The sequence below is a fragment of the Coregonus lavaretus genome (assembly GCF_964263955.1).
Source record: "Coregonus lavaretus genome assembly, chromosome: 2".
NCBI classification, from domain to species: domain Eukaryota; kingdom Metazoa; phylum Chordata; class Actinopteri; order Salmoniformes; family Salmonidae; genus Coregonus; species Coregonus lavaretus.
Window position 1 is genome coordinate 18,872,156 of NC_139989.1, and position 144,179 is coordinate 19,016,334.

The 144,179-nt window shown below is 44.3% G+C and overlaps 2 protein-coding genes and 1 pseudogene across 4 annotated transcripts; 2 read left to right on the plus strand and 1 right to left on the minus strand.

Moving 5' to 3' along the window:
- Positions 1 to 1,234: 1,234 nt before the first annotated feature.
- Positions 1,235 to 62,532, plus strand: LOC311148441 (collectin-12-like; the record flags this gene model as incomplete). 2 transcript variants are annotated; one of them, XM_084185410.1, is made up of 10 exons in its annotated part: positions 1,235 to 1,604; positions 5,337 to 5,387; positions 49,558 to 49,680; positions 58,535 to 58,621; positions 58,851 to 59,894; positions 60,246 to 60,737; positions 60,855 to 60,991; positions 61,099 to 61,208; positions 61,556 to 61,702; positions 61,857 to 62,532. In XM_084185410.1, 10 exons carry the CDS (start codon positions 1,598 to 1,600, stop codon positions 61,942 to 61,944), a joined length of 2,286 nt encoding a protein of 761 aa, XP_084041536.1. In that variant the 3' UTR covers positions 61,945 to 62,532. The 2 variants fall into 2 exon arrangements, with proteins under 2 accessions (XP_084041536.1, XP_084041535.1); XM_084185409.1 differs by lacking the exon at positions 1,235 to 1,604 and having other exon boundaries at positions 5,327 to 5,387.
- A 3,254-nt stretch (positions 62,533 to 65,786) lies between these two features.
- On the minus strand, positions 65,787 to 96,641 carry LOC311142807 (very-long-chain (3R)-3-hydroxyacyl-CoA dehydratase 1-like; the record flags this gene model as incomplete). Its single annotated transcript, XM_084178492.1, has 7 exons — positions 65,787 to 66,771; positions 67,170 to 67,348; positions 82,682 to 82,803; positions 83,082 to 83,170; positions 83,264 to 83,282; positions 83,706 to 83,823; positions 96,523 to 96,641. 7 exons carry the CDS (start codon positions 96,639 to 96,641, stop codon positions 66,689 to 66,691), a joined length of 729 nt encoding a protein of 242 aa, XP_084034618.1. The 3' UTR covers positions 65,787 to 66,688.
- A 7,032-nt stretch (positions 96,642 to 103,673) lies between these two features.
- On the plus strand, positions 103,674 to 122,122 carry LOC311149782 (transmembrane protein 236-like; annotated as a pseudogene). The gene is made up of 4 exons: positions 103,674 to 104,094; positions 104,732 to 104,804; positions 106,857 to 106,980; positions 121,410 to 122,122. The product of its transcript is annotated as a transmembrane protein 236-like (transcript).
- The last annotated feature ends 22,057 nt before the right edge of the window (positions 122,123 to 144,179 follow it).

Genomic DNA, 144,179 nt, shown 5'->3' on the forward strand with positions numbered 1-144,179 from the left:
ACCCAAGCCCTTAACACTGAGCCTGGGTTATGCTTGGTTATGGGCTCTAATCCACAAAGAAGAAGATTGAGTCTCAAATGGCACCATATTCCCTATATAGTACCCTTGTCAAACGGGATTTGGTGCCATTTGGGATGCACCGGAAGCTTTAGGAGGTGATCTGTTGGCTGCTCTTTAAAGCTTGGGGGATTTTTCAGTTTTTCCCTGAAATCGATCTGTTTGTAGAATCAGATTGTGACTGAACGCATGCCAGAGGATCAGCTTGAGTGTGAACACCAAGGGAGTGTGCTGCAAACACACACACACACACACACACAAATGTAAGCACACACACACACACACATACACACTTAATGCTTTGTTCAATGTGGACTTAAGCGCCAAACGTAGGTAACTATCTATATTATTTGGGGACATTTTAGACAAAACAGAAATGCTGTGTGTACTAGTATCCCATTGACACTCAGTAAAACATGCAGCTTTAGATAAGATAAAAGAGGGTCATACTAATTGCCTTGATGTCCTAATTAGCCTGAGAATACCCTGTGTATTTGATCAGTGGACTGCATCTGCAGGGCAATGAGATTTCAGGGGCAACAAACCAAACCAAAGAGGGTAAGGTCTGTGTTTGGGTTCCCATTAGGCTGAATGAAATGGTCTGGCATTCCCAGCAACATTCCCAGCTGTGATGGTAGTAACTTCTCTCAAGGGTGATAATAGTTATTGGTGGTAGTGGAAACATCATACAACTTTATAAAAGAGCTGATGGATGGATATTGAACATTCCAACTGTTTTGTCTAATATCCTATAAATCCTACTTGGAAGTGAGAAAGAATGCACCAAAAAATTATGTAGTGCACTGTCTAAAGTCCCAGGCTGGTCCAGTGATGTTGGTTGAGCCCCCCTACCCAACCCCTTTGAAATGGTCTTTAATGTGTACCAGATTTTTTTACCCAGAGGACGCGATCGCCATCAAACCAGTAATCTAATCTCATCTCCTGCTAGCAGCTCCACAAGGGTCCCAGAGTTCGCGCTGAAAGGCATCCTCACCTTTTCCCCTTTAAGGAGTGCGAGGAGTGTGGAGGGGGGGAATCCGACAGGGGGGGAATCCGACAGATGTAGAACACACGTGGTTTGCTGTTAGAACGGGGCTGCAGATGCGGGACTTCCTTTGGCTTTGACATTTTTGTGAGTTTGTGATTGTGACCGGCGCAGCGCACTGGAAAGAAGACATCAACAACCTAACACTATAGCCACTGGTGCATTTTACAGAGCTACACAAAATATTACGAATACATGAACTTTTAACTTTCTCTCCCACGCACGCTGCACATTTTATTAAACTATGTATGCAAATAACGGAACAATTATGTTCTAACGGGATGTTCGAGATGAACATATAGCCTAACGGAGCGGTTCGTGCGCAATCCTTACATTTTGCAGTTGGAGGAGCTGAACTTTTTTATTTACACGTTTAGTTTTCTGTTCTCCTACAACTGATTCAAACCTGCCCGGTTGGACTGAACTTTGAGATGCGCAAAAAGTGACATAGAGACTCTCATCTCTTCTACACTCCTAACAGATTTATATAACGCCATGAAAGGTACAGTACGTGTTATGCACAGTTCTGTTAATCTTAAAATAGAGTTTTGAGAAGTTTTAAGTGATAGCTAAGCTATGATTTCGATGAATTCACAGTTTTTTGTATATGTGTGCGTGCGTGCTTGTTTGTTTGTGCGTTGGGTTGTGTGTTGCACATCTGGATGAGATTAAGTGCCTGTTGTGTGGAGTTCAACTGCGTTGTGAAATGACTTGGCCTTTCTCCGCCAGTCGCATCATTCTCTATAGTTGGACAATGAGAGAGTGGCTGTCTTTGTTTGGTAATTTGGTCCTTAGTGATAGGCCCTACATGTATGATAGCAGTGATATTTTTGGTCTAGGCTGCAGTAATATTACTGAAGTGAAATGTGAACCATATTTTACGCATGGAAGTGTATTGCGTATTTGATTATTTTTGGTATTTTACATGGATCTGTCATTTTCTCCTTATAAATCCATGTATTCCATTATATAGTTATGTTGCAGTTATGTTAACTCCCCTGTGGAACACCGTTTTGTTACCTTACCTGTGTGAAATAGAACTTAACACCATAGATGGGGGACTCTGATAAATGTGTCTCTCAAATGCAAAAGTGATCAGGGAACAATATCACTATGATTATATATTACAGGACAGTAATGTAAGTATGCACGCATGACTGTAAGTCGCTTTGGATAAAAGCGTCTGCTAAATGGCATATTATTATTATTATATTATAATGTAAAGAGCAATGCATTATGGGGGCTCAATTGTGCAATATGCAGAAATCGCTCCGCCATTTCCCGGTTGCTAAAATTCGACTAGTTCGCCTAATTTCAGTTTATGTGACAAAACAAGTATAGTGTAGAGAATCATTGTACCATCTAAACCGCTGTGAAATATATTTTCAATAACCAAAAATATTGTATTTTCAGCTGTTTGAAGCTGGTGTACAAAACCGAAAGTAACTTAAGAACGGGAAGCATAGAAATAGCGCACATAGAACAGATCTACCACTTCTTAGACTTGCTTTTAATGAGAATTACATATCTATAACTCACATTTCTATTTGAATTTGGTCAGATCACCCAAAAAGTTACATATTGCAGCTTTAACCATAAAGTACTGTATTGCAGTGTTGTATATTTATTGCAGCATTCTTTAAATTATGGTGAATTTTATGAAAAATGAAGTGGGAGGGGAAAGAATCGCTGGCTCAACATATTTAGAGGCCAGACTTGTAAGGGGCTATATTTGGTGCATCCGTTAGTGAGAATGCTGTAGCAATTGAACTGATATGTGGTAGTAGTTCCCTAAAAATGTAATGTGTATTGGGGACAGATCAGAGTGGCAGCAAGTCTTAAACCTTTACTGGTTTAATTATTGCCAAGTCCCTTTGGTCTGCTTTGCGCTGTAATCACAGTCAGTTTGGACGTCTTTGCAAGCGAAATAACACCAAATATTGATAAATATTCTGTACTATACAAATGCCTAGCAGCCAACCTGTTTGCACCAATCCCATGTAATTACAGTAAAATACCAATATTACGATTACAGTAGCATTTACTTTCTTACAGTATAGTAGGCTAATTTTACAGTATTGTACTGTACAGTTGCTCGGATATTACAGAAACTTACAGGACGCTAGTGGCAAGTTGCTGTGAATATTACAGTAACGTACTTTGCAAAGATACATCAAAAGGTACCTTGTTACGAATACAAAATACCTTGAAGACCAATGTATCCTTAACTAAAACAACATTCTCAGTAACTTTTTACTTGCTATTACTGTGATATGTTTTTATTTGATGAACTTTAGTTTAATGCACTGACTGTAAATCGCTCTGGACAAGAGTGTCTGCTAAATGACCAAAATGTAAATGTTAAAAATGAACGCAATACCCTTTGCAAGTGTTCTTTTTTACATTTACTTTTAAATGTTGGTCATTTAGCAGAAGCTCTTATCCAGAGCGACTTACAGTCAGTGTGTTAAACTAAGGTAGATAAACAAGAACATATCACAGTCATAGCAAGTAAAAAGATGATGTTACCATTACCGAGAACGTTGTTGTAGTTAAGCGAGCTACTTGCAAGTATATTTTTGTATTAGAAAATACAAAATACATGTATTGTAGTTCAGGCCAGTGAAATACAAATTACAAAATAGGTATTTAAGGTATTGAAATACCTATATCAAATACATGTAACAGAAATACTGCCTATCGTTGGCACTAGCTGCCTGGGATGTAAATCTGCAACAGTTTACTAACCACTGTGCTGCCAGTAATTTACTGTAAATTTACAGTAATCTACTAGCTACTGTGCTGGCAGTAATGTATTGTAAAAATTACAGGAAATGTCTTATAGTGTAGAACGTCTCATATGTCCATATTGGACCTCTCTGTCACACAGGCTGTATCCCAAATGGCACCCTCTTTCCTATGTAGTGTACTACCCACCTCCTCAACCTCCCCCTCCCCTCCCCCTCACACTGCCCCCAGTCAACACTGCATCTCTCTCTCTCCTACATCTGCTAGCCATTATCAGTGATGCTCTTATCTTTCTGCAGCCTCCCTGCGCTGGGTTCTAGTGTAGTGGAGTGCAGTTTAGTGTAGCAAAGTGTAATTAACCCAGAGAAACCGCAGCTTGTGGCTTTTACAGGCCTGAGTCCTCCTGTCTCCTTTCCACACAGAAAGAGGCACTTGATGGGGAGTTATATCCTCTATAACATACCATGATGATAAAGCTATGTGCTTAGTAAGGCCTATATATCCTCCCCAGAGAGAAAGGCATTTGTGTAGTATCCTGGGCTGCAACAAATGCCTGTTGGTGTCCTGCATCCATTTGGTTACCTGGGCTACGTCTCAAATGGCACCATATTCACTCTAGTTCACTACATTTGATTAGAGCCCTATAGGCCCTGGTTAAAAGTAGTGCACTACAGGGAATAGGGTGCCATTTTGGACACATCCCTGGGGCTTCTATAGCATCATTCTTCAGACATGCAGGATGTATCATATTATACATATTCTGTGTCAGTTTAACTTTTATCACATACACTGGATTCACTGACAAACATGGAGGCTAAAATGAGAAGTGCTAAAGTGTCTACATATAACAGTCCCTCCAGGATCTTGCAATTTTTGGTGTGATAGTTGAGGCTGGAAATGCTTGATTATATTATAAGGTCTCTCAACCAGAGAGAACCATGGTAACAGAACAGTTATGGGGAGAACATTCTGTCCTGACCTTTGCTGAGGTGGGGCGGGGTACTCATTCCTCTGGGGAGTTGACATATTCAGAGTCTCAAATGGCACCATTTAGTGCACTACTTTTGACCAGGGCCCATAGGGTCCTATAGTAGTATAGGACCCTATATAGGGAGTAGGGTGTCATTTAGGACACAGTAATACAGTGTATATGAAGGTTTATAGAGAGATAGATTTATTTGATCATTTAAAACACAATACAACCACACCATAATGCATTTAAAATCATCGAGGATGACACAAAAAAGTTTGAAAACGTAGTTCCATTGTGGTCCTCTTAAATAAATATAGTTTAGTGACACTGTTATTACCCCACGCAGTTGATTTCAGTGTGTGATGTGACTGTACCATATTCTTGATCCATATGGAGTTTTTGTTCGGGAACCAATGGAGTATAGGCTACACGGTTCATTTGTTGATGTGCTTGGGTGTGATTTTTCTCTCAGACCTCATGGTAACACATATGTATCTGTTGTCATGCCCACAGACGATTTTGCAGACGAGGAGGAAGTACAGTCTTTTGGATACAAGAGGTTCGGTGAGTAGAGCACAACTCTCCTTACTGTCTTTACTCCCATTTCCTAATGAGAGAAATATAAATCTCCCTTATCACCATCGAGTGATACTTTGCATGCGTCCCACGTGGCAACTTATTCCCTATGAAGTGCACTAACCATAGGGCTCTGGTGAAAAGTAATGCATTCTATAGGGAATAGGGACAGACACAAGGCAGTCTGAGTCATGTCTCCCCACTGCCTTTGGGTCAGGAAGTCAGTGATGCGTTCCACTCTGGACCGTGCAGGGTTAAACACAACAGCTCATTCTGGCTGACAGCCTGTGCGATCCAACCCCTCCACTGGTCCAAAAGCAGCACTCACAGCTTGCTGGGGTCAGGAGGTCACCGCTTCATAAACACACATACACTCAGTCACTGATAGACATACACACATCGTGCACACTCACACTCTCAAACTCACACATACACACAGAGAGAGTAAAAGAGAGAAGAGGGAGCGAGAGAGAGAGAGAGAAAGAAACAGAGAGAGAGAGACAGAGACAGAGACAGAGAGAGACAGAGAGAGAGCGAGAGCGAGAGAGAGAGAGAGAGAGACCAATACTCAATCATGAGGCATCAAAGCCAAAGGAACTGCACAACATTAAGACATGCTATAGATGGAAGGAAAGTAGTGTAGAAACCTACCAAAAACAAATTCAATCCCTTTTAGACAACTTCCTGGACAAAACATTTAACTGTAATAGTGAAGGTGTAAACATGTCAGTAGAAAGCCTAAACAGTATATTTGACCTTTCAGCTTCCCTATCAAATCTAAAAATGTCAAGCAGACAACCTAAGAAAATTTAAACCAATGACAAATGGTTTGACGAAGAATGAAAAATCTAAGAAAGAAATTGAGAAATCTATCTAACCAAAAACATAGATACCCAGAAAACCTGAGCCTACGCCTTCACAATGGTGAATCACTAAAACAAGACAGAAATTCACTACGGAAAAATAAGAAACAGCACATCAGAAATCAGCTCAATGTAATTGAGGAATCCATAGAATCTAACCACATCTGGCAAAATTGGAACACACTAAACAAACAACAACACGGAGCGTTATCTATTCAAAATGGAGATGTGTGGATAAACCACTTCTCCAATCTTTTTGGCTCTATAACAAAGAGCAAAGAACAAACAGCAACGACATATACATGACCAATTACAAATCTTAGAATCAGCTATTAAAGACTACCAGAACCCACTGGATTCTCCATTTACATTGAATGAACTACAGGACAAAATACAAACCCTCCAACCCCAAAAGGCCTGTGGTGTTGATGGTATCCTACATGAAATTATAAAATATAAAGACCACAAATTCCAATTGGCTATACTTAAACTCTTTAACATCATTATCAGCTCTGGCATCTTCCCCAATACTTGGAACCAAGGACTGATAACCCCAATCCACAAAAGTGGAGACAAATTTGACCCCAATAACTACCGTGGGATATGCGTCAACAGCAACCTTGAGAAAATCCTCTGCATTATCAATAACAGCAGACTTGTACATTTCCTCAGTGAAAACAATGTACTGAGCAAATGTCAAATTATCTTTTTACCAAATTACCGTACAACAGACCACATATTCACCCTGCACACCCTAATTGACAAACAAACAACCCAAAACAAAGGCAAAGTCTTCTCATGCTTTGTTGATTTCAAAAAAGCTTTTGACTCAATTTGGCATGAGGGTCTGCTATACAAATTGATGGAAAGTAATGTTGGGGGAAAAACATACAACATTATAAAATCCATGTACACAAACAACAAGTGTGCGGTTAAAATTGGCAAAAACACACACATTTCTTTCCACAGGGCCGTGGGTGAGACAGGGATGCAGCTTAAGCCCCACCCTCTTCAACATATATATCAACGAATTGGTGAGGAAACTAGAATAGTCTGCAGCACCCGGCCGCACCCTACTAGAATCTGAAGTCAAATGTCTACTGTTTGCTGATGATCTGGTGCTTCTGTCCCCAACCAAGGAGGGCCTACAGCAGCACCTAGATCTTCTGCACAGATTCTGTCAGACCTGGGCACTGACAGTAAATCTCAGTAAGACAAAAATAATGGTGTTTCAAAAAAGGTCCAGTTGCCAGGACCACAAATACAAATTCCATCTAGACACTGTTGCCATAGAGCACACAAAAAACTATACATACCTCGGCCTAAACATCAGCGCCACAGGTAACTTCCACAAAGCTGTGAACGATCTGAGAGACAAGGCAAGAAGGGCCTTCAATGCCATCAAAAGGAACATAAAATTAGATATACCAATTAGGATCCGGCAAAGAATACTAGTTATAGAACCCATTGGCCTTCATGGTTGTGAGGTCTGGGGTCCGCTCACCAGCCAAGAATTCACAAAATGGGACAAACTGTAGCGGGTGATTCGGACGGAGTCAGGCGCAGGACGTGTGAATCACAGAATATGGTTTATTCGTCCAATACAGCAGTTAGCAACAATGCGTAAACCAAATACAGTGCGCCTTCAATGGGTACTGGGAAAACAAAAACACACAGGTGAATATCCCGGCGATAAAAGTACATAATGCACAACCGAGCTAGCGACACCTCCACATGGAAACAATAACACACAAAGACATGGGGAGCAGAGGGAATACTTATACAGAGACTGATGAGGGGATATGAACCAGGTGTGTGTGAAAAACAAGACAAAACAAATGGAATGATGAAAAGAGGAGCGGCAGTGGCTAGAAGGCCGGTGACGACGAACGCCAAAACCTGCCCGAACAATGAGAGGAGGCAGCTTTGGAGGAAGTCGTGACAGTATCCCCCCCCTTGACGCTGCTCCAGCAGCGCGCCGACACCGGCCTCGGGGACGGCCAGGAGGACGCAGAGCAGGGCGATCCGAATGACGACGGTGGAAATCCTGCAACAGGGAGGGATCGAGGACATTCTTCACCGGGACCCAGCACCGCTCCTCCGGACCGTACCCCTCCCACTCCACGAGGTACTGAATGCCCCCCCACCCGACACCTCGAATCCAGGATGGAACGGACTGAGTACGCCGGGGCCCCCTCGATGTCCAGAGGGGGCGGAGGGACCTCCCGCACCTCAGACTCTTGGAGTGGACCAGCCACCACCGGCCTGAGGAGAGACACGTAAAACGAGGGGTTAATACGGTAATCAGGAGGGAGCAGCAACCTATACGTAACCTTGTTCACTCTCCTCAGGACTTTGAACAGCCCCACAAACCGCGGCCTCAGCTTCCGGAAGGGCAGGCGGAGGGGCAGGTTCTGGGTCGAGAGCCAGACCCGATCACTCGGTACAAAGACCGGGGCCTCACTGCGGTGGCAGTCAGCGTTGGCCTTCTGGTGACGCGCGGCGCACTGGAGGTGGACATGGGTGGCGTTCCACGTCACCTCCGCGCGCCGAAACCAGTCGTCCACTGCAGGAGCTTCAGTCTGGCTCTGATGCCACGGTGCCAGGACCGGCTGATACCCTAAAACACATTGAAATGGTGACAGGTTAGTGGAGGAGTGGCGGAGTGTGTTCTGGGCATATTCGGCCCATGGCAAGAACACCGACCACTCCCCCGGCCGGTCCTGGCAGTAGGAACCTACCCACATCCTGATTCACCCGTTCCACCTGCCCATTAGATTCGGGGTGAAAACCAGAGGTAAGGCTGACAAAGACGTTTCATGAATGCCTACCAGACCCTAGACGTAAACTGGGGACCCCGGTCAGACACTATGTCCTCTGGCACCCCTTAGTGCCAGACGGCCCACCATTCAACAGAGAGGTGATGGGGGCTGCGACCTTGCCAAAGCCCCGGATAAACCTCAGATAGTAATTGGCAAAGCCAATGAAGTACTGCACCTCCTTTACCGTGGTTGGAGTCGGCCAATTACGCACGGCTGAAATGCGGTCTCCCTCCATTTCCACACCTGAGGTGGTGATGTGGTATCCGAGGAAGGAGACGGATTGTTGGAAGAACAGACATTTTTCTGCTTTGGCATACAGGTCATGCTCCAACAGTCGGCCAAGCACTCTGCGAACCAGGGACACATGCTCGGCGCACGTAGTGGAATACACCAGGATGTCATCGATGTAGACCACCACACCACGACCAAGAATGTCCCGAAACACCTCATTCACAAAGGACTGGAAGACTGATGGAGCATTCATCAACCCGTACGGCATCACCAGGTATTCATAATGCCCTGTGGTTGTGCTAAATGCTGTCTTCCATTTGTCCCCTTCCCGGACACGCACCAGGTTGTACGCACTCCTGAGATCTAATTTAGTGAAAAAACGCGCCCAATGCATTGATTCGATCACAGAGGAAATGAGTGGTAGAGGGTAACTATAGCGAATGGTAGTTTGATTAAGTGCACGGTAATCAATGCAAGGGCGCAGACCCTCGTCTTTCTTATTGACAAAAAAGAAACTCGAGGAGTTGGGTGAAGTGGAGGGACGTATGAACCCCTGACGCAGGGACTCGGAGACGTATGTCTCCATAGCCTCCGTTTCAGCCTGCGACAGGGGATAGACAGGGGATATACATGACTCCTGGGAGGCACAGCGTCTAACCGGAGGTTTATCGTGCAATCCCCCGTAATTTGGTCGCCTGCGTTTTGGAAAAAGTGTACGCCAAATCGAGGTATTCGGGGGGAATGCGCACGACATTGTCTGGACTTTCCACCGTGGTCGCACCAATGGAAACAGCTAGACACCTACCCTGACACTCTCGCGACCACCCCGGGAGAACCCTCTGCGGCCATGAAAAGGTGGGGTCATGTAGTGCTAGCCAGGGAAGGCCCAACACTACAGGGAAATCAGGGGACTCAAGAATATGAAAGGTGATTTGCTCCTTATGGGTCTCCTGCGTAATCATAGTGACTGGTGCTGTAACCTCCCTAACAAAACCTGACCCTAATGGTCGACTGTCAAGTGCTTTGATGGGCAATGGAATGGACAGGGGAACCAATGTAATACGTAGACTAAGCGCTAAAGACCTGTCCATAAAGTTCCCAGCTGCGCCTGAATCTACTAGCGCCTTACACTAGGGACCTACCGTGTAATCAGGGAAGTGGACGTCGATGGTTAACTGTGCAGCAAAAAACTGAGCAAACTAGAATGCTATTTGGCCCTAAACAGAGAGTACACAGTGGCAGAATACCTGACCACTGTGACTGACCCAACATTAAGGAAAGCTTTGAATATGTACAGACTCAGTGAGCATAGCCTTGTGTCGTGTCTGTTGTTGGTGGCTGTTGCCGTCAATCAAGGAGTCCGCTTAGGCTGCACCGTGTTTAAAGGCTTTTATTAAAATCACGAGGTTACAGCATAAGTTACAGACCGCGTGGATAACTTGGTGTCTGGAGAAGCCCCGTCCCAAATTAATCTGAATGCTTCTGACCCTTCTTCGTTTTTCCCCCAGTATATATAAACTCCCCAAGATGTGGGTGGCTCCCTCTACTGTCCAATCCCCTGTCTACAACACACTTCCTGTCTGTTGTATGTGGCGTTACACTAAAACATTCCCTCTTGATACTAAAATCAACATTCTTTCAGTTCCACTTAAAAACATTTAACAAAGGCATAATCCTAATACACAACACTTGCTTTTGAGAAAGGCCGCCGTAGGCAGACCTGGCTCTCAAGAGAAGACAGGCTATGTGCACATTGCCCACAAAATGAGGTGGAAACTGAGCTGCACTTCCTTACCTCCTGCCAAATGTATGACCATATTAGAGACACATATTTCCCTCAGATTACACAGACCCACAAAGAATTTGAAAACAAATCCAGTTTTGATAAACTCCCATATCTATTGGGTGAAATACCACAGTGTGCAATCACAGGAGCAAGATTTGTGACCTGTTGCCACAAGAAAAGGTAAACCAGTGAAGAACAAACACCATTGTAAATTCAACCCATATTTATGTTTATTTATTTTGCCTTTTTTACTTTAACGATTTGCACATCGTTACAACACTGTATATAGACATAATATGACATTTGAAATGTCTTTATTCTTTTGGAGTGTAATGTTTACTGTTAATTTTCTATTGTTTATTTCACTTTTGTTTATTATCTATTTCACTTGCTTTGGCAATGTAAACAAATGTTTCCCATGTCAATAAAGCCCCTTGAATTGAATTGAACTGAATTGAGAGACAGAGAGAGAGAGAGAGAAAGTACTCCACCATTGTTCTGTTGATCCAAAGAGTCTGGAGGATGTTGCTTCAGTCCAGAATGAGTCATCCACACATAGTGTGGCTCAGGTCCATCAGGGAGGATGGGGGGATGAAGTGATAGAGGGAGGAATGGTCCCTCATGTTTAACCCGGCACCAGTGGAGACGAACTCAAACTGTGCTAAAACACAATCTCTCATCAAAGTGTCACCCGAGAGGAAGCATCCTGTTTGTGTTTGTGTGAGCGCAATGCGTCGCGGGCCGCCAGCCCTCCACTTATTGGATGTGTCCAAAATGGCACGATATTCCCTATGTAGTGCACTACTTTTGACCAGAGCCCTATGGAAGGTAAAAGGGTGCCAATTTCGACGCATCCAGACTAGATTACAGCTCTCAGGGAATGAGGCCAAATAGCCAAGACCAACTTCGCTTTTACGTTTATTTAAATGAACTCTGGACATGTGGAAGGCCTCGTAGGAGCAGAGAAGAGCCAGGCGGAGGAGAGGAGCTGCTGAACTATGTGCAGGCCAACCAGGGAGGGGGCTCTGCTCTTGGCCCTGGGAGGACTATGCTAAAAGTGGTGCACTATATAGGGAATAGTGTTTCCATTTGGGACACAGGCAATGGCAGCTGTTGGCCTGGCCTACTCTGCTCTTATAGGCCCTGCCTCCTCACTCTGGAGCTGTTATTGTACAATATAACTATTTGCATGAGGATCATTAAGTGCAGTGCTTGTAACCTTTAAACTATAGCGTAAATTAACCATTTATTATTCTCTATATCTAGCTTGAGTATCAATCCCCTGTAGTGTAATGTGTTTTAATGAAAATGGTTGTTCACTGCTACATGGAACCAGTGTGTAGATATGCCATCAGGTTCAATGGAGAGGGGTCTTCTAAACTGCATAGGGGAGACTCTCAACCAACATTGTACGACTTTACCCCAGAGTTTGGCCTAAAGACACAGACTTTGGTGATTCCACCTATGAGGCCCAAAAATACAGTACATGACCAAAAGTATGTGGACATCTGCTCGTCGAACATCTCATTCCAAAATCATGGGCATTAATATGGAGTTGGTCCCCCCTTTGCTGCTATACCAGCCTCCACTCTTCTGGGAAGGCTTTCCGCTAGATGTTGGAACATTGCTGTGGGGACTTGCTTCCTTTCAGCCACAAGAGCATTAGTGAGGTCGGGCACTGATGTTGGGCGATTAGGCCTGGCTCGCAGTCTGCATTCCAATTCATCCCAAAGATGTTCGATGGGGTTGAGGTCAGGGCTCTGTGCAGGCCAGTCAAGTTCTTCCACACCGATCTCGACAAACGATTTCTGTATGGACCTCGCTTTGTGCACCGGGGCACTGTCATGCTGAAACAGGAAAGGGCCTTCCCCAAACTGTTGCCACAAAGTTGGAAGCACAGAATTGTCTAGAATGTAATTGTATGCTGTAGCGTTAAGATTCCCCTTCACTGGAACTAAGGGGCCTAGCCCGATCCATGAAAAACAGCCCCAGACCATTATTCCTCCTCCACCAAAATGTGCAGTTGGCACTATGCATTCGGGCAGGTAGTGTTCTCCTGGCATCCGCCAAACCCAGATTCGTCCGTCGGACTGCCAGATGGGGAAGTGTGATTCATCACTCCAGAGAACGCGTTTCCATTGCTCTAGAGTCCAATGGCGGCAAGCTTTACACCACTCCAACCGAAGCTTGGCATTGCTTATGGTGATCTTAGGCTTGTGTGCGGCTGCTCAGCCATAGAAACCCATTTAATGAAGCTTCCGAAAAAACAGTTATTGTGCTGATGTTGCTTCAAGAGGCAGTTTGGAACTCGGTAGTGAGTGTTGTAACCGAGGACAGAAGATTTGTACGCGCTACGTGGTTCAGCACTCGGCGGTCCCGTTCTGTGAGCTTGTGTGGCCTACCACTTCGCGGCTGAGCAGTTGTTGCTCCTAGACGTTTCCACTTCACAATAACAGCACTTACAGTTGACCGGGGCAGCTCTAGCAGGGCAGAAAATTGACGAACTGACTTGTTGGAAAGGTGGCATCCTATGACGGTGCCACATTGAAAGTCACTGAGCTCTTCAGTAAGGCCATTCTACTGCCAATGTTTGTCTATGGAGATTGCATGGCGGTGTGCTCGATTGTATACACCTGTCAGCAACGGGTGTGGCTGAAATAGCCTAATCCACAAATTTGAATGGGTGTCCACATACTTTTGTATACATATTTACATTTTGGTCATTTAGCAGACGCTCTTAACCAGAGCGACTTACAGTTAGTGAGTGCAAAACGCCATGCTCTACCAACATCCCTGCCAGCCATTCCCTCCCCTACCCTGGATGACGCTTGGCCAATTGTGCGCCGCCCCATGGGTCTCCCGGTCACGGCCAGCTACGACAGAGCCTGGATTCGAACCAGGATCTCTAGTGGCACAGCTAGCACTGCGATGCAGTGCCTTAGACCACTGCGCCACTTGGGAGATATATAGTGTAGTACAGTGAGGGAAAAAAGTATTTGATCCCCTGCTGATTTTGTACGTTTGCCCACTGACAAAGAAATTATCAGTCTATAATTTTAATGGTAGGTTGTTAAAAAAAAAAACATTTTTAGCAGACGCTCTTATCCAAAACGACTTACAGGAGCAATTAGGGTTAAGTGCCTTGCTCAAGGGCACATCGACAGATTTTTCAGCTAGTCGGAAATAAGTATTTGACCCCTCTGCAAAACATGACTTAGTACTTGGTGGCAAAACCCTTGTTGGCAATGACACAGGTCAAACGTTTTCTGTAAGTTTTCACAAGGTTTTCACACACTGTTGCTGGTATTTTGGCCCATTCCTCCATGCAGATCTCCTCTAGAGCAGTGATGTTTTGGGGCTGTCGCTGGGCAACACAGACTTTCAACTCCCTCCAAAGATTTTCTATGGGGTTGAGATCTGGAGACTGGCTAGGCCACTCCAGGACCTTGAAAGCAGGGGGACACGTCTGGCACTACAGGATTTGAGTCCCTGGCGGCGTAGTGTGTTACTGATGGTAGGCTTTGTTACTTTGGTCCCAGCTCTCTGCAGGTCATTCACTAGGTCCGCCCGTGTGGTTCTGGGATTTTTGCTCACCGTTCTTGTGATCATTTTGACCCCACGGGGTGAGATCTTGCGTGGAGCCCCAGATCGAGGCAGATTATCAGTGGTCTTGTATGTCTTACATTTCCTAATAATTGCTCCCACAGTTGATTTCTTCAAACCAAGCTGCTTACCTATTGCAGATTCAGTCTTCCCAGCCTGGTGCAGGTCTACAATTTTGTTTCTGGTGTCCTTTGACAGCTCTTTGGTCTTGGCCATAGTGGAGTTTGGAGTGTGACTGTTTGAGGTTGTGGACAGGTGTCTTTTATACTGATAACAAGTTCAAACAGGTGCCATTAATACAGGTAACGAGTGGAGGACAGAGGAGCCTCTTAAAGAAGAAGTTACAGGTCTGTGAGAGCCAGAAATCTTGCTTGTTTGTAGGTGACCAAATACTTTTTAAGTGGGAGAACTTGCACAATTGGTGGCTGACTAAATATTTTTTTTCCCCACTGTATATGTGCTTTCTTGAGCAGGGGGACCTTGCGGGCGCTGCAGGATTTCAGTCCTTCACGGCGTAGTGTGTTACCAATTGTTTTCTTGGTGACTATGGTCCCAGCTGCCTTGAGATCATTGACAAGATCCTCCCGTGTAGTTCTGGGATGATTCCTCATCGTTCTCATGATCATTGCAACTCCACGAGGTGAGATCTTGCATGAAGCCCCAGGCCGAGGGAGATTAACAGTTATTTTGTTTTTCTTCCATTTGCGAATAATCGCACCAACTGTTGTCACCTTCTCACCAAGCTGCTTGGCGATGGTCTTGTAGCCCATTCCAGCCTTGTGTAGGTCTACAATCTTGTCCCTGACATCCTTGGAGAGCTCTTTGGTCTTGGCCATGGTGGAGAGTTTGGAATCTGATTGATTGATTGATTCTGTGGACAGGTGTCTTTTATACAGGTAACAAGCTGAGATTAGGAGCACTCCCTTTAAGAGTGTGCTCCTAATCTCAGCTCGTTGCCTGTATAAAAGATACCTGGGAGCCAGAAATCTTTCTGTTTGAGAGGGGGTCAAATACTTATTCCCCTCATTATAATGCAAATCAATTTATAACATTTTTTGACATGCGTTTTTCTGGATTTTTTTGTTGTTATTCTGTATCTCACTGTTCAAATAAACCTAACATAAAAATTATAGACTGATCATTTCTTTGTCAGTGGGCAAATGTACAAAATCAGCAGGGGATCAACTACCTTTTTCCCTCACTGTATACCCTGGCCCAAAAAAAGACCTAACTGGGCTTTTCCACTGCGGCACTGGTGTTGTCCTGGTGTTAACTAGGGACATTGTCCTCAAAATGGTATAGTCTGGGATGGGGATGGGGGGAGTTTTGGTGGTGATTTTACAATGCGATGTCTCACTGAAAGTGAAAGGGATGGTTGTGAAAGTGTTTCTGTCCCTTTTGTTTACCTTGTCTGTCTCAAGTTGTTTATCAGACTTCCTCCTCTAGTATGTCCTTCCGTTTAACCTCTTTTGGGGAATTCCAGACATTTTGGAACTGCGGCTAGCGCTAGTAGTCCCAGTGTTCTCATGAAATGCAGGCTGATCCGTAAGGCAGGTATTCGCAGAGCATTGAGCCAACAACCTTTTCTACTTTTTCTCAGCGTATCCGAACTCTCTCAGGACAAGATGGCTCTATTTCAGAGTGAGAGCGAGCAGAGTGAACTCAAGCTTACCTCAGGCATTCTTTCCAGCACAAAGACCTTGGGATCGTCATATTAAAAGCTAGAAGGTGTAATATCAACACACATGTCCCATGAACATTTTGAGACCACATGTTGAAATGTGTTTATGTGCTTTTGGTGGAGTCTTGACCCAATTGCTGACATATGTGCGGAGTCACCCAGATAACCATTTAACTCTCTTTCTCTTTGTCTCTGAGTGTTAGAAGAAGCTGAGCGGATATGACCTCGGGTTTATGCAAAGATACATATTCAACAGATATTGTTTTTTACTGTTTCTCCTTTTGCCCTCTCTCTCTCTCTCTCTCTCTCTCTCTCTCTCTCTCTCTCTCTCTCTCTCTCTCTCTCTCTCTCTCTCTCTCACACACACGCATGGGCTGAGTGAATTCATATGGTATTTCCATCAGTCGCTCCTCTGCCAAAATTGAAGCCAGCTCAAAATTACCTCCCTAGTCCTCAAGGTTTCGGACATATTTATTTTTCTGTGGGTGGTTGACATAGGAAGGCCATTAGAAGGAGAAACCCCACAGCCCCTTTTAAATCTGTGGATAAAGGAAGATTTGTCATGGGCCCGAGGAGCTGTCAGCCATCTTGGCCTTCAACCACCAACCTGGACATCAATACCTTCAGATCTTCTGCTGCCAGCTAGTGATGTGGATGAGTGAGCTCATTATTACTTTTCATTGGTGGGCTTTCATGTGTGTGTTTCCAGGTACAGGAGAGTAGAGGCTGGGAACAGCCAGAGAAGAACATGTAGAGAAGTAATTGTTGTAAGCAGCTGTCAAGGTGGGTGGACTCCTGGGATCTGGGCTTGAGGTCTGAGGTTTGAGGGTTTCTCTTGAGATGAGTCCCAAATGACACCCTATTCCCTAGTGCACTATAAAGGAAATTGGGTGCCATTTAGTATGCAGACTTCTTTTCCTTCTTCTCCCACACATCTGGGTTTGTGGAGTTGCGCCAGGCGTCCTGCGGACAGCGTTAAACCCAGAGTGTGCTGATCAGTTTCCTGCACTTGTTATGGTTTCACTCCCAGTCGGCACAACCCGGTACATTCCAGGAGAGTGGTGCGGTGATGATTCTGGAGTCAGTGCCCGGGCCCACCTGTGTCAGCAGCAGCAGTACACCAGCCGCACTGGTGGTTTCACTCCAATGGGACACACCACACGCAACCCTCCCCTACCCAGCCTCACCCCTTCTCTGACTCACCCTCTTCCTATCTTCACCCACCATCCCTGCCCCATGCTTGGTGAAGTGGGAAAATGAGTTAGTTAGTATTGAATGACATTGACATTGAATGAGGCATAGCGTGCCACTCAATCTTTCCCACTGATCCCAATGAATTAAGCTGCGTCATCAATCTGCCGGTGCTATGTAGTGTTAGGCAGCACTATGAAGGAGTGGAATGCACCTTTATGTGGTTTTCTTCTCTTACTGAAGTTCAATCAATCAAATGTATTTATTTATTTATTTTACATTAGCAGTTGTGGTGTTGCAGTATAACTCCCCTGTCCCCATATTGCTATCTCTGTTAAAAGCCTATTGTTGGTTTTGATGACCCTTTATTGTTGAAGGAATGCCATAAATGTGCTTACCCCTGTCTCTGCCTTCAAGGGGTTCGTTTGGGCCATAGGGGGCAGAGGGAGTCCCCTAGACGCTTGGGTTATTACTCTTTCAACATGTTTATTTTCTCTCCATCTCTGTTTTTCCCTCTCTCTTTTAATGTGCATGCTTTTGGCCTGTAATACAGTTCGATTGTACTTTGGTTATATTCAAACAGTTTGGAGAAGGCTTTATTCTATTTATGCTCATTGCATAAGTAAAATATTCCATGGCCATGCCCCGATTGACACGTTCCCTATGAGAAATATTTTAAATTCTCAGTGAATGTTCTTCTACAATGAAGTAAAACAATGAATGAGGATAACCCTTTGACATAGCGAGAACCAACAGAGCGAAAGAGATGAAAGAGAGCCTGGCCAATGTTTCAATTGGCTAGCTCATGGTCAAACCCATCTAGTAATTACACACATCTTAAAATACATTTTAAACCAACCGTTTTCACAATACTTACATTTTGCATAGTCAGACTTTGAGTCTCTGAAACTAGGAAACTAGGACACAGGATTGACCTGAGAGGCTAAAACCACATACTTAACCTGACCTGACTGGGTGACCACGTGACCGCGTACGGTCATCCACCTGTGAACCTCCTGCTAAGTCATGGTGAAAGCAGGGAGAGATGGGAAGGGAAAGTACTTATGGAAGTCACCCAGGGACATGGCTACAAACCTGAGGCTCAACCTTGTAAAACATTCCTGCAGGACTGAGAGAAAAGAGAGGGAGGAGAGAATGAGAGAACAGAAGAAAGAAGGAGAGAGAAAAAGAGAAAGAGGAGAGAGTGCCAGTGGATGAAGAATGAGTAAGAAAGAGAGAAGGAAGGAGAGAGAACGTGAAGAGGGAATGTTTAGTCAGCGGAGGGGGGTTGAAAACCATAAATCTCTAGCTGAAACACTGAAGCATAAAATGTAATACCAGTCGTTAAAGAGAACAGGACAAGTTCTTAATTTCACATCTCCGGCTCAGTGCGAAACATTCTAGCGTGTCTTACATATTCATTTCTCTGTCCAGGGAGCAGACTGGTCACACTGAGAGCATAAACCAATACGAGTAAAAAACTGAGGCTGAGGCCCTCATGGAGCCACAGTCAGGATGTATACAAGGAATTAACTGCTCTGGTTAAGGAGAATCCTACACCCGTAGAGAAACAGAGGGATAGGAGATAGAAAGAAGCATGGGGAGAGACAGAGGGATGGGGAGAGAGAGAACATTGATGGGGAGACTGAGCAAGAAGAACAAGAGGTGTTGAGAGAGAGTGGGGGGCTCAACCCAAGAGAGAGGAAGGGAGTGAAAAGGAAGAGTGAAGACAAGGTGGAGGAAAACAGGGCTGATGAAAGACAGGAGCAGGAAGAGGATGGATGGATCTGGAAGAGGAAAAGGGGGAGCTCTTTGTGGGGAGATAAGAATGTCCAAGATCTAGTTACACTCTGTGTGTGTGTGTGTGTGTGTGTGTGTGTGTGTGTGTGTGTGTGTGTGTGTGTGTGTGTGTGTGTGTGTGTGTGTTTGTGTGTGTTTGTGTGTGTGAAGGAGTGAGTGAGTGTTCTTCCCTACTGGGGAGACTCAGCCAAACATGGTGTTTATGTTGATACGAAGCAGGAGCTGCAGATCGTTTGTCCATTCACATGTTGCACCTCTTATATACTCACATACAGTTCTGACATTCCTAATTCTAAGCTATGATGTGTAGCTACATTGATATGGACAGTGACTATTTTCCTTCAATGGCTAAATAGCATTAAAGCGACCTATGTTTATAATGCTTTTATTATCTTTTTATTATCTTTCATTACATACTTTGGCTTTCTTTCTCATGCATTCACGTTCTCACTCAGACAGACACGCTCTCCAGACAGTCATAACTTAGTCCTATCGATTTGGAATCTCCCAGAACTATCTGAACCAGGCAAGAGTGCCAAGTGAAAAATGGCCTAAGATCATAGAGGACATTTATATTTTCTTTACAGAGAGACCTCCACCCATGGGCTCATCACCAAATCAGAGGCTGCATCTGAAAGGGTTCCCTATTCCCTATATAGTGCACTACTTTTGACCACAACCCTATGTGCCCTGGTCAAAAGTAGTGCACTAAATACGGAGTAGTGTGCCATTTGGGACGGAGCCTTTATATCAAAACAGCGATAAAAATATTGTAGGTAGAAGACAACAGTGAGTAGAAAAACAGATTTCTTGGGTCCAGAGACTATCAATTTTGGAAAAAAAAAGGTTGAAAGATTTTCATAGATTTGGCACCCTTTGTCTCCTGTACAACCAAAATGGCCGCCAAAAGCATTAGAAGAAGCTTCTCTTCTACTCCTTCAGCAGAATTAAACAGTAGGTGGTGTGAATTGAGGCGTCAAAGTGAAGATTTGGAATTTAGGGTGAACTGTGATGTTTTTGCCAGAGTAACACATTAAGATTAAACCTGATTTTAATTTAATTTGGTAATCCAGAATGTCAGTGACTCTGGCTCACCTGTGTGTGAGGAAAAGTACCTTCCCCCTACACACACACACATGCACGTACGTACGCACACACACACACACACACACACACACACACACACACACATACACACACACACATGCAAGGTACACAGACACACCATAATATCCCCACCATGTCCTTGGGCTGAGACATTTACATAGATTTTCTTCTTTTTGAATTAGGTTCAATATTGCCTCCTTTTGAGAGCCCTTTTAGAAGTTTTCCAAGCAGGGGATCTGTATCTCAAAAAATAACAAGTACACTGAACAAAAATATAAACGCAACATGTAAAGTGTTGGTCCCATGTTTCATGAGCTGAAATAAAATATCCCAGAAATGTTCCATACACACAAAAAGCTTATTTCTCTCAAATTTGTTTACATCCCTGTTAGTGAGCATTTCTCCTTTGCCAAGATAATCCATCCACCTGACAGGTGTGGCATATCAAGAAGCTGATTAAACAGCATGATCATTACACAGGTGCACCTTGTGCTGGGGACAATAAAAGGCCACTCTAAAATGTGCAGTTTTGACACACAACACAATGCCACAGATGTCTCAAGTTTTGAGGGAGTGTGCAATTGGCATGCTGACTGCAGGAATGTCCACCAGAGCCGTTGCCAGATAATTTAATGTTCATGTCAATACCATAAGCCGCCTCCAACGTCATTTTAGAGAATTTGGCAGTACGTCCAACCGGCCTCACAACCGCAGACCACATGTATTGCATTGTGTGGGCGAGCGGTTTGCTGATGTCAACGTTGTGAACGGAGTGCCTCATGGTGGCGGTGGGGTTATGGTATGGGCAGGCATAAGCTACGGACAACGAACACGATTGCATTTTATTGATGGCAATTTGAATGCACAGAAATACTGTGACGAGATCCTGAGGCCAATTGTGGTGCCATTTATCCGCTGCCATCACCTCATGTTTCAGCATGATAATGCACGGCCCCATGTCGCAAGATCTGTACACAATTCCTGGATGCTGAAAATGTCCCAATTCTTCCATGGCCTGCATATTCACCAGACATGTCACCCATTGAGCATGTTTGGGATGCTCTGGATCGATATGTATGATAGCGTGTTCCAGTTCCCGCCAATATCCAGCAACTTCACACAGCCATTGAAGAGGAGTGGGACAACATTCCACAGGCCACAATCAACAACCTGATCAACTATATGCGAAGGAGATGTGTCGCGTTGCATCCACACCCCTACATTTTTAAGGTATCTGTGACCAACAGATGCATATCTGTATTCCCAGTCATGTGAAATCCATAGATTAGGTCCTAATGAATTTATTTCAATTGACTGATTTCCTTATATGAACTGTAACTCAGTTCAATCTTTGAAATTGTTGCATGTTGCATTCATATTTTTGTTCAGTATAGAAGCCATGCCGAGACACCTGTGTACCTTTTGAGATCTCCTATGAACACAAGTATATTATACTTGGCAAGCAGGCAGTCCTTTGTTCTAGAGACCATGCTTGCTGTACTGGAAGCCTACATACTCTGTCTTTAAAATTATGTAATGCTAAAGGTGATTTTGTGTGTGTGTGTGTGTGTGTGTGATGATGAATTTGGGGATTCTAATTTCTACTGGTTTAGTATAGACTACCAATAAAAATCATAAATCTGTTTTGGGAAGTTTGAAATGTTAATGAAAGAAAGAAATTGACTCAGCCAGATGCCAAGATCAACCTACTGCTTCCTGGTTTAGAAAAACAGCTGAAGTGGAGAAGATGATATGTATTCTGGTCCAAATCCCAGTCAAACCCATAATGACTATCACATCTTCAGACGTGGCCAAGACTGAGACGGAGAGAATTTGCTGTTATATTTTATTTTCTAGGGCATTTTTCTAAACCCAGTATAGCTGTTTTTGCTTACTCTGCACATCCCACCACAGCAAATGCAAAGGGGTGGGTTTACGACAATGACACTAGGAAATGCAATTTTCACAATGACAGTTGGCAAGAGTCAACTATTTTTGACATGAGTTGGCATTGTTTTTCTAAAATCACTTCTTCTACAGAATTGTCCTCATCTTAGTCAGAGCTCTCGACATCTGGACCTTACACTAATGTGATCCACCACAACCAAGACTGACCATAACTCAAACATGCCAGCCTCAACAACAAGAGAGTCCAGTCCGGTCAGGCCTCATCAACTCTGTCATTGGCTAGAAAAATACCACTTATGCACGTAGAACAGAGGTGCATTCAACAAGGGAAATAGTTCGCTAACGTTAGCTAACATATTCCATTTGTTTTGTGTTAGCCGCGATTGTTCGCTAACATTAGCTAACAGTCTGAGAAGATAGTGTGCAGCGAATGTAAGTGTCTGTTTCGGGTCTAAACTGCATCTAAAAATAATCAAGTGGCCATGTAGACTTTCTATATTTAGTAGGAATAGCTAAGTCGTTTTCTGTTTGAATATTGTTGCTAAAAAGCCACAGTAATCCTTACAAAAAGTAGCTGTTTGATGTTTCACCGTAACATTTTGGAATGTTCATTCAAATCGTTCATTCAAACATGTTCGCTGCAAACAGAAGCCCTCAGCTCTCAACTTTACAGACTTGTAAGGTCATTTCTGTTACTTATTTTTCCAAAAATGTTATCCTAAAAGGTCAGTGCCCTGACCTGTATACATAAGGCTTGGACATTGTTTTTATCACAGAAAATATTTGTTCAGAGAGTTTAGAGTGAGGAGTGTTCTCTTCAGCTCATCCTTCAACTTGTCCTCACGAATACTAAACTACCAGACTACTCCATAGTAAGTGATCTAATTTGAAGACCATTTTCCCTGTGGTTGATTAGCGTGTGTCCCAGTAAGTGGTATTTACTTGGCATGAATCGCAAGCCCAGATGTCTGACAGTCAGATGTCTGCTCTGGATCCCTCGTCTCTAATAGGCTAAACCAAGGTTTGACGGCGGAGAGCGTGCCACTCTAGTCTGGCGTGTGTCCCTTCCTGTCCAACTAGCTGTAGCCGATGGCTCGCTGTCATGGCGACTGACAGGCCACTCCCCCGCATCCAGCCACAGATGTGGTAGGCCACCCAGGGGGAACTCCATCACCCACGATGCACCAACGCAGACAGGAGACGGCTTCTATTGTTACAGCCCTCAGAATGCAGCCCATGGCTTTTATGGCCGTGCCTGTTTTCTTTTGCATGTTGATCTGTTGATGTTGGACATTTCTGAGATTTTGGAAGGAAAACATATATTTTGGTCATATATCTTTGTCAATGTGGTTTCCTCTCACTCAAATGTGTCCGTGTGGAATTGTGCTCCCGCTTTCAACTCACAGAAGTTATTCTAATCTCACTTTTTTATCTTTCACTTGTAATTTTTGTCCAACTGAAAGCTGGCTTTCAAATGGACAGTTTTTTTTGCCCCTTTAGTAACAGTTTAATGCCACTAACATTCCATTGAGTGAATCTCCCTTCCTTCCTTTAACTCTGAGAGAGACTGACACACAACTTCTTTCTGTTTTATGTACTGGCTGTAACAAAGAGACATTTTACTAAGAACGACATTAACCACTTGAGAAGCTATAGATCCAACAAAAAATATACAGTCCACATTGGTTTTTAGTTTCACTATGCAAACTTTTGCAAACCATCTTAACATAATGTTCTGTAAAAGTCATTATTCCACTGAATGGCAGAATTACTTATTACAACCTAACCTTAAAACACCCAAATCAGAGAGTGGCTTCTTCCAGATTGACCAGAAACAATGAAAACCAAACCACGACCAACACCATAGTGGGGGAGTACAGTAACAGAACATGGGACTCCATTGGAATGCATGCCTCTGCCTGTGTCTCAAATAGCACCGTATTCCCTATATAGTGCACTGTGAGGACATGACTACAGTGATGCCATAATAAACCCACATGAAAAAATGCTATAGTATTCTATGGTTTACTGTAGTGTTGCAGACATGACTAGTATACTGTAGTATTTACTGTATTGTTTTTACGGACTGTAGTATACTGTAGTATTTTCTATAGCGTTTTTGTTTCATTATCTTATTTAATTTCCATAACCCATAGGTAGGACAGAGGACTGAACAGGCAGTTCAGCTCTTCTGCTCTTTTCTATAACATGTAAGAAATACAATGTATGGTCTATACTTGGCATGTAGGTTTCTCACTTATGGGTGGCACAAATTGGAATATGGGGGATGGGAATGGGCAGGGTATATGTAAATTATTACTGTAGTATATACTGTACTATAGTAATTACTGTAGTATTTTTGCTGTCTGTAGTGTTTTTGCAGATATTACTCTAGTATTTACTGTAGTGTTTTTGCGATCTATAGTATACTGTAGTATTTACTATAATATTCTACAGTATACTACACAATTCTATACTACACATAATCAAGGGATATTACAGTGTGTAGTATAGTATACTACAGTTTACTACAGAATTGTGTAGTAAGTACTGTAGTATTCTGTAATAGTATTGTTTCATGTGGGAAATAGGTATATTAGGTCAGCTCTCCATATGGTCCTGTTTCTGAGCGTTACTGAGCGATGTGACCAAGGTAGTGATGAGTTTGGTTGATGTATGTTAGCCTAGGCAGTAAAAGAGTTGGCCCATTGTGACTCTCTCAACCTGCTTCCTGTGAACTAGCCCAAGAATCTGTTCAACACTTTTATGGCCTCATGGTTCCTCGTGGTTTTATCTGGACCCCACATCTGCGACACTGAAGCAGACCTGCTGTGTTTTTGGTCTTACAGAACAAATACATCAACTGTACAGTACACAATGCCTGTAAATTATGACATTACATTGTCGGAGCTGTTTTGGTCGGAGTGTAACAAGCTTTTAGCCCCAACAGTGTCCTCACTCACTGTGTGCGTGCGTGCACGTGTGTCTGTGTGACTGGGGTGATTTAAGTAGAACCTCATGGCTCCTTCTGAAGTTAAATCACTTCTGGCAGAGGAGCTGTGTTAGGAGTTTATTCTCCATCCATCTCTCTGTACCACTGCATTTAACACTCACGCACACAAACTCAGTCATACACACCATGCAATCAATGGGTCACGCACATACCCTTCTTAAAATCAAACACTCACACACTTTATTTACATTTTAGTCATTTTAGCAGATGCTCTTATCCAGAGCGACTTACAGTTAGTGAGTGCATACATTTTTCATACTTTATCACCTTATAACATAACCAAACACGTAATGGGTCTTGGGTTTGACTGGGGCACTGTAAGACACTGTTAGCAGTTGTCATGGGTATGCGTCCTAAATGGACCTGGTCAAAGTACAGTAGTACACTAAGGAATAGGGTGCAGCCATGGTGGAATACAGTAGAGCTTGCTTCATGATAGATACCCAGCTAACACATTTGGTTCCTTGGAAGTTGTGGGAATGTATTTTTTTGGTTTCACATTGGTTGCCATATGTTTCCTGACCGGTAAACTGAAAAAAATAAAAAGTTGAAATTTAAAAATATTTTTAGGTTGAAGGGAGGTTCTGAGAACGTTTTATTCTGGTTCCTTGAAAGTTTTCTTGGCAGGTTTTATTAATGCTCTGAGAACATAAATTATAGGTCATTTTTAGGTTTTTGAATAACTTCCTTAAAACTGCCTCTGAATGTTTCAATAAGACTTTCAATAACACTGGGTTAACTTTTTGGAGCACAGATAGGCACAATTCAAATCAAATCAAATCAAATTTTATTGGTCACATGCGCCGAATACAACAGGTGCAGACATTACAGTGAAATGCTTACTTACAGCCCTTAACCAACAGTGCATTTATTTTAAACAAAAAAAGTAAGAATAAAACAACAACAAAAAAGTGTTGAGAAAAAAAGAGCAGAAGTAAAATAAAGTGACAGTAGGGAGGCTATATATACAGTAAAATAAAGTGACAGTAGGGAGGCTATATATACAGGGGGGTACCGTTGCATAGTCAATGTGCGGGGGCACGTTCGTTTAAGGACGGGTCAGACCAAGGCGCAGCGTGAAATGCGTACATGTTTATTTAAATGATAAACACATGACAAAACCACAAACCAACGAAACGTGACGTCCTAAGGCTACACACAAAACAAGCCTCCACACGGAACAAGATCCCACCACTAATGCATGCCAACAGGCTGCCTAAGTATGATCCCCAATCAGAGACAACGAGCGACAGCTGCCTCTGATTGGGAACCACACCGTCCAACATAGATCTACACATACTAGATCATACACATAGATATACACAACATAGAATATTCACACCCTGACTCAACATATAAGAGTCCCCTGAGTCAGGGCGTGACACTTAGCCATTTATCATGCAAACACATTTATTTTTTTATTGTAGCACAGCATAAGTGAGACTCAAACCTATAATGTTCTGTTCTCTATCCATGGAATTAGTCCACTGTGCCACCAGGATGGCATGCTGTTAATTTTAGTCTATTCAAACAGACCCCATTTCAAAGGAAACAAACACTCATTAAGATCAGTTGTGGCCAATTAGTGGACAAGGCCAACACACCTGAACATACTTAACAAGATAGAGGAGAGAGAGAGTTCTGTTGATGCTGAGAACGGAATGTATATATTTTTTAATAACATTTCTACAACATTCTCTGAACGTTACTAATGTTTTCTTGTAATTTTTCTGGAACGTTTTCTTCACGTTCTGAGAATGGAATGTATGTTTTTAAATTACATTCTTAGAACGTTCTCTGAACAATACTAAAGTTTTCTTGTGGTTTTTATGGAAAGTTTTCTTAACTTTCTTGCAACAATTTGAGAACATGACTTTAAATAGAACCATGAGGAAACCTGTAGGAAACGTTATGCTGAAGTACTGAAATTCCCACAGAAGAACGTTGTTTCTAAACGATCTCTGAACTATTTGAGAACATTCCCAATGTCAAACCAGCTGGAGAACGTTCCTAGAACATTACCAAAATTGAAATTAAATGTAACCATGTTTGAACTTTTAGGAAATGTTCTGTTAAAGTAAAGAAATACCAAGAAAAATGTGCTGAGAATGTTCCAAAGCTAAGAAACCGTCCTGGACCATTCCCAGAAAGTTGTGGGAAGGCTGAATGCAAAATAACCATAGCACAACCACGCTCTCACCAAGCTCTAAGAAACACAAGGTTCTCAGAGCGTTAAATGCTAGCTGGGTAGTATACAGTGTAACAGTAGGCCTTGGGTTGGAAGATTGAGTGGGGTTAGGTCAGGGGGGCGGCTCAGGGAGAGAGTTGCATGCGTCTCCTCTTTATGAGGAATGAACTCAGTCTGGACATGCAAGTGTTGTCATGTTGCACAGGGGGGAGTTCATTTGCACTGCTCAATAAAGCAGGCTTTATGATCACCAGCATTTTGTTTATGGTGTATTAGAAAGTAAACTCCTGAGTGGCGCAGTGGTCTAAGGCAGTGCTAGCTGTGCCACTAGAGATCCTGGTTCGAATCCAGGCTCTGTTGTAGCCGGCCGTGACCGGGAGACGCATGGGGCGGCGCACAATTGGTCCAGGGTAGGGGAGGGAATGGCCGGCAGGGATGTAGCTCAGTTGGTAGAGCATGGCGTTTGCAACGCCAGTGTTGTGGGTTTGATTCCCACGGGGGGCTAGTATGAAAAAATAATGTATGCACTCACTAACTGTAAGTCGCTCTGGATAAGAGCGTCTGCTAAATGACGTAAATGTAAACGCAAACTTTTGGACACGGAGCGCATAGCTTAGGCTAACAAGGCCTCTGGATACTACCACAGTTACTGTCAGGAGAGTGGCAGGAAGATAGGAGAGGAGGGGGTGGGGGGGAGAAAGAAAGAAAGAGATCACACTGGAAGATGCTATTCCCAGTGTAGCCATTACAGATGGTCCAGCAACGGCAACAAAAGGAATCAGTCAGAAAATGTCATACCTCAAATACCAGGTCATGGTTTATTTTTCCAGCTGTTTGCATCAGAGGATAAATGACCTCTTGTTTGTTTTCTTTCCTTTCCCCCAAATAGTTAAATTTAACTTGTTTGTTTCTGTTTGACATTCTGCCTTGGCTCTATCGTCACTGGGGGTCTTTGTGGCATCTGGGTTCATTTTGATTGGCACCTGAATGATCCAGTAGGAGATGAGACCCAGGGGGACGGAGACCAATGAGATGAGTCGATTCTTAAAGAGGCGGAGACATAGACCCAGTTCCAAACATTTAAAAAACACTCAGCAGAGCGTAGAGAAATTGCATGGAAGGTTCTGGAACTCAGCGGGATGGTTATGAAAGAAAGGGAAAGAGACACTTTGCCAAAATACTGTATTACTGTTGAAAATGCTGACTTTTAGTAAATCACTGATTCTCACTTTTTCAGATGGAACTTTTTCTCTAGACCTTTTGAGTTGAGTGTGCACGTTATGTTTAAAAATATATGTTTTAGACTTCCAGATTTTTTTTGTAGGCTAAGCCAAGGACTTCCTGAACTTTTCTGTTGAAATGTATGTAAAGTTTCTGCGCTTCAGTCCATGTTATATCTGGCTATGTATTGTTATAGTCATCAACACTCCTTCCAGTTCTTTCTGCTAATGTTATTTATTTTCCTTTCTTGGAGAGTATTATATTAAACTCCTGTCACTGATGGTGGTCAGTAACCTTAGGACCACACACAAATAGGCTACACACCCGCACACACGCACTCACATGCATGCATGCACACACACACACACACACACACACACACACACACACACACACACACACACACACACACACACACACACACACACACACACACACACACACACACACACACACACACACACACACACACACACACACACACACACACACTGAGAGACAACATTGATGGGGTGAGGGGGTTGGTTGGGGCTTAAAACCCTTGTTTTGCTTTGTAACCAAAACCCAAGTCATTCCTTGGGCCTCAAATCCCCAAGCTTAAAGGGGCCTTTCCATCCCCTCACTCCACACCATTGTTGATGTAGTTTTCTGGAAAGATGGCCTGTTTGTGTAACTGCAGCAAAAAGCTGAGTCTATACAGACCCAGGGAGGGCCTTTGATCGAGGTTGGGGTGGGGAGTTGGTTGGCTAAGCAGGAACACAGCAGCAGTGGAGGCTTCTCAGAGGAGGAAGGGGAGGACCATCCTCCTCAGTGAATTTCATAAAAATAAAATTGTAAAACATTTAAAAAGGTATCATTTTTAGATAAAAATATACTAAATATAATCACGTCACCAAAACATTTATTAAAACACACTATTTTGCAAAGAAGGTCTACAGTAGCCTCAACAGCACTCTGTAGGGTAGCACCATGGTGTAGCCGGAGGACAGCTGGCTTCCGTCCTCCTCTGGGTACACTGACTTCAATACAAAACCTAGGAGGCTCATGGTTCTCACCCCCTTCCATTGACTTACATAGAAATTATGACAACTTCCGGAGGATGTCCTCCAACCTATCAGAGCTCTTACAGCATGAACTGACATGTTGTCCACCCAATCAAAGGATCAGAGAATTAATCTAGTACTGAAAGTATAAGCTACAGCTAAAATGTGGTGAGTAGTTGACTCAAAGAGAGAGAAAGACAGTAGTTGAACAGTTTTGAACAAATTAAAGGAGAAGCAAGAGAGAAATAGAGAGAGAGAGATTTCGTAATTTTTTTTCACTTACTTAGCTAGCAAATGCAGCTAGCTAGTTTAGCCTACTGAAACACCCTGTTCAAACAGAGGGATGCTATGTTAGCTAGCTGGCTATGACTTTCCAACAAAACACTGGAACTCTTCCAAGTCAAGGTAAGCTTTTGGTTTTACTAATTTATTGCCTACGGGGCCCGCCGATGTAACTGCTTACTGACTGTACACTGTAACGCTACTGCATGATTGTAGCGGGTTTACTAACGCGTTAGTTCTATTAGCTATGCTGACTATGACATTACTTTAGCTAATATGGTGACAACAATGTAGGCTGTATTAACGGTTTGGCTTGGAAAGGTTTTTTCACCTGGTCACATACAGCTGATGTGTTGTGCATTGAAGTCCACAAGTGAAGGGACAAGATGAGAGGAGGAGAGCACATAGATGTGAGAAGGAATACAACATGGCTGCTATGAAAGTGAATGTGTTTACGCGTGATCAGGGGTGTGTTCATTCTGCCTATTCTGTTGAAAAACTGAAGCAAACGGAAACAAAACAGGGATAACCATGCATGATTTTGTCCGAACTCTTGTTTGCAACTGTTGGACTAATGATTACACCCTATATTAGCTAGATAGGCCATGTGTCACTGTCTGTCACCTCAAATTTGTCTCTCGACCTGTGTGCACCTACGTTGTAAACTGACATTCATAGGCTAGGTTGTAACAACCTCATGATGGGTATAGGCAAGATTTGTGTATCATGTAGGAGCCTAAACCTATCGCTGTTATATTGAACTGGGTGAATGAAATATGAATGCTCATGAAAAAAAAATGGTCCTCCCTCATCTTAAACGGCACTGACCGACACAGCACAGCAGATACTGCTGCCTCCCTCCCTCCCTCCCTCCCTCCCTGCCTGCCTGCCTGCCTGCCTGCCTGTCTCCCTACCTACCTACCTACCTACCTACCTACCTACCTACCTACCTACCTACCTACCTACCTACCTACCTACCTACCTACCTACCTCCCTCCCTCCCTCCCTCCCTCCCTCCCTCCCTCCCTCCCTCCCTGCCTGCCTGCCTGCCTCCCTCCCTCCCTCCCTCCCTCCCTCCCTCCCTCCCTCCCTCCCTCCCTCCCTCCCCCCTCCCCGCCTGCCTGCCTGCCTTTCTGCCTTCCTGCCTGCCTGCCTCCCTCCCTCCCTCCCTCCCCGTCTACCCGCCTGCCTGCCTCCCTCCCTCCCTCCCTCCCTCCCTCCCTCCCTCCCTCCCTCCCTGCGTCCCTACCTCCCTCCCTACCTGCCTGCCTGCCTGCCTGCCTGCCTGCCTGCCTGCCTGCCTGCCTGCCTCCCTCCCTCCCTCCCTCCCTCCCTCCCTGCCTGCCTGCCTGCCTGCCTGCCTCCCTCCCTCCCTCCCTCCCTACCTCCCTCCCTGCCTGCCTCCCTGCCTGTCCGCCTCTTTGCCTGTATGCCTTAAAGTTGAACCGCAACTCATCTGAGAACCATTTTGGAGGTGTTTATTTATTTACCTTTACTGGATCATTATCCACGGTGAAGAGTGAGGAATTTGGCCACCTTTATATCCACTGTAGAGGCACCATTTAACTTTATCTCCAGCTCTATTTTCTCTGTGAGTGAGTTTGAGCAGCCCAGATACACTCATTTTATCTGTCTGGTATTACTCAAGAGATCAGAGGGGGTGTCTGGGAGATTTAGAGATGATTACACCATGTAAAAGACATGTACCCGGCTCCCTTTATGAGTACAGAACCAGGGAAATAGCATAGGGAAATGTAAGCATGCATCATGATGGGAATTAGAATGAATTTGAATGAATGTATGTTTTTTGGGGGGCATCTCTCGAAGGTAGTGTTCTACTATTGAGGATTCTCTTAGGTGACCAGTAGAGGCCAGTTATAGACCAGTAGAGATCAGTAGGCAGTAGAGACCAGTAGAGACCAGTAGAGACCAGTAGGCAGTAGAGACCAGTAGAGACCAGTAAACCAGTATGTGACCAGTTGAGACCAGTAGGCAGTAGAGACCAGTAGAGACTGGTAAACCAGTATGTGACCAGTAGAGACCAGTAGGCAGTAGAGACCAGTAGAGACCAGTAGGAGGTAGAGACCAGTAGAGACCAGTATCTTTGGAGGGTTCTTCCTAGAACCGGCTATGAACGGTTCAAATAATTAAAATGTAATTATTTATGACAATACATTACATATATCATAAGGCCTTTCTTTGAGGGCCTAGTTATTTAAGTGATAATTCCAGAGAAGACAATGTTTGGAGGATATATTGGCACGGGTGTTGTTAGGCCGGAGACAAAGTCGGATTCGAGGGCATTATCACTTTTATAGAATGGGTTACCAACATATTCACATAATGATTGTTATTTTGATCAATTTATTCATACTATTTCATTCTTCCACAAGATATAGTCCCGACACAAATCTAGGGTTGCTATCCAAGCCGGCTGGTCATTCGTTCTATCGTTTCGGTTGTCCAGAGACGCGACCCAGTCGTTCAGTCTTTTTGTTCAGTATCTATGGACGCGACCCAGTCGTTCGTTCTAAATGTTCCATTGCCATACTGGCTGGCAACGTTCTTATCCCTTGCTGGCTAGCTAGCCAACTACGGCTAACTTACAGTCACGTCAAACAGTGCAGCCAGAATAACAACAGAAGCAGCATTTGCATTTCTTTAAGCTGTTTTCTAGTGACATTTATTTGAACACATCCATAACAATGAACCGCCTGGCATAGAAAATGTGCTCTCTCGTGAGGACGCAGTTGTTCAGAGGAGCTAGCTAACAACACAGCTAACTGTCACGGACGTTGAAGGACGGGTCAGACCAAGGCGCAGCGTGAAATGCATACATGTTTATTATAATGGTAAACACACGAACAAAACAACAAACCAACGAAACGTGAAGTCCTCAGGCTAAACACAAATACAAGCCTCTAACACGGAACAAGATCCCACAACGAATGATTGCCAATAGGCTACTAAAGTAGAGATAACGAGCGACAGCTGCCTCTGATTGGGAATCACACCCGGCCAAACATAGAAACACAAACCTAGAATGAAAACATAGAAATAATAACATAGATATCCACACCCTGACTCAACATACAAGAGTCCCATAAGTCAGGGCGTGACAGTACCCCCCCCCCCCCCCCCCCCCCAAAGGTGCGGACTCCGACCGCACAAACCTGACATAACAGGGTAGGGTCCGGGTGGGCATTCCGCCTCGGAGGCGGATCTGCCCCTGGTCTGGTCTGGACCTCAGCACGCTGCTTCCACTCTCCTTCCTCCCACGATGCACGAAGCCCTGTCTGGACCCTGGTGTGGGAGACCCGAACCTGGAGAGGGGCTGATGTCTGGGTCTGGACTGGAGCCGCTGACCGGAGCTGGACTGGGCACCGGTGGAGCGGACTGCTCTGGCTCCGGAGTGGAGCTGCTGACCGGAGCTGGACTATGCACCGGTGGAGCGGACTGCTCTGGCTCCGGAGTGGAGCTGCTGACCGGAGCTGGACTTCACCCCGGTGGAGCGGACTGCTCTGGTTCCGGAGTGGAGCCGGTGACCGGAGCTGGACTGGCACCAGTGGAGCGACTGCTCTGGCTCCGGAGTGGAGCAGCTGACCGGAGCTATACTGGACCCCGGTGGAGCGGACTGCTCTGGCTCCGGAGTGGAGCAGGCACCGGTGGAACGGGCACGGGCCGTGCCGGACTGGACACACGCACCACTGGTCTGGTGCGAGGAGCAGGCACGGGCCGGACCGGACTAGGAACACGCAGCACTGGCTTGGTGCGAGGAGCAGGAACGGGCCAGGCCGGACTAGCGACACGCACCACTGGCTTGGTGCGGGGAACAGGCACGGGCCGTACCGGACTGGGAATACGCACCACTGGTCTGGTGCGAGGAGCAGGACGGGCCGGACTGGCGACACGCACCACTGGCTTGGTGCGGGGAGCAGGCACGGGCCGGACCGGACTTGGAACACGCACCACTGGTCTGGTGCGAGGAGCAGGAACAGGCCGGGCCGGACTGGCGACACGCACCACTGGCCTGGTGCGAGGAACAGGAACGGGCCGGGCCGGACTGGGAACACGCACCACTGGTCTGGTGCGAGGAGCAGGCACAGGCCGGGCCGGACTGGCGACACGCACCACTGGCCTGGTGCGAGGAACAGGAACGGGCCGGGCCGGACTGGGAACACGCACCACTGGTCTGGTGCGAGGAACAGGAACGGGCCGGGCCGGACTGGGGACACACACCACTGGCTTGGTGCGGGGAGCAGGTACGGATCGTACCGGCCTGGCGACACGCACCACTGGCTTGGTGCAGGGAGCAGGCACGGGCCGTACCGGACTGGGAACACGCACCACTGGCTTGGTGCGAGGAACAGGAACGGGCCGGGCCGGACTGGGAACACGCACCACTGGCTTGGTGCGGGGAGCAGGTACGGGGCGTACTGGGCTGGCGACACGCACCACTGGTTCTTTCACTCTCCGCGCCCAGTCCTCCTCCCGTGAGGACTCCTCCCTGAGCCCCCACGAGTGCAGTGGTCGGGGCTCTTCTCCATCGATCCCCGACCACCCTTTTAGCCCCCCCAAAACATTTTCTTGGGGCTGTCTCTCGGGCTTCCTCCTCGGCCGGCGCCTTCTGTGTTGCCGTTGCTCCTCTCTAAACCGGGCCTCCACTGTCTCCTCCCAAGGACGGGGATCCATCCCAGCCTGAATCTCCTCCCATGTCCAGGATCCCTTTCCATCCAGGATCTCCTCCCATGTCCAGGATGTCTGCTCCTGGGCACGCTGCTTGGTCCATTTTTGATGGGATCTTCTGTCACGGACATTGAAGGACGGGTCAGACCAAGGCGCAGCGTGAAATGCATACATGTTTATTATAACGATAAACACACAAACAAAACAACAAACCAACGAAACATGAAGTCCTGAGGCTAAACACAAATACAAGCCTCTAACACGGAACAAGATCCCACAACTAATGATTGCCAATAGGCTACTAAAGTATAATCCCCAATCAGAGACAACGAGCGACAGCTGCCTCTGATTGGGAATCACACCCGGCCAAACATAGAAACACAAACCTAGAATGAAAACATAGAAATACTAACATAGATATCCACACCCTGACTCAACATACAAGAGTCCCATAAGTCAGGGCGTGACACTAACACAATCACTTCAAACTGAAGCTGGAAAGACTGAAAACGTTTTACCTTTTTTCAATGTACATTTCTTTGTATATGTCCATATACATTATGCCAGCTGATTCATGATTTCAACTGGCTGAGAAACGCTGCCTGCCTGTCTCGTCTCAACACGTTGATTACTATTTGAATATTGAAACAATGTTGCATAATTGTATTTATTTAACCAGGCAAGTCAGTTAAGAACAAATTCTTATTTACAATGATGGCCTACCCCGGCCAAACCCTCCCCTAAAGACACTGGGCCAATTGTGCACCGCCCTATGGGACTCCTGATCATAGCTAGTTGTGATACAGGGGGCATTGCGTTCATCCACCTCTGGCCTGCTGGCTCCCCTTCCTCTGCGGAAGCATAGTTCCCGCTCAGCCCAGTCAAAACTGTTCGCTGCTCTGGCACCCCAATGGTGGAACAAGCTCCCTCACGACGCCAGGACAGCGGAGTCACTCACCACCTTCCGGAGACATTTGAAACCCCACCTCTTTAAGGAATACCTGGGATAGGATAAAGTAATCCTTCTACCCCCCCCCCCCAAAAAAAATTGTAAAGTGGTTATCCCACTGGCTATAGGGTGAATGCACCAATTTGTGAGTCGCTCTGGATAAGAGCGTCTGCTAAATGACGTAAATGTGCCCTTGAGCAAGGCACTTAACCCTAATTGCTCCTGTAAGTCGCTCTGGATAAGAGCGTCTGCTAAATGACTAAAATGTAAATGTAATACAGCGCAGGATCTAACCAGGGTCTGTAGAGACACCTCTAGCACTGCAATGCAGTGCCTTAGATCGCTGCGTCACTCATAATCCCAAATGTCAGAGATACAGACAGCAAGGTTTATACAAATCTCAGCTGTTGAAAACTTAACATTAGTCTAAAAGAAATGTGAGATAATGTTTAGATGCTTTTTGTAGTGGAGATCAAGTTTATAAATTGCCTGGCTAGGCTGATGAGACAGTTGATTGCACAGTCAGATGTAACAGAGTAAATAGATTTAGCCGGTGGTAACTTGTGGAATAGACACCGGCTGGAATGCGGATTTAACCAATCAGCATTCAGGATTAGACCCACCCATTGTATAAACCCTAACACAGTGGTGTTAGGAAACTCCTGGTTTACAGGCCACATCAGACCTGCAAGTCACATTATGCTGGCTTGCAAAGTGGTGTTTAATTCCTATTGGAATCCAACCAGAGTTAAGATATCCAACAAGTGGAATGTTTCTATCACCCGCAACCTGCATTCAGAATGACTGCCAAGGTAGGGAAGATTGAATGCTGAGACTACCTCAATCATCTAAACTGGAACAACTATCTCAGTAACAGGTGCAATAAGTCCAGCTACTAACAGATTGGATTAGTTTAGAAAATTAGTTTAGTATGCTATTTATCTCCGTGTAGCATAAAATTAATCAATCAATCAAAAACACAGATATTAAAACAAACAATTCTGAAAATCACCCTGCAATAGAGCATGCTGGGAAATACGATATATGGTTCTATGTCGAACCCTTCTTGCTTTCCAAAGAATCCTGCTTGCCTAGAAAAGAAAATGGTTCTTAGGATGTTAAAGGTTCTAGGTAGAACACTTTGCCTTACAAAGATCCCTTATCTTCCAAAAGGGGTTCCTCAGATCAAAACGGTTCTTGGTAGAACCCTATCCCTCCGCAAAGAACCCTTTTGGAACCCATTTTTCTAAAAGTATAGAGACCAGTAGGTGACCAGCAGAGACCAGTAAATATGTGATAGAATGGCTTTGTGGGTTGGTAGGAGGATCAGTGGTTCCATCTATGGGGACGTGGCAGATCCCTGTCTCAGACTCTCCTAAGCTCTCTGTCACAGTGTCAAACACTTCCTGTCTGGCTCGTCACACTTTACTGTAGCGTGACAGGAGTCACTGTCTGTTTTCTCTACTGTCACTGCTACATCTACTCTGCTTTCTCTACGTCTGTTCATGTTTCTCTCTTCCTCTTCTTCACTCTCTGTTCCTCTCCATCGTCCTCTCTCTCTGTTTCTCTCTATCCTCCCTCTCCACATTTCTCTCCCTGTCCAACGCCTTCTCTCCCCCCATCTTCTGTATCTCAATCTCAGCATCCCCCTTTCCTCTCACCAGCCTCCCTCCATCCCTCTTCACTCATAACTGCTCGCATCACTCCCGCCTGTCTCGTGTGGTGGAGGCGTATGGTTTCCATCACATGTAATAAAAGAGATGGAGCCTAAATCAGGCCACACATGCAGCAGAGATGGCGTCAGTTTCCTGGAGCCCCCAAGAACCATCACATGAACTCAGAGCCCTCTGGCCCGCTTGGTTTCTCCACTCCCTATGTATGACATCATTCACAGGTAGAAACTAAGTGAACACAGGGGGCATATGTTTTGGATTCTATTCAATCTGCCAGGACCTCTACTGTACAATTCAGAGCTGGACTGAATTGTTGTTTGAGCACATTTAGCTTATTTAGCTTGGAGGCCCAGTTTGGAGCCTGTGCGTAAAGTTGAACCAAGCCCTAAGACACAGTGGCTCACCTCGCCCTCCCCACAGAACAGAATTCTGATAATTGGAAGCAGAGCTGGGTCTCTGCTGTGCCAACCACAGTGATACCTCCTAGTCAGTCACACATAGATACATTGGCTTGATGCATTGTCATTTAATGACAGGATTTAACATTGGTGTAAGTAGGGCTGTTACGGTGACTGTATTACCACCACACCAACGGTCACGAGTCATGACGGCAGTCAATTCCACGTGACCGTTTAGTCACGGGAATTAGTCTTCTCCAAGCTCTGATGCTGCTGATGGTCATTAGTAGCCTACCAAACTTGCTAACTGCCTGGTATTCAGCACTCTATTGTCCCTCTAATCACTCTGACCTCAATGCAAATGTAAGCATTTACATTTTAGTCATTTAGCAGACGCTCTTATCCAGAGTGACTTACAGTTAGTGCATACCAGGGGCGGTGTGTTCATTAGGGCGATATGGGCGACGCACTGCCAAACGGGAAAAGGAAGGGATTTTTTTTCTAATCAATTATATCACGGCAACAGTAGTTATCAGTGTTGTAATCTAGACGTCTGATCTGCCACAGTGCCACTAAATGTCCAATCAGGCTAAAGTCGTGCTTCAAATGGCCCCCCCCCCTTTTTGGGGCGATTTCAGTCAGGTTGAAAATCACCCAGAAGTTTGTCATAGACTCCCATGTAAAATCTATTTTTTTCAAATTTCATAGCTTTCAATACAATCTCTATGGGTTTCTGAGGGCTTGCACTTACGCGCTTTCGTCATACGTAACATAACCATGAACGTAACTAAGAAAAGAGCGGGTAGCAGCGTCTCTGTTGCGACCTGCAGTGTGTGTGACGTTTGGTGTGGCGTTATCTTATGTTTTTAATCTTATGTTTTTAATTTGTACACTTAGTGGCGTTATTTTATGTTTTTAATTTGTACACTTAGTTTACAAACATTCTGCCAACCATGGATTTCCAGTGGTGGGGTGTTGGACTGATCTTGTTGATCGTGTACATACCCGCTACGAACGGACTAAATAATGAAAACGCTGCTGGCAGCGGAATCCAATACAGCAGGGAGTTTTTACTACAATGCAACTCAAATACCAACGCGATGGATATCCCAATGGCCCATCTAATACCTGATTGTCTGCGAGTGGATTACAAACCCAAATGCAAACGTGGAAAACGCGGGGGAATCAGACAACGACTTAAAAAAAATTAAGAACAAACTTCCCTTACCCACCACCTTGCTGATTAATGCCCAGTCACTGAGGGGGAAAGCGGATGAGTTGTCAGCGAATCTGCGCTTCCAACACGAATATCGGGAGGCCTGTTTGCTGGCATTTACTGAGACTTGGCTGGATGACAGAGTCCCGGACAGAGAAGTGGAGCCGGCCGGCTTCACCCTGGTCAGAGCGGACCGCGATCTGACAGTCACAGGGAAACTTCACGGCGGGGGCGTCTGTCAGGGCCCAGTGGTGTAAATCGATCCTGGTAAGAGAGCGACTCTGTACCCCCGACATTGAACTGCTTTCTGTGTCACTGCGACCTTACTATCTGCCCCGTGAGTTCCCCCAATTGTTTGTTACCGTTGTGTACATTCAACCAAAAGCTAATATAACAAAGGCATCAGAGATTATTTATAATCTGTCACAGAAACTGGAATCCATCTCCCCCGACGCACCCAAATTTATTTTAGGGGATTTTAACAACTGTACCTTGCACAAAGTCTTGCGCACATACCATCAGTATGTGAAATGTCACACTAGGAAAAATAGGACTCTTGATTTGTGCTATGGGACAATACCAAAGGCGTTCTCTGCCACCACCAGTTTGAGTTAGCTTTGCGAGGCAAAGATGAAACTGGGGGCTCCAGCAACCCTGGTAAGCCAACACTTTTGAGATCAGTCAATAAATGCTTCTGGTATTGACTTATATGCTGCCCCTGTCTTCATGTTGTTGCTGGACATATCTTTTTTAAAATGTGTGTAGGTCACCTAAATCATCAGAAAAATTGCCCCCCCTGAGAATTTTTTCAGGAGCCGCCACTGGTGCATACACGACTTTTTTTTTTTCATACTCTAATACTCAAAATCTAATCAAACACTTAATGAGAGCCCATTAGCTCATGTTGCACAACATTTCTATAGGCTATGCAATTGCGTGAGAAAACAAGAGTTTTGATGGGAATTATCTAGTGTAAATGGCCTCTATTACAAAGAGGAGGATCCCATCAGCTTTCTATAGGCTAGGCCAACTACAGTGGGGTAAAAAAGTATTTAGTCAGCCACCAATTGTGCAAGTTCTCCCACTTAAAAAGATGAGAGAGGCCTGTAATTTTCATCATAGGTACACGTCAACTATGACAGACAAAATAAGATTTTTTTTTCCAGAAAATCACATTGTAGGATTTTTAATGAATTTATTTGCAAATTATGGTGGAAAATAAGTATTTGGTCAATAACAAAAGTTTCTCAATACTTTGTTATATACCCTTTGTTGGCAATGACACAGGTCAAAGGTTTTCACACACTGTTGCTGGTATTTTGGCCCATTCCTCCATGCAGATCTCCTCTAGAGCAGTGATGTTTTGGGTCTGTCACTGGGCAACACAGACTTTCAACTCCCTCCAAAGATTTTCTATGGGGTTGAGATCTGGAGACTGGCTAGGCCACTCCAGGACCTTCAAATGCTTCTTACGAAGCCACTCCTTCGTTGCCCGGGCGGTGTGTTTGGGATCATTGTCATGCTGAAAGACCCAGCCACGTTTCATCTTCAATGCCCTTGCTGATGGAAGGAGGTTTTCACTCAAAATCTCACGATACATGGCCCCATTCATTCTTTCCTTTACACGGATCAGTCGTCCTGGTCCCTTTGCAGAAAAACAGCCCCAAAGCATGATGTTTCCACCCCCATGCTTCACAGTAGGTATGGTGTTCTTTGGATGCAACTCAGCATTCTTTGTCCTCCAAACACGCCGAGTTGAGTTTTTACCAAAAAGTTATATTTTGGTTTCATCTGACCATATGACATTCTCCCAATCCTCTTCTGGATCATCCAAATGCACTCTAGCAAACTTCAGACGGGCCTGGACATGTACTGGCTTAAGCAGGGGGACATGTCTGGCACTGCAGGATTTGAGTCCCTGGCGGCGTAGTGTGTTACTGATGGTAGGCTTTGTTACTTTGGTCCCAGCTCTCTGCAGGTCATTCACTATGTCCCCCCGTGTGGTTCTGGGATTTTTGCTCACCGTTCTTGTGATCATTTTGACCCCACGGGGTGAGATCTTGCGTGGAGCCCCAGATCGAGGGAGATTATCAGTGGTCTTGTATGTCTTCCATTTCCTAATAATTGCTCCCACAGTTGATTTCTTCAAACCAAGCTGCTTACCTATTGCAGATTCAGTCTTCCCAGCCTGGTGCAGGTCTACAATTTTGTTTCTGGTGTCCTTTGACAGCTCTTTGGTCTTGGCCATAGTGGAGTTTGGAGTGTGACTGTTTGAGGTTGTGGACAGGTGTCTTTTATACTGATAACAAGTTCAAACAGGTGCCATTAATACAGGTAACGAGTGGAGGACAGAGGAGCCTCTTAAAGAAGAAGTTACAGGTCTGTGAGAGCCAGAAATCTTGCTTGTTTGTAGGTGACCAAATACTTATTTTCCACCATAATTTGCAAATAAATTCATTAAAAATCCTACAATGTGATTTTCTGGATTTTCTTTTCTCAATTTGTCTGTCATAGTTGACGTGTACCTATGATGAAAATTACAGGCCTCTCTCATCTTTTTAAGTGGGAGAACTTGCACAATTGGTGGCTGACTAAATACTTTTTTCCCCCACTGTATATTGATTTCTCAACTTTCCTAATGTTAAGCACATTGCTTCTCTTTACAACAGGAGGATAGCCTACCAGGCTGGCATGAAAATGAATCATGGGAAAAGCGTCCTCCATTCGCTATTTAAGTGCATAGATTACATGCATTTTTTCCCCTGCCCCTGTTTCGAGACAGGTGCATGATAGTGGTCCATTCTAAATCAAAACAAATTTCACACATATATTATTTAGTAAATGTAAAGACGAGATTACATCAAGAATAGTCTTGATTGGTGACAATATTAGCCTATCACTTGACTATGCTTGGAATATTTATTTTTCGCACAGAATAGAATAGGTCACCTTTTGTACTATGGGGGATAGTAGATTGACATAGGCTGGTGCTTTGCTGTTCATTAGACCTGCTCATCTTGTTGGCTGACTATCTTGTTGGCTGACGAAAAGTAAATGTGGACAGTTCTTCCAACATCTTCAATATGCACCTTGGAATTCGAAAGGACGCTCGCAGTTGCATCCCCGATGTATCTGTCTTCATTAGTAGCCTGTGAAAAGGACCCGATCACGTGACGGGCATTGGCTAATAATAATTTAGATATCTGAGAGAGCCATGTGAGTGAGATGTGCTTAGCACGCAGCCAGGAGAAGGGAATTATAATGATTATATTCAGCCCAAGGGCACAACGGCCACGGACCGCAAAAGGCATGGATTTTTTTAGGGGGAATTACGGCCACACAAAGGAGATGCCGCCGGGAAATTTTAGGCATTATCAAGTGCTTGTCAAATTGTGAATGAGAGACTGATGAAGTGGGTACAGTCATGAGACTTTTTTCAAATCATCATTAGAGTCGCATCATACAGCCTTAGAATGTATTAAAAATCAAAAGATATAGCCCAACATTTGTATCACAAAAAATTAAGCATACAGGAGGACCTGTTTCTTTGTTATCCGCTCAACACCGAATAGCCGCATTTGTGCACTCCCTCAAATCGTTTGGAGAAAATGTAATTTCTATTTTATTAAGCTATGTTCAATTGTATTCTTCATACTATAAAATAATATAAAATAATGCCACGAAATTCTAAGCAAATCTTGTCTGCTAAATGAACTAGTGTAGGCCACAGCCATATGGCATAGCCAGATCAGGGCCTAACATAGTGACAACTCAGAGTATGCTATTCTGTTCATCTGAAATAGACTACATTTTCTTCATATCATGTTTCTTTAGACCTGTCTAAAATAAATAATGGATTTATTGTGATGGTGTAGGCTATATTAAATGGATTTATTAGACTTATTAAAATGAAGATTTTCCAAAGGTCTGCATCAGTGGCTTGTAGGCTATGTGTGGAAGCCAGGAGATGCTAAATGTGTTTATGTTAATTAATGGTAAATTACCGTGAGACAGGCAGTTATTTGCTTGACAATCACCGGCTGACAAAATTACATGACCGCCACAGCCCTAGGTGTAAGCCATACATGTATTTATTCATGCTTATTCATTCACACACAGAGACATAGGCATAAGCACACACACACACACATGCACACGCACGCGCGCGCACACGCACACACACACACACACACACACACACACACACATACATACATACATACACACAGAAACACACACACACAGACACACACACACTTTGTCTCATACTTTGTACTACTTTATGCCATTGAAGAAGTCAGAGCTGCGTATGAGTCATTCATTGAGCCTTCCTCCCCCTCCAAATTGTAAAAAGAGCTCTTGGCTTGGTTTACAGTATATAAAACAATCTTATTAAACTTCTAATTTCTATTTGGAGTAAAGAGCCACAGATGGGCTGCAGGAAAAGTCCAGCATTTAGCATGATTTACAAAACAAATGTAACATTCCAACCGTATTGTCCTGCGTTTTAACGACACCGTTTTGGTCTTTTCGCACAACAAGGTTATCCATGACTGTCCATTGTCTTTATGTGCTCTCACCAGGAGTCTATCCTGAACTAGTCTATTTCTCAACCATCTCAACCATCCGTGATGCCAGAGGTTCACTTTCACATAGCAATGCGATGATTGCCCTCTTGGAGCTGATTTTGTGCTGATTCCTGGAAAGGTTTGAGTGTGTGTTAGGCAGGGCACAGTTCCAGATCACTCTTAGCCTGCCCTCCGCTCACAGCGCTCTGTCCTCATCGGTGAATATAGCTTTCTCCTCATATTTACTGTAAATAAACGCTGTCTTCTAATGAGCAAGGCTGTACGTTTCTGCTCGACCGTTTGCCCCAGGGACGTCCCGTTTGCCATTCTGGCCAATAATTAAAAGGGCAATCCGGGATTGGTACATCCATATTCGGACTGTTAAATTAATGATACAAGCCATTGGCCACTTGAGCAGTTTGATGTTTTTCAAATCCCAGAGTGACCCTTTAATGGTCGATTTGTAGAAGAGAACAAGTTGATGAGGCTTGGGTAGGATACTGTTACAGTAAACTGACCAAACATTGGTCAAAGGCAAAGCTCTGGGACATAACAGCATACTCCAATGTGAACATGGTATGTCATAACTCGATAGCATTAGAAGAACAATAGCATACACTGTTCATCCCAAACAGCCAACCATCAGCACTTAGTTTTGAAAAGAGATTGGTGTTCTTTACTTGTTATGGAAAAAGTTCTTAGTGTTTGGAGCAGCATTGTGTTTTGCTGCAAGCAATAAAAGTGTTTTTGTCAGTCTGTGGTTTCAGTATCCTGATTGTTTTGTGGTCAGCCAGGCTAACCTAGGTTTGACCGTGCAGCTGTGGGAAGTGATGACAAACCACTGTCTAGTTGAATGAGCAGCAGCCAGGCTGAAGGAACCATGAAACTCCACAGATAGACAACACATTGTCGTTAAACAAGGAAGCGCAGCATTCACTCTTACATTTTAGTCATTTAGCAGACGCTCTTATCCAGAGCAATTAGGGTTAAGTGCCTTGCTTAAGGGCACATTGACAGATTTTTCACCTAGTCGGCTCTGGGATTAGAACCAGCGACATTTCGGTTACTGGCACAACGCTCTTACCCACTAAGCTACCTGCCGCCCCTCTTGTCTCCATTTCTCTGGAGTCTGCTCTTATTTCTCTCAGATCCTTCCTCTGAAATTTTTACAATCACAGACCAGCCTGTGAATGATTTTCACTGTAGCCTACAGTCACTTCGTGGACTTATCACTCCGTTTTGGCCGGAGTAAAACCTCTCGCTTCGCCTCTTCCTCTCTGGTAAATTCAAACCTCAATGTTTAAATGGCATCAGCTATCAGTGGTTCTCTCCTCTATGTTGCAGTCTGTTTTGTGGATTTGGTTTGGTGATCTGATATGAGAACAGACAGTTTATGTTTCACATTTTGTTTGAATTGTCCAATGTCCATCTGTCAGATGACTATTACTCTTCTAATATTCAACAAGGGAATCTGTGGCCATTGTATCCCAGGTGCTTATGGTATCAAATCAAATCAAATGTATTGGTCACATACACATGGTTAGCAGATGTTATTGCGAGTGTAGCGAAATGCTTGTGCTTCGAGTTCCAACAGTGCAGCGATATCTAGCAAGTAATATCTAACAGTTCTACAACAAAAACCTAATACACACAAATCTAAGTAAAGGAATGGAATACGAATATATAAATATATGGATGAGCAATGTCATTATCATTATCAGAGTGGCATATTCTAAGATGCAATAGATAGTATAGAATACAGTATATACATATGAGATGGGTAATGCAAGATATGTAAACATTATTAAGATAGTATAGAATACAGTATATACATATGACATGGGTGGTATGGACATACAAATGCTTTCCCAGTCAGTGACAATGTTTATTGACCTGACTTTGATGTGATGCAGTCAGGAGTCCAGCATCTATGTCTGCGTCCCAAATGGGATCCTATTCCCTATATAGTGCACTACTTTGACCAAAGTCCTGGTCAAAAGTAGTGCACTATATAGGAAATATGATGACATTTAGGATAATGCCTGTGTCTGTTGTCCTGTTGTCAGACTGAAGGGCCCATCCAGGAAGTCACCCACTGGGCGACAAACAACCAAGTCATGACCTTTGGATCACGACCCTGGACTGTCACTGGGATCTCACTGGGGTGCAGAAAAACACAAGAGTCCAACAGAACACAGCTGCTTCATCTGATACTTCCAGCCCCCTTCTCTCTAAATCTGACCATCGATTGGAGAGAGTAGGGATGGAAGGAGCTTGAAAATGGAGGGGGTTGCAGGTTGCTTTGTTGTTGTGGCGGCCCTGTTTGTGTTTTGACAGCTGTCTTCCATGTTGAATACTTGGACAGCTAACCCTGAGTGCTCAGTTGATCCTGTCGACATTGTCTAATGAGGAAAAAGCTGGAATGCCTTGTCTGTGTATTGTAAAAATTCTTTTTCTAGTGTTTTGATTTACTTTCAGAGCAATAGATTTATAAGAACTCTGTCAACATATTTAGATAGCACTGCTGTTTCTGGCCCAAGCCTTTTTGATTACTTTGAAGTGATGTTCTCATGTGCTTGTTTAGCAGTGGAAGCCGGCATTGGGTTTGTACTCCAAACACACGTCAGTCGTTATAAATGTTCGGAAGCTTTGATATCCATTTTGTTTAGGCCTGACGGCTACATACTCAATGACAATTGCTATGATCTACAATGATCTATGCATAGAGGCAAACCACTGATTGAAGAGGAGCTTTGTCACTGACCAATACATCTCACCGACCAAGACATTGGTCAGCTGCTATTGGACCTGTCTGAGGTGATTCTGTATAACTGGCTGCACACACAGAACTGGCACAGTGATTGTAAGATATGTTCTTGGTAGGCTCTAGTCCTTGTTAGGAGATTTTAAGGGGACCACCGAGGGGCCAGTTATAGATGGGGCCATCATAAGCCATGTGAGGGTGCCATTTCTGACTCACTGAGAGGTGGACCAGGTACCTCAGCGCCAAAGAGAAACGTGTGGTGTCAGGATAGCAAGGCGTACAGGTGCTATCATTCATCTCTCTCTCTCTCATTTCTCTCTTGTTCTCTTTATTTCTCTCTGTCTTTTTCCTCTCTCTTCTTTCTTGTTACTTCCCATCTGTTATCGCTCTTTGTCCGTCTCTTTGTCTCTCTACTCTCCTTCTCTGACTTTCTCTCGGTTAGTTACCTTCTTTAGCTGTAATTATAGTGACTGTTGTTAAAGATAAACAGTAATGAAAAATAACAACTCTCCAGTTACGTTATCTTACCATGTTGTGTAATAGAGCAGTGTGCTGACTGCTGAAGTGCTCCATGTGGTCATTAGGGGCGATGGGGAGTGCATACTTAGCCTCAGTGAGCTAGGGAAGTTAGTGAACTGCTGCTTGCTTGAACCGCCAGCGAGTTGAGTCAACCTGAATGACTGAAGGTTGGCTAGGAGCTAGTGAAAGCTTGGAGTGCTGAACCGTGTTTGCGTATGCCTTGTCCGTGCCTCAACACTCTTTCAGGTAAATCAAATTTTCCCTCCGACTTGGTTGAGTGGACACAATGCATCTTCAAGTCCCACTGCGGCCCTATAGCAGCCGAGCAACCTGACTAACTTTTTTAAATAAATTAAAAAACGAAATCTTATTTACAATGATGACCTGATCACTCCAGTATTTTCTAATTGGCTAAAGCTATCCCTCGCTAGCTATACCTCTTCTCAACTGTATGGGTGGTGATACAAGTCCTCTGGTACCAAATGGTTCCAGTGCACTGAAGAAAATTATTAAGATTCTTAAATGGTTCTTCCTCAGCTCTTAAGGTTCCTTGGAGAACTCTTGCCCGATAAAGAACCTTTGAGTTAAGTGTGGGGTTCTCGGTGGTCCTCTGTAGCTCAATTGGTAGAGCATGACGCTTGTAACGCCAGAGTAGTGGGTTTGATCCCCGGGACCACCCATACATAAAAATGTATGCACACATGACTGTAAGTAGCTTTGGATAAAAGCGTCTGCTAAATGGCTTTAGATGCTTTAGGTTCCTTGAAGCCAGTTCCACTGCAATTCTTTTTGTTTTACTGTTCCCCTCTAATTAGGTACTGATTTAGACCTGGGACACTATGTGTGTGCAATTAATTATCAGGTAGAACAGAAAACCAGCAGGCTCTGGATCTTGTAGGGTAAGAGTTGAATACCCCTGCTTTAGGTATCTCATACAGTATCTTAGTCCTCCCAACCCTAGCAGTCATTCTGAATATAGGTTGCGGGTGAATAAAAATTCAGAATGTTGAATATCCCCACTCTGTCTGGATTCTAATAGGAATAACACGTCACTTTGCAAGCCAGCATCATGCAACTTGCAGGCCTGATGTGGCCTGTAAACCATACGTTTCAGGTCACTTTGTTAGGGTTAAACTAGGCCCTCAAAATAAAGCCTTTTAAAATATAAATTGTCTTAAAACATTTAATTTGAATGTTGACACATTCACTTAGGATCTCACTTGGTGAAGGCCACAGGAGTGAAAATGAATGAAAGCGACAACCATGTCTCTGTTACTAGCAAACACAGTCATGGGTGGTACTGGTAACTGTAAAATTCACTTGAAAGGCACCCTGGGAAATATGCAAATAAGGCTCAACACCTTATTTGCATAAAATAATATGTTGAGTGTGTGTTCTTCCTCAAAGAACCATCCCATTTAAGGTTCTTCAGAGAACCTAAAATGGTTCCCCTATGGCATCGCTCTGAATAACCTTATTTGGTTCCAACTGGAACCTTTCTTTTTAAGACTGTAGGCTACACTGGAAAGCTAGTCTACACCATTTCTACACCTCTGCTTTTAATGGAAATTATTAGGATATAATTCATTATCATAATCACATTAAAACGAAACAGGAAGCCCAATAGGCATATATTTAGCATAGGCCAAGAAGTGTTAACACAAAGATTGCATTGGCACAGGCCGTCTTTGTGTTGCCATGGAAAAAGTGGCTTTCCTTGCGGTGGACATGCAAAGGAGTTTTATTTCAGGTACATGGAAAGCAGGACCTTTGATTTTCCCCCACTTCCTGAATTAAAATGAAATACAGATGTGTTCCCGTCAGCACTGCGGATCTCGGCACTCATCTGTCAGGAAACATATCCTTGGAAAGAAATATTCCAAGAGAATGTTGGAGAATGCCTGCGTGGCTCTGTGACTTTCCCCACTGGTTAGAGGCACTTGAAAGTCCATGGTTTGAATCAGAGGAGGTTGATATCATATCTCTTACATCTTACGTGTGTGTGTGTTTGGTGTCCCTCACCCCCTCACCAACCGGGCCCTCAGGGGACCAGTGGACCCTTTAATGTGGCCTCCAGGCTGTTTGTCCAGATGTGGGGACCTGGAGATTCAGACCCAGTACCTGGAGAGACCCCAGACCCCCAGCCCACATAGGGCCAGCCAGGCCCCACTCTGACCTGGCTCTCTGCTGTCTCCACATAGCCTGGCTCTGTAGCCATCTGAGCCACAATAGACCCCTGACCATATGTGTCGCAAATGGCACCCTGCTTCCTATATAGTGCACTAGGCCCCTCAAACTCAACTCTGGACCTCGAAACCAGTTCCACTGCCTGTTTTCATCGTTCCCCTCTAATCAGGGACTGATTTACGTGGGTGCAATTAATTATCAGGTAGAACAGAAACCAGCAGGCTCTGGACCTCGTAGGGTAAGAGTTGAATACCCCTGCCACAGGCAATGCACAGAGACCCAGGACCGTCATACGATGTATTAAATGTTTTGGTATGATTACCATAACATCCTTTCACTTCGTATGGTTACATTGTGAATATTGATGTGGGAAGGACAGCAAATATGCTGTCCATAACTATTTTCGAAACATTTTTCACATACACATTTTTATTAATCTACATTTCTCTCCTTGTGTAGGGATCCAGGAGGGGACCCAGTGCACTAAATGTAAGAATGAGTGGGCATTAAAGACCTCGATAGCACTGCTCTACGTGCTGTGTACTCTACTCACCATCGCTGTGGCTGTCCTCGGGTATAAAGGTAAGCAGGGACACCTCTTCATGTTTATCTATCTGTCAGTCAAAGTGCATGGGTGTGTCCCAAATGGCACCCTATTCCCTATGTAGTGCACAACCTTTGACCAGGACCCATAGGGAATAAGGTGCCAATTGGGACTTAGCCCATGCTACTTTATAGAGGTAGGGAGAGACATATTTTCATGCGTGTGTATCTATCATGCATGCTACTTTAGAGACATAGAATGGAAAGTGTATGTCACTGTGCAACCGTGGTGGCTAGCATTGTTCAACCAAACCTGATTATGCCGAAACATGTTGTTGCTTGACATATTTCACTAAAGTTGTGCGGTTCATTGAGAAAGTGAGTGTCCAAACTGTGCGTGGGGTCCTTGTTCATATCCTGCCAGGAAATAAGATTGCATTGGAGAGTGTGTGTGGGGGGACCAGGCTGTGTGTGTGTTGTGTGTGTGTGTGTGTGTGTGTTTGTGTGCCTAACGTCCCCAGTCACCCCTTTCGGTCTGCCCAAACATGACATGGATGCTGTTGCACAATGTTTCATTGTTATTAATTAAGGCTAGTGGAAGAGTCATGGAAACTCTGAGCGATGCCACCGACTGTAAGATCATCACACTCTCTGAAACCAAAACAAGCCATTTTCTCTCGAAAGTAACATTTACACACAGTCAGCCGCCCCCTTTTCTGCGAAACCTCAGCACCGTTGTCTGTCCTCCCCCTTGCACCCTTACTGCACCCCTGCACACGTGCCCCCGTTCACCCTGTCTCCGTTTATTTAACCAACACCCCCAATCACACCTCCGGGAACCAACCCGGGGCTTTGTGGAGCTCTACTTCCTGCGTACCGATTTTTCCAGCTTTGGGAAAACTGTCCCGCAACGGTCCGAAGGCCAAACTTAAGACTGTTCCTGTGATAATTGCGCTAACTATTCCCATATGTGTACACATGTGTTTTTTCCTATTTACAACATCTCAAAATGACACCGGTTTAACATCTCTCGTGGTTATTGGGGATTCTCGACTACATTAAAAGTGATGTCCTTTACACTCACACTTGAGTTCAGTCAGTCAGCAGTCAATCCTCATCCTTGTTCCCCACTGTATATTTTTATGCATCCCTAATTTAGACCAGATGAGCGGTGAACTCGGTGCCACTCTAGCAGAACCCACTGAAATGTTTTTTTTTTTACTGGGGGAGCTGTAGTACTGGGCTGTCCAGGGAACCACAGCTCCACAGCCTAAACATGCATTCAGGTCCAGATGGTTATGTGGAGTGAGATCCCAATGCTCTATTCACTTCACATCTGTATTCTGTACTGTAGAATACAGTATATGATGAACTGTGACCAGATATCTTAACACCGAGCTGACCCTGTGCTCTCTACTCTCAACCATAACAATGTCCTCGCTTCATCTCTTTATCTCTTTATGGTGTGTATGTGGTCTCCACTGAGATATAGAACCTCCGTGATATAGACTTTCCTTGCAGGCAAGACTAGGGCTACGTCCCATATGTCAACCTATTCCCTATATAGTGCACTACTTTTCACCAGAGGGCTCTGGTCAAAAGTAGTGCACTATATAGGGAATAGGGTGTCATTTGAGACACGACCCAGTTTATATGAGGATCAGAAAAAGGTGAATATGAGGAAGGAGAGGACACAGAGAGGGGAAGTGGAGGGTGTAGGGGGAGTCTCCCCACTCTTTGTCCTCACTCAGCACTCCTGCTGCATTCATTTCTTTTTCCCTCTCTTTCTTTTCCTCTGTTTCTCTCTGTGCTCAGGCTGTGTGCATGGGATCTGTCACTACATTCTGGGCTATAATCAGAGCTTTAGCCAAAATAAGCGAAGGTGTCAGGTTGTGTGTATGTGTGTATGCACGCATGTGTGTGTGTGTGTGTGTGTGTGTGTGTGTGTGCATGCGTTTGTGCGTGCGTGCTCGGTGCCTGCTCAGTGTGTGTGTGTGTGTGTGTGTTTTGTGTGTGAGGAAGGGATGACACCCATAAACCACAGCTGCAGCACAGCTGGCCTATTACACGGGGCATAGTAGAGCATAGCTCTTGGCCAGATATTATACAGTATGTGTGTTTGTGTGTTTGTGTGTTTGTGTGTGTGTGTGTTATAGAGAGAAACAATGTACAGTAAATGTATGGTTTAAGGTGAATGTGTATTTTGTGCTCTGTGTGGTACAGTAGTGTATGGTGTCTGGAAATGTGTTTCATTTAGTTTGCAGTGGAACATTTCATTCAGACTGGCCATACCTATCCAATCTGAGGTAAAACTACTCTTTCAATTGACAGGGAGTTTTTATAGTTCATATGGCTTTCTCCAAACTGTCATAGTTGTTTTTGTATTTCGAGAGTATTTTGGGTGGTTAGTCATCTATGAAGGTGAAAATGTGAAACATACATCTGTCCACCAGGGTGAGAAGGCTATATCCCTAGTGGCATTTGATTTCCATATACAGGAGACTTGATTTTCCCAAAATATTAGGACGTCTACTCTGTACGAAGCCATTTTCCATCATAATTATATGACTTCTCTCTGTTTCAAGTCTGGAGACTTTTCTTGGAATGGTTGGGAATGTTGTTTTGATGTCTTGTTTCCTGCACTGGAAAGAGTGGGATGCTGGGAGAATGAGACATTCAGTGAGTGTATGTAGTAAACGCTTTCTCAAACATGCGAAAGCAATTACTTCTGAGTTTCACACTACTACACGTCTATGACACCACCCATACCAGGCACATATCCAGAAAGTGTCTCAGAGTAGGAATGCTGATCTAGGATCATCTTTACCTTAAATCATAATGAATAAGAGGGGTGGGGTGGGGTGGGGGGGGTGGGGGGGGGGACCTGATCCTAGATCAGCACTCCTACTCCTACAAGCGATTCAGTCTACTCCCATTTTAGTTTAGCCCAATTACAGACGAACACATGCAAGTCATTCAAAGCATGCATGAATTTCTGGGTTTCTATTTTTGTAAGGCGTTTTTTTGCATTGTTTGTTGACAATGAGAAAAGTACACTCATCCTTGGTGGTTTGAAGAATGACTCATTGTTGTTTCTCTGTCTCTCATCTCTCATTTCCAAGCTGTTGCCTTTCATCCTCTCTGTCATTGTCAGTTAGATGTTCTATCAGCACTCTACTTGTATGTCATGTAAATGTACTTCCTTAATTGGGTCGTTCCATGAAATGAGTGCCTTTTGTGAATAGTTATGCACGCTCAAAAAATATTTTCCATCTTCAAAGTGGTAGGCATGTTGTGTAAATCAAATTATACAAACCCCCCAAAAATCAATTTTAGTTCTAGGTTGTAAGGCAACAAAATAGGAAAAATGCCAAGGGGGGTGAATACTTTCGCAAGCCACTGTATGTGAACTGAACTCTCATTTTTAATATGGTCAAACTATTCCTTTTTACATTTTTTTTTCAAAATAAACATTGAAGCAGGTGAGCTGGTTCTACTCTTTTTGACCATTTTGTGGTGTTTTGTGTTAGACAACTGAGCGTGTTGAGCATAACACATCAACCCTGTTACCCATAGACAGGCTAGAAATATTTTAACAATTTACACACAACAAGCTTCCATTTCCCCTGATTTATGGCTGATTTAAGATGAAATCGACAACCCTGTTATGGTCAACCATGTTACTTTATTTGGCACTTAATAGGCACAAATTTTTTATTTTACCTCTTAAGATTGGAAAACATGCAATGCAGGAAATGTTAAACTTATAGGGCTCTATTTTTGGCTGGTGTTAAGCCAGCACAATTGTCAAACACACGCTTGTTTGCAATTTCGACCTGTTAAAGCAGTCACTCTTCTATTTTCAAACCATAACGCCAGGATTGGTAATTTACCTCGTAAGGGACGGTAACAACACATCTGCTACGCTGATCCTCAATTCGGGGGGCCCTCAGGGGTGCGTGCTCAGTCCCCTCCTGTACTCCCTGTTCACCCATGACTGCATGGCCAGGCACGACTCCAACACCATCATTAAGTTTGCCGACGACACAACAGTGGTAGGCCTGATCACCGACAACAATGAGACAGCCTATAGGGAGGAGGTCAGAGACCTGGCCATTACATTTACATTTACGTCATTTAGCAGACGCTCTTATCCAGAGCGACTTACAAATTGGTGCATTCACCTTATAGCCAGTGGGATAACCACTTAACAATATTATTATTATATTTTTTTTGGGGGGGGTGTGGGGTGGGGTAAGGGGGGGGGGGGGTATTGCTTAAAGAGGTGGGGTTTCAAGTGTCTCCGGTAGGTGGTGAGTGACTCCGCTGTCCTGGCGTCGTGAGGGAGCTTGTTCCACCATTGGGATGCCAGAGCAGCGAACAGTTTTGACTGGGCTGAGCGGGAACTGTGCTTCCGCAGGGGTAGGGGGGCCAGCAGGCCAGAGGTGGATGAACGCAATGCCCTCGTTTGGGTGTAGGGACTGATCAGAGCCTGAAGGTACGGAGGTGCCGTTCCCCTCACAGCTCCGTAGGCAAGCACCATGGTCTTGTAGCAGATGCGAGCTTCAACTGGAAGCCAGTGGAGTGTGCGGAGGAGCGGGGTGACGTGAGAGAACTTGGGAAGGTTGAACACCAGACGGGCTGCGGCATTCTGGATGAGTTGTAGGGGTTTAATGGCACAGGCAGGGAGCCCAGCCAACAGCGAGTTGCAATAATCCAGACGGGAGATGACAAGTGCCTGGATTAGGACCTGTGCCGCTTCCTGTGTAAGGCAGGGTCGTACTCTCCGAATGTTGTAGAGCATGAACCTACAGGATCGGGTCACAGCCTTGATGTTAGCGGAGAACGACAGGGTGTTGTCCAGGGTCACGCCAAGGCTCTTCGCACTTTGGGAGGAGGACACAACAGAGTTGTCAACCGTGATGGCGAGATCATGGAACGGGCAGTCCTTCCCCGGGAGGAAGAGCAGCTCCGTCTTGCCGAGGTTCAGCTTGAGGTGGTGATCCGTCATCCACACTGATATGTCTGCCAGACATGCAGAGATGCGATTCGCCACCTGGTTATCAGAAGGGGGAAAGGAGAAGATTAGTTGTGTGTCGTCTGCGTAGCAATGATAGGAGAGGCCATGTGAGGATATGACAGAGCCAAGTGACTTGGTGTATAGCGAGAATAGGAGAGGGCCTAGAACTGAGCCCTGGGGGACACCAGTGGTGAGAGCACGTGGTGCGGAGACAGATTCTCGCCACGCCACTTGGTAGGAGCGACCGGTCAGGTAGGACGCAATCCAAGAGTGAGCCGCGCCGGAGATGCCCAGCTCGGAGAGGGTGGAGAGGAGGATCTGATGGTTCACAGTATCAAAGGCAGCAGACAGGTCTAGAAGGACAAGAGCAGAGGAGAGAGAGTTAGCTTTAGCAGTGCAGAGAGCCTCCGTGACACAGAGAAGAGCAGTCTCAGTTGAATGACCAGTCTTGAAACCTGACTGGTTTGGATCAAGAAGGTCATTCTGAGAGAGATAGCAAGAGAGTTGGCTAAAGACGGCACGCTCAAGAGTTTTGGAGAGAAAAGAAAGAAGGGATACTGGTCTGTAGTTGTTGACATCAGAGGGATCGAGTGTTGGTTTTTTGAGAAGGGGTGCAACTCTCGCTCTCTTGAAGACGGAAGGGACATAGCCAGCGGTCAAGGATGAGTTGATGAGCGAGGTGAGGTAAGGGAGAAGGTCACCGGAGATGGTCTGGAGAAGAGAGGAGGGGATAGGGTCAAGCGGGCAGGTTGTTGAGCGGCCGGCCGTCACAAGTCGCAATATTTTATCTGGAGAGAGAGGGGAGAAAGAAGTCAAAGCATTGATCTTGGTGGCCATGTGGTGCCAGGATAACAACCTCTCCCTCAACGTGATCAAGACAAAGGAGATGATTGTGGACTACAGGAAAAAAAAGAGGACTGAGCACACCCCCATTCTCATCGAAGGGGCTGTAGTGGAACAGGTTGAGAGCTTCAAGTTCCTTGGTGTCCACATCACCAACAAACTAACATGGTCCAAACACACCAAGACAGTCGTGAAGAGGCCACGACAAAGCCTATTCCCCCTCAGGAGACTGAAAAGATTTGGCATGGGTCCTCAGATCCTCAAAAAGTTCTACAGCTGCACCATCGACAGCATCCTGACTGGTTGCATCACCGACTGGTATGGCAACTGCTCGGCCTCTGACCGCAAGGCACTACAGAGGGTAGTGCGTATGGCCCAGTACATCACTGGGGCCAAGCTTCCTGCCATCCAGGACCTCTATACCAGGCGGTGTCAGAGGAAGGCCCTAAAAATTGTCAAAGACTCCAGCCACCCTAGTCATAGACAGTTCTCTTCTACCGCAGACTCCTGAACAGCTATTCATGGCAACCCGGACTATTTGCATTGTCCCCCCCCCCCCCCTTTACGCTGCTGCTACTCTGTTTATTATCTATGCATAGTCACTTTAACTCTACCCACATGTACATATTACATCAATTTCCTCGACTAACCTCCCCTCCTGTCAATGAAGGCTGTTTTTTTTGTCCTGCCCAATGCATTCGTCAAGTAGTCAAGACTATCGATAAAGGGTTTGGCTCATGAGACCGCTTTGAAATAAATCTTAATCACGAAAGCATTATTAAAAGATAATGTTTGGGAGCAGCAAAACATTGAGCAGACATTCCCTTTTTATCTATGTTGGCTATTACATTATTTTAGCCAGCTCCTGTTATTATTTTGGATGTGCGTAAAAACCCCTCCATGTAGGCTATATGCCCATCATGGAACGAGAGATGAGATGATCCGGGGACACTGGTACTTAGAAACATTTAAGTTATTTTCCTGTAACAATTGCTTGTTTTCCATTTCGTTTTATTAAAGAACAAGCCCTTATAGGCTACCCTTACACTACTATAATGAAAGCTGGTTCAACAGCAATGGGTCTGGGTTCTTTCTTATCCTGGCCATGCATTAGCTAAGTAACCTATCCATCAAAGGTTTCTAAATGGTATACTCGTGACGCTTTTGCCGACATGCTTTTGCATTATTCACAATTCACATACGCCTACCTGCAGTGCATACTCCATTCGGCATGTATCCATCCCCATTTCCAAAGAGCTCCTCTTGTCCGGTTACTAAAGACATGCTCCTCCAAACATATTTGAATTATTCAGTTCTATAACAATATCAAAGGTAGGCCTAGGCTATATCTTGCTTATTGAGAACGTGCCTCACATACAATGCAATTTGCGGGAGCCTATAATTTTTTATTTAAGGAGAAGTGTGATGCATAAAGGCGTTGAAGCTAATTACAATAATGTTGACTGTCAACACTACAAATGTATTGAGCAAACACTGGATTTTTTTTTTTTTACTGTTGCTATCACTCGTTTCTTACTGTAGCCTATGCAATTTAATTAACTGTAGTATCAAACCACAATGGACTAGGATAGAATATTCCGTGCCCCTAGCTGAATTGGAGTTCATGACAAAGCAAAGACCGTCAATAACCTACAGAACTTGAAACAAACACATGCAGTATTAAGCCATGGAACGCCTTGATTGGTCAGTGAGTGGCCAAGCCCTCGTCACACCTACACCTTGTTTATTCATCAAAACCCAGCCCTTTCATTCCACAGTCAGTTACTGCGCTCATAATAACGGCTGTGAAAATAGCAAAAAAAAATCAGACACCCCCCGGACATATAGCGCTACCGCCAGCGCTTAAATGTACTATTGCGTTAGGTTTGTTAAAATAGAGCCCATAGTGCATTTGAGGTTTAAAAAGTATTCTGAAGTTTGTAATTTACACTTTGAAATTTCAGACTTGATTTTCACTTACGAAAAATGTATCAACCCCTACAAAATGTCCATTAATTATAATCCACATAATAATTCACAGTTCCTGTTACTGCAGGCTTATTTTCTTGCTGTAGCAAACTGGCTCAAGTTAAGATGCTACATCTGTACAGCTTGCCCAGATAAACACACTCAATCATAACAGTGGGATCTATCTATCCATGTCCTCCAGTGCTCTCAGTCAGAAGGAGGAATTGAGGTGGTGGTGCATCTTCTCCTCGTGTCTTTATGATCTTTATGATGATTCGGCCCTTGGTGGTCAGAATAAAGTGAATGATGATATCCATTTAAGGGTTGAGCTCGGTGGGGTCTTTGAGCCTGATTAGTTGCTTGGTCTTTACCTGTTTTCTTAAGTGGAGGATAGAAATAACAGCTAGGGTACAGTTTTCACTGGTTGTAACCCCTGTGGTCTCCAGTTAGATGGTTAGAGATGGCTCCCTAGCCTGTGGAAGTGGTGGTGGTGGGGTGATTCCATGGAATCCGAGACACATTCCAGAGGAAATGAAGGGTCCTGTCGCCTGTGGGGGAGTAAAGACCCTCCCTGACACAGCGTCTGTCTCCTTAGGTTACCCTTTGATCCCCCTGTTTACTGAGGACCCCCCTCGGGTCGCTTCCTGTCCCCCAGGGTACCTCCAGTGTCTCTGTGCTACCCCTCTCCTCTCCAGACCCTACTCCTTCTGACCACCCACCCCCTCTGCACTCATCTGCCAGTGTCTTCAGTGTCTCATGCTCAGTCTTCATGGACACACCCAGTCATTGAGACATTATTGTGTATTACATGACCATTTCCTAATCCTAGCGCTTGTGATTGCTGAGGCGACCATTATTACATACCCACAAGACATATAGACACATATCTTATATATTGTGTCTGAGTGAGGTTTCATAATAATTCTTTCTGATCCCTTTTATACATGGTGTCTGTGGTTGCAGGCTATTCTGCCCATCCTTCTCAGACTGTTAATATTGTATGGCGTCCACCACTGTGCTGAAGAGCCAACCCTGAACTGTGTTGTGTTGTTTGTGTTGCAGTGGTGCAAAAGGTTGAAAATGTGTCCGAGGGTATCGAGAGCTATGGGGGGAAGATCATTGCAGTGGAAACAGACTTGAAAAAGCTAGGTGAGTTTCACCACTACCTGCCACATAGTCACAGCTGTATAGGGCATATACTATAGCCAGTTGACCATGCAGTATCCTTTGTAACTTAAGCCTGTGCATTGTGTTGAATAATAACAATTAAGAGTTACTGTTTTGACAGACTTTGATTGAAGTCTTTGATTGAAGTCTTTGATTGAAGAGTAACCACACCAACCATCAAGTAACAATTTCTTTCACACCATGTCCCCAGATGACCAGACTGGTGAGAAGTCGGAGAACACTACCACAGAGATCCAGGCCTTTAAGAACAACATCCGGGCTCTGCAGAGGCAGCTGTCCGAGGTGGCCGAGAGGAGCAGCAGTAACCGGGCGGCCCTGGGTCGTCTGCAGGATGCTGGCCTGGACATGCAGGGCAGCCAGGGCTCCATACAGGGTCTGCTGGACGCCAACACGGCCACGCTGAGGTCCGTCAACGGCACCCTGCGGGCCTACGGCGGCACCATGGAGGGTCTTCAGGAGGACACGGCTCGGCTGCAAACGGAGCTCCAAGAGCAGGTTCGGCAGCAGAGCCAGGCCCTGCTGAGCATCGGGAATCTTAACCTCACCCAGGCCCAACAGAGGGGCCTGATCTCGGCTTTGCAGAGGTCTGTGGACGACACCAGCCAGGCCATCCAGAAGATCCGAAACGACTTCCAGAGCCTGGAGCAGACGGCCAGGCAGACGAAGTCGGACACTGATTGGCTGAGGGAAAAGGTGCAGAACCTCCAGGTGCTGGCCTCCAACGCCTCTGCCCTGGCCAAGGCCAACAACGACAGCCTGGAGGACGTGGGATCTCAGCTGGCCTCGCTGTCCGGTCAGCTCCAGAACACCTCCAGCCTGGCGGAGAACCACGACCAGACCCTCAGGGAGATCATGGACCAGCAGCGCGACCACGACAACCTCACCTCCTCTAAGTTCGACCAGCTGGAGATACGCCTGGACGAGTCAGAGGGGAGCATCGACCGTGTGACGGGCAATATCAGCTTTACTACCCAACTCCTGGGTGCCATCAACCTCAACCTCAACGAGCTGCGCACCTGCGCCGAGACGGTGGGGCGCCACTCCGACTACCTGTCCGACCTGAACGCCACCGTGTCGGACGTGAGGTCGGACGCCACCACACTGAGGTCGCAGCAGGACGACCTGGCGGCCCGCCTGGACAAGGAGGTCACCAGCCTCTCCATCATCATGGAGGAGATGAAGCTGGTAGACAGCAAGCACTCACAGCTCATCACCAACTTCACCATCCTACAGGGTAAATCAAATGAAATCACATTTACATGCGCCGAATACAACTGGTGTAATGCTTGCTTATGAGCCCTTCCCAACGATGGAGAGTTTAAAAATAAAATAGAAACACAAGAGGAATAAAATAAATTACACAAGAATGGAGCTATATATACAGGGAGTACCAGATCAATGTGAGGTACGAGGTATTTGAGGTAGATATGTACAAGAAGGCAGGGCAAAGTGACACACACACAAACACTCCTCTATTACACTAGTAGCTTTTTAGTTGGTTTTTAGTTGGTTCACTCAAAAGTTGAAAACAGTACAGCGTTGAACAGACGCAGGTTTATATCATTTTTATTGTTTCTTGTTTCAGGTCCACCTGGTCCAAGAGGCCCGCGGGGAGACAAAGGACCCCAGGGAGGAGCCGGTCAGCCCGGTCAGAAGGGGGAGAAAGGGGATACGGGTGGGCCTGGGGTGCAGGGGCTCCGTGGAGAGAAGGGATCTCCAGGACCACCAGGAATACCAGGGTTCAAAGGTCAGCCAGGCTCACGAGGGAATCCAGGGTCAAAGGGCTCCCGAGGGTCAGGGGGCAGGGCAGGACCCCCGGGGGCGAAGGGTGAGCCAGGCACGGCTGGGCTCCCTGGGAGAGACGGACAGCCCGGTCCTCAGGGGCCACCAGGTCTGTCGGGAGACCGAGGACAGGTGGGGCCGGCTGGGGCACAGGGACCCAGGGGACCGGTGGGACCTGTGGGGGCCCCAGGGCCATCTGGACTGCCAGGACTCCCTGCCCGATCTGCAGCAGCAGTGCCTTTGGTCCCTTTCTCGATGCAGAGTGAGGCACCCGCTCCTACTGTGTCGGCCCCAGGTGATACTCATTAGTTTTTATACACCATCGATATGTCTGTATCACTCTGTCAACACCAACTATGATAGACAGGACATTAGTTCTTTGTGAAAGTATAACAATAACCATTCACTGCAGGTTGTCCTCAAGAGTGGGTTGGCTTCAGAGACAAATGCTATCACTTCTCCAAAGAGCTGCACAACTTTGACGATGCAAAGAAAAGCTGTGATGCCAAGACTGCGTCAATGGTGATCATTAACGATATGGATGAACAGGTAAGAAGAGTCATCCTCATAGGCCTTTCGGAATCAAAAGCACAACTGTTCGAATAGTCATAAAATGAGTGACATTACTGACATCATGTTTCCTTGTTTTCTCTCAGAAATGGCTGCAAAAGCAGACCTCTGGAAAGGGCTACTTCTGGATGGGTCTGACAGACAGGGAGGAGGAGAATGCATGGCGCTGGCTGGATGGAACCGAACCTGCCTTCTCGTATGTATAGCACCTCAGTGTCAAGGCTGATGCTAGTCTTTCACAGCTGAGATAATCCCATTAATATCAGTGCAAGACTAAAGGGGAAGTCACAGTAATAATAATAATAATAATATGCCATTTAGCAGACGCTTTTATCCAAAGCGACTTACAGTCATGCGTGCATACATTTTTGTGTATGGGTGGTCCCGGGGATCGAACCCACTACCATGGCGTTACAAGCGCCGTGCTCTACCAGCTGAGCTACAGAGGACCACAGTTACCTGCATGTGTCTCAAGTTAGGTTTCATCCCTCACTGTATAGTGGGGATTTCAGTGTGTGAGTGCCCTCTGCTGTGTGACTGTAGGCAGTGGAAGCCAGGACAGCCAGACAACTGGAGCCACGGGCACGAGAGAGGAGAGGACTGCGCTGGCCTCATCCACGAGGGACTGTGGAATGATTTCTTCTGTGAAGATCTCATCAGCTACATCTGCGAGAAAGCCATGGAGTATCTGTGAGTATCCATCTACAGTATCTGTCTGTCTCTTTGTGTGTCTGTCTGTCTGTCTGTCAAGTTTTCTATATGTATCGTTTTTTCTGTCTCAGTCATAGTTATATTGTTTGCACAAATATGTTTGATAATCTACAAGCAATGTCATTTTCTGCAGCAAAAACTCCAGGATTATAGCACCCTCTGTGGAAGAAGAAGAAGAAGAAGCATGGTTGAGTCAGAGGCGGTATGATGAGCATCATTAGGCTCCACCCACAAGTGACACGAGCCATCTGACACACTATGCATGGACATGCTATGTGGAGAAAGACAAGGGACAAACTACACAAGCCTGAATCGGGACTATGGCTGCATTCACTGAGATTTCCCCCACTGGTGGCCAGATTCAGCTCTCCTCCAAAGTGAATCCAGACCACTACTTCCAGCATTTGCATTCCAGCAACATGACAATCAAGAGTTGAGGAGAAGATCAATATATATTTTTTAAATAATCACCAAAGTAATTGACTCATATAGATTTGTCTCATTTAATTGTTTTTAATGCTGTTTTTTGTATGACGTTAGTCCATTTATAACTGATTATCTGAATGTATATTTTCATATTGCAGTTTTTCAATGTAGATCATTATTTTACAGTGCCAACGGGACTCACCACAGTGTCTTTCACAGTTGAAAGTCTAGTTCCTTCATAATTATGTGAGGTGCAAAATGATGCGCAAATAAAGCAAAGAAATGTCGCTGATATGTCCTTTCTCAAACCTCAAGAACTGTCTAGCTATATATAAGTATGTTATTATACACATTAATCTAAATAAATGAAGTATTTACACATATTAACAGTCAGAAAGTCTGCTTGGTTGTAAAGTCAAGACTGCACAAGTTTACATGTTAGTATTTCTGTATGTATGGTACTGTATATTTGCGTATGGGGCCTGTATGGTGTATGAGTTTGTACTTTCCACAATGTAGCAAGTGACTACGGTCGTGTTCCAGGCTGGCTTCAATGCAGACAACTAATGGTTGCATGCCACATCATCCTGTCCCTCCGGGATTTCGTGGGGATTTTTTTGCAATATCTGCGGGCAAAGATGCTTGATTTTGCTGCTGCAATTCTGACATTTTGCATGGCAATATGCAATGACTTTGTCCAATTTGTCACTAAGATGCGGTGACGAAGGAAAACGTTTGTTGATGTGTGGCTTGATTGAACCATATTATGCGGTAAATGTACGGTGATTGGTTGAAATTGAGTCCTCTTTATGTACTGCGATGATGGGTCAGTTTTAGTTTTATGCGATAATATTGCAATGATTTGACTGTATTATGCGGAAATCGTGCAGTGATTGGTCAAATTTGCAAGGCCTCGCATAGTATGCGGGGAATTGTTGACTTTGTGTCGCAGAATTGCGGAATCCTGGAGGGAGCGAGGTACTGGTTATCGACTGTGCAGTTGGGAATCAGATTACTATATGATATGATGTGGGAAGCTGTTTTGATAAACACCTTTCCAGGCGTTGTGAGTTCTGGCAGGCATCTGTAATGTAGTCAGCCTGGAACGCTGCCTGTGTCTCATACCTAATAATATCCAATTGAAAGTGCATTTTTCTGCACTAAGGGCATTCATGTTTCCTGGTTTTGATAGTCACAATTACCTGCCCTGTTAAATAGATTCTCAGGTGCTTTTGTATAATTTTTTGCCAGTAGTTCTGAAAGTAACGCTCACGAGCCAAAAGTCCCTGAAAATTGCATACTATGTCACACGTGCAGATATGTGCACCACGTCATTGCTCTCACTCGCTTTGCTGTGTGTGTATCTTGCTAGCTGTCACTCAAATGGCAAGGGACTGAAGCTCATTGGCTAGAACTCAAATTGCTAGGGGGCTGGCCCACGTGGGGGAAAATGTAGGGAAAATGGCTTCTAGAAAAACAGTTGCTTTCAAACTAGATTTTTCGTGGCTAATTGAGGCAAGACAGTAATTATTCTCATAGATTATGCATGTACACATCCAGCGGGAGGTTTAAAAAATATACTGAACAAAAATATAAACGAACATGCAACAATTTCAACGCTTTTACTGAGTTACAGTTCATGTAAGGAAATCATCAATTTAAATAAATAAATTAGGCCCTAATTTATGGATTTCACATGACTGAGTTTTTCCCCACAAAAGGGCTTTGTTACAGACAGAAATAAGCCTCAGCACCCCCCCCCCCGTCCCGTCCCCCCGTCCTAGACGATCCCGCAGGTGAAGAAGCCACATGTGGAGATCCTGGGCTGGTCTGTGGTTGTGAGGCCAGTTGTACGTACTGCCAAATTCTCTAAAACAACGTTGGAGGCTGCTTATAGTGGAGAAATGAACATTCCATTCTCTGGCAACAGGTCTGGTGGACATTCCTGCAGTCATCATGCCAATTACGCGCTCCCTCAAAACTTGAGACATCTGTGGCATTGTCTTGTGTGACAAAACTGCACATTTTAGAGTGGCCTTTTATTGTCCCCAGCACAAGGTGCACCTGTGTACTGATCATGCTGTTTAATCAGCTTTTTGATATGCCACATCTGTCAGGTGGATGGATTATCTTGACAAAGGATAAATGCTTACTAACAGGGATGGAAACATATTTGTGCACAAAATTTGAGAGATAAGCTTTTTGTGCGTATGGAAAATTTCAGGGATATTTTATTTCAGCTCATGAAACATGGGACCAACACTTTACATGTTGTGTTTATATTTTTGTTCAGTATACTTAGGGATCTATTCAATCCGCATCGCGGAAGTTCAGCTTTACAGCATGATTGAAATTTAAAGGCAATGTTCCCGCTTTAGTGGAGACTGCATTCACGGTAAATGCTGCATAGTCCCGTGTAGCTCAGTGAGCATGGTGCTTGCAACGGCAGGGTTGTGGGTTTGATTCCCACAGGGGGCCAGGATGAAAAATGTATGCACTCACTAACTGTAAGTCGCTCTGGATAAGAGCGTCTGCTAAATGACTAAAATGTAAATATGTCGGCTCAATGGAAATTACCTTTAAATTTCGATCTATCGCGGAATCTGCAAAGCTTCAGCAGATTGCTATATCATATGATGTGGTTATGATGTGGCTGTTGGATGCCTATCCAGGTGTTGCGAGTTCTGGCAGTGTAATGTAGTCAGCCGAGAACACAGCACGTCTCTCTTAATGGAGATCTTACCAGAGGTCTCATTTGCCTTTATGGTGCCAGGAAGTTGATTCCATCCTTGGACCCATGTCTTTGTACTTACAGTACTTATAAGATGCTGTACTGCATCTTCACACGTACTGTATTTGTGGCTGGAAAAACTATAATTGTCCAGTGATGTTTGACATTGAGTTTTATTGTTTCTTTCTTTCTTGTCTAGCCTTGATTCATATAATTATGTCAATTCATTCAGTACACTGTAGCATGGGACTAGATATCACAGTGCATACAATTAGATGAACACTTCAAGTCGTAAATGTTTTCCCAAAAACATTTCATATTCTGTTTTCCGTTCCTATCTCGAACCCAATTCCAGTCTCTCCTTCAGCTGCACAGAAGTTTGAAACGATCTGACACAGTAGCACCTTTTAGTAGAGGGATTCTAACACTAACTACCAGTACAATACCAACCAGGACAATGGATCCTGAACACAGATTTTTAAACATAAAGAACAAAACAGTGACTAACTGAATACTGTGAGAGCACAGACTTTTTGTATCTCTTATCTTCTGTCTTCTAAGTTGGCTTGAACTTTAAAAAACAAGCACTTTTCTTAAATTGTTTTACCTTGTTTAAGATGCACACTTGTAAATACATTTGACTGAGCTCTTGGTAAACATTAAAGCAACAGGGAGAGAACATTAGCAAAAAAGGTTTACAAATTTGAGCAGTCTCAGCTACACCTAAAGTACTAATAACATTCAATACAAGTGTATACCTGCCTTACAAACCATATAATATTTCCAACCATGTGATATGTGAATAAATTAAGTCATTCTTCAAATGATCCGATCTGTGCATAAAATAGCCTACTAATGGTGCTGTTTCACATTGTTTACAAATAAAGTACAACACACATACACCAAGGAAGCAGCACATTGCCCAAATGTTTATTGTCGAGGTATAATACGTTTACGCAGAACTTTTTCTATTTTTTTAGCTTCTGTCTAGTCATTGTTGCCACATGCTATTTACGTATAAAATCACTGTGGTGGAAAACGCTTAAAAATTCGTAAAAAATAAATAGCCAATTGAAGAAAAAAACTGCTCAAGGAACACAACTATCATCTTTCCTCCTCCATCCTTCCATAACACCCTTTCCTGATTCCCTTGAACTCCCTCTATCTTACACTGATGGTGGGTGCAGTATGTATCTGCTGTGTGGTTGACTCAATGCACAGCAGGCGCCTTCCAGTATTGTTGTGTAGCAGGTGTAGAAGGGTTCAGTGCAGCATGTTGTGGCCACGCTGGCTGGTGGACTCAGTGCTTTCTCTTTCTGAGGATCTAGATATCTACACCTGGACAGCGAAGACACAGTGGAACGCACAAGGATGCATGCGCAGCATTATGTTCCAGTTTTGCGATGATAATGATTATTCCGGCTAGAGATTATATTTATTCATTTTTTCCACAATGATGACTATTCCGGTTCTGCAATGATTCCTCTCGTTGATTGTTGACAGTTTAGTGATGACTGATCAGTGATGATTCTGATGACGGTTATTCCTGTTGTGTTATGATTTCTCTTGTAGCACTGTATTTAGTCCAGTTGGATTATTGTGGTGACTGTGATGTTTAATCCTGTTTCCGTGATTATTACATGGCTATTCCTGTGATGTTGGTAGTGGTCTGACTCTCCCGGGTCCATTGCGTTGCAGTGTGGAGTGCGGTGGGGCGTGGTACCAAAGGTGAATGGATGTGGCGGCAGGGGAGCTGTGCTGACTCGCTGTCCCAAAACGAACGCCAGGTGCTGGACTGTGAGGCAGCTCTACTCGTCCTTCTCCACTATGATTTCCCCAAGAAGAACCTTTCTCCTCTGACGGAGCATGTGGAAGTAGAGCTGAGGGAACACTAGGAGAGAGAGATGAGGGGAGAGGAGAGAAGAGAGAGAACGAGAGCTATTTACCCACCAATCTAAACACTTATCCAGTCCAGATCAATATTTTAACAAAGAGCCTTCAGGGAGTTCTCAGGGCTGGGATATAGGTGAGTGTAGGTGAGTCTTGGGTCTAGATCTAATATCCAAATAGCCACAAAAGAGAGAAATGCACTTGAACCTCATTTTTGTTAGATCAAACACTGGGTCCTACTAATTATCCAAAACATCCCGAAACAATTCCAAATTAACAACAGCAGTCACAAACTACTGAACAATTCTGCTTGTCAAAACAAGAGACAGTAAAGACCCATGAGTAACTAACGTCCACCTATAGGCTGAACATACAAACATGTTGTATGCAGCTGCTTACATGGGATATAGGAGAGCATGACGATGGTGAGGAAGTAGTAGTAGTCAAAGGAGATGTTATACTTGTTGGGGAGCCTCATGGAGAACATTCCGGTTTTGCGAACATAAGGCAGAGCAGTGTAAATGGTCAGGAGTTCTCCGGCCACTCCGAGAGGGTACATGATGATGAACATATTGTATCTGACAGGGAGAGGAGAGAGTCATTATTAACACATAGAGGCATGCACACGCGTATGTACACACATACACACTATTCAGCTCAGGGGCCATGTAGCAAAGAACAACTAAAAACACAAAATCACACTGTTGGAATACGTACACTGCAAAATTAAGAATTAGGCCACTAATTGGCTGATTACCAAAGTGACAGCTGACATGTTTTTAGTATCTTAACACAGTGGTTCCCAACCTTTTTTGGTTACTGTACTACCAACAGAATTTTGCTCTGCTCGGTGTACCCCTGAAGTACCCCCTTATGTGCATTTGACCAGTAAGCCTATTGCCTCATGCGTCACATAAGTCTTCTCCCCAGGGGTCCTAGTATCCCTGGTTGGGAACCACTGTCTTAACACACCGACACCAGAACAACATTTGACATGCTGCTGTCTCACTTAGAGTAGGCTATTCTTCACCTTACACTGTAAAACATTTATTGTAATTTTTACAATAAATGACTGGCAGCAAAGTAGCCAGTAGGTTATTTGTAAATTTACAGTCAATTACTTGCAGCACAGAAGCCAGTAAATTACTGTAGATTTACATGACATTTACTGTGTAACACACATTTACAGCATATTACTGGAACACCTGACTACAGTAACATGCGGTATTTCTAGAATTTACAGTGCATTACTGGAAGCACAGTGGTTAGTAAACTGTTGCAGATTTACAGTGCAGGTAGCTAGTGCCAATAACGGGTAGTATTTCTGTTACATGTATTTAATATAGGTATTTCAATACTTTCAATACCCATTTTGTAATTTGTATTTCACTGGCCTGAACTACAATTCATGCAGCCTATTTTGTAAAAGTTTAATTAGAATACATGTATTTTGTATATATTTTTTAAATATACAAATACACTGCTCAAAAAAATTAAGGGAACACTTAAACAACACAATGTAACTCCAAGTCAATCACACTTCTGTGAAATCAAACTGTCCACTTAGGAAGCAACACTGATTGACAATACATTTCACATGCTGTTGTGCAAATGGAATAGACAACAGGTGGAAATTATAGGCAATTAGCAAGACTGGTTGCAGGTGGTGACCACAGACCACTTCTCAGTTCCTATGCTTCCTGGCTGATGTTTTGGTCACTTTTGAATGCTGGCGGTGCTTTCACTCTAGTGGTAGCATGAGACGGAGTCTACAACCCACACAAGTGGCTCAGGTAGTGCAGCTCATCCAGGATGGCACATCAATGCGAGCTGTGGCAAGGTTTGCTGTGTCTGTCAGCGTAGTGTCCAGAGCATGGAGGCGCTACCAGGAGACAGGCCAGTACATCAGGAGACGTGGAGGAGGCCATAGGAGGGCAACAACCCAGCAGCATGACTGCTACCTCCGCCTTTGTGCAAGGAGGAGCACGAGGAGCACTGCCAGAGCCCTGCAAAATGACCTCCAGCAGGCCACAAATGTGCACGTGTCTGCTCAAACGGTCAGAAACAGACTCCATGAGGGTGGTATGAGGGCCCGACGTCCACAGGTGGGGGTTGTGCTTACAGCCCAACACCGTGCAGGACGTTTGGCATTTGTCAGAGAACACCAAGAATGGCAAATTCGCCACTGGCGCCCTGTGCTCTTCACAGATGAAAGCAGGTTTACACTGAGCACATGTGACAGACGTGACAGAGTCTGGAGATGCCGTGGAGAACGTTCTGCTGCCTGCAACATCCTCCAGCATGACCGGTTTGGCGGTGGGTCAGTCATGGTGTGGGATGGCATTTCTTTGGGGGGATGCACAGCCCTCCATGTGCTCACCAGAGGTAGCCTGACTGCCATTAGGTACCGAGATGAGATCCTCAGACCCCTTGTGAGACCATATGCTGGTGTGGTTGACCCTGGGTTCCTCCTAATGCAAGACAATGCTAGACCTCAGGTGGCTGGAGTGTGTCAGCAGTTCCTGCAAGAGGAAGGCATTGATGCTATGGACTGGCCCGCCCGTTCCCCAGACCTGAATCCAATTAAGCACATCTGGGACATCATGTCTCACTCCATCCCCCAACGCCACGTTGCACCACAGACTGTCCAGGAGTTGGCGGATGCATTAGTCCAGGTCTGGGAGGAGATCCCTCAGGAGACCATCCGCCACCTCATCAGGAGCATGCCCAGGCGTTGTAGGGAGGTCATACAGGCACGTGGAGGCCACACACACTACTGAGCCTCATTTTGACTTGTTTTAAGGACATTACATCAAAGTTGGATCAGCCTGTAGTGTGGTTTTCCACTTTAATTTTGAGGGTGACTCCAAATCCAGACCTCCATGGGTTGATACATTTGATTTCCATTGATAATTTTTGTGGGATTTTGTTGTCAGCACATTCAACTATGTAAAGAAAAAAGTATTTAATAAGATTATTTCATTCATTCAGATCTAGGATGTGTTATTTTAGTGTTCCCTTAATTTTTTTGAGCAGTGTATATATACTTGCAAGTAGCCCGCATTACAACAACATTCTCAGTAACGGTAACATAATTGTTTAACATTTTTACATTTACATTTTCGTCATTTAGCAGACGCTCTTATCCAGAGCGACTTACAAATTGGTGCATTCACCTTATGATAGCCAGTGGGACAACCACTTTACCTTTTTTTTTTTTTGGGGGGGGGGGTGGATTACTTTATCCTATCCCAGGTATTCCTTAAAGAATACCTTTGCTATGACTGTGGTAAATTATTGTTTACCTTAGTTTAATACACTGACTGTAAGTCGCTCTGGATAAGAGTATCTGCTGAATGACAAAAATGTCAATGTATTATTCTAATGACCTCCGCCCCCATTACAAGGCCAAATGTTATCTAAATACAAATAGTTTGAGGGCAGAGCTCATTAGATTAATACACACTTCTTTGCAAATGTAAATTTTCACATTTACATTTTGGTCATTTAGCAGCCGCTCTTGTCCAGCGCGTCTTACAGTCAGTGCATTCATCTAAGGTTGATAAAGAAAACACATCACAGTCATAGCAAGTAAAAAGTATCTGTCAACGTTATTGGGAATATTGTTGTAGTTAAAGGTCCTGAACAGTCATCCTGAAAAAGTACTTTCTCTTTACATAGCTAACTACCAGGAAGTTTGAAAAGACAGGCTGAGTGGGCGGGAAGCTTCTATTCATGAGCTCGTCTTGACTGACAGCTCTTTGAAACACCTATGTCAAGCAACTTGGATGCAGTGTTGCAGTAAAATCTCAAGCAGATTTGGTGAAATACAAAGCAACTCAAAGATTGAAATTGCATAAATTATCAAACAAATAATGTATATACACCTCCCGTTTGGCATGTCTCTTGTGATGCGGTTCACAGCAGCACTGATGGATGTGTTGACTTGACAACTGCGTCAGAGTTTTGAACGACAATTCCCCCCTTTTGTTCCATGCTAGCTGAAGACCTAGCTAGCTAGTAATTAGCTAACACCATACACAGATGAAAGGGGAAACATATAAGTATCTTTGCCATAGATTAATAGGGTAAACTTTTAATTACAGTATACTTGCTGACACCCTACAGTCAAATTTTGGAAACAGAAGAGTAGCTATCTAGCTATATAAACCCCCACCCCTCTGCAAACATGCCTTCTCCGATGTCGGTTACAAGGCGGTACTTATTTAAATTAGGTAAGGGAATATCATGTTACCATTGGTGTATTAAAATGAGAGTTAAGGTAATGTCACCTTGTCCCCTTAATAATGAATCCAAGTGTTTGACACGTGGGAGGGGACTAGTAACTATATGATCAAACTTTATCGACGTAGAAGCAACAGTCATTTTCAACCTGGTCTCTTAGAGTAGACGTAACATAGTAAAAGTAAATCCGAAACACTCAAATTAGTACAATATGTAACCATATCACACATAACATAATACAGATGGTTACTTAAGGCAAAAATGAAAGTAGGGTGGGCATATAATGTGAACGTCTAGCAACCCAAAGGTTTGCGAGTTTGAATCTCATCACGGACAACTTTTGCATTTTAGATAATTAACAACTTTTCAACAACTTTTTAGCTACTTTGCAACTACTTAGCATGTTAGCTAACCCTTCCCCTAACCTTTAACCTAACTCCTAAGCTTAACCCTAGCCCAGCTAGAATTCGTAACATATCATACATTTTGCAAATTGGTAATATATTGTACGTTTCGCAAATTCGTAACATATAATACAAATTGTAATTCGTAACATATCATACGAAATGGGTGATGGACATCCACAAATTAATGCATACCATACGAAACGTAACGTATACTAAATGGAGTGTCTCTGATTTAATTACAGAATAATATGAAATGTTCTGAGACCAGGTTGTCATTTTTCATACTTTGGTCATCATACTGTGATCTGGTTTCCTTCAAATATCATCACATTTCATGAAAAACATGATTTTGACTGTTCATGACCTTTAAGGATACATTGGTCTTCAAAATATCCTGTATTTGTAACAAGATACCTTTTGGATGTATCTTTGCCCATCTCTGGCTAGTGAAAAGTACGTTACTGTAATATTCACAGTATCTTGCCACCAGCTTCCTGTAAGTTATGAAAAATGCAGAGCAAAATTAGCCTACTATACTGTAAGAAAGTAAACACTATTGTAATCATGTTGATATTTTACTGTAATTACATGGGATTAGTGCAAGCAGGTTGGATGCTAGGTATTTGTATATTACAGCATATGTGTGTTACATCACTTGCACTTCCAGAGGCCTAAACAAAGGCTTCCAAACTGGCTGTGATTACAGAGCAAAACAGATCAAAAGGACATGGCTTATTATTCACCCATTAAAGTTTTAAGACCCTCTGTCACAAGAATCTGTGCCCTACATACATAAAATTGTTAGGGCACTACTACCACTGCCTTCTTCACCCTGAAGAAGCCAGTGATGCCGAAACATTTGTGTTTTACCCAATAATTACTGGGAGTTTATATATATACAGTGGGGAGAACAAGTATTTGATACACTGTCAATTTTGCAGGTTTTCCTACTTACAAAGCATGTAGAGGTCTGTAATGTTTATCATAGGTACACTTCAACTGTGAGAGACGGAAACTAAAACAAAAATCCAGAAAATCACATTGTATGATTTTTAAGTAATTCATTTGCATTTTATTGCATTACATACGTATTTGATACATCAGAAAAGCAGAACTTAATATTTGGTACAGAAACCTTTGTTTGCAATTACAGAGATCATACGTTTCCTGTAGGTCTTGACCAGCTTTGCACACACTGCAGCAGGGATTTTGGCCCACTCCTCCATACAGACCTTCTCCAGATCCTTCAGGTTTCGGGGCTGTCGCTGGGCAATACGGACTTTCAGCTCCCTCCAAGATTTTCTATTGGGTTCAGGTCTGGAGACTGGCTAGGCCACTCCAGGACCTTGAGATGCTTCTTACGGAGCCACTCCTTAGTTGCCCTGGCTGTGTGTTTCGGGTCGTTGTCATGCTGGAAGACCCAGCCACGACCCATCTTCAATGCTCTTACTGAGGGAAGGAGGTTGTTGGCCAAGATCTCGCGATACATGGCCCCATCCATCCTCCCCTCAATACGGTGCAGTCGTCCTGTCCCCTTTGCAGAAAAGCATCCCCAAAGAATGATGTTTCCACCTCATGCTTCACGGTTGGGATGGTGTTCTTGGGGTTGTACTCATCCTTCTTCTTCCTCCAAACACGGCGTGTGGAGTTTAGACCAAAAAGCTCTATTTTTGTCTCATCAGACCACATGACCTTCTCCCATTCCTCCTCTGGATCATCCAGATGGTCATTGGCAAACTTCAGACGGGCCTGGACATGCGCTGGCTTGAGCAGGGGGACCTTGCGTGCGCTGCAGGATTTTAATCCATGACGGCGTAGTGTGTTACTAATGGTTTTCTTTGAGACTGCGGTCCCAGCTCTCTTCAGGTCATTGACCAGGTCCTGCCGTGTAGTTCTGGGCTGATCCCTCACCTTCCTCATGATCATTGATGCCCCACGAGGTGAGATCATGCATGGAGCCCTGGACCGAGGGTGATTGACCGTCATCTTGAACTTCTTCCATTTTCTAATAATTGCGCCAACAGTTGTTGCCTTCTCACCAAGCTGCTTGCCTATTTTCCTGTAGCCCATCCCAGCCTTGTGCAGGTCTACAATTTTATCCCTGATGTCCTTACACAGCTCTCTGGTCTTGGCCATTGTGGAGAGGTTGGAGTCTGTTTGATTGAGTGTGTGGACAGGTGTCTTTTATACAGGTAACGAGTTCAAACATGTGCAGTTAATACAGGTAATGAGTGGAGAACAGGAGGGCTTCTTAAAGAAAAACTAACAGGTCTGTGAGAGCCGGAATTCTTACTGGTTGGTAGGTGATCAAATACTTATGCCATGCAATAAAATGCAAATTAATTACTTAAAAATCATACAATGTGATTTTCTGGATTTTTGTTTTAGATTCCATCTCTCACAGTTGAAGTGTACCTATGATCAAAATTACAGACCTCTACATGCTTTGTAAGTAGGAAAACCTGCATATGTGGGAACTCCTTCAAGACTGTTGTAAAAGCATTCCAGGTGAAGCTGGTTGAGAGAATGCCAAGAGTATGCAAAGCTGTCATCAAGGCAAAGGGTGGCTACTTTGAAGAATAAAAAATATAACATATATTTTGATTTGTTAAGCACTTTTTTGGTTACTACATGATTCCATATGTGTTATTTCATAGTTTTGATGTCTTCACTATTATTCTACAATGTAGAAAATAGTAAAAATAAAGAAAAACCCTTAGTGTTCTAAAACTTTTGCCCGGTAGTGTATGTGGTGACGGCGGTGCATAAGAATCCTGTGTTTACTGAAGAACGTGGCGGCGGCTCTCGGGAGTGTCTCATAGGATGTGAGAGAAATGTTGGGCGAGCATTCCATGCCCAAAACAGATGGTCTTAAAAACAGGAGCAGCTGAATATGAGCCCCTCTCACCCCCTGTGTGGGCCTGGCTGCTCCCCTCCCTGTGTAAAGGAACCCCTTAGAACACTCGGAGGGGACCGGGGAAAGGGGGAGGACAAGAGAGTGGCAGAACAGGGGCTACACTGACTGATTAAGACCAGGGAAGCAAATCTGCAAACCCAAGAGACCTGTCGTACATGTAAACAAACATATTGAATGCACCGTACTGCAGTCACAGGAACAAGATCTGACTTGCTGAAGTCACTGAAAAAGCAGGAGTCTCATTGTCACCCCAATTCATAGCCACCGCACAGCCAATAAATGGTGTATGTCTCGAATCTAATTTCTTGACATTCATATTTTGAATGGGAAGAAGCATGCTCTTAGCAATAGGATCCCATGACTCTGGGTCGGTCGGATTGCTCCCCACGTGTGTAGTCGGCATTCTTCACCAGTGCTCACATTTCATCTGAGGACCCTCAGATATGCGAGGCTGACAGTTACACATCACTAGAGCTCCTGATAGGCCCACGTTATGTCACCAGTCTGCTGACAGTGGCGGTAAATAGAGGTTTTTATGAGTGTCGTGTATAATAATAATATGCCATTTAGCAGATGCTTTTATCCAAAGCGACTTACAGTCATGCGTGCATACATTTTTGTGTATGGGTGGTCCCGGGGATCGAACCCACTACCTTGGCGTTACAAGCGCCATGCTCTACCAGCTGAGCTACAGAGGACCACATAATAATGACAGACATGAGAAATTGGCATTTTTTCTACAGTGAGGGAAAAAAGTATTTGATCCCCTGCTGATTTTGTACGTTTGCCCACTGACAAAGACATGATCAGTCTATAATTTTAATGGTAGGTTTATTTGAACAGTGAGAGACAGAATAACAACAAAAAAATCCTGAAAAACGCATGTCAAAAATGTTATAAATTGATTTGCATATTAATGAGCGAAATAAGTATTTGACCCCTCTGCAAAACATGACTTAGTACTTGGTGGCAAAACCCTTGTTGGCAATCACAGAGGTCAGACGTTTCTTGTAGTTAGCCACCAGGTTTGCACACATCTCAGGAGGGATTTTGTTCCACTCCTCTTTGCAGATATTCTCCAAGTCATTAAGGTTTCGAGGCTGACGTTTGGCAACTCGAACCTTCAGCTCCCTCCACAGATTTTCTATGGGATTAAGGTCTGGAGACTGGCTAGGCCACTCCAGGACCTTAATGTGCTTCTTCTTGAGCCACTCCTTTGTTGCCTTGGCCGTGTGTTTTGGGTCATTGTCATGCTGGAATACCCATCCACTACCCATTTTCAATGCCCTGGCTGAGGGAAGGAGGTTCTCACCCAAGATTTGACGGTACATGGCCCCGTCCATCGTCCCTTTGATGCGGTGAAGTTGTCCTGTCCCCTTAGCAGAAAAACACCCCCAAAGCATAATGTTTCCACCTCCATGTTTGACGGTGGGGATGGTGTTCTTGGGGTCATAGGCAGCATTCCTCCTCCTCCAAACACGCGGGTTGAGTTGATGCCAAAGAGCTCGATTTTGGTCTCATCTGACCACAACACTTTCACCCAGTTCTCCTCTGAATCATTAATTGGCAAACTTCAGACGGCCCTGTATATGTGCTTTCTTGAGCAGGGGGACCTTGCGGGCGCTGCAGGATTTCAGTCCTTCACGGCGTAGTATGTTACCAATTGTTTTCTTGGTGACTATGGTCCCAGCTGCCTTGAGATCATTGACAAGATCCTCCCATGTAGTTCTGGGCTGATTCCTCACCGTTCTCATGATCATTGCAACTCCACGAGGTGAGATCTTGCATGGAGCCCCAGGGCAAGGGAGATTGACAGTTCTTTTGTGTTTCTTCCATTTGCGAATAATCGCACCAACTGTTGTCACCTTCTCACCAAGCTGCTTGGCAATGGTCTTGTAGCCCATTCCAGCATTGTGTAGGTCTACAATCTTGTCCCTGACATCCTTGGAGAGCTCTTTGGTCTTGGCCATGGTGGAGAGTTTGGAATCTGATTGATTGATTGCTTCTGTGGACAGGTGTCTTTTATACAGGTAACATGCTGAGATTAGGAGCACTCCCTTTAAGAGTGTGCTCCTAATCTCAGCTCGTTACCTGTATAAAAGACACCTGGGAGCCAGAAATCTTTCTGATTGAGAGGGGGTCAAATACTTATTTCCCTCATTAAAATGCAAATCAATTTATAACATTTTTGACATGCGTTTTTCTGGATTATTTTGTTGTTATTCTGTCTCTCACTGTTCAAATAAACCTACCATTAAAATTATAGACTGATAATTTCTTTGTCAGTGGGCAAACGTACAAAATCAGCAGGGGATCAAATACTTTTTTCCCTCACTGTACAGTACTGCTTAGCTGTTGGACTGGGGTGTAACACAGACACCTAACCCCCTGTCACCATCAGCTGATGCCATGTGTTAAAGTACACAAATTGAAATAGTACTAGATTGGGGTTCTTTGGCTTCCATTGCAGAACCCTCTTTGGTGCTATATATCTTTTATTTTTTTGAAGATACAATGAATAACCATGCTCATAAGGTTTTAAATTGAACCTGTATTGTGCTATAAATAACCCTAAGCTTCTATAAAGAACCATTAAAAAAAAGGTTCTATATAGCAAAAGAAAAAAGGTTCCGCTATGTTAACAACCCTTTTTGGGGCTAAACTGTATGCTGTAGAACCCCTTTTTTAATGGTTTTTTAACCTTTCTAGAGAATGTTCATATAAAATATCCTTTCAATCTTAAAGGTTCTTTGTAGATCCTTTTGGAGAATCTTACAGGTTTGTTTTTTCAGGTCAGCCATATTGTTAAAATTCCATGTGTTATTATTATGTTAATTGACAAGTTGAATCAAGAAAGCTACCTCTGGAACAGCTGGGGGTCCCTGAGAAGAGAATTGACAACCACTGACTGATTTAGTCAACCATTATCAATTGACACAAGGCCATACATGAGTCTTTCACAATACACTGTCACTAGCCATAGTGATATTTAATATTTAATTGCATAACACAACACATTAGATCAACTGGAATGAAACTCTCACTCACGGTTGCACAAAAAAAGCTGTGAGCCGCCTCCGCTACATTTCAATTATCACTAAAAGAGCAAAGAACCCTTTTGTGAACTGTAAAGAACCATTGAAGAGCTCAAAGGGTTATTTGAGTCATTATGGTTCCACGGTCCTCTGTAGCTCAGCTGGTAGAGCACGGCGCTTGTAACGCCAAGGTAGTGGGTTCGATCCCCGGGACCACCCATACACAAAAATGTATGCACGCATGACTGTAAGTCGCTTTGGATAAAAGCGTCTGCTAAATGGCATATTATTATTATTACATAGAACCATCACCCTTCCCAAAGAACCCACATTTTTTTGTGTGTAGTTGTGTATGTCTGAGACTGTGAAGAGCAGATCTGGGTTCTTTTATCCTTTGCCAAGATAATCCATCCACCTGACAGGTGTGGCATATCAAAAAGCTGATAAAACAGCATGATCATTACACAGGTGCATCTTGTGCTGGGGACAATAAAAGGCCACTAAAATGTGCAGTTTTATCACACAACACAATGCCACAGATGTCTCATGTTTTGAGTGGCGTGCAATTTGGCAAGCTGACTGCAGGAATGTCCACCGGAGCTGTTGACAGAGAATTTAATGTGCATTTCTCTACCATAAGCCACCTCCAACGTCGTTTTAGAGAATTTGGCAGTACATCTAACTGGCTTCACAACCGCAGACCACATGTATGGTGTCGTGTGGGCGAGCGGTTTGCTGATGTCAATGTTGTGAACAGAGTGCCCTATGGTGGCGGTGAGGTTAAGGTATGGGCAGGCATAAGCTACAGTCAACGAACACAATTGCATTTTATCGATGGCAATTTCAATGCACAAAAATACCGGCCCATTGTGAGGCAATGTTTTTCAAGGTATCTGTGGCCAATTAATTTATTTCAATTGAATGATTTCCTCATATGAACTGTAACTCAGTAAAATCAATGAAATTGTTGCATGTTGCGTTTATATTTTTGTTCAGTATATTTGAAATCGTTCAAATTATAGAAGCGTTATCTCTGGCCTGCTTCGAGTGTCAGATGGGCAGGGTTTGCAGTTTTGGGACTATTCCATTGGTCCATTATAGTCAGGCAAGCTTAATCAAGTGGGAAGGGATCACTGTCGCTTTCCAACCAAGGTGAATTAATTGAGGAGCAAACTGAAGTAAAGAGAAGATTCAGCAACTCTTGCAGGACAATGGAATTAAATAAAAAAGCATTTTTAGTGTTAAAAAGCGTTTTGGCTTTTGGCCTTCTTCAGGGTTTTTACAGAAGTAAATTAAGCTTACATTAAGCTTTTAGAAATTATTTCAAATAGCATTTGAACCCAGGTCTGGTGAAGTGTATGTGAGACTCAAAACGAGTGGTGCTACAGTCCTCACAAGCTGTGATTCGGCATCAAAGAGGCATGAATGAATGTTGAAAGTACGAGACAAAAGATTACAACATCCTTATGTCATTCACATCTGGAAAGACAATAACAGCTTTACCTACAGTATGAGGAGTTGAATATGAGGAGTTATACAACGGTTGGGTCTAGTCCTTGATGCTGATTTGTTAAAACCGAATTCCAGCCGGTGACTATTCCCCAAGTTACCACCGGCTAAAGCTATGACGTTGAAATGCGTATTTACTGTTCCATCTCATTGCGCAATCCACTGTCCCATCAGCCCAGCCAGGCAATTTAGAAACTTGATCTCCACTGTAAAAAAACCATCTCGACATTATCTCCCCTTGCTTTTGGCTCACATTTGGTTTTCAACAATGGAGATTTGTATAAACCTTGCTGTCTGTCTCTCCGACATTTGCAACATAATTTCAATATTGAAATTCGATCTCCACTGTCCCATTGAGGATTAACAGGTCAGGATGAGATAGATAGCTTCGAAATCCTGAATCAGCATCATTTTTATGGGTATATACAAAGAAATGGCAATAGACAAACAGGTCAAACGAAACGAAATGCAGCTAGTTTGCCATCTTTCCAGCTTCAGTTTGAAGTGATTGTGTTAGCTGTGTAGTTGCCTAGTTCCTCTGAACAGTGATGAGAGCAAACGTGACCGATCGCCTTGACTTGGTCTTATGTAGCAACATTTGAAATTGTGTTTTTTACATTGGATAAAAGCAGAGACACAGAGCTACAAAATGGTATATCATACACTGCATTTGAGGAACAATGGGAAAGTAATTCTGCTTTGAAAGTTAGCCCCACCCATCTCGTTTTGCATTCGGAGCGTTCAGAGCGCACACTGGACGCTCTGGCCGATGAGAAGGGTTGAGCCGAGCGTTCTGACCTCACAACGGCAGTCAAGCACCCAAGCAAACTGGCTAACATTGGCTAGCTTGCTAGCTACTTCCAGAAACAAATGAACACCCCACTGACCATTTTACTCGCCCTAGCAAAGATGGTTAGGCTGTTTTTATGTTATCCAGAGCGTTGGTGACTGTAACTGTGCTGCTGGCAACAATTTAATAATGCTTTTTTTCCAACGTTTACTGACACCGGCCATATTCAACAGGTGTTGAGTGTTCGTAAATTCATCAGTTATTCTGCACTCTGGCGTACTTACGATTGCACCCGAAATGGTCACTTGCATAGTGGAGTCTTTTGTTAAGACATGTAGCTAGCTAGCAAGGTAAACAATGAACCATAATCCCAACTCATGACGTTACTACCATGCATGAATCTGCAGGTAGCTAACCAACCAGGTTCAATGTTAGCTAGCTAACATTAGGCTATAACTAGCAAAGCAAATGGCTCTGAGATACGAATAATAAGATCATACACGTAACGTTAGCAAGCGAGCCAGCTAGCCAGCAGAATTGTATATATTTATTTACCAAGTCAGTTAATAACAAATTCTTATTTACAATGACGGCCTACACCGGCCAAACCCGAATGACACTGGGCCAATTGTGCACCGCCCTATGGGACTCCCAATCACGGCTCCCGAGTAGCGCAGCGGTCTAAGGCACTGCATCTCAGTGCTTGAGGCGTCACTACAGACCCCATGGTTCGATTCCAGACTGTATCACAACCGGCCGTGATTGGGAGTCCCATAGGGCGGCGCACAATTGGCCCAGCGTCATCCGGGTTTGGCCGGTGTAGGCCGTCATTGTAAATAAGAATTTGTTCTTAACTGACTTGCCTAGTTAAATAAAGGTAAAATAAAAAAATTAAAATAAAGTTGTGATACAGCCTGGAATCAAACCAGGGGGTCTGTAGTGATGCCTCAAGCACTGAGATGCAGTGCCTTAGACCACTGCGCCACTCGGGCTATAACTAGCAAAGCAAACGTTAGCTAGCTAACAGTACACTTTAACTTGAAAGGAAACCACTTTCTGTCAAAATTAGAAACGTGTAATATCTGAAAATGTAGCTAGCTAGACTATCTTACCCATATACATCATGGATGGACGCGACTCCCTCATAGTTGCCCTTATTTTGAAGATGTCATCCATCTCCTTAGGTATCATACTCTAATTCCACTGATTTCAAAACTCGGTCCTCCAGAAAATGAAGAGAAACACTTATGCAGTTTACCTACGCAATACATTTTTAAAAAAGCCGCGTTAGACAGGATTACCTACACATACTGACCAGCTCAAATAGACAGAAGCATGCTATATGGCAGACCAATCCGAACTCATCTCTCGGCATATCCAGCCCACTCATTATTTCAGCTAATCATGGCTAGCGGGAAGGTTGGTGTCTTTTTTTGTGGCTAAACCAACTAGGCTCGTAATTTAACAATTTTATTCGTATTTACAGATGGCATACAAGTTTGTTATTAAGGCACATGAAAGTTCACAAATTCCAGCAGGCATTTCTACCAAAAATATTTTGATAAATAAAAAAAGTTTACATTCAAATGGCTCTCCTGTGAAGTAGTGACCCGCGGCATAGGCCTAGTTTCCTGAAACGAGTCATAAATGTTCTATGCCATGTGAAATCGCACATCATTGCCCTTTGTTATGGATGTATCCAAAAATGTCACTAGAAAACAGCTTAAACAAACACAAATGCAGCTACTTTGCTGTTATTCTGGCTGCACTGTTTGACGTGACTATGTTAGCCGTAGTTGGCTAGCTAACAAGCAAGGGATATAAAAAATGTGTCAGCCAGCATAGCAACGGAACATTTAGAAAGAATGACTGGGTTGCATCCATAGAAATAGAAAAAAAGACTTGGGTCGCGTCTCTGGCAACCTAGCCGATAGAATGAACGACCGGCCAGCTTGGGTAGCAACCCTAGATTTGTGACGAGGACTATATCTCATGGCAGGATAAAATAGTATGAATACATTAATCAGAATAAAGTTTAATGAAAATATGGCAGTCATTATTAGAATATGTTGATAACCCGTTGATAACCCGTATAAAAGTGATAATGCCCTCAAAGCCGGTGTTTGGAGGATATATTGGCATAGTTTGCCGGCCCTCGACTTCATCTCGGGCCTAACAACACCCGTGCCAATATATCCTCCAAACACCAGCTTCTTGGGCATTATCACTTAAATACATTACACCCTGCCAATAAATTATTTTATCCTTCATGATATTGAGGATAATGTCATTCTTCTCTTGACCAGGGCCCGTAAGTATCAAGCGTCTCAGAGTAGGAGTGCTGATCTAGGATCAGGTCCCCCCTGTCCATGTAATCTTATGCATTGTGAAAACTGATCCTTAATGAGCATAGAGATGCTTGATACATATGGCCCCAGAATAAATCCCAATCCCTGCACTGATGGTGTCACCACCTTTCCTCCAATCTCTGATCTGTATGCTTATCACTGCCTGATCACCTCCTGTGTAATCCATCAATTACCCACAACCGTCTCCTAGCGCATAAATCAGTGATGATGCCAAAGTACTAAGCGTTAGCGATTAGGTCAGCCAACGTCCATAGAGAATGGCTAACATGGTGCTAATCAATAAACAACACACTCATGCTGATCACATGCTGTATGGTTATGAGCCAGGAGATCCCTTACACAGGCTACTACTGTATTCCCTGTGACATCACAATACTGACGTGAAACCAGTCTGTCTGTAGTGGGAAGTATGCCACGGGAAACACCAATCAAGCCAGTCCAACATTCCAAGAACCGCGACATCACCGCAAACCCTAGCGCTGGTCCAGGGCGTTTGCATGCGGCTTGCTAATGCTGAGAACGCTCAGAATCAGCAATGCGCACGTAAACGCCCTGGACCAGAGCTACCCAAAACCCACCCCCCACCCCCCACCCCATCCCCATCCCCATCCCCAGCCCCAGCCCCAGCCCCATCTCCACCTGGCCCATTTGATGAAGTATGGCAGGTGGTTGAGCAGATTGAATGTATAGAAGGAATATCTGGTAATCTCTGTAAACGTCCACACGAACAAGAAGAGGATTACACTTTCTTCGTTCTGGATCTTCCAACAAAGAACAGGACAAAACAAGGAGGGAGAAGATAGTTAACACTTAAGGGGGTCCATGTTGCACAGTAGGACACTACTACAGTTGGCCTCCGGAGGGGGGGATCAGCTTCCCGTTCCCCAATCCTAAACTTAACCATTATTGGGGAAAATGCTAAACTGATCCAAGATCAGTGTCTCGGGGAAACTTCACCTCACACCAACTCCAAGGCCCCTTACTGTAGATGGTAACCAGGGTTACAAGACACCTCTTTGGTGATAAATGAGATAGTCACCTGTTTGATGCTGTTGGTGATGAACCACACCATGAAGATTCGTGAACATACTTGAACACCGGTCACAATTACAGAGGTCCTCACGATTCCTATAGGACGAGAACCAGGGAATTCAACATTGCCAGAACTAGGAGATCTGGTTATATTCACATTATATGGTTGTTATTCAAGACCATACATACCGATTGCACAATGCACCACCTGAAAGACAAGACAACAACTAAGAATCAGTGACTCGCGGCCTGGGGTGGTCTAGCGGTCTAAGCCGCTGCCTCTAGAGTACATGTATGATATACCGCTGCCAGCATGGGTTAGAATCCGGCCTACTGCACTTTTAGCACTCCTATCTCTATCGCATAATTCATCTCTCTTTATCGCATAAACAAACAAAATACTTTAAAAAAAGAATCAGGTGAATCATCTCTTCTCACTTCTTAGTATTAACCAAGGATCTCAGCATCAAAGTTTAGCATCAAAGTCTTTAAAGCTCACATTAGAAGGATCTTACCAATCATTTCAAAATGTAACTGTTTTATAATCTGTTTTCATGGAATACTTTGAGACGAGTGTGTGTTTATGTGAATGTGGCTACTAGTGAATTATGATGATATTTCAGAAACTCACCTCAATTAATGCAATGGTCTGGAAAAACTTGAGTGTCCTTGCTATACTTTTGTACAGACCCTTGTGTGTGCCTTTCTGGAGGTAGAAGCGCATCATTGCCATAGCCAAAACCAGCCACCTGGAAAATATACAATATTTACAACATCTGAATAACTGTATTTAGCATGAAAGAAGTAAGTGTGCATGAGAAGGACAAATATGACTTAATAGATACACTATATATATACAAAGTTATGTGGACACATTCACATTCAAATTAGTGGATTCGGCTATTTCAGCCACACCCATTGCTGACATATAAAATCGAGCACACAGCCATGCAATCTCCATAGACAAACATTGGCAGTAGAATGGCATTACTGAAGAGCTCAGTGACTTTCAACGTGGCACCGTTATAGGATGCCACCTTTCCAACAAGTCAGTTCATCAAATTTCTGCCCTGCTAAAGCGGCCTTGTCAACTGTAAGTGCTGTTATTGTGAAGTGGAAACGTCTGGGAGTAACAACGGCTCAGCTGCGAAGTGGTAGGCCACACAAGGTCACAGAACGGGACCGGCGACTGCTGAAGTGCCTAAAAATCGTCTGTCCTCAGTTGCAACACTCACTCCCGAGTTCCAAACTGCCTCTGGAATCAACGTCAGCAAAATAACTGTTTGTCGGGAGCTTCATGAAATGGGTTTCTATGGCCGAGCAGCCGCACACAAGCCTAACATCACCATGCGCAATGCCAAGCGTCGGCTGGAGTGGTGTAAAGCTCGCTGCCATTGGACTCTGAAGCAGTGAAAATGCGTTCTCTGGAGTGATGAATCACGCTTCACCATCTGGCAGTCTGACAGATGAATCTGGGTTTGGCTGATGCCAGGAGAACGCTGCCTGCCCCAATGCATAGTGCCAACTGTAAAGTTTGGTGGAGGAGGAATAATGGTCTGGGGCTGTTTTTCATGGTTCAGGCTCCTTTGTCCCGGTGAAGGGAAATCTTATTGCTACAGCATACAATGACATTCTAGACGATTCTGTGCTTCCAACATTGTGGCAACAGTTTGGGGAAGGCCCTTTCCTGTTTCAGCATGGCAATGCCCCCGTGCACAAAGCGAGGTCCATACAGGAATGGTTTGTTGAGATCGGTGTGGAAGAACTTGACTGGCCTGCACAGAGCCCTGACCTCAAGCCCATCGAACACCTTTGGGATGAATTGGATCGGCGACTGCGAGCCAGGCCTACTCACCCAACATCAGTGCTCGACCTCACTAATGCTCTTGTGGCTGAATGGAAGCAAGTCCCTGCAGCAATGTTCCAACATCTAGTGGAAAGCCTTCCCAGAAGAGTGAAGGCTGTTATAGCATATTAATGCCCATGATGCCCATGATTTTGGAATAAGATGTTCAACGATGTAGTTACCACTTTAGAGTGAGAGCGCAAAAGTTATTGGTTCAATCACTTTGTTTCCATAGTTAGGGTTAGGGTTTTTAGCTTTTTCGGTCTTAACTTTGATGACCTAGCCTACTTTTGTGTGATTGTTGAGCTACAGTGGGGAAAAAAAGTATTTAGTCAGCCACCAATTGTGCAAGATGAGAGAGGCCTGTAATTTTCATCATAGGTACACATCAACTATGACAGACAAAATGAGAAAAAAAAATCCAGAAAATCACATTGTAGGATTTTTAATGAATTTATTTGCAAATTATGGTGGAAAATAAGTATTTGGTCAATAACAAAAGTTTCTCAATACTTTGTTATATACCCTTTGTTGGCAATGACAAAGGTCAAACGTTTTCTGTAAGTCTTCACAAGGTTTTCACACACTGTTGCTGGTATTTTGGCCCATTCCTCCATGCAGATCTCCTCTAGAGCAGTGATGTTTTGGGGCTGTCGCTGGGCAACACGGACTTTCAACTCCCTCCAAAGATTTTCTATGGGGTTGAGATCTGGAGACTGGCTAGGCCACTCCAGGACCTTGAAATGCTTCTTACGAAGCCACTCCTTCGTTGCTCAGGCGGTGTGTTTGGGATCAATGTCATGCTGAAAGACCCAGCCACATTTCATCTTCAATGCCCTTGCTGATGGAAGGAGGTTTTCACTCAAAATCTCACGATACATGGCCCCATTCATTCTTTCCTTTACACGGATCAGTCGTCCTGGTCCCTTTGCAGAAAAACAGCCCCAAAGCATGATGTTTCCACCCCCATGCTTCACAGTAGGTATGGTGTTCTTTGGATGCAACTCAGCATTCTTTGTCCTCCAAACACGACGAGTTGAGTTTTTACCAAAGAGTTCTATTTTGGTTTCATCTAACCATATGACATTCTCCCAATCCTCTTCTGGATCATCCAAATGCACTCTAGCAAACTTCAGACGGGCCTGGACATGTACTGGCTTAAGCAGGGGGACACGTCTGGCACTGCAGGATTTGAGTCCCTGGCGGCGTAGTGTGTTACTGATGGTAGGCTTTGTTACTTTGGTCCCAGCTCTCTGCAGGTCATTCACTAGGTCCCCCACTAGGTGTGGTTCTGGGATTTTTGCTCACCGTTCTTGTGATCATTTTGACCCCACGGGGTGAGATCTTGCTTGGAGCCCCAGATCGAGGGAGATTATCAGTGGTCTTGTATGTCTTCCATTTCCTAATAATTGCTCCCACAGTTGATTTCTTCAAACCAAGCTGCTTACCTATTGCAGATTCAGTCTTCCCAGCCTGGTGCAGGTCTACACTTTTGTTTCTGGTGTCCTTTGACAGCTCTTTGGTCTTGGCCATAGTGGAGTTTGGAGTGTGACTGTTTGAGGTTGTGGACAGGTGTATTTTATACTGATAACAAGTTCAAACAGGTGCCATTAATACAGGTAACGAGTGGAGGACAGAGGAGCCCCTTAAATAAGAAGTTACAGGTCTGTGAGAGCCAGAAATCTTGCTTGTTTGTAGGTGACCAAATACTTATTTTCCACCATAATTTGCAAATAAATTCATTAAAAATCCTCCAATGTGATTTTCTGGAAAAAAAATTCTCATTTTGTCTGTCATAGTTGACGTGTACCTATGATGAAAATTACAGGGCTCTCTCATCTTTTTAAGTGGGAGAACTTGCACAATTGGTGGCTGACTAAATACTTTTTTCCCCCACTGTATGTAGTTTTCCAGTACTATTGTCAGCAAGTAGCATTGACACCAACTAAACTTGTATGCCTCATCACACAGGATGCGTCCCAAATGGTACCCTATTCCCTACATAGTGCACTACTTTTGACCAGGGCTCTAGCCAAAGTAATGCAATATGTAGTGAATAGGGTGCCATTTAGGAAGCACCCACAGCGTGAGTTGGGGAAACGGTGAGGGCCAACTCCATTCTACAGAAGATCTAAGGCCTTGTACACACTGCAGGCCTTAATGCTCAAATCTGTTTTGTTTTTCAAATCCGTTTTGGAATGCTGACTGTCCAAACATCAAGTTACAAGTGATCAAATCAGAGTTGTGTGTGTTCAGACAGCAGACATTTACTGACATGGCTATGCTAGTTGTCATAGTAACGACGAGTGTATGCGCAGTGGTGTAGGCTGATTGGTGGTGGTGCTCGTGCTTTTTATCACTCAGAAGTTATGTAGTAAGCTAAGGTGACAACAATGCCTGCCATGGATGTTTCCCAGTTGCTTTGAATGTTCAAAATCATAGTGTAAGAACACTTGAAAGTTGGATCATATTCTTTGAGGTTTTAAAAAATTAGTCATTTTTGGCTAGCCACAGCAGTCACTTAGCTAGCTAAGTAGCTGTTTAGCGTTCTAGCACATTCGTTTGTAAACAATTAACAAACTAGTTAGCTACCACATGTTCTTGTCAAACTGTCAACAGAGTAGCTAGCAAGCAAGAACATATGCCAAATAAAATCTGAAAACCATTTGAGAGCAAATAAATCAGATTTGACCATTCAGTCGCATGGCCAAAAATCAGATTTGTATCCGACTTCAAACCACCTACGAAGGTGGTTTGAAATGTGCCTTGAAATATCCGATTCCATGTGTATTTTGGCTGTTCAAAAAATAAATAACAGATTTGAATCAGATTTGAGTTTATTTGCCAATGTGATCAAGACTTAATTGTCTCTAGCCTAGTACTGTACACTAATATATCTATACTGTACATCAGTCATTACAGCACAGCTATATGCCAGACAGAATGTAAACACAGAATGCTTGGAAAAGCTGTTCAGCTTGTAATCTCTGAACTAGCAGCAACCCTGCTACTGCAAAAAATACATTCAGAAGGAACTGAAGATTAATATACAGTACCGGTCAAAAGTTTGGACACACCTACTCATTCAAGGGATTTTCTTAATTTTGTACTATTTTCTACATTGTAGAATAGTAGTGAAGACATCAAAACTATGAAATAACACATATGGAATCATGTAGAAACCAAAAAAGTGTTCAACAAATCAAAATATATTTTATATTTGAGTTTCTTCAAAGTAGCCACCCTTTGCCTTGATGACAGCTTTGGATACTCTTGGCATTCTCTCAACCAGCTTCATGAGGTAGTCACCTGGAATGCATTTCGATTAATAGGTGTGCCTTGTTAAAAGTTAATTTCTGGAATTTCTTTCCCTCTTAATGCGTTTGAGCCAATCAGTTGTGATGTGACAAGGTAGGGGTGGCATACAGAAGATAGCCCTATTTGGTCAAATACCAAGTCCATATTATGGCAAGAACAGCTCAAATAAGCAACGAGAAATGACAGTCCATCATTACTTTAAGACATGAAGGTCAGTCAATCCGGAACATTTCAAGAATTTGTGCAGTCGCAAAAACCATCAAGAAGCTATGAAGAAACTGGCTCTCATGAGGACCGCCAGAGGAAAGGAAGACCCAGAGTTACCTCTGCTGCAGAGGATAAGTTCATTAGAGTTACCAGCCTCAGAAATTGCAGCCCAAATAAATGCTTCACAGAGTTCAAGTAACAGACACATCTCAACATCAACTGTTCAGAGGAGACTGCGTGAATAAGGCCTTCATGTTCGAATTGCTGCAAAGAAACCACTACTAAAGGACACCAATAATAAGAAGAGACTTGCTTGGGCCAAGAAACACGAGCAATGGACATTAAACTGGTAGAAATCTGTCCTTTGGTCTGGAGTCCAAATTGGAGATTTTTGGTTCCAACCGCCGTGTCTTTGTGAGACGCAGTGTAGGTGAACGGATGATCTCCGCATGTGTAGTTCCCACCTTGAAGCATGGAGGAGAAGGTGTGATGGTGTGGGGGTGCTTTGCTGGTGACACTGTCTGTGATTTATTTAGAATTCAAGGCACACTTAACCAGCATGGCTACCACAGCATTCTGTAGCGATACGCCATCCCATCTGATTTGGGCTTAGTGGGACTATCATTTGTTTTTCAACAGGACAATGACCCAACACACCTCCAGGCTGTGTAAGGGCTATTTTACCAAGAAGGAGAGTGATGGAGTGCTGCATCAGATGACCTGGCCTCCACAATCACCCGACCTCTAACCAACTGAGATGGTTTGGGATGAGTTGGACCTCAGAGTGAAGGAAAAGCAGCCAACAAGTGCTCAGCATATGTGGGAACTCCTTCAAGACTGTAGGAAAAGCATTCCAGGTGAAGCTGGTTGAGATAATGCCAAGAGTGTGCAAAGCTGTCATCAAGGCAAAGGGTGGCTACTTCAAAGAATCTAAAATATAAAATATGTTTTGATTTGTTTAACACTTTTTTGGTTACTACATGATTCCATATGTTTTATTTCATAGTTTTGATGTCTTCACTGTTATTCCTCAAGGTAGAAAATAGTAAAAATAAAGAAAAACCCTTGAATGAATAGGTGTGCCCAAACTTTTGACTGGTACTTTATATGTGAATAATGAAGGAACATTTTTCAAGGAAATCACTGAACAATCTGGTGCAGACACCATTTGTATCTACAATGAAGTATTTTGTAATATAATATGTAGAGCAGTATACTTAATACAATGTGATCTTTATTGGTCCATTACAAACAGGATACAACACAAATGTGTACATTTTTGCTGTCACAGTAATAACACCAATAGGACCTTGTGACCTTTCTGAATAATTATGTTTGAATCAAAATACATGTTTTAGTATTTATACTGAACAAAAATATAAACGCAACATGTAAAGTGTTGGTCCCATGTTTCATGAGCTGAAATAAAAGATCCCAGAAATGTTCAATACGCACAAAAAGCGTATTTCTCTCAAATTTTGTGCACAAATTTGTTTACATCCCTGTTAGTGAAAATGTATATATTTGCCAAGATAATCCATCCACCTAACAGGTGTGGCATATCAAATTAGCTGATTAAACAGCATGATCATTACACAGGTGCACCTTGTGCTAGGGACAATAAAAGGCCACTCTAAAATGTGTTGTTGTGTCACACAACACAATGCCACAAATGTCTCAAGTTTTTAGGGAGCGTGCAACTGGCATGCTGACTGCAGGAATGTCCATCAGAGCTGTTGCCAGATAATTTTATGTTAATTTCTTTACCATAAGCAGTCTCCAACATCGTTTTAGATAATTTGGCAGTACATCCAACTGGCCTCACAACCACAGACCACGTATATGGCGTTGTGTGAGAGAGCGGTTTGCTGATGTCAACATTGTGAACAGAGTGCCCCATTGTGGCAGTGGGGTTATGGTATGGGCAGGCATAAGCTACGGACAACGAACACAATTGCATTTTATCGATGGCAATTTGAATGCTGTGAGATACCGTGACGAGATCCTGAGGCCCATTGTAGTGCCATTCATCCGCCGCCATCACCTCATGTTTCAGCATGATAATGCACGGCCCCATGTCACAAGGATCTGTACACAATTCCTGGAACCTGAAAATGTCCCAGTTCTTCCATGGCCTGCATACTCACCAGACATGTCACCCATTGAGCATGTTTGGGATGCTCTGGATCGATATGTATGACAGCGTGTTCCAGTTTCCGCCAATATCCAGCAACTTCACACAGCCATTGAAGAGGAGTGGGACAACATTCCACAGGCCACAATCAACAGCCTGATCAACTCTATGCGAATGAGATGTGTTGTGTTGCATGAGGCAAATGGTGGTCACACCAGATAATGACTGGTTTTCTGATCCAAGCCCCTACCTTTTTTTTAAGGTATCTGTGCCCAACAGATGCATATCTGTATTCCCAGTCATGTGAAATCCATTGATTAGGACCTATTATATTTATTTCAATTGACTGATTTGCTTATACAGTATGAACTGTAACTCAGTCAAATCTTTGAAATTGTTGCATGTTGCATTTATATTTTTGTTCAGTGTAATTGCAGGTCCGTTTTGAGGACCATTTAAAGCTAATTATCCGTGGCTTTAGTCATGGGTAACGATCAGGGTAAACAGAGGTGTGAGAGTTCTTGTACAGAGTTTACACAGAAGACCATGGGTTGTATGTATCAAGCATCTCAGAGTAAGAGTGCTGATCTAGGATCAGGTCCTCCCTGTCCATGTAATCTTATATTATTGTGATCTAAAGGGCAAAACTGATCCTAAATCAGCACTCCTACTCTGAGACGCTTGATAAATACGGCCCCTGGTTGAGCACTACAGAGGAAACAGACTGTGCTCCCTTTACATTCACTAGGCTACTAGGTCAGCAGTGTGATGGATCTCTGTGAAGGTGTGTTGTCTCGATATACAGTTGTTCTTTTCCTCTAAAATATGTAACTTTACAAATATGCTTGTCATAGGATCACAAACACAGTATTAGCAATGAGGGAGGCCAAATTACATCATTTTCTCAACCGTATTCACTATTCCACTAAAGGCCTTTGCAGACTGTACGTCGGATTCAGTCTTTTACGATTATCACGTCACACTGTGTGAGGTTACCAAATTAAAAGCTTGATATCAATCTGGCCAGATTGTACGATTCATTTGAGTTCTGTAATCACATTCTGCGATTAGCTTGCGAGGCTACGTCAACCGCTACAGACACCCTGGTTCGATTCCAGGCTGTACCACAACCGGCCGTGATTGGGAGTCCCATAGGGCGGCGCACAATTGGCCCAGCGTCGTCCAGGTTTGGCCGGTGTAGGCCGTCATTGTAAATAAGAATTTGTTCTTAACTGACTTGCCTAGTTAAATAAAGGTTAAATAAATAAATAAATAAAAAACTGCAGCGGTGTATTTGATCTGCGCACGCGCCAGCACCAGCAGCACAAGCCTCACTCTATGCTTATGCACAAGTGAAGTGAGTTCAGAAAACCTTAAAATATGCATCTTATAAATAGTTTTCACATACAAACTTTATATATCCGAACTCAGAAGCAAATAGGCTTCCCCAAAATAACATGGCCGCTGTAGTAGAACGTTTATTTTGATTGCATTTATCAAAATCCCATCAGGTAGCCTGATTTCAGATGTCTCATGTAGGCTAAACAAGATTATTAGGGAAATCGTTCTTCTTGCACAGCATCTAAACGTTTAAATCAAACTATTATATTAATCTGACTATTCACAATAATCGTATTGTGTGCATACTCAATGCCGGCCTTGTTCCTATTGGTCAGTCACCGGGATTGGCTCGTAACACCAGTCACTGTCACGCCCTGACTCAGGGGACTTATATGTTGAGTCAGGGTGTGTAGATTCTATGTTGTGTAGTTCTATGTATAGGTTCTAGTATGTGTATTTCTATGTTGGCCGGTGTGGTTCCCAATCAGAGGCAGCTGTCGCTCGTTGTCTCTGATTGGGTACCATACTTAGGCAGCCTATTGGCACTGTTTGGTTGTGGGATCTTGTTCCGTGTGAGGTTTGTTGTGTGTTACCTTGGACGTCACGTTTCGTTGGTTTATTGTTTTGTCGTTATTTATTCGTTAAAATAAACATGTATGCATATCACGCTGCGCCTTGGTCCGTCCCGTCTATGAACGAACGTGACAGAAGATCCCACCAAACGAGGACCAAGCAGCGTGCCCAGGCGGAGAGAGTAGCCATGTCACAGGTGGGCAATTGGTGGTCATGGGAGGAGATATTTTTGGGAAAAGGACCCTGGGCGAAGAAGGAAGCCCAGGCAGGAGAGGAGCAACGGCAACACGGAAGCCGGCCGAGGAGGATGCCCGAGAAGCAGCCCCAATAATTTTTTTGGGGGGGGCTAAAGGGGTGGTCGGGGAGCAAGAGAGAAGAGCCCCGACCACTGCACCCGGTTGGTTTTCAGATTGGGTCCCTACAACCATGGGAAGAGGAGTGGGAACAGTATTATACTGAGGAGTCGGAGGATGACGACGACGACGAGTTTCTGTTCCCTAACTCGTGGGGGCTCCCGGAGGAGTCCTCACGGGAAGAGGAGTGCCGCCGACGGAGACCCGAGAGGCAACCCCAATAACATTTTTTTTGGGGGGGGGGCACACGGGGTGGATGACGAGGCAGCAGGAGGCCGTGGAAGGGCGAATCTGCAGGTTAGGAGAGGAGGCCACCATGTTACGGGTGCTATTGGTTCAGAGGGAGCAGGAGTTATTCGGTCAGAGGGAGGCGCTACAGGAGGCTAAAAGGGAGAAGGAAAGTGTAGAGGCATGGCGAGAGGAGCTGGTTAGGCAGCAGAAGGAGCGGGGGTTAATAAAGGAACACAGTCCCGCTCCTCGCACCAAGCAAGTGGTGCGTGTCGCCAGTCCGTTCCGGCCCGTTCCTGCTCCCCGCACTAAGCCAGTGGTGCGCGTCGCCAGCCCGGCCTGTTCCCGCTCCTCGCACCAAGCCAGTGGTGCGCGTCGCCAGCCCGGCCCGGCCTGTTCCCGCTCCTCGCACCAAGACAGTGGTGCGCGTCGCCAGCCCGGCCCGGCCTGTTCCCGCTCCTCGCACCAAGACAGTGGTGCGCGTCGCCAGCCCGGCCCGGCCTGTTCCCGCTCCTCGCACCAAGCCAGTGGTGCACGTCGCCAGCCCGGCCCGGCCTGTTCCTGCTCCTCGCACCAGACCAGTGGTGCGTTTGTCCAGTCCGGCACGGCCCGTGCCCGTTCCACCGGTGCCTGGTCCGGCACCGGTCAGCCGTTCCATTCCGGAGCCAGAGCAGTCCGCTCCACCGGTGCCTGATCCCGCTCCGGTCAGCGGCTCCACTCCGGAGCCAGAGAAGTCAGCTCCACCGGTGCCTGATCCAGCTCCGGTCAGCGGCTCCACTCCGGAGCCAAAGTAGTCCGCTCCACCGGTGCCTAGTCCGGCTCCGGTCAGCGGCTCCAGTCCAGACCATGACGTCAGCCCCTCTCCAGGTTCGGGGTCTCCCACACCAGGGTCCAGACAGGGCCTGGTGTATTGTGGGAGGAAGGAGAGGGGAAGCAGCGGCTCCAGACCAGACCAGGGGCGCAACAGGGAGGCGGAGAGTAAGTGGTTGTCACGCCCGGAGCCGGATCCGCCTCCGAGGCGGAATGCCCACCCGGCCCCTACACTGTTATGTTTATGTTGTGCGGTCGGAGTCCGCACCTTTGGGGGGGGTACTGTCACGCCCTGACTCAGGGGACTCTTATATGTTGAGTCAGGGTGTGTAGATTCTATGTTGTGTAGTTCTATGTATAGGTTCTAGTATGTGTATTTCTATGTTGGCCGGTGTGGTTCCCAATCAGAGGCAGCTGTCGCTCGTTGTCTCTGATTGGGTACCATACTTAGGCAGCCTATTGGCACTGTTTGGTTGTGGGATCTTGTTCCGTGTGAGGTTTGTTGTGTGTTACCTTGGACGTCACGTTTCGTTGGTTTATTGTTTTGTCGTTGTTTATTCGTTAAAATAAACATGTATGCATATCACGCTGCGCCTTGGTCCATCCCGTCTATGAACGAACGTGACAGTCACACTACATGATAAAGGCAAAAAAAATCTGACACTGCCAGAACTTTGTTGGAGCCTTTGTCAGTTCTTAATCGGCAGACCTAGACCGTCACACTGAATGAGCGAAGACGTCCGACAATCGTTTACGACATAAGAATTTGCCCACAGCGTGGACATTTTGTCTTGGACTGCAAAATCGTGGCATTAGACGGCTAAAATCGCAGTCTGCAAAGGCCTTAAATTTAGATCACTTTTTTAATGTCACATTTTGACATCCCTCATTTAGATCACTGAAAAATAGCTCAAAGAAACTGGTAACAGATGGGTGGGAGGTAACACAATGGGTGCGTCTGTAAGAACCCAAGGTGAGAGGAGGGTAGCTGCAGGAACCTGTAAATGTGTGTGACTGGTAATTGGTGGAGAGTGAGTGTGAATTTTCCACAATCACACTTGGTCCCTAGATTCGGTATTCATGAGTAAATGGGCTCATAGTAGGATTAGTCCCAGGACATTACACCGACATCATCTAAATCCGCCGAGGTGTCAAGTGCCCATGTAAATCTCCACCGTTTATGTGACGTTTCAGAGTGTACCTTGAAATTAAATCAAACTTTGTCAGGGATTAGTGAGAGATACACTACTGCCGCCGCCTGTTATAAAGGAATGTACTTTTGTTAAACCAGATAGACCTGATACTGTTGTAGCTACTGTTGTAGCCTAATGGCTATTGTTCACTGTTTGACCTCAGGTGCTAGGTCGATCGGTCAGGTGCTCAAGCTGTGCAACAAGTGTTTGCTGTGCAACAAGTGTATTATCTGTTTGAAGCCACAATCTGTTTGAAAAATATACATAATTTAGGGTCTACTGAATACAACCCCTTCAGTTTATTACCTGGAAGTATTACTATTGTATTGCAAATATATGATCTCTGTCTCAGCACAATAATTCATTAGGGTTTATTTGATACTAATTACATTAACAGGGTTTAGGACTTGCAAAACTGTTATGTTACTAACAGTTACTATCATATAAAGATTATTGGATAATATAGGTGTAGGTTAGTGCTAACATATGGAGAGAAGGGACAAATGTACACACATGATTTCAAATGTCAATGAATAGTTTGATTGCAATAGTCACTATTTTGACTGTTTGAATCAACATAGGTATCTGTTTACTCTGATCATGTACAGGGGCTTATAACCACCTCAATGCGCATGTCTCTTGGACTCGACAACTGAACCTAGTTTTCACACCTTCATGTAATACTAAAATATCCATTATGTGAGTAGCAGACGATGAATGAATGGGAGCTACAATGAGTGTAAGTGGAGATAACATGGATCCAACACCTCCATGAATGCGCATTTTAAGCATATCTCCAAAAAGTGCCATTCTCCATTAAAGTGACCAATGAAAATGAACGTAAGACACTATCAACAACTTAATAAATCATTGAAAACTTGACAACTATTAAAGTAAGTTCATTTTGTGTGTTCATTACAAGGACTATACGAACACTAACTGAAATAATTGTGTCATCGCGCCCGCGCGCTTTGTAGCGCATAAACTTCCAGTTATTCAAATCTGCTTATTGGGCATTTCACTCGCCCAGACCGAAGCTCCAGTGTCAGCGCGCCGTCTATACTTATCACTGCAACTGTCGAGGTAGTGCTGGTCATGACGCTAACACAGTGTAATCAACCGTATTTGGAAAGGCTGAACCCGCGCCGGGGGCCGCACTTCCACCACCGTTATTTTCACAAAAAATATAGACAATTCTCAAATAATCGATATGAGTACTTGGACACACTTTCTATCAAGTCCCTTACTTTTATTTTGCTCACTGTTCAAACTTTATGGCCGCTGTCTGTCACTAAATTCGGAAACAGAATGGGCACTTGCGATGTCAGAGACACCACGGACCTATAAACAGCCACACGCGCTTGCTCACAGCGCTCTGGTGCATAACGAAGTTTTAATGGGGTGGCTACTTCAAAATCAGCGATAGGGCAGAATAATCCACATACCCGGCCGTCATGGCGATGTTGTAAAATGTAAGCCATGCGACAGCGATGGCACTTTTCGTCCTCTTCTTGTTGTTGTTTTCCTTCTCTTCAACCGAGCCGTCCTCCTCCGTTGACACCATGGTACCAGGGACAGAGTGGGAATGTCAGAAACGGTGCGCACGCGCAGCTGGGACTGGGAGCAGCAGGGTCATGCATCCATGTATCCACGACACCCATCTCGCGGGACTACTGCTGCAGCAAGTGCGTGTGGTGTCAAGTCCCTAAGAAAAGTCCCACTGTCGATGAGTCAGTCAATCAAACATTTGACCCAGTAGTGACACTACCAGTAGGCCTTCATTAAGACAATTTAATGTAACTGTTCATTAATTCTTGACTACATTCGTTTGAAAAGATAATTACATAATTATTACTGAACATAAAAGTAGTTTTGTAGCTTGATGAACAGTTTAGGCCTACATTGATAACAAGAAGTTTGATGTCATCCTAATCCTCTGTGCCATTAATATTAGCCTTCTCTAATCTATAAATACCAATCCATTTAAATAGCTTCAGCTTGTTTTAAGTGTGGATAAATAGATAGACAATTCGGCGTTCAACTTCAACATTTTTAATGCTTCAACATCATGAACCCAAATGGTCTCCACTCTATGTTGAATTTTCATTCAGATCTCTTCCCAATCTCTCTGATCTGTTTCAGATTTACAGTATTGTACTGCCCTCTGCCTTCAGGGGCTGGAAGGAGATTTGGGGAGAATCTCAATTGCATCCTCCATGCGTCCTCTCTCCTTTATCCTCGCCTCCTTCTCAAAACCCATTGGCGGAGAAGGTTCGAGGGGCGTGACCTCTGGCTTTCTCATCCAATGGGTTTTGAGGAGGCGAGGAGAGAGGAGGCAAAGTTTTTGAAATTGAGATTCTCCCTTGGTATGATCAGGGTTGTGTTCAAAATCCTAAAGCTTTGACTGTAGGGTTTTGAAATGTATTTGGGCTGGGTTAATTCCTGCAGTCAAATGACCAAATCTCCCTCTAGTGGCCTCATAATTAATTACAAATTTAAGAATTTTAACAGCCGAAAATCTGGAGCTTCTATGTCAAATAGTTTTCTTATATTTCAGTCTTCTGTGATGTAAATAAAGTGTAATATTGGGATGCAAACTCAAAATTGAATACATTTCAATTCTATATCTGACATGGTACAGGTGTCTTATTTTTTGTAAGCCCATAACCATGTGTGTGAGGTGTATACTTTTGTAGATTTGTGTAAGACTACCAAGAAACACTCTGCGTGACCCTGATTTAAAGGTGCAGTGTTGTCCTAGGTTATAGGAGCAGTGTTGGCCTGGGTTAAAGAGTCAGTGTTGACCTGGGTTAGAGGGACAGTGTTAGACTGGGTTAAAGGAGTAGTGTTGGGCTGGGTTAGGGGTCATTTTGGATTAGAGCACTCAGTAGTGGAGACACAGCCTGAGAAACTGCATCACTGCAGGATCTCAAATTAGCTCCTCTCGTAGTGCCCAGTAGAAATGTGTGTAAACTAAAGACGCCACCAACTATAGTGAAGGCCACCTAATCCTGATCCAGTAACAAGTGCTAAAATTTCTGTGTCTCAAGGTCGGATTCAAAAATGACTACCTGAGAGAGGGTTACTGTGTGTGTGTGTGTGTGTATGCGTATGAGTTTGTGTGTGTGTGTTCATATCGCTATCCTTTCTTTACTACTCTCTGTGTCTGAATGACGTGGAGATCGTGGGCATCATTCACACCTCAGTGTTTGAATCACACACATCCTCCCCTTGTTGGAGTAATCTCTTGCGAAGTGTGTGCTCAAAGAATGCATCTGGCCAGATGAGGAGGGTAGGCTATCATCAACTCTCTGAAACTGATAGCCATCAGGGTCGTTCCACGAAAAGAGTGCCTTTTGCGTCCGTAAGAAATTAGTGTGAATTGTTTTGCACCAATATTGGATTTTAAAAGCCTGTTATATTAAAAATGCATTATACAGAAATCGCTCCGACATTTCCTGGTTGCTAAAATTCAAATAGTCAGCCTAATTTCAGTTTATGTGACAAAAAAATGCAAGTATTGTGTAGAGAATCTTTGTACCATCTAATTCGCTGCGAAATATATTTCCCATAACCAAAAATATTGTATTTTCAGCTGTTTAAAGCTGGTGTACAAAACTGAAAGTAAAAGATGCAAAAACTTAAGCACGGGAAACATAGAAATAACGCACATAGAATAGATCTTGGAATTTGGTCCAGACGCCCAAAAAGTTATATATTACAGCTTTAAATGAAGTGCCATTTTATATACAGTGGGGAGAACAAGTATTTGATACACTGCCGATTTTGCAGGTTTTCCTACTTACAAAGCATGTAGAGGTCTGTAATTTTGATCATAGGTACACTTCAACTGTGAGAGACGGAATCTAAAACAAAAATCCAGAAAATCACATTGTATGATTTTTAAGTAATTAATTTGCATTTTATTGCATGACATAAGTATTTGATCACCTACCAACCAGTAAGAATTCCAGCTCTCACAGACCTGTTAGTTTTTCTTTAAGAAGCCCTCCTGTTCTCCACTCATTACCTGTATTAACTGCACCTGTTTGAACTCGTTACCTGTATAAAAGACACCTGTCCACACACTCAATCAAACAGACTCCAACCTCTCCACAATGGCCAAGACCAGAGAGCTGTGTAAGGACATCAGGGATACAATTGTAGACCTGCACAAGGCTGGGATGGGCTACAGGAAAATAGGCAAGCAGCTTGGTGAGAAGGCAACAACTGTTGGCGCAATTATTAGAAAATGGAAGAAGTTCAAGATGACGGTCAATCACCCTCGGTCTGGGGCTCCATGCAAGATCTCACCATGTGGGGCATCAATGATCATGAGGAAGGTGAGGGATCAGCCCAGAACTACACGGCAGGACCTGGTCAATGACCCGAAGAGAGCTGGGACCACAGTCTCAAAGAAAACCATTAGTAACACACTACGCCGTCATGGATTAAAATCCTGCAGCGCACGCAAGGTCCCCCTGCTCAAGCCAGCGCATGTCCAGGCCCATCTGAAGTTTGCCAATGACCATCTGGATGATCCAGAGGAGGAATGGGAGAAGGTCATGTGGTCTAATGAGACAAAAATAGAGCTTTTTGGTCTAAACTCCACTCGCCGTGTTTGGAGGAAGAAGAAGGATGAGTACAACCCCAAGAACACCATCCCAACCGTGAAGCATGGAGGTGGAAACATCATTCTTTGGGGATGCTTTTCTGCAAAGGGGACAGGACGACTGCACCGTATTGAAGGGAGGATGGATGGGGCCATGTATCGCGAGATCTTGGCCAACAACCTCCTTCCCTCAGTAAGATCATTGAAGATGGGTCGTGGCTGGGTCTTCCAGCATGACAACGACCCAAAACAAACAGCCAGGGCAACTAAGGAGTGGCTCCGTAAGAAGCATCCAGTCTCCAGACCTGAACCCAATAGAAAATCTTGGAGGGAGCTGAAAGTCCGTATTGCCCAACGACAGCCCCGAAACCTGAAGGATCTGGAGAAGGTCTGTATGGAGGAGTGGGTCAAAATCCCTGCTGCAGTGTGTGCAAACCTGGTCAAGACCTACAGGAAACGTATGATCTCTGTAATTGCAAACAAAGGTTTCTGTACCAAATATTAAGTTCTGCTTTTCTGATGTATCAAATACTTATGTCATGCAATAAAATGCAAATTAATTACTTAAAAATCATACAATGTGATTTTCTGGAATTTTGTTTTAGATTCCGTCTCTCACAGTTGAAGTGTACCTATGATAAAAATTACAGACCTCTACATGCTTTGTAAGTAGGAAAACCTGCAAAATCGGCAGTGTATCAAATACTTGTTCTCCCCACTGTAGACCACATGGAGAATTTAAAAAGTCCGATTTTTTATATGAATAAATTCTTGCTAAAGTGCCAAAATTCTACATTTTGACATGTCCCTCCGTGCACCCTCTGTGATTTTGAGGAAGATTTTAACCCACTTAACCCCAACACTTCTCCAAGTTTTCACCATCATTGTAAAGCCCTAGTTATTTTGTTGCTTTGACAAAGTCATTTCTGAAGATTGTTATTTGTTTAATCTGATCAGTGATTCATTTATGTCTGTCCCTCATTTTAAGGTCAACCTGTTACGTGAACTGAACACTCATTTTTTTGGGTGAAACTATTCCTTTTAAAAACATTTATTTCAAAAGAAACATTAAACATCTAATAGTCAAATCATAGTGTAAAAGCAGGTGAGCTGGGTCTACTCTTTTCAGCAATGTTCAGGTGTTTTGTGGTGGGAAACTGAGCGGGTCAACCCTGTTACCCAAAGATAGACAGGCTAGAAATGTTTTAACAATTGAAATGTTTTTGTGAAGCTTGCATTAAATTGCCACTCCCAGTTGCACACAACAAGCTTCCTTTTCCCCTGTCACAAGGGGATTTATAGCTGATTTAAGATGAATCGTCAACCCTGCTACGGTCAACCCTGTTACTTTATGTAAAATAATAAATAACGGTTACTTCTCTGAAAATGTTGAGCTGTCAAGAGGTGTAAAACAAGGTTGCCCTCTGTCACCATACCTATTTGTTATGGCCATTGAAGTGTTAGATCCAATCAGATCCAATGATAACATTAAGGGGCTAAAAATGAATGGTTAACCTGGATCATTTCTCCAGTTTCTCTGGACTAAAACCCAACTATGATAAGTGTACTATATTACAGATTGGGTCTGTAAAAGATACAAACTTTAAATTGCCATGTGGTCTCCTGATTAAATGGGTGGATGGGGAAATTGATGTGCTTGGTGTACATATCCGGGAAAAGACTAACGATCTTGCAACTATTAACTTTCATAGTAAACTTAGCAAAATAGATAGGATCTTGAAACTGTGGAGAGGGAAACACCTGTCCATCTACAGGAAAATTACCCTGATTAATTCCCTTGTGATATCGCAGTTTACATATCTTTTCATGGCTCTACCGACTCCAGGATAATATTTTTTCAAGTAATGTGAGAAAATAATATTTCATTTGATCTGAAATGGCAAACCAGACAAAGTTAAACAGGCATATTTATGTAGCGAACATGAGTTTGGAGGGTAAAAATGAGTAAATATTAAGGAATTAAACCTCTCACTTAAAGCCTCCATTATATCTAAATTATATCTAAATCCAAACTGCATGTTTTTATTTAACCTTTTACTGCAGTGGGCTAAATCAGGGTCACACTGAGTGTTTATTGGTAGTTTTACACAAATCTACTTTGAAACAAAAGCATAAACCTCACACATATGGTTATGGGCGTAAAAAAAAGAAGACACCTGTACCATGTCAGATATAGAGTTGACATGTATACAATTTTGAGTTTGCATTCCAATATTACACTTTATATACATCACAGACTGAAATATAACAAAACTGTTTGACATAGAAACACCAGATTTTCGTTGTTTAAAAAAATTAAATAATGTTGATTAATTATGAGATTATGAAAAATATTAATAATAGTCCACCCATGAGGCCACTAGATAATTTAACTGCAGGAAAGGGCTACCCTCTTGAGGTGGGAAAACTTGTTTTTTATAAAGTTGAACATGTGCTCTTTATGACAGAATGTAAAAATTAGGTGAAATCAAACTTTTTTAGGGACCAAGTACACTTCCCAAAAGGCACCGAATTGGTGGAACGCCTCATTAACCTCTGAAATTGATAGCCAGCATGCACGCTCAGCAGAATACAACCAGGGGGGTAATTAACTTTTGATTTATACAGTGTATTTGTATTTTAGCTGTATACCTCACCACCAGTAAAGGGTCACTGGAGAGTAACCTGATGCTTGTAAATGCAATTGGGAGTCGAGCCATATTTGCCATTTGATCCAAGCACAATGTTTGCGTTAGATGGTAATCTCAACGTCTGCCCAGTGCAGACTGTATGTGGGGGAGGACCAGTCAGTGCGTATAAATACATTTCATTATTATAGGTTAATTTGCATGGTTAGGTTCACGACTACAGATTGCCTGTCGGATTATCTCTCTCATAGCTTCTTGTATATCAGTCAGATAGAGTTACTCTTTATTAGGATTTTATTTGTCATTTACTAATCTGCATTCACAGTCCCCAGGTCCAGAACAAATTCAAGGAAAATAAAAAATACAGTATTATACAGAGCCATGAGTGCATGGAACTCCCTTCCATCTTATATAGCGCAAGTGAACAGCAAACCTGGTTTAAAAAAACTAATAAAGTAACACCTCACGGCACAACGCCTCTCCTCCATGTGACCTACTTGTTGTGTGTATGTACTGACATGTATGTGTAACTGATACATGCACACACACACTACATGTTCATGTTTTTAAATGTATGTAAATTGTAAAGTATTTTGTAAGACTAGCTGTCACAATTGGCATCGGCTAATGAGAGCCGAATAAATCAAATCAAATAATTCACTACTAATGTAATTCCATTTCTCTTCAGTAACACTTGATTGAGCTTGTCTTCAAAGTTTACTCTCTCCCTCTCTTTTCATCTCTCTCTCACCTTTCTCTTCTTCCAGGCTCTCTATTCCTCCCTCCTTCCCTTGTGCTTGTTCTCTTCCTGTCTCCCCTACACTCATTTCAGTCTGGTCTGGACGGGGATACATCATCTATACATCTCTTTTACAGTATCAGAAAACACGCTTCTTGAGACTGATGTTTTATGGCTTTTGGTTGCAGTCCAACACTGTGTTGTGCCGTACCACAAGATGGGGATGTGTAGTCATGGCAGAATGAACATGCAAATCACAGGACAGCCAAAGCATAAAGAGGGAGAGCTCTCTTTCTCTCTGCTAATTTAACATGGGACTGGGCGTGTTTGGTGTTATCATTAGATTATTCCATATGATTCTGCTCCATAGAGCTTTTCCTTTAGGTTTCACATCTCTTCCAAGGCTTCACCCTCTTTCTGAAAAATAATATCCTTGAAGGGCCAGAGAGAGAGAGCCAATTTGTTTGTAACCTCCATAAAGAGGTTAGAGGGGCAGTCGCATCACACCGTCACGGCTGGCGCCGATATAGGTAGACAATGCCTAGTGCAGTGTAAGCAAACGGCAGAGCAGTGAGCTGGGGCTGTAGCGTGTGGAAAATGCTAGTGGACACAAACAATAAAGCGGGCCCAGGCCTGACCAGCCCTCAGAGGGTCGCTTCACTGCGATAACAGCCCCCTCTCTCCCTCCCTCCCTCCCTCTCTTCTTTCTTTTTTTCAGTGCCCCCCAGCACAGGGGCTGCCGCAGCATGGCCTCGGGGAGGACGCTGAAGTTCGCCCTGTGCGAGGTGCTGCAGTTCGCAGGCCTGTGTGTGCCGCTCTTCATCGTCATGCAGAGGTTCGCCCTCATCGTGGCGCGGGTCAAGAGTGTGGCGCAGCCGCCCGGAGACGCGAGCACTGCCTACTGGCTCATCGTGGCCTCCTCCATCGCCTATGTCACCTCCACTGCCCTGCTGGTCTGGGTGCCCATGAAGTACATGGTGTTCATGAATAATACGTTTCTTGTCGGGAGGAAGAAATGGTGAGTGTCTGTCTGGCTTGTCTGGTCTGTGGCCTAGCTGGGAATCCACTGGGTCTAAGCTAGGAGCTAGGAGCTGTGATATAACAGCACAGTGTTTTCTGGAGCAGAGCCTTGGGGTGTTGTAATGGCTGCCTGGTCTGTGTGGCGTGAACCTGACCTGTAGCTGTGCTGTGTCCGAGTCTCGACTGGCCTGCAATTGATTTGGCCATATCCATTTCCAAATGCATCGATATTTTCATTTTTCAAAACCTCTAGCCTATAACTCAGACTATCACTCCTTTATCTATCGAGCCTCCTGAGTGGCGCAGTGGTCTAAGGCACTGCATTGCAGTGCTAACTGTGCCACTAGAGATCCTGGTTTGAATCCAGGCTCTGTCGCAGCCGGCCGCGACCGGGAGACTCATGGGCGGCGCACAATTGGCCCAGCGTCGTCCAGGGTAGGGGAGGGAATGGCCGGCAGGGATGTAGCTCAGTTGATAGAGCATGGCGTTTGCAATGCCAGGGTTGTGGGTTCGATTCCCACGGGGGGCCAGTATAAAAAAATATGTATTCACTGTAAGTCGCTCTGGATAAGAGCGTCTGCTAAATTACGTAAATGTAAATTTATCTCCATTCTCTCTCTGTCTCTCTCTCTCAGGAGGCCGGTGGCCCTGGTCTATTTGATCCTTTCCACATTACCCTGCTTTGCCTTTCTCATCGCCAGCTCAGAGGTAAACCATGTGACCCCAGTAGTATCCATAATTTGTTTATGCCCGTCTCAATGTGTCTATGTTTGAACATTGACACTCGACCTGTTGGTTACCTCTCTGAAATGAGAGGGACACTTTCAGAGAGACATTCTAAGTCAGAGGTATTCACATCCAGGCTTTGAGGTCTGCAGTACTGCTAGTTTTCAGTCCCCCCCCCCCCCCCCCCGGTAGTTGATTAATAGATTAATGCCATTGAGTAGCCCGAGAGTGCACTTACCTGATGTACCAGGTCTAAATCAGTCCCTGATTGGAGCCGAGGAACGATGAAAACAAGTAGACGTCAATGTCTGGATTGTACTACTCCACTTCTATGTCATTCTACTGTATGTCTAGATCAGGGATGGGCAACTGGCAGCCCCCCCCCCAACTCAGTCGGGGTCTCAATTTACTGTTGAGAGTTATAATAATAGAATACACAACGTGCAATTTCGAAATTTGTTTGTGCATCAGCAGTCACTCAATTAGCCCATGTCAGCTATTTTTATTTATAAGTTAGCTAGCCACTAGACTATCTAAACTTGTAGTAAGCATGGTCGAATTACCGACCGAGATGGGGCCCAAATGTTTGCCGATATTATCATATTAATATCGGCAAACATTTGCCTCCAAAATGTGTAGAATTGCATGAAATTAGTTATTAAATGGCATTTTTTGCTGTCACAAGGGGGGCCGCTAAAATGTTTTGCTCACAGGGGGGCCCACGAGCCACTGCGCAGACACACGAGCCACTGCGGCCCCTCATGATAAGTTCCGTTTTTTTGTGGCCCCCACCCCCATCAAACTTGCCCATCCCTTGTCTAGATGATTCCATGCACATCAAACCCTACTACGCAGAATGCAGACTGTAGTCTACCTATTCTACCATTATGGCACCACCACAGCATTATGAAAGTTCCTTGAAGTGCAGTGTCATAGCAGGGTTCTAATGAGAGAGGAGGGGGTAAAGGTGATGAGTGGAGAGGAACAGTTGGGTTCTCAGGGGAGCAATCTACAGCCCTATGACCAAGGAGCAACTGATAAGCAGCTGAGTTCCTCTTCCTGTCCCAGCCACCCTGGTCACATTGGCTGTCTGTCTGGCACTTTCCCACTTCCTTTCTGTGTTGTGCCCACCTCCTATTAGATGTCTATGAGGCACTTTCTAGAGGTTCCTAAAGGTCCAGGGGTGACTCAGGTCCTTGGTTTATCTACTCTCTTTTACATAAGAGAAGCCATAAATTCAGCCCAGTCTCTTTTGTTCTGTGTCCTGTAGAGTACATACCAGAGCTAAGTGATTAGCCCACTAACCAAGTGTCACAGAGGGTATACACTGAGTGTACAAAACATTAGGAACACCTTCCTAATATTGAGTTGCACCTCCCTCTTTGCCTTCAGAACAGCCTCAATTCGTCGGGGCATGGACTCTACAAGGTGTCGAAAGCGTTCCACAAGGATGCTGGCCCATGTTGACTCCAATGCTTCCCACAGTTGTGTCAAGTTGGCTGGATGTCCTTTGGGTGGTGGACTGTTGTTGATACACACAGGAAACTGTTGAGCTTGAAAAACCCAGCAGCGTTGCAGTTCTTGACACACTCAAACTGGTGCACCTGGCATCTACTACCATACCCCCTTCAAAGGCACTTTCATATTTTGTCTTGCCCGTTCACCCTCTGAATGGCACACATACACAATCCATGCCTCAATCGTCTCAAGGCTCAAAAATCGTTCTTTAACCTGTCTCTGCCCCTTCATCTACACTGATTGAAGTAGATTTAACAGGTGACATCAATAAGGGATCATTGCTTTCACCTGGATTCACCTGGTCATTCTATGTCATGGAAAGAGCAGGAGTTCCTAATGTTTTGTACACTCAGTGTATAGCACTCATAGGGTTGTATGTAGTGTTTGGAGAAGGTTTGGAGGGGAAGTCAAGCTGGTAAATGACTGGCACATGACGGTTTCATTAGATCACAATCAGAGCTAGCATTGTAGTCTGATTTGAATCACAGATTGGTTTTGATCGTTGTTTTCTCTCAGGTGCAGATCAATAACAGTATAAGACAGGACACGTTTGCAGAGCTCCCCGTGTCGTTGGTGCTCTTCTCTCTCATCTGCATTGATATTGTGGAGAGGATCCGCCACTGTCGACTCACTGGACACGGTGAGAATACAAAGCTCTGCATTAAACACACATGTTTAAGTGAACACTGTGTCACGCTCTGGCTCCGGGACTTTGTATGTTGAGCCAGGGTGTGTTCGTTTCGTGGTGTTCTGTTTGGTTGGGTTGTTCTATGTGGTTGTATTTCTTTGTTTGGATGAGTGACTCCCAATCAGAGGTAACGAGTGTCAGCTGTTGGCTCGTTGTCTCTGATTGGGAGCCATATTTAAACTGTCTGTTTTCACCTTGTGTTTGTGGGTTTTTGTTCCGTGTTCAGTCAGTGTTACTGTGGACTTCACGATCGTGTTTTGTTTTGTACTTGTGCTTTAACTAATTAAAGTCATGTTCGTTTCACACGCTGCGCCTTGGTCCACTCCTTACCCAGACGATCGTGACAGAAAAACCCACCATACAACGACCAAGCAGCGTGTCCAGACGGAGGCAGACTGGACATGGGAGGAAGCGCCGGGAAAGGAGATAGAGAGGCTGGCGATGGCCCAGGTGGGCAAAGTGTGGTCCTGGGAGGACATGCTCGGGGGCAAGGGACCTTGGGGTAGGATCAAGGCCCTGGCGCGAGAGGAGCAGCGGCGTCAGCAGTGCCATCGTCGGACGGAGGAGAGGCACCCCCAAGAATTTTTTAGGGGGGGGCACACGGCATGGGCGACTGGGCAGCAGGAGGCTGCCACAGGGCGAAATAGGAGAAGAGGAGAGAAGGCCACCGGGTTACGGGAGCCATTGGCGAGAGGAGGGAAGGAAGTCGTAGAGGCACGGCGAGAGGGACTGAGGTGGATTGCCAGTCCGGTCCGGCCCGTTCCTGATCCCCGTTTAAAGCCAGTGGTGTGTGTTCCCAGTACGGTCCGGCCTGTCCCTGCTCCACGCACCAAACCTACGGTGTGCGTCGACAGCCCTGCCCTGTCTGTTCCTGCTCCACGCACCAAGTCTACGGTGTGCGTCGACAGCCCTGCCCGGCCTGTTCCTGCTCCACGCACCAAGTCTACGGTGTGCGTCGACAGCCCTGCCCGGCCTGTTCCTGCTCCACGCACCAAGTCTACGGTGTGCGTCGACAGCCCTGCCCGGCCTGTTCCTGCTCCACGAACCAAGTCTACGGTGTGCGTCGACAGCCCTGCCTGGCCTGTTCCTGCTCCACGCACCAAGTCTACGGTGTGCGTCGACAGCCCTGCCCGGCCTGTTCCTGCTCCACGCACCAAGTCTACGGTGTGCGTCGACAGCCCTGCCCGGCCTGTTCCTGCTCCACGCACCAAGTCTACGGTGTGCGTCGACAGCCCTGCCCGGCCTGTTCCTGCTCCACGCACCAAGTCTACGGTGTGCGTCGACAGCCCTGCCCGGCCTGTTCCTGCTCCACGCACCAAGTCTACGGTGTGCGTCGACAGCCCTGCCCGGCCTGTCCCTGCTCCACGCACCAAGCCTACGGGGTGCGTCGCCAGCCCTGCCCGGCCTGTTCCTGCTCCACGCACCAAACCTACGGTGTGCGTCGCCAGCCCAGCCCGGTCTGTTCCTCCTCCACGCACCAAGCCTACGGGGTGCGTCGTCAGCCCGGCCCGGCCTGTCCCTGCTCCACGCACCAAACCTACGGTGTGCGTCGCCAGCCCTGTCCGGCCTGTTCCTGCTCCACGCACTAAGCCTACGGTGTGCGTCGCCAGCCCAGCCCGGCCTGTTCCTGCTCCACGCACCAAGCCTACGGGGTGCGTCGTCGGCCTGGTCCAGCTCGTTCCTGCTACTCGCACCAAGCCAAGGGTGCGAGTCGTCAGCCTGATCCAGCCCATTCCTGCTACTCGCACCAAGCCAAGGATGCGAGTCGTCAGCCTGGTGAGGTCCGTTCCGGCTCCACGCACCAAGCCAAGGGTGCGTATCGTCAGCCAGGTCCGGTCCGTTCCTGCCTCACGCGCCAAGCCAGGGGTGCGCGTCGTCAGTCCGGTGCCTGATCAGGTCAGCTACTCCACTACGGAGTTTGAGCAATCCGTTCCGTCTATGTCCGGTCCAAATCCAGCCAGCGGGGTCAGACCGGACCGGGGGCGCTACGGGGGGATTGTGGAAGGGTGGTGGTCAAGCCCGGAGCCGGAGCCGCCTCCGAGGAGAAATGCCCACCCAGCCCTCCCCTGTTTGGGGTTTTGAGGCGCGGTCGCAGTCCGCGCCTTTAGGGGGGGGGTACTGTCACGCTCTGGCTCCGGGACTTTGTATGTTGAGCCAGGGTGTGTTCGTTTCGTGGTGTTCTGTTTGGTTGGGTTGTTCTATGTGGTTGTATTTCTTTGTTTGGATGAGTGACTCCCAATCAGAGGTAACGAGTGTCAGCTGTTGGCTCGTTGTCTCTGATTGGGAGCCATATTTAAACTGTCTGTTTTCACCTTGTGTTTGTGGGTTTTTGTTCCGTGTTCAGTCAGTGTTACTGTGGACTTCACGATCGTGTTTTGTTTTGTACTTGTGCTTTAACTAATTAAAGTCATGTTCGTTTCACACGCTGCGCCTTGGTCCACTCCTTACCCAGACGATCGTGACACACTGGCTAGCTACTCAACCTGGTCTCAGGGCAATTCGTTGAATTTGGTATGTAAATTAGCAACCTCCATTTAGAAAGATACACTCCATGACCAAAAGTATGTGGACACCTGCTCGTCGAACATCTAATTCCAAAATCATGGGCATTAATATGGAGTTGGTCCTCCTTTTGCTGCTATAACAGCCACCACTCTTCTGGGAAGGCTTTCCACTAGATGTTGGAAAATTGCTGTGGGGACTTGCTTCCATTCAGTCACAAGAGCATTAGTGAGGTCGGGCACTGATGTTGGGCGATTAGGCCTGGCTCCACGTTCCAATTCATCCCAAAGGTGTTTGATGGGGTTGAGGTCAGGGCTCTGTGCAGGCCAGTCAAGTTCTTCCACACCGATCTCGACAAATCATTTCTGTATGGACCTTGCTTTGTGCACAGGGCATTGTCATGCTGAAACAGGAAAGTGCCTTCTCCAAACTGTTGTCACAAAGTTGGAAGCACAGAATCATCTAGAATGTCATTGTATGCTGTAGTGTTATGATTTTCCTTCACCGGAACTAAGGGGCCTAGCCTGAACCATGAGAAACAGCCCCAGACCATTATTCCTCCTCCACCAAACTTTACAGTTGGCACTATGCATTGGGGCAGGTAGCGTTCTCCTGGCATCAGCCCAGATTTGTCTGTCGGAGTGCCAGATGGTGAAGCGTGGTTCATCACTCCAGAGAACGCATTTCCACTGCTCCAGAGTCTACCCGACACTTGGCATTCCGCATGGAGATCTTAGGCTTGTGTGCGGCTACTCGGCCATGGAAACCCATTTCATAAAGCTCTCAACGAACAGTTCTCGTGCTGACCTTGCTTCCAGAGGCAGTTTTGAACCTGGTAGTGAGTGTTGCAACCAAGGACAGACGCTTTTTTACATGCTAAGCGCTTCAGCACTCGGCGGTCCCGTTCTGTGAGCTTGTGTGGCCTACCACTTCGCGGCTGAGTCGTTGTTCCTCCTAGACATTTCCACTTCACAATAATAGCACTTACATTTGACTGCGGCAGCTCTAGCAAGGCAGAAATTTGACGAACTGACTTGTTGGAAAGGTGGCATCGTATGACGGTGTCACGTTGAAAGTCACTGAGCTCTTCAGTAATGCCATTCTATTGCCAATGTTTTTCTATGGAGATTGCATGGCTGTGTGCTCGATTTTATACACCTGTCAGCAACGGGTGGGGCTGAAATAGTCCAATCCACTAATTTGAAGGGGTGTCCACATACTTTTGTATATGTAGTGTATATTACGTTACGTTGTGAATGGAATAGCGGTCATACAATATCATACAAATTAGAGGACGTATAGTATAATACTTCTTGCTCGGTCGTACGATAGCATGTGAATTGGTTGACATAGTATTATTCGTCTTTCTCTGAAATCATGTTGCTTGTTGCATTGTAACAAGAAATGAGAATTACAGGGAGAATTGGTGGTTAGGAGAACTAACGACAAAGGTTAGGATAATCTATGTGAGGGGTTAGGAGAATTAGGTTAAGGTTAGGAAAAGGGTTAGGGGAAGGATAAGCTAAAAGCTACAGTTGTCCCTGACGCGAGTGGAACATGCTACCTTTGGATTGCTAGAACGTCGCGGTATATGCTCGCCCATCCTCCCGACCAACTTCCCTACTTTCGTTTCTGTCGAAAGTAACTAGACCATTAGTACATATCATACGTCTTGTAGGTGTACATAAATACGTATAGTATGCTTCATATGGATCTGAGGCCAGGCTGAGCTACTGTAGCATCTACTGAACCGAACATTACACGATCCACTGCCAACTCACTGAGCGCAACCTCTGTCACATGCAGCGGGACCATAGTGTAATTTCATGACGACAACAATACTCACACTATCAGGGGATATGTTCTCTATCTCAGGAAACGAACAGGAAATTCTCTGTATGACCCACGAACAGATTTTTTGTAACAGTGCTGAATTGGCAAAAACCATGACGTTGTTCTAAGGACGGCTGTCATTTTCTTGGAATCCGTTTATTCGAGGAAATGGCCAGATCCAAAATGTTTATTGTCCTTTTCCACTGACCAGAAAGGCTATTGTACTATGGTCAAATATAGTGCCTATAGAGCAAAGAGAGAAAATCACTGTGTTGTGCTGTGTTCTACTCTGTTGGACTCTATGTCCCCACTGGGCACAAACAGGTTAAATCAACGTTGTTTTAATGTAATTTGTCAACGTACTGTGACGTGGAATCTATGTTTAAAGTACATTGGATTTGCAAAAAATAATAAACTGTTTTGAGGGTGAAATTTCAACCCGAGGATTATGTAATGCTGACCAATTTTCAACATAGACAAAATCTTGTATAAAATATGTTGATTTTGTACCTTTTGAAACAACGTCAGATCTTCAACATTATATCCACTATCAGAAAAAAAGCTATAAGCTTGGCAGCACCTCCTACTGGAGAATTTATCTATCTATAGCTACCCTTTGGTCTCCCATCCAGGGTTTCAGCCAAGCCCTGCTTAGATATTTATTTATTTATTTAACCTTTATTTAACCAGGTAAGCCAGTTGAGAACAAGTTCTCATTTACAACTGCAACCTGGCCAAGATAAAGCAAAGCAGTGCGATAAAAACAACAACACAGAGTTACATATGGGGTAAACAAAACATATAGTCACAAATACAACAGAAAATATATATACAGTGTGTGTAAATGTAGTAAGTTATGGAGGTAAGGCAATAAATAGGCCATAGTGCAAAATAGTTAAAATTTCGTATTAACACTGGAATGATAGATGTGCAAAAGTTTGTCACCTGACTACTACCAATGTGCTATCATGAGAATAATTATTGAGAATCCTCCACTTAAAATGGAGGATGTTGCTATTGGAGTAATTTCAAAGAGTAGGTTTAATTAAATGAAATGAAACCATACTTTATTAATCATACTGTATATAATTAATTATACTATTTAGGCCTATATAGAACAGCTATTGTTTCAATTCAACCCAGGATTCAACTAAAAATAGAGTTTCAAGCTTTAGTTGATTTCAAATGTAATCTACAAGTGAGTTATTAATATGTTGGATTCACATCTCCATCTCAAACAAAAATCTAAGTGAAAGAATAGGACTAAATTTAAAAAAATGATTTAAAGTGCATTTAAAGTTTGAATTGATTTAGTCCTATTTACAGTGCCTTGCAAAAGTATTCAGCCCCCTTGGCGTTTTTCCTATTTTGTTGCATTACAACTGTGTGCAATCTAAGTGTCACATGATCTCAGTATATATACACAACTGTTCTGAAAGGCCCCAGAGTCTGCAACACCACTAAGCAAGGGGCACCACCAAGCAAGCGGCACTGTGAAGACAAAGGAGCTCTCCAAACAGGTCAGGGACAAAGTTGTGGAGAAGTACAGATCAGGGTTGTGTTATAAAAAAATATCAGAAACTTTGAACATCCCAAGGAGCACCATTAAATCCATTATTCAAAAATGGAAAGAATATGGCACCACAACAAACCTGCCAAGAGAGGGCCACCCACCAAAACTCACGGACCAGGCAAGGAAGGCATTAATCAGAGAGGCAACAAAGAGACCAAAGATAACCCTGAAAGAGCTGCAAAGCTCCACAGCAGAGATTGGAGTATCTGTCCATAGGACCACTTTAAGCCGTACACTCCACAGAGCTGGGCTTTACGAAAGAGTGGCCAGAAAAAAGCCATTGCTTAAAGAAATAAATAAGCAAACACGTTTGGTGTTCACCAAAAGGCATGTGGGAGACCCCCCAAACATATGGAAGAAGGTACTCTGGTCAGATGAGACCAAGATTGAGCTTTTTGGCCATCAAGGAAAACGCTATGTCTGGCGCAAACCCAACACCTCTCATCACCCCGAGAACACCAGCCCTCCAGTGAAGCATGGTGGTGGCAGCATCATGCAGGGGGAATGTTTTTTTTCTCCATAAGTTTTCATCGGCAGGGACTGGGAAACTGGTCAGAATTGAAGGACTGATGGATGGCGCTAAATACAGGGAAATTCTTGAGGGAAACCTGTTTCAGTCTTCCAGAGATTTGAGACTGGGACGGAGGTTCACCTTCCAGCAGGACAATGACCCTAAGCATACTGCTAAAGCAATACTTGAGTGGTTTAAGGGGAAACATTTAAATGTCTTGGAATGGCCTAGTCAAAGCCCAGACCTCAATCCAATTGAGAATCTGTGGTATGACTTAAAGTTTGTTGTACACCAGCGGAACCCATCCAACTTGAAGGAGCTGGAGCAGTTTTGCCTTGGGCAAAAATCCCAGTGGCTAGATGTGCCAAGCTTATAGAGACATACCCCAAGAGACTTGCAGCTGTAATTGCTGCAAAAGGTGGCTCTACAAAGTATTGACTTTGGGGGAGTGAATAGTTATGCACGCTCAAGTTTTCAGTTTTTTTGTCTTATTTCTTGTTTGTTTCACAATAAAACATATTTTCCATCTTCAAAGTGGTAGGCATGTTGTGTTAATCAAATTATACAAACCCCCCCAAAATCAATTTTAATTCTAGGTTGTAAGGCAACAAAATAGGAAAAATGCCAAGGCGGGTGAATACTTTCGCAAGCCACTGTAGTCCTATTCTTTCTTTAAGATTATCTGACATTTTTGGTCCAACATGTAAATTATTAATTTATAGACAAACTGGAATTAAAGCCAGTCTAAGTCAGTGGCACAGATGGAACTATTCAAACAGAAGATACACTACACAGTACATACAAAAGTATTTGGACACCCCTTCAAATTGGTGGATTTGGCTATTTCAGCCACACCCTTTGCTGAAAGGTGTAAAGTGGAAACGTCTAGGAGCAACAACGGCTCAGCCGCAAAGTAGTAGGTCACACAAGCTCATAGAACGGGACCGCCGAGTGCTGAAGTGCGTAGCACGTAAAAATCGTCTGTCCTCGGGTGCAACACTCACTACCGAGTTCCAAACTGCTTCATGAAATGGGTTTCCATGGCCGAGCAGCCGCACACAAGCCTAAGATCACCATGCGCAACGCCAAGCGTCGGCTAGAGTGGTGTAAAGCTCACCGCCATTGGACTCTGGAGCAGTGGAAACGTGTTCACCATCTGGCACTCCGACAGACAAATCTGGGTTTGGCAGATGCCAGGAGAACGCTACCTGCCCCAATGCATAGTGCCAACTGTAAAGTTTGGTGGAGGAGGAATAATGGTCTGGGGCTGTTTTTCATGGTTCGGGTTAGGCCCCTTAGTTCCAGTGAAGGGAAATCTTAACACTACAACATACAATGACATTCTAGACGATTCTGTGCTTCCAACTTTGTGAACAAAACGAGGTCCATACAGAAATGGTTTGTTGAGATCGGTATGGAAGAACTGGACTGACCTGCACAAAGCCCTGACCTCAACCCCATCGAACACCTTTGGGATGAATTGGAACTCCGACTGCGAGCCAGGCCTAATCGCCCAACATCTGTGCCCGACCTTACTAATGCTCTCGTGGCTGAATGGAAGCAAGTCCCTGCAGCAATGTTCCAACATCTAGCGGAAAGCCTTCCCAGAATAGTGGAGGCTGTTATAGCAGCAAAGGGGGGACCAACTCAATATTAATGCCCATGATTTGGAATGAGATGTTCGACTTTTGGTCATGTAGTGAACATATCCTTAAAATGTTGATATTCGGTTGCATTGACAACCAAACACAATGCAATATCACTTTTGCAATAGAGCAAATAGTAGACAATTAGAAATCACTTAATGTATTTTTTCCCAATGTATAAACAAGTTTATTAGTCAATATATATTTTCATATTTGCGCTTTTAATATAAAGTTTATAAATATATTAAAAACTTTCAGAGTGAGAGTATCAGAACAACACTCTGGAAGGAGGCATTTCTCTCAAGCAGACATTCACAGCTAAGCTACAACAACATTTCTGACTCATTCTGCCACTCACTAGACAATTACTAGAAAAGAGGATGTCTCTGTTTTACAATCATGACCTTTCAGAGGAAAGAAATAAGGAAATGGCCAATCGTGAGGTCATTTGGGAATCTACCGCTCACATGAGACAGACTTCTGCAGAAGTGAGATTAGTAAAACAAAAAACAAAACAAAAACAATGGAATGGAATGATGAGATGAGGAGAGGCAGTGACTAGAAGGCCGGTGAGGACAACCGCCGAAGCCTGCCCGAACAAGGAAAGGAGAAAGCTTTGGAGGAAGTAATGACAGTACCCCCACCTTGACGTGCAGCTCCAGCAGCGCGCCGACACCGGCCTCGGGGACGGCCAGGAGGGCGCGGAGCAGGGCGAGCCGGATGGCGACGGTGGAAATCTCGCAACAGGGAGGGATCGAGGATATCCCTCACCAGGACCCAGCACCGCTCCTCCAGAACGTACCCCTCCCAATCCACGAGGTACTGAAGGCCCCCCACCCGACGCCTCGAATCCAGGACGGAGTACGCCGGGTCCACATCGATGTCCAGAGGGGGCAGAGGGACCTCCAGCACCTCAGACTCCTGGATCGGACCAGCCACCACCGGCCTGAGGAGAGACACATGAAAAGAGGGGTTAATACGGTAATCTGGAGGGTGTAGTAACCTACAGGTAACCTCGTTTATTCTCCTCAGGACTATGAACGGCCCCACAAACCACGGGATCAGCTTCCGGCAGGGCAGGCGGAGGGGCAGATTCCGGGTCGAGAGCCAGACCCGATCACCTGGTACAAAGACCGGGGCCTCACTGCTGTGGTGGTCAGCGTTGGCCTTCTGGCGACGCACAGCGCGCTGGAGGTGGATGTGAGCAGCATTCCACGTCTCCTCTGTATGCCGCAACCAGTCATCCCCCGCAGGAGCTTCGGTCTGGCTCTGATGCCACGGTGCCAGAACCGTCTGATAACCTAAAACACATTGAAATGGCGAGAGGTTAGTGGAGGAGTGGCGGAGAGAGTTCTGGGCATATTCGGCCCACGGCAAGAACACCGACCACTCCCCCAGCCGGTCCTGGCAGTAGAACCACAGAAACCAACCCACATTTTGATTCACCTGTTCCACCTTCCCATTAGACTCAGGGTGAAACCCAGAGGTAAGGCTGACCGAGACCCCCAGATGTTACATGAATGACTGGATGTGAACTGGGGACCCCGGTCAAACACTATGTCCTCTGCCACCCCGTAGTGCCGGAAGACGTGTTGTAAACAGGGCCTCCGTAGTCTGCAGGGCCGTGGGGAGACCGGGCAGAGGAAGGAGGCGGCAGGCTTTTGAAAAGCGATCCACAACGACCAGAATGGTGGTGTTACCCTGAGAGGCGCAGTGGTCTAAGGCACTGCATCGCATTGCTAGCTGTGCCATTAGAGATCCTGGTTCGTATCCAGGCTCTGTCGTAGCCGGCCGCGACCGGGAGACCCATGGGGCAGCACATAATTGGCCCAGCGTCGTCCAGGGTAGGGGAGGGAATGGCCCGCAGGGATATAGCTCAGTTGGTAGAGCATGGCGTTTGCAACGCCAGGGTTGTGGGTTCGATTCCCACGGGGGGCCAGTATGAAAAATAAAAATGTATCCACTCACTAACTTTAAGTCGCTCTGGATAAGAGAGTCTGCTAAATGACAAAAATGTAAATGTAGAGGGGAAGATCAGTGAGAAAGTCAATACACAGGTCGGCCCATGGCCGTTGTGGAAATGGTAAGGGCTGTAACTTACACACTGGGAGGTGCCTATTTGCCTTGCCCTGGGCGCACACCGAGCAGGAGGAGACATACACCCTCACGTCCTTAGCCAAGGTAGGCCACCAGTACTTTCTGGTCAGGCAGCGCACTGTACGGCCGATACCTGGGAGACCAGAGGAGTGGGACGTGTGTGCCCAATAGATTAGACGGTCACAGACAAGAGACGTTACATACTGCAGCCCAGCTGGACAGTGAGGTGGAGATGGCTCTGTGCGTAACGCCCGCTCTATGTCCGCGTCCATCGCCCATACTACCAGCACCACAATGCAGGAGGCCGAGAGTATGGGGGTGTTGTCAATTGGCCTCTCCTCTGTGTCGTACAGCCGTGACAGTGCGTCTGCCTTCACGTTCTTCGTACCAGGGATGTAAGATAGTGTAAAATCAAACTGGGTGAAGAATAGGGCCCACCTGGCCTGGCGCGGGTTCAGCCTCCTCGCTGCCCGGATGTACTCCAGGTTACGGTGGTTTCGCCCCCTCGAGCCAGTGCCTCCACACGGTCAGGGCTCTGACAACAGCCAACAGCTCCCGATCACCAACGTTGTAGTTCTGCTCCGCCGAGCTGAGCTTCTTGGAGAAGAAGGCACAGGGGCGGAGCTTGGGTGGTGTGCCTGAGCGTTTTAGATAGGACAGCGCCTATCCCTACCTCGGACGCATCCACCTCCACTACGAATGGTAGTGATGGATTGGGATGGGCAAGTACCGGGGGGTGAGGTGAACAGAACCATCAGGTTACTGAAGGCCTTGTCAGCCTCAGCAGACCAGCGGAGCCCACCCTTCAACAAAGATGTGATGGGAGCTGCGACCTTGCCAAAGCCCTGGATAAACCTCCGATAGTAGTTGGCAAAGCATATAAAGCTCTGCACCTCCTTTACCGTGGTTGGAGTCGGCCAATTACACACGGCTGTAATGCGATCTCCCTCCATCTCCACACCTGAGGTGGTAATGCGGTATCCAAGAAAGGAGACGGACTGTTGTAAAAACAGACACTTTTCTGCCTTGGCATAAAGGTACTGTTCCAACAGTTGGCCCAGTACTTTGCGATCCAGGGACACATGCTCGGCATGCGTAGCGGAATACACCAGAATGTCATCAATGTAGACTACTACATCGCGACCAAGCATGTCACGAAACACCTCGTTCACAAAGGACTGGAAGACGGATGGAGCATTCATCAAACCGTACGGCATCACCAGGTATTCGTAATGCTCCGTGGTTGTGCTGAATGCTGGCTTCCTCTCGTCCCCCTCTCGGACACGCACCATGTTGTACGTACTCCGAAGTTCTAATTTTGTGAGGAAGCGCGCCCCATGCATTGACTTGATTACCGATGGAATGAGGGGTAGAGGATAACTATAACGTATTGTCCCCTTGTTCAGTGCTCGGTAGTCAATGCACGGGCGCAGACCTCCGTCTTTGTTCTTCACAAAAAAGAAACTCGAGGAGGCGGGCGAAGTGGAGGGATGTATGAACCCGTAGCACAGGGACTCGGAGACGTATGTCTCCATCGCCTCCGTTTCAACCTGCGACAGGGGATACACATGACTCCTGGGAGGCACAGCGTCTACTCTGAGGTTTATCGCACTATCCCCCGACTGATGAGGTGGTAATTTGGTCGCCTGCATTTTGGAAAACACGTGCGCCAAATCGAGGTATTCTTGGGGAATGCACACGGTGGAGGTAGTGTCTGGACTTTCCACCATGGTTGCATCAATGGAAACACCTAGACACCTACCCTGACACTCTCGCGACCATCCCGTGAGAACCGTCTGCGGCCATGAAAAGGTGGGGTTGTGTAGTGCTAACCAGGGAAGACCTAACACAACAGGGAAATCAGGAGACTCAATAATAAAAAAGGTGACTTGCTCTCTATGGGCCTTGTGCGCAACCATAGTAACTGGTGCTGTATCTTCCCTAACTTCCCTAATGAACACGGACCCTAATGGTTGACTGTCAAGTGCTCTGATGGGGAGTGGAATGGATAGGGGAACCAATGTAATGCTTAGACTATGTGCAAATGACCTGTCCATAAAGTTCCCAGCTGCGACTGAATAGACCAGCGCCATACACTGGGGAACTACCGTTTAATCAGGGAAGTGGATGTGTAGGGTACAGTGCGCAGCAGAGGGCTCTGAACGAGTGTGGGTGTTTGATACCTGGGGTGATGCGAGAGCGCCCTGACTGCCGCCTCCAGACCCAAAAGAATGCTGACGACAGCATGCAGTGAAGTGTTCTCTCGTGCCACCAGAGTGACACTGGCGCTGTCGTCCGCTCTCCCGGATCGCCGCACCACCCAGCTCCATCCTCTCGTGATCCGGGTTGGGGGGTGGGGTGAAATGGGTAGGCCCCATCCAGGACGTCCTCGAGAAGCCAGCAGGTTGTCCAACTGGATGGCCATGTCCACCAGTTGATTAAAGGACAACGCGGTGTCACGGCAGGCTAGCTCCCTTCGGACGTCCTCTCGCAGATGGCACCGGAAGTGGTCGATGAGGGCCCGCTCGTTCCACCTGGACCCAGCCGCTAGAGTCCGAATCTCCAAGGCAAAGTCCTGCGCGGTCCTCGTCCCCTGTCTTAGGTGGACCAGCCGCTCGCCCGCCTCTCTACCCTCGGGCGGGTGATCGAAGACTATCCGGAAGAGGCGAGAGAACTCCCCGAAGTTGTCCAACGCGGCTCCTCCTTCACTCCAGACCGCGTTGGCCCACTCCAGGGCTTTCCCCGAGAGGCAGGAGACGAGGGCGGACACCTTCTCCCGCTCCGATGGAGCCGGGCTGATGGTTGAGAAGTATAACTCCAGTTGTAGGAGGAATCTCTGGCAGAGGGCAGCTGTCCTGTCGAAATCCCGTGGTCGGGATATATGAATCCCTCTGGGAAGCTGGGGTGTGGGTGGCTGGATCCGGTCGCTCAGCTGGTCCCGAAAGATCGGGTCCTCTCTTCTCCAGGCGTTGGACAACCTGGAGAACCCGATCCATCGCTTCTCCCAAGCTGGCTAGCATCGTCAAATGCTCCCGGACCTGTGCCACGACTCCAGGCATGTGCTCCTCTCCTGCAGACTCCATGTCTGGTGTGTGATTCTGTGATGAGGTGATGTCGATGGAGTCAGGCGCAGGAGGGTAAATCACAGAATAACAGGCTTTATTCCGCAAATACAGAGTTACGCAGTAATGCGTCAAAAAACACTCCAGTGTACAAAACAGCCGCACTGGAAAATACAAGGCACACAGGGAAATAACCCGGCGATACAAAATACACAGAGCTCCACCGAGCTTAACTATCCTCCACAATAAACAATCACACACAAAGACAACGGGGCAGAGGGAACACTTCTACAGGTATTGATGAGTGGATATGAACCATGTGTGTGTAATAAACAAGACAAAACCAATGGAATGATAAGATGAGGAGTGGCAGTGGCTAGAAGGCCGGTGACGACGACCGCCGAAGCCTGCCCGAACAAGGAGAGGAGGCAGCTTCAGAGGAAGTCGTGACACTATCCAAGAAGTAGATACATCTCAACCAAAGACAATTCAATATTACTTTTGTAATACAGTAAATGGCCTAAAGAGTAACACATTTAAAGGTTATTGTAACTATAGTGTCCTCTTAAGTAATCATAGAAAGTGTGCATATTCAAGACCGCATACAAAGGTCGCAGGTCTGTGGAGATCTTCACAATTGCTATAATAAAGAATCTCAAACAGCATTGATCATTTGCACTATGCATAGTGTATGTACTTTAAAGTAATCTCATCTGCAATACAGATCATTTGGTTGTGCTATAAAATGAAGCGCAGTGATAACACATTAAGGTGTTTTATAAATAAACAAAATATCTGACGTATTCCCATTTGAACATTGTTGTGCTTTTAAATGGTTGAAAGTGCAGTGATAACACATTTCGGTGACAACCAAACCAAAAATCAGACATTGTTTTTCCATTGAAATTTGGCCTTGCTTTTAGATGGTTGAAAGCATAGTGATAACACATTGGGAATTCAACAAACTTTTGGCTGTCTTTTTGAGTGAGTGAATGTAGGTTGTAATCTCATCGATCAACGTCTCAACCAAATATTACCCAGTTGTCCACGTTGAAATGACGTGGTGTGCTCAATGGGTCTGTGCCATAATGAGATGTTCTGATCTGGGTTGTTCTATCATGGCTAACATACCCATGTGCTGTTTTCTTTCCATCCAGCTAACGAATTGGACCGAGATGCTGAGATCCCTTCCACTGTCCTCACGAACGTAACCCCAGTGACACCGATAAACCCAGAAAACCCTGCGGCACCCGTAACGCCAGCTGTGCCCGGGCAACCTACACAACCAGGGCAACCTGGTAGACCAAATGGGCAGGACCAGAACCAGAACGAGGCAGGGTCTCGACCAGAGGCCAATGGGACACTCCAGGGGATGCCAGGTAACCAGATGCAAGGCAGACAGTTCAGCATCTCAGGCCTGAGCTCACGCTCGGCACGCTCGGCCAGCATGTCCGCGGACCGCGACGTCTCACCATACGCCTACACAGGCCCATTGCGCTTCCTGTGTGCCAGCGACGCCCGAGCCGAGGTGTTTGTGGACAGCTTTCTGTTCTGGATGGATACGGTGGAGATGGTGAGGGTGGCGGGGCACCCGGCCGTCTACTACTCGGGCTGGGTGTTCCCTATCTACATCTTCAGCTACCTGTCGTGCCTGCGGCTGATGGTCATGCCCCACAGTCCCCTGCTGTCGTCGTTAGGCGTGGCTCTGCAGGATCTGCCCTTCCTGTTCGTGCGTATCGGCCTCATCGCCTTCTTCGGCTTTGTAACGCCACTCCTCTACCTGATGAAGAACTTGCTTGTTTGTCTGGCCTTCATCTACTTCAACTTCATGACCAAGCTGAAGGTCTTCAACACCAAGAGGATGTTCTGATCTGAGCTGCCGGCCACAGATGAGAAAAAACCATGGACTACAATGGACTATATGACAGAGACTAAGGAGTCACCAAACCAAAGGAAGACAAAAACAACAACGGGCTCACACAGCGATGATAATTGGATGTTATGGAGAACATGAGAAGAATTGGAGAGGATTACTGTGTGCGGCACAGCAAAGAGAAATTGATCCATTTCATAATGATGATTCTGATGAAAGGAGGGACAGGACGACATTGTGGTGCTTTTTGCAAGTTAAAAGGGAACTCTTCGGCAATGTGTTCCCGTAAAGGGGAGGGATGACATTGACTGTCAGAGGATTATGTGTTGTCTCAGTGTTATCTTATTTCCTCCTTGTTCCAAGTTGTTTTTTTTACCCTCCAACTCCCCTTGCCCCCAACCTGAACGATGGCACTTTGAGAATGTAAGAAACCTGTCATGTCACTTCTTACAGATTTTATAACATAGAATATATGATTTTTCTATTCTATTACTAAGTGCAGTGAATGTGTAAGAATATACATCAATGTTGTTATACATCCCAGATGTATTTTCCTTGCTAGGTTATGATATTATCCACAAAAATAAAGCGTGAGTTTGTACAAATGAAACATATTTTTTGGGGTAAAAAATAATAAAGAAAAAAAGGGAAACAAATCTGTTTTATGATATGATTTCACATGAGCATGGACTGTGTATGACTGCATTTACATGTGTGTTTACATTTTGTGCATGTATTGCTCTGTATGTTAGTACATGACGGTGTATGATTGTGTTTTTTTCAGGCCCACCCCAGCCTCGTTCAGCCCACGATGGTGCAGGGTGACAGGGCTCCATGTTGAGCTCTCTACAATGGGTCTGCACGGTCTGGCCTTCCCTCACTTACCCTAGCAGGAAGCAGGATATCCTCCCTTCTTCTGTCCCCTCTTTGCTGGAGAACCATCCATCCCCGCGGTGCCCTCACAATTCCTCCTGAGTGGTTATTGTCCCACCAATTCACACCATCATCATCAGTCTGTGTGGTGGAGGAGAATAGCCTGCCCATTTCTCCCCCCATCCCAACCCCATCCTTCTCTCTTCCCTGCCACTGATTCACCAACAGTTCTTTCATTTGGGGCTATGGTGGCCTTGTTCACTTGGCTGATCTGACATCTTTACAGTGTAATTTCCCAAAACAGTTGGCCACTAAATCACTTCAATTCCAAGAATACAAGCTTCTGGGCATTGTTTACGCATTTCTCTTGTATGCTCTCGTCACGTATCATCTACCTCAAGGCCCTTTTTTTGGCATACAGTGAGAAATGATGTGGGCAGTGTGATAAAACGCACACCAAACACTTTTGGAGCAAACTGCCTCCTACTCTATCTTTCAAATGTCCTGTCTGATGAAATGTTACCCTTATATGACAGACAGCGCATTATTGTCCTCAGAAAACACACACATCTTCATGACCAACTGTCACCTCTATTATGAACAATAAATCATTTATTGCGGAAAACTTCCTGCAAGTTTGTGGCAAATTTGCTGCAAACTAAATAGTGTGCCACAAAATGTTGCCAGAAGTTTGCAAATGTTTGCCACTAGTGGTGAATCTGCGACAATAATATTTATTGCCACTAGTGATTTTTTTCTGGTAAACAATTCTCTCAAGATTCTATTTGTATCTGTGGCAACAATATTTATTGCCACTAGTGGCAAACAGTTTACCAGAAGCCATTTCTGGAGAACACATGAGTTCCAAGACCAGTAACCGTTGACGACTAGTCAGGGGGGTGAAGAAAAATCGGTTAGAAAATGTAAACCAACCTATGTAGCTACCTACCGAAGTTGTTCAGTGAGTGTCTAACATCCTAATACACATCCTAATAAACATTTTGTTAAATAATTTATGCCTGCTTCGCAATGTCATGTTTTATGGAATAGAGTGAAACAAATTTTGTTGCTATATTCAGTTTCAATCTGTCAGCACCACTGAGTGGCTAGCGAGCTAGTTAGTGGCTAGCACTTAGCTAGCTAGCTAACGTTAGCTATTATATTTTGCACAATTGATAATGATTTGCCTAAACACATATTTTTTGGTGAATACATTGCTGTATTTTAGCTAATACCAATAATATGCATGTCAATATGCTAGTGTCACTGTTCAGTAGCATGTTAGCTAGCACAACTGCTAAGGTAGAAACAATATGAGCCGACTTGACATCAAAGCAAAACATCACTTTTACCCTTCCCTTACCCATGGTCAGGGATGTGCAAAAATTACAAAATACAATAAATATCATTGTATCAAAATAAACCACACAATACTGGTATGTTGAAATGTATTTAATTAAAATACATGTATTTTGTATTTTCAAATACAAAAATACATTTGCAAGTAGCCGGCCTGAACAGCAACAACATTCTCAGTAACGGTTACAGAAACATTTTACTTGCTATGACTGTGATATGTTTATCTACATTAGTTGAAAATGTATATGAACATACCAAAATGAACTGCAAAGCACACTTGGTATTACTATTGGCCTTGTTTCAGGGTCATGTCTAGATTGGAGCCGTAGCTTAACCTAATTCTCCTAACCTGATACGTTAGTTCTCATAACCTGCTGGCGTAAGTTATCCTAAAGCAAGAAGGGTGTAATTGCAGACCGCATTTAGGGGCGTTTTCTGATGTAGGCATTTCTTGATATTAAGTTACAAAATGGTATAGAAAAGTATTTTGTATTTTGAAAATAGAAATTACAGCTCTCTAAAGTACCTGTTACAAAATACATTGTGTGTAGTTCAGCCCAGTGTAATACAAAATATACATTTCAAATACATGTAACAGAAATATTGCCCATCTCTGCCCATGGTGTTGGAAGAAGCTGCATTGGGAAGAGGGTGCATCAACACCCTGGAAAGATGCTTGTGGTGCACTCACTCATAACACTATTGAGTGATAAATGAGTGTATTGTCTTCAAGCTTGATAAGCTGCATGTATTATTCTCATAAATGTATATACATTCAATCTTTGTAACAATTAGATCTTTCATTGCTTTAAACTAGTAGCTAGCTCATCTTGATCATGTGTTGTTCCTTCTCTCTTTCTTTCTAGAAGCAATCAGTTACAAGGCAAAACGAAAGATTGAGGCCTTCAATCAAACTGAGGACAGAGAAATATGTGTGCACTAGGTCAAGGTTTCTTGCATGCATGGTTTTGAGATGTACACGTTAATGGAAAACTGTAATTTAAAAGGTAATTTGGGGTATTATCAACAATAAAATACTTGTTTTACTGCAGCATGCTGTCAATTATAGTGCATTGTGGGAAAATGTTGTTGGCGGGGAAAGAATTGCAGTATTTCAAATGGTACTGTAATTCCACCCCACAGAATACAGTACCGTATGTTTGGAGCAGCAAAATCCTTTTGACCTCCAAGCATGCTATTGTTGTTTCTGGCTCATTAACATATTTGGAGGTGTGACTTGTAAGCAGCAATAATTGTTTCATCCGTGAGTACAAATGCTGTACCAATTTAACTCCTATGTACTCTTATGAAAAAACTGCATAGTTTCACACTTGGAAAATCACATGATACTTTGCATATGACATTGCACATGTGAAAATGTATTTTTGGAACACTACACATGTGTAACCAAAAATTAAGCTTAATGATACACAGTGTTTATGATACACAGAGGGTAGATTAATTAAGCTTTATGATACACAGAGGGTAGATCAGCTTTAATATTGAAGATAGATTGTGGCTTCCATCAATGTAATTGTCGGCATCATTTCCAATCCCCTATATATTTTTTTGCAAAAGTATATTTTTAAATATATATTCCTTTATTATTTTCCCCTAACCCTACCACCTCTCCCCTAATTGGAGTAAACTAATGGACAACAACACTTAGGCTTCTACTTCCAGCTTATACATACTATATACATTTTACGGACACAGTATATTTTACAATAGTTATCTTTTGTTTGTTTTTAGACCCATCCTTCAGCTACCCTCAACCCCTCCCATCTATCTCTGAAGACCATCCAGTTTTGATTTCTATTTGCCATATATTTTTAACTGTGCTGTTTCACAAAAGTTCTGAACCTATATACATTTTACGGACACAGTATATTTTACATTAGTTATCTTGTTATTTTTAGTCCCACCCTTCAGCTCCACTCAACCCCTACTATCTATCTCTGAACACCATCCAGTTTTGATTTCTAGTTGCCATATATTTTTGTGCTGTGATGTTTCACAAAGTTCTGAACCTTTCTATTCTCATAGTTTCTACAACACTTTTTGCTAAGAGTATTATTATATTATTGATTGATTGACTATGACTTTTCAAATTACCCAGCAGTGCTATTTGCAGAGTTAACTCCAGGTAAATGTTGCAATTCTTCAGCCATTCCTGAACCTGCAACCAAAAACAAGCTACCTACGGACTTTACCAAAACAAATGATCTGATGATTCTGTCTCTTCGCAGCAAAATCTGCAGAGCTGGGATGGTTGTATCCCACATATACATGATATTCTACTGGTTGCAATAATTTTATAATAATTTAAATTGAAAAATGAAGTTTTGAATCTGGCATAGTTTTGTGTACCAGTTCATAAACCATGTGCCATGGACTCAGTACATAACTATTTTGTAATCTATATGGCACAGCTGTCAATTTTTTGGTCCTTAAATGAAACTGGTGTACTTTTTTATTTATCCGAATTTTCTTTAACCAATTTTGGTCTTTAATGCAGGGCGAAAGACAAGTTCCTTACTTTCTCCCTTTCCACTTGACTCTTTCATTTTTGCAGTAATGCTGCAATTAGTTGTTTGTAATTTTGGGTAGAGCAGACATTTCCATATATTTTTGTTAGCTGCAAGTGTGACATAACTCCACCAGTCCTATTTATGATATCATTTACAACTTTATACCGTAAAAAAAAAAAACAATCTCCAAAAATAATGTTATTTTTAATCAATTTGTATATTTGAGTTGTACCATAATATTTCTTGAACATGGGGTGAGACATTCTTACTAATCTGATAGACAACCAGTTCGGATTTAAGTATAACTTTTGTGTGACTGAAGCCTTTAGTGAGTGGTCTAATGCTTTAACATTTAATAATTTCTGCCCTCCGAATTCATATTCAATATATAAATAGGCCTGTTTAATTCTGTCTGGTTTGCCGTTCCAAATAAAATGGAATATGTTTTGCTCATATAATTTAAAAAAACAAGTTGATAGGTGTAGGGAAGGCCATAAGCAAATAGGTAAACTGGAATATGATTAAAGTGTTAATCAGGGTGATTTTTCCACAAACAGACAGGTATTTCTTTCCTTTCCATGGTAGCAAGATCTTATCTATTTTTGCTAATTTTCTATTAAAATGTATTGTAGTGAGATCATTTCTTTCTTTCGGGGTATGAATACCGAGTATGTCCACTTAACCGTCAGACCATGTTATTGGTAATCTACAAGGTAATGTAAAAGTTGTATTTTTTAGTGATCCAACATGTAATATAGTATAGTACACTTATCATAATTTGGTTGTAATCCAGAGAGGTTGGATCCTCTATGAGGCTGTGGAGGGATCCAAATTGTGGATTTTAAAGAAAACATGAATCATCAGCGTACAATGACACCTTTGTTTTTGAGCCCTGGATTTCTAGCCCCTTGATATTGTTGTTGGATCTGATTTTAATAGCTAACATTTCGATGGCCATCATAAATAGATATGCCGATAGTGGACAGCCTTGTTTTATTCCTCTTGACAGTTTAATACTTTCTGAGAAGTAGACATTATTTACTATTTTACACCTAGTGTCAGAAGGTGGAAAGCTCCAAGTTCCTTGGCGTACACATCACTGACACATTGAAATGATCCACCCATGCAGACAGTGTGGTGAAGAATAACAGTAATCCTTCTACCCCCCCCCCTCCCCCCATAAAAAAATAGGGTGGTTGTCCCACTGGCTATCCTAAGTTGAATGCACCAATTTGTAAGTCACTCTGGATAAGAGCGTATGCTAAATGACTTAAATGTAAATGTAAATGTAAGAAGGCGCAACAGAGCCTCTCCAACCTCAGGAGGCGGAAGAAATTTGGCTTGGCACCTAAAACCCTCACAAACTTTTACAGATGCACAATTGAGAGCATCCTGTCGGGCTGTATCACCGCCTGGTATGGCAACTGCACCGCCTGCAACCGCAGGGCTCTCCAGAGGGTGTGCGGTCTGCCGAACGCATTACCGGGGGCAAACTACCCGCCCTCCAAGACACCTACAGCACCCGATGTCACAGGAATGCCAAAAAGATCATCAAGGACATCAACCACCCGAGCCACTGCCTGTTCACCCCGCTATCATCCAGAAGGCGAGGTCAGTACAGGTGCATCAAAGCTGGGACCGAGAAAATGAAAAACAGCTTCTATCTCAAGGCCATCAGACTGTTAAATAGCCATATCTAGCACATTAGAGGCTGCTGCTGCCTATTGAAATCACTGGCCACTTTAAGAAATGGAACACTAGTCACTTTAATAATGTTTACATATCTTGCACTACTCATCTCATATGTATATACTGTATTCTATTCTATAATATTATACTGTATCTTAGTCCATGCCGCTCTGTCATTGCTTGTCCATATATGTATATATTCTTAAATTCCATTCCTTACTAGATTTGTGTTTATTGGGTATATGTTGTGAAATTGTTAGATATTACTTGTTAGATATTACTACACTGTCAGAGTTAGAAGCACAAGCAGTCCGCTACACCCGCAATAACATCTGCTAAACACGTGTATGTGACAAATAAAATGTTATTTTATTTTATTTTATTAATACATAACTTTAACCCATTGTATAAGAGATTCTCAAAAATTGAAATATTCCAGTTGTACTTTATCAAAAGCCTTTTCAAATAGTGTTCTATTGTTTCCAGTACTTGTCTTATATTATCTCCAATGTATCGTCCTTGTAAAAAACCTGTCTGATTAGGATGAATAATATCCGACAATACCTTTTTAATTCTATGCGCTATGCATTTTGCTGGAATTTGTGTATCACAACACTGAAGTGTAAGAGACCTCCAATGTTTTAAATGGACTGGCTGTTTATATTTACCACTTGGGTCCTGTTTCAGTAATAATGAAATCAGACTTTCTTGTTGAGTATCTGATAATCTACCATTTTTATAGGAGTGGTTAAAACATGCTAATAACGGTCCTCTGAGTACATCAAAAAAGGTTTGGTATACCTCAACTGGTATGTCATCCAGCCCTGGAGTTTTCCCAGACTTAAAGGCTTTAATTGCATCAAGAAGTTTCTCCTCTGTAATTTGGCCTTCACATGAGTCTTTCTGTAGAAAAAATATCCTTACAATTAACTTTGGTTAGTGGAGATGGAGGAGACTGACACGAAAACATATGCTTAAAGTACTTTGCTTCCTCTTTCAAAATATAGTTTGGTGAATCATGGGTGACGCCGTCATTTGTAACAAGTTTCAGTAAATTATTTTTGGTAGCATTTCTATGTTGAAGATAAAAATATAATTTGGTGCATTTTTCCCCATATTCCATCCAGTTCGCTTTATTTTTGATAATATATTACACTTGATCTTTCTTGAATAAGTTCCTCCATTTCTTTTTGTTTTTCCACTAACTTATTATGTGCCTCTACGGTACAGTTTTTATTGCTATCTATCTGTACTGTTAGTCCCTCTATTTTCTTTGTTAATATGAACTCTTTTGACCTAAATTGTTTTTTTTTTAAGACAAGTATTGAATTGCATGGCCTCTAAAGGCACATTTAAAAGTGTCCCATACAATAAGGGGATCTGCTGTTCCTATGTTATGTCGGAAAAAGTCTGTTATAAAGTATTGTGTCCTGGTTAAAAACAAATTGTCATCCAATAGGCTTTGATTACATTTCCAATATCCTCACCCACGTGAACATTCTGTAAGAGTAATATGTATGCCAAATATTTGATGGTCCGACCGCATTCTGTCCCCTATCAACACTTTTTGCCAGCGAGAATGATATAACAAAGTAGTCAAGATGACTAGCTTGATTGAGCCTCCACCATGTATATCTCACTAGGTCAGGATATTTAAGCCTCCATATATCCACTAGTTCCAAAATATCCATGATATTCTTGATTTCCTTTAGTGCATGAGGGTGATAGTTTGTAGTGTGATTTCCTTTACGGTCCATTGATGTATTTAAAACCGTATTATAATCTCCAACCATAATAATAGAGTTGTGTATTGCTTGTAAGCTTGATAAGTGAATGACATAAGAAAGTAGTGCTTTTAACATGCAGTGCCTTCAGAAAGTATTCACTAGTGATGTTAAGTTTGATACCGGCGCGCCGAGGCATGTGTTGAAATCGCTAAGCAGTTTACTTCGAAGCAGTGTGCCGATGCTTGTATCGCTTTATCAGAAGCACGTGATCAATGATGTCCAAAGTTCATTTTGTCGAACAACCACCTGATTGGTTTGGTATTGGTTTGGTAGAAGACAAAAAGGCTACGCTACGCAAGCGCTACGGCGTGTGCGACGTCATCTATAATACTTTGGCGGTTCTAAATTATTTTGAACAGCAGGTGCCACTAGTGTACAATGTGTTGCTCAAAGCCTCGAGCAACTCAAAATTGAGCTCAGGTGCATGCTGTTTCCATTGATCCTCCTTGAGAGGTTTCTACAACTTGATTGGAGTCCATCTGTGGTAAATTGAATTGACTGGACATGATTTGGAAAGGCACACACCTGTCTATATAAGGTCCCACACTTGACAGTGCATGTCAGAGCAGAAACTAACCCATGAGGTTGAATGAATTGTCCGTAGCGCTCCGAGACAGGATTGTGTCTAGGCACAGATCTGGGGAAGGTACCAAAAAATGCCTGCTGCATTGAAGGTCCACAAGAACACAGTGGCCTCCATCATTCTTAAATGGAAGAAGTTTGGAACCACCAAGACTCTTCCTAGAGCTGGCCACCCGGCCAAACTGAGCAATCGGGGAAGAAGGGCCTTGGTCAGGGAGGTGACCAAGAACCCGATGGTCACTCAGACAGAGCTCCAGAGTTCCTCTGTGGAGATGGGCAAACCTCCCAGAAGGACAACCATTCCTGCAGCGCTCCACCAATCAGGCCTTTAGGGTAGAGTGGCCAGACGGAAGCCAGTCTTCAGTAAAAGGCACATGACGGCCACTTGGAGTTTGCCAAAAGGCACCTAAAGGACTCTCAGACCATGAGAAACAAGATTCTCTGATCTGATGACCAAGATTGAACTATTTGGCCTGATTGCCAAGAGTCACGTCTGGAGGAAACCTGGCACCATCCCTACAGTGAAGCATGGTGGTGGCAGCATCATGCTGTGGGGATGTTTTTCAGCGGCAGGGACTGGGAGACTAGTCAGGATCAAGGCAAAGAAAACCTGCTCCAGAGTGCTCAGACTGGGTTGTGCAACAGGACAACGACCCTAAACACACAGGAGTGGCTTCGGGACAAGTCTCTGAATGTACTTGAGTGTCCCAGCCAGAGCCCGGACTTGAACCCGATCAAACATCTCTGGAGAGACCTGAAAATAGCTGTGCAGCGACGCTCCCCATCCAACCTGACAGAGCTTGAGAGGATCTGCAGAGAAGAAAGGGAGAAACTCCCCAAATACAGGTGTGGCAAGCTTGTAGCGTCATACGCAAGAAGACTCGAGGCTGTAACCGCTGCCAAAGGTGAATCAACAAAGTACTGAGTAAAGGGTCTGAATACTTATGTAAATGTGATTTTTCTGTAAAAAAATTCTAAAAACCTGATTTTGCTTTGTCAATATGAGGTATTGTGTGTAGATTGACGAGTTAATACAACAATTTAATCAATTTTAGAATAAGGCTGTAATGTAACAAAATGTGGAAAAAGTCAAGGTGTCTGAATACTTTCCGAATGCACTGTATTAGGCCTAAGACCCAGTTTATGCTAGCAACATCATTTGTTTATACGTGACCGACCGGCTCGATTCGGTCTTATGTAGCAACATTTAAGATTTTGTTTTTTACATTGGATAAAAGTAGAGACTCAGAGCTAGAAATGTTGTATCATACACTACAGTTGAGGAACAAAGTAATTCTGCTTTGAAGGTTGATACACTTGTAACCCCACTTTTGAGAAAATATCCCTTAAATGTTTTGATACACCTACTCGAGAGCTCTTGTTTGTCTACACCCATTCAGCATCGTTCACACCCTCTAAAACCTTAGCCCCACCCATTTCTTTAAGGACTCACATGTGAGGCCGTGTACTAAACAACCAAATATTTCAAGACTAAAGGCTGGTTTATATTACGGGTGTGTTCGTAAATTTAATCTGGAGTGCCAGAGTGTGTTCAGAGTGCGCTCTGGGCGTTCATAAACTCAGAGCGTTGTCAGATTGTCCATTCGTAAATTCAGAGTGTTTTGCTCTCGGAGCGTTCAGAGCGCACACTGGATGCTCTGGCCGAGGAGTAAGGTTGATCCGAGTGTTCTGACCTAACAACAGTAGTGAAGCACCCAAGCTAACTGGCTAACATTGGCTAGCTTGCTAGCTACTTCCGTTCACAAATGAGAGAACAGCTCACTCTGACCATTTTACTCGCCCTAGCAGAGCTGGTTAGGCTGTTTTAATGTTACCAAGAGCATTGGTGACTGTAACTCTGCTGCTGGCAACAATTTAACTACGCTTTTTTGCCAACGGTTACCGACACCGGCCATATTCAACAGGTGTTGAGCTTTTGTAAATTTGTCAGTTATTCTGCGCTCTGGCACACTCAGACGAGAGTGCTCAGAAATCGGAGTAGATCGCCAGAGCGAATTTACCAGCTACGTCTATTGACAGTTGTCGTAGTGACATCATGAATATTCTATTGAAATGGTTACTTGCATAGTGGAGTCTTTTGCTTAGACAGGAACAATTAACCATAATCCCAACTCATAACGTTACTACCCTGCATGAATCTGCAGTTAGCAAACCAACCAGTGTCAATGTTAGCTAGCTAACCTTAGGCTATCACTAGCGATGCAAATGGCTCTGAGATACAAATAATATTACTACACAGATCATATACATAACGTTAGCTAGCGAGCCAGCCAGCTAACGTTAGCTAGCTAGCTAATAGTACACTTTAACTTGAAATGAAAACAACTTTCAGACAAAATTAGAAATGTGTAACATCCGAAAAATGTAGCTAGCTAGACTATCTTACCCGTATACATGGATGGACATGTCTCCCTCTCTGTCACGGATGCCATGGTTGCCCTTACTTTGAAGACGTAATCCGGAGACAGGTGTTTTACACAATAGCCTTCTGTGTGTTCTCTTTTCGACTCCGTCTGCATATTTGCAATCAAACGCCAGAATTTTCATACTCTAATTCCACTGATTTCAAAACTCGGTCCTCCAGAAAGTGGAGAGCAACACTTATGCAGTTCTGCTACGTGATATCTTTCAAAATAGCCCCGTTAGAAAGGATTACCTACTCATACTGACCAGCTCATGTTATAGTCAGAAGCGTGCTATATGGCAGACCAATCCAAACTCATCTCTCGGCATGTCCAGCCCACTCATTATCTCAGCCAATCACGGCTAGCGGGAAGGTTGCTGTATTTTTCTGTGGCTAAACCAACTAGGCTCGTAATTTAACAATTTTGTTCGTATTTACAGATGGCATACAAGTTTGTTATTAAGGCACATGAAAGTTCACATGTTCCAGAAGGCATTTCTGCCAAAAAACGCATTTTGATTTAAAAAGAAAGTTTAAGTTCAAATGGCTCTCCTGTGAAGTAGCGACGCGTGACATACGCCTAGTTTCCTGAAACGAGTCACATATATGCTAATAAATGTATATATAGAATGCTGAAAAAATATATAGAATGACAATTTCAGTGAGAAGCATAGCAACCGGAGTCTCAGCAGCCCTCTTCTCAGGTGAGTTCTGTGGCTCTGGCCTCACAATCTGCTTCGAGACACGGCAGAGGCCGGATCATTCCAGCGATTGTGATAGGGAGTTCGATGGTGAGGCATATATCTGTACCTGGGGCAAAGACTTTGTATTTTCCTGGGGCAAAAGTTCAGGATATCACCCGGTTGCTTCCCGAGGCTGTGCATCAGTCATAATCACTAATAAAAATTACCTGAGCATGTCTACCACTGCTAAGCTTCCCAGTAAAGCAAAAAAAACTATCAAGCATCCCAGAAAAGTGTTATAAATAGCCCACGTTAACATATGTACAGTGGGGGAAAAAAGTATTTAGTCAGCCACCAATTGTGCAAGTTCTCCCACTTAAAAAGACGAGAGAGGCCTGTAATTTTCATCATAGGTACACGTCAACTATGACAGACAAAATGAGAAAAAAAATCCAGAAAATCACATTTTAGGATTTGTAATGAATTTATTTGCAAATTATGGTGGAAAATAAGTATTTGGTCAATAACAAAAGTTTCTCAATACTTTGTTATATACCCTTTGTTGGCAATGACACAGGTCAAACGTTTTCTGTAAGTCTTCACAAGGTTTTCACACACTGTTGCTGGTATTTTGGCCCATCCATCCATGCAGATCTCCTCTAGAGCAGTGATGTTTTGGGGCTGTTGCTGGGCAACACGGACTTTCAACTCCCTCCAAATATTTTCTATGGGGTTGAGATCTGGAGACTGGCTAGGCCACTCCAGGACCTTGAAATGCTTCTTACGAAGCCACTCCTTTGTTGCCCGGGTGGTGTGTTTGGGATCATTGTCATGCTGAAAGACCCAGCCACGTTTCATCTTCAATGCCCTTGCTGATGGAAGGAGGTTTTCACTCAAAATCTCACGATACATGGCCCCATTCATTCTTTCCTTTACACGGATCAGTCGTCCTGGCCCCTTTGCAGAACAACAGCCCCAAAGCATGATGTTTCCACACCCATGCTTCACAGTAGGTATGGTGTTCTTTGGATGCAACTCAGCATTCTTTGTCCTCCAAACACAACGAGTTGAGTTTTTACCAAAAAGTTATATTTTGGTTTCATCTGACCATATGACATTCTCCCAATCCTCTTCTGGATCATCCAAATGCACTCTAGCAAACTTCAGACGGGCCTGGACTTGTACTGGCTTAAGCAGGGGGACACGTCTGGCACTGCAGGATTTGAGTCCCTGGCGGCGTAGTGTGTTACTGATGGTAGGCTTTGTTACTTTGGTCCCAGCTCTCTGCAGGTCATTCACTAGGTCCCCCCGTGTGGTTCTGGGATTTTTGCTCACCGTTCTTGTGATCATTTTGACCCCACGGGGTGAGATCTTGCGTGTAGCCCCAGATCGAGGGAGATTATCAGTGGTCTTGTATGTCTTCCATTTCCTAATAATTGCTCCCACAGTTGATTTCTTCAAACCAAGCTGCTTACCTATTGCAGATTCAGTCTTCCCAGCCTGGTGCAGGTCTACAATTTTGTTTCTGGTGTCCTTTGACAGCTCTTTGGTCTTGGCCATAGTGGAGTTTGGAGTGTGACTGTTTGAGGTTGTGGACAGGTGTCTTTTATACTCATAACAAGTTCAAACAGGTGCCATTAATACAGGTAACGAGTGGAGGACAGAGGAGCCTCTTAAAGAAGAAGTTACAGGTCTGTGAGAGCCAGAAATCTTGCTTGTTTGTAGGTGACCAAATACTTATTTTCCACCATAATTTGCAAATAAATTCATTAAAAATCCTACAATGTGATTTTCTGTATTTTTTTTTCTCAATTTGTCTGTCATAGTTGACGTGTACCTATGATGAAAATTACAGGCCTCTCTCATCTTTTTAAGTGGGAGAACTTGCACAATTGGTGGCTGACTAAATACTTTTTTTCCCCACTGTATGTACGTACGGTCACTGCACAGGAATGAAATCATCAGCACGTATTAATCATGTCCTTACTAATGCTGCAGAATTTCTTTTGAAAGCATTATCCAAATCCATCGGATCACAATATAGTAGCCATATCTAGGAAAACCAACAGCTGGGCCTAATATAGTGTATAAGAGGTCATACAATACGTTTTGTAGTGATTCCTATGTTGTTGATGTAAAGAATATTTGTTGGTCCGTGGTGTGTAGTGACGATCAACCAGACACTGAACTTGACACATTTATGAAATTGCTTATCCCAGTTACTAATAAGCATGTACCCATTAAGAAAATGACTGTAAAAACTGTTAAATCCCTGTGGATTGATGAGGAATTGAAAAATTGTATGGTTGAGAGGGATGAGGCTAAAGAGATGGCAAATAGGTCTGGCTGTACAACCGATTGGCCAACGTACTACAAATTGAGAAATCATGTCACTAAACTGAATAAAAAGAAGAAGAAACTACAGTGAGGGAAAAAAGTATTTGATCCCCTGCTGATTTTGTACGTTTGCCCACTGACAAAGACATGATCAGTCTATAATTTTAATGGTAGGTTTATTTGAACAGTGAGAGACAGAATAACAACAAAAAAATCCAGAAAAACGCATGTCAAAAATGTTATAAATTGATTTGCATTTTAATGAGGGAAATAAGTATTTGACCCCTCTGCAAAACATGACTTGTTGGCAATCACAGAGGTCAGACGTTTCTTGTAGTTGGCCACCAGGTTTGCACACATCTCAGGAAGGATTTCTTCCCACTCCTCTTTGCAGATCTTCTCCAAGTCATTAAGGTTTCTAGGCTGACGTTTGGCAACTCGAACCTTCAGCTCCCTCCACTGATTTGCTATGGGATTAAGGTCTGGAGACTGGCTAGGCCACTCCAGGACCTTAATGTGCTTCTTCTTGAGCCACTCCTTTGTTGCCTTGGCCATGTGTTTTGGGTCATTGTCATGCTGGAATACCCATCCACTACCCATTTTCAATGCCCTGGCTGAGGGAAGGAGGTTCTCACCCAAGATTTGACGGTACATGGCCCCGTCCATCGTCCCTTTGATGCAGTGAAGTTGTCCTGTCCCCTTTGCAGAAAAACACCCCCAAAGCATAATGTTTCCACCTCCATGTTTGACAGTGGGGATGGTGTTCTTGGGGTCATAGGCATCATTCCTCCTCCTCCAAACACGGCGAGTTGAGTTGATGCCAAAGAGCTCGATTTTGGTCTCATCTGACCACAAAACTTTCACCCAGTTCTCCTCTGAATCATTCAGATGTTCATTGGAAAACTTCAGACGGGCCTGTATATGTGCTTTCTTGAGCAGGGGGACCTTGCGGGCGCTGCAGGATTTCAGTCCTTCAATGGTGTTACGGATACAGGTATCCTGTGTTTTTTTGTGTTTTTCCTCTCCTTCTGCCCTAATCACAGGTGTCCTGTATGTTCCTGATTGGTGGTCGTTGGGGTGTCTGCTGATTGCTGAGGTGGACCAATCAGTGGACATTCCTCTGCATTGCACCACCTGTTTCTGGTTTTTCAATCACACATCCCATTGTTTAAAAGCCAGTCAGTTGTGTTTGTTGAGAGAGACTATTTTCCGTATGTGAGTATGGATACTGTGGTGTCCTGTGTACTCACTCATTTGCTGGTTACTCTGTTTGGTAACTTTGTTGTGTGTTTCTGGGAAAAGGGGAATTTAAGCAAGTTGCCCTTGGGCATACATTACCCGTAGGAAGAAAACTGTCTAAAAACACTAGTTAGACCTGAGCGGACCACCCACTGTAATTTTTGTATGATTAGCAGTAGCTTAGCGGTTCTTGAGGCAGGCAAGATCAGTTTAGGTTTTTTTTACACTATTGTTTCATTTCTTGGGTCCTGCTCAGCCCTTTTCCCCAAACCTTTACCGTGTGTTCAAAAATAAACCTTTTATGTTTGACGGTAGTTTATGGTTGTCGTGTAGTTTTTGTTCTCACTGTGTGGTGGCTGACTAAATACTTTTTTTCCCCACTGTATACAAGGGCCCATATTCACTAAGTGTCTCAGAGTAGGAGTGCTGATCTAGTGTCAGTTTTGCCTTTTAGATCATAATGAATAAGATTACATGGACGGGGGGGGGGGGACCTGATCCTAGATCAGCACTCCTACGCCGAGATGATTTATGAATCTGGGCCCAGAGGTTGTGTGGCTCAAGCAGATAAAACATTAGTCTACCACTTTCTGAACCTTCTGCCTTCTCTCTGACTATTGAACTTTCACCCCCCTCTGTAGGAAAAGGTCAGCCCACCTTCTGCCCCAGTCACTGGATCCCCTATGCAGGCCACTGCTACTACCTGCAACGTACCAAGAAGATGTGGAGGGATGCCCTGGCCGCCTGCCACAAAGATGGAGGGGAGCTGGCCAGCATCCACAACATAGAAGAACAGAGCTTCATCATCTCTCAGTCAGGATACAGTGAGTGCACAATCCATGTCGTAGCTACAATTACCTCTATATCTGATAGATCTGTTATGCACTACGAGGACCTTTCTTATGGGTCGTCATTTCTATCCGTTTTGAAAACCACTCTGAGATGTGTCCCAATAACTATCTGGGTATTTGAATTGACAAAGAGTTCATGTTTAAAAAGCATAGGGATGAGCTAGTTAAAAGCTAAGATTTAAAGTGGGCTTCTTTTTAGAAATAGATCTTGCCTCTCCCTAAATAGCAGGAAGCAGATTGTACCGTCAACTTTCCTGCCAGTTCTTGACTGTAGTGACCATTTACTAGATTGCAGCTGCAACTACTCTTAAACCTTTGGATGCCGTCTACTATAGTGCCCTTCACTTTATCACAGGTGACAGTTTTAATACTCACCATTGCATCCTGTATCAAAACGTTGGCTGATCCTCATTGAAGTCCTGTCGATCACCTCATTACTACCTTTTTATTTACAACGTTCTACTACACAAGCTTACAACTTACCTAACTTTGTTGCTAAAGTAAAAAAGAATGAGCGACCAAACCCATTAACAGGGTTGGTTAACTCTTGAGGGCCCTCTGATCTCTACCTATTTTGGTAAATCCTCCTTTAGCTTTAGTGCCCCCATTGTTGGAATAACCTGCAAAATTCCTTGCATCTTGATTCCCTGGTGCCTCTAAAGCAGTTTAAGACTCTGGTGTTTGTTACGTTCTCCCCTCGGGTGTAGTTCGTCTGAGGAGGAGACGTAAATGCCAGTGCCTGCGCACACAATGTAAACTAGATGGATGGGGAAGAAATGTGGGGTGTAATGAACTAAAATAACCAGACACAACTACCAGAACTCAATGTTAGCCCTCTGGGACGTTTAGTAAAGTAATTAAACAGAATTATACAACACCCATAAAGAAACAGTAAATAAAATAAAAACCAATCAAACAAACCAGGGAAGGTGAGAGAAGGGAATGTTTGGGATCGGGACCAAGTAATGAAAATAAACAAAAGGTCCCTTCTCTTCTACACACCTAATCCTTCCTATCACACTTTAATCCTTAACCAGCTTTCCTACCTGCTACCACAAATACAGGGGTGACACCCGCCCGGCTAACATGGCGTGTAAAACAGTGGGTTATCTACGTGTGAATGTACACCCATGGGCAGAACTACCTTTCCCTTCTCCAGGACCCAGGTAGGGTGGAATAAAGCAGGAGGACAGGCTGGAACACAAACAAAGATAAATTAAACCAACCAATAACCAAATCCTCAGCCAAACAAAAAGTACCCCCTCTTCCTCTCGAGCTCACACGGCAAACAGTTTATACTCTAGTCAATCAGCCACAGCTGCCAGGACTCCAGACCGAAGCCACGCCCACCATCGTCAGCCGCAACTCAGCACACCTGTAATGACCAGAACCCACAAACAGAACAACCACTCTGAACCACACACACACCACAAAGGAAGATTGGGAGAAAGAAAAACATGTCACACGTAACACGTCCCCCCCAAAAAAAGAGTAAACCCTTGGGTTTATGATAAGAACATTACATTTAAATAAGATATGCGGTACAATCAGGAACATCAGCCAATACAATATTTACCAAACGTTGAAACGTGGCCGGGGCGTTCCTCATTCCAAAAGCCATTACTGTGTACTGGCAGAAACTGTCAGGGGTTACAAAAGCAGACACCTCAGAGGCACGAGGGGTTAAAGGCACCTGCCAATAACCTTTTAACAATTCAAGCTTAGTAACATAAGCAGCCGATCCAATGGTGTCTATACAGTCGTCCATGCGAGGTAAAGGGAATGAGTCAGGTATAGTGTCACGAGAATGTCACAATAATTTTGTTATCTCAATGGTTGAAGTGAAACACTTCTTAAATATTTTAATAATTCCCAGAGGTGTAAATCTCTAGTTTAAACAAATTAAACAAAGACCCCTTGCTGCAATGGTCAGTCTTTATTCATTGAGAGCGCTCTGGCCTCTCAAGTTCAGAGTCCATCTTTTATACACACACAACAGAGGAAATATCCCACCCCGCTTTAGGCGGGCTGTATTTTTCCACTGTACACATATAAATCATTATCATATTCTGCAACATGTTTCATAATCTCCTCCAAGCCTAATGGTTTCTCCCCTCCCTAAATTGGGAGGCCTATTTCCTTATCTTGGTTTCACAGTTGTTACAAGTTGTCTGTCCACAGTTCTCCTTCTCCTTTGTTGTCTGGCCTAGCTCTTACTCATATTGCTAAATAGTAACACAATGTCATAATCTTTACTTGTGCTACGCACACACATTATTAGATTATAGTCTTATTATTCTTAATACATTTCACACCGTTACATAGTGACAGGGTGGAATATTTTAGTCACTACATTTAAATTCTCCTATCAATCCACCCTTTGACTAAATATTACACATATACACTGAAAATATACCTTGTTATAAAAATGAATCACACACATCGAAGCATATAAGTTGATTTGCATATAAAATGAATCACTCGTACAAAACACACTATAAAAATTACAATTGTCTGGCATACTATCAAATTTTGCTTCCAATCATAACACTTCTTGCTAGGATTTTTGTTATGATCTTCATTAAAAAGATAATATACTAAACATTAAAAATTGTCTCATTCAATACAGGTTCATCAGGATTGAAATCTTCTGCATCGTCCACTAGAGTGGGATGTCATTCCATTGGTCTGAGTCTGGAACGGGTCCATACCTCACCATCTGTTGGGTCACTGCTTTCTCCAGTGACCTAAACACAAGACCTCTCACACACAGAATTAAGCAACATCCACATAACATGAACATCCCAGTCACAGCCCCCACTAATAAAGTTGCAACAATAGCTTTCCATTTTCCAAACATGTTATCAAACCAACCGGTTAGTGAGTTATCAATACCAGAGTTCTCAGCCAGTTCGTTCGCCAGCGTGGTGAGTCCCTGAAGAGCCTTGGTCACTGACCCATCAAGTGCTGTATTATTGGGGATGAAAGTGCAGCACATAGATCAAAACATAACACAAACCCTGCCCCTCTCCGCCAAAAGGAAATCTAAAGCTATTCTATTCTGCCATGCCATTAAGCTAGTTGCCGCTGTCTGCTCAGCCAATCCCTTTATTGCATGGTAGGTTTATTTGAACAGTGAGAGACAGAATAACAACAAAAAAATCCAGACAAATGCATGTCAAAAATGTTATAAATTGATTTGCATTTTAATTAGGGAAATAAGTATTTGACCCCCTCTCAATCAGAAAGATTTCTGGCTCCCAGGTGTCTTATATACAGGTAACGAGCTGAGATTAGGAGCACACACTTAAAGGGAGTGCTCCTAATCTCAGCTTGTTACCTGTATAAAAGACACCTGTCCACAGAAGCAATCAATCAATCAGATTCCAAACTCTCCACCATGGCCAAGACCAAAGAGCTCTCCAAGGATATCAGGGACAAGATTGTAGACCTACACAAGGCTGGAATGGGCTACAAGACCATCGCCAAGCAGCTTGGTGAGAAGGTGACAACAGTTGGAAGAAACACAAAAGAACTGTCAATCTCCCTCGGCCTGGGGCTCCATGCAAGATCTCACCTCGTGGAGTTGCAATAATCATGAGAACAGTGAGGAATCAGCCCAGAACTACACGGGAGGATCTTGTCAATGATCTCAAGGCAGCTGGGACCATAGTCACCAAGAAAACAATTGGTAACACACTACGCCATGAAGGACTGAAATCCTGCAGCGCCCGCAAGGTCCCCCTGCTCAAGAAAGCACATATACAGGCCTGTCTGATGTTTGCCAATGAACATCTGAATGATTCAGAGGAGAACTGGGTGAAAGTGTTGTGGTCAGATGAGACCAAAATCGAGCTCTTTGGCATCAACTCAACTCGCCGTGTTTGGAGGAGGAGGAATGCTGCCTATGACCCCAAGAACACCCTCCCCACCATCAAACATGGAGGTGGAAACATTATGCTTTGGGGGTGTTTTTCTGCTAAGGGGACAGGACAACTTCACCGCATCAAAGGGACGATGGACGGGGCCATGTACCGTCAAACCTTGGGTGAGAACCTCCTTCCCTCAGCTAGGGCATTGAAAATGGGTCGTGGATGGGTATTCCAGCATGACAATGACCCAAAACACACGGCCAAGGCAACAAAGGAGTGGCTCAAGAAGAAGCACATTAAGGTCCTGGAGTGGCCTAGCCAGTCTCCAGACCTTAATCCCATAGAAAATCTGTGGAGGGAGCTGAAGGTTTGAGTTGCCAAACGTCAGTCTCGAAACCTTAATGACTTGGAGAAGATCTGCAAAGAGGAGTGGAACAAAATCCCTCCAGAGATGTGTGCAAACCTGGTGGCCAACTACAAGAAACGTCTGACCTCTGTGATTGCCAACAAGGGTTTTGCCACCAAGTACTAAGTCATGTTTTGGATGAATGGAGTTGAAGGATGGGACTAATAACAAATAACAACAAATAATAACAAGTTAACTAATAATGTAAGCGTACTGTGTTGGGAGCTTTTGGGAAAGAGCACAGTTAGAAAGATATGGCATATAGAAGCAACCGGATGGACATCATGAAAATGATCAGAGAGGTTGAGAGTAGAAGTTCAGGAGCAAAAACAAATAAAATATAATTATTGTAAAATTGACTGTGTCCATAAAATGTAGATAGTAAGTATAAGCTGGAAGTAGAGGCCTAAGCATTGTTGTTCACTAATTTACCCCAAGTAGGGAAAGGATGGCGGGGTTGAAAAGTAATAAAGGGGAGTATATATATAAAAAACATGGGGGATTGGAAGTGATGCAGACAATTACATTGATTGAAGTTACAATCTATCTGCAATATTAAGCTGATCTACCCCCCCCAAAAAAAATTATAATAATAATAATAATAATAAATAAATAAATGCTAATCAATTTATAACAATTTTGACATGCGTATTCTGGATTTTTTTGTTGTTATTCTGTCTCTCACTGTTCAAATAAACCTACCATTAAATTTATAGACTGATCATGTCTTTGTCAGTGGGCAAACGTACAAAATCAGCAGGGGATCAAATACTTTTTTCCCTCACTGTATATGGGTCGCACTGCCATTTCTGGTAATTCCCTACTTTCACTATACTCCACCTGTCCTTGAACTGCGTATGGAGATTCACATATCCCCCCCTCTCGGTATGAGCAACTACATGGTCCCAGGATGTACATGGTGACATACATATATATCTCCTGTCCTTTATAACACTACCAGCCAGTAGTCCCCAACTCCCCAACTGGTCCGCGAAGACCTCAAAGGTGTTGTCCTTTCCTACAGTCACTAGTACTTCCCCTTTCCCTACGTCAAGCTGTCTTTTCTGCCTGCTTTTGTCTTCCCCGGGCATGTCCTTACTAACTTGTGTTAGGTTAACTACTACTTCTGGCTGGTCAGGCGGGTTTGAGTGTGCTAGGAGTATGGCCCCCACAATCAGACAGCTACCTACCGTCAGCATACCTGTGAATCCCCACCCTCGCCCTGCGAACATGTCAGATGCAAGAGGCCAACCCATTGCTTTACCTTCTATCGAACTCACACAGGGATGATCAGACAGGGTAAGGGAATCTTCGTTAAGGAGCCAACCCCCGATCCCTAGTGGTGATCTGTTCTTTCTCCTAACTTTTGTTCGTCAGGTGTGGCTAGGTTTACCTTTTTTGCAGTGTGTGACATGCACCC